The following is a 103,035-nucleotide window of genomic DNA, read 5'->3' on the forward strand; positions in this document are numbered from 1 at the left end:
CATCCTCCCTCTTCCTCGTGCTGTAGGTAGATCTGAAGGAAGCAGGAGGCTGGCAGCAAATTAATGTCAGCAAACCAACTGAGAAGAGGAGCAGCCTGGGGCACTTGTATCTTGTCAAATTGGAAGTATATCTGGGCATTATTCCTTTCTTATAGTAAACTGTGCATGATGTAGCTGACAACAGGCTTTGGGATATGATTTCATAGAAAATATATATTTTTCCATGTGAAAGAGTGTCTCCACCCCCTGCTCACTGCATTAAGCCCAGAATTTTGCAGTCAGGAGCTGTTAGTACTGGACATTCAGTTCTACAATGCAGGGGATATGGAGTACAGAGCTCCAGTGGGCAAGAGGCCAGCGGCGTCTGAACCGGCTGTGGCAACAGTGCTGCAGGATGCAGGTTTCCCTGTGGGACAGCAACAAACCAAGCCAAGAGCTGGATCAGCATCAGGGCCTCCCCAAGGTCCACAGCAGTGTGTGCTGCACTGCCAGTGCTGGGGAAAGCAGAAGGCACTGAAAGGCACTAAACTTGAGGGTATCACACCTGCAAAGAACAAGTCAGCAGTGGGGTTGGCTTGGCCTGGCTTTGTAGTGCAGGTGAGGGTTGATCTCCTAGAATACACAAAGTAATTATCCTGGGGACATCAAGCAGTGGCCATGCCTTTTGTCTCTTCCGTCCTCTCTGTGGCAGATCAGGGCTGTGGCTCTTACAATAAGTCTGAAGTTTGTTCTTGGTGCTGTAGTGCTTTCTGTGGCTTTTGTGGCCCCTGTGTAACAGGCATTGGTGCCTTGTTGCCCACAGCCTCAGTGCACCCAATTTGGTGACCCAAATTCTCAATTTTTTACCCCAACTGCTGGGCTATTCTCTGGATGCCTGTTGCAGGGAGCTGGTTAATGTCAAGTACTCCCTTTTGCAGCCTTGTTGCATCTTCATTTTCCTGTCTCTTAAAGTGATTCGGAGCCTTCTGAGGTGGAAAGATGGTGCAAACCAAGGGCAAGTCTGTTACAGAGGACAGATGTCCCTGGAAGGGAAGGTAGGAACACAGATGGAGGGAATGGAGTGTGAAATTTCCACCCTTCTGTCCCTCCAGCAGCTTGCAGAAGCAGCTGTTTCCATCGTGTGAAGAGGCATCCCTGGGCAGGGCAGTTTCTGAAGGTGAGAGGGGGCCCCAGGCGAGGCCTGGGAAGGTGCCAGGGCATTACAGCCCTGCCCATCAGGCACGCTGCCTGCTCCAGGCCTCCATTCAACATGATGAGGGAGAAGATCCAAAGGTAACCCCTTGCTGTTAGACCACACAGCACATTTACCCTCCCTCACAGGCTCTGAAAAGAGCTGTTTCTCTCACTGTGCAAGTGCACATTTCATGGTCACGCTACAGAAAATGGTGTGGGGGAAGCAGCCTAAGAAGCTGTTCCTGGCTGGCTTTGAAGGTGCCCCTTAGCTGACCCTCTTGTCCCTTAGATGTTTCTGACCCAGAACTACCTGTTTTACAGAACAGCTCATTTTCCATGTGTGAGAAGCTTTTCCATGAAAGCCAGAGCTTAACTGCTCAGTCTCAATGAAGACCCCACAGGACTTTCTCTGGATGCTCACCTCCATTTCTGCAGACAGTTCCAGCCTGGGTTGCTCTACAGTTTGCTTGCCTCAACACCACCCAGGCAGTGTCAGTGGGACACAGTGAGCATCCCTGCCTGAGAGAGGAGCTCTGTGTAAAGCTGCTCTGGGGTAGCTGCATCTCATGGGTGGCCAGTGCCCAGTGCAGCCTCAGGAGCTGGTTGCAAGGGGCAGCAGGGTGATTTGCTGTGTAAAAACCCCTGTGGAGAGAGGAGCATGGTTATTAGAGAGTTCCGATCCTCCACCCTGTTGGTAGGATACACAACTTTTCCTAAACACAGCCTGTCCAGCCGCATTCCTGAAGCACACATTCCTTGCCAGTGAAGCTCACCCAGAGTGTGTCCAGGAATAGCACTGCAGCTTCATGTGGGACCTCTCCCAAATACATCTGTAATTGAATGGGGCCATTTGGCCCACGTGCTTGATCTCAGACCAGGACCAGTATTGTAATTACTGGTCTTCTTGCCATTTCCTACCCAAGGCCATCTATTCTTTATCTCTCACATCTATGACTTATAAGCACCACTATTTCAGCTTTGTTTTCTGTATCACTGCCCTCTTTTGGGCTGCCCCTTGGGGCAGCATGGGTGCCAGTGGCCAGGGACACTGGTGGAGTCACCTTCTTGAGTTAGTACAGTTAAGGACTGTTGTTGTGCAGCCAGAGGTACTAATTTCTGTCTCTGAAGCCACATAGCTGAGATTCAGCTGGCTGTTCGTAGCCACAAAGAATGCTTTGCTGGAAGGAGAGTTGCTGGCTTTCTGATTTTTATCGTAAGCCTTGTGATAGCTGGCTTTTTCTTGACAGCACCAATATCTGGAGCATAGTTTTGGGGTGAGAAGCTCAGCTTTCAGTTTAAGTCCAGAATGCACATTTGGAACTCTGACAATTGCAGAGAAGATACAAAGTAACTTCCAAGCATGCCCCCATGACTCAGAAAATGCAAATTACCCCGTATTTTGGTTAAGAAGACAATGAAGAAGGAATATTATGTGTTTTAAGGCTGCACGGTGATCCTAGAGTATTTGGCACTGGCAATCTCAGGAAAAGATGCCAGTGTATCAGGACTTTTTGTTATGGAGAAGTTCTGGCATAATTTTGAGAACCAGGATTTAGGTGTCCTGGAACAGGTGACAAACTCTTCCTTTCACTACCAGGCCATGCTTAGAAGGGCACAGCTGCTCGGTGGGCCACCTCTCATGCCCAGGACCTTTCAGAGGAGCTGGTAGAAGGCATCATACTAGGCTGGGTCCTTTCCCTTGCTCTGCTTATCACTGCCCACTGGCAACCTTAATGCCAGCACTCTTAATCTGAATACATACAAGTAAGATATTTTTGTAATATTTTTCTTTTTTTATGAACAATTGCATGAAAATTGAGCTTTTTCTTACCAGATCTCCTGCTGAAGGCCACTGCACATCTGAGTTTTCCTCTTCCAGTAGGTACTGATGACATAACTTATGGGCTTTGGCTTCATCTCTCTCAGACTTGGTATTGCTCCAGTAGAGGCAAAGACTTTAGGGCTCAGCAGCAGCAATTTTCAGTTTTAAATACTTATTTTGTGCTTCTCTGTGCTGTGTGCAGACATAACCACAGTGGTCAACCCCTACTTTCAACTTCCCCTTTGGTGCCTTGTGATGTTTACATGGTGTGCAGTGTTCTGCAATCATCAGACAAACAGAAATAAAAATCAGTGTTGGTTTGCTTTTTAGGAGTAACCCCTGGAGTCAACAGCCATTCACTCCTTGTAACCTTTAACTCTCACAACATGAAGGGGCTTTACAGAAGAAATAAATAGAGTATCAACTTAAGAGTTCCCATGTACTTTCATATGAAAGCATTAAAACTCTAAACACAGCATGAGAATGAAGCAATAAAGCATCTGGACTTTCTTGGCCAGGCATGGAGTTGAGCATGCCTGATTTTCCACGAAGCAAGTGGATTTGCAGAGAAAAGTGCCAAGTAGTCACAGCAGCATCACTGTTATTACAAGGATGATTTTTCAGCACACACTGTGCTGAAATGATGATGGGTGGCTACTGCATTTTTGAGAGCTCTTTGATTTTCTGCATGCAATGGGAACTCAGCTCCTAGAAGACACTGAAAAGGGGGATGCAGTCCAGAGATAACCCAAGAGAGATACTCTGCAAGATGTTTTTCATTAGTCCACAGCTGGTAGCTGCAAAGAAAGGGCACAATACTGATACCTGCCAAAGGAGGAATGAATTCAGAGTAAGTATTTCTTTGGCTGCAAAATCTTTTCCAAGACTTAGCTGAGAAAGAGGCAGTCTTCTCCTCCTAAAATAGAAGGAAGATCTAAGTAGTACCAGATCTATCTTTATAAATACATATTTAGTGGCTTGTTTTAAAATTTGAAAATATCACTAAAACTGCAGGAAATAAAGAAAACTGCTGCTTTGAGGGTCTTCCCATTCAGAAGACAAGTTCTGTCTCTTACTAGTATTATCCAGTCTTTTGCAGAGTTGCTCATCTCAACACTTGAGTGATGGACAGAAACTTTTTTAGAGAGTATCACAGGTTCCTTTCATAAAGGTTGAGGAACAAGCCATGATAATACCTCAAGGTCACAAAAAGGCCACTTTATCTTCTGCAGGAGTTCAGATGGTTGAGGTTGATGGAAAAAATTATTAATCTGGGCCACAAGAAAACTGTGATACAGGACTGCAGGACTATGAATAACTCAGCAAACTCAGTGGGTTCATAACTCAGATGTCCAAACAGGCCACCTGCATAGCTGGAACATCGATTTTGGATTTTTTTTTTTTTTGGCAAGAGCTGCTGCACACTAGGAGCCTCTGAGCCCTGCAGAAGCAGTTAGGTGTTTTACCCAGCCACTGCAAACCAATCCTAAAAGGGAAAAAAGTTACCTGTCATTCTTTGTTGGCTCATGGTAAGATATGTGAGCTGCCACATTACAATTAAAGGCCAGTTGAGGAGAAAATTTTCTTCCTCTAACCCAAAATTCATCACCTGGCCCAGGAGAGGACTTTTCTTCTGTTCTATGATAGCCAAGATACAAAATGGCCTGGGTTTAACCAGTCCCTGGGCACAAGGAGAGCTGGAGGAATGCTGTGGCTCCATACTTCTTGTGTGCACCAGCTGCAGAGTGATGGAATTGGCCTCCCACTCAGTCAGAGTACTTTGGTTCCGCTGGAGTCAGAAGTTTGCTCTTAGGACATTTATCCTGAATCAGCTCACAGGATGGAAATTCTTACATTTCAGTAACTAACTTCAAGAACAAATTTATCAGCTGAGTCTGTCCCAGCCTGCTCTTTAGGTTGCAGGTTCCTGGGAGCAGGAGTTGATTTTTTTCAGAGCTATATTCTCTAATTGGATTTCCCACTCATATTGTATCAAAACAAGGTGAGTTCTCATAAGTTTGCATTTAATTTTATGGTTCTCCTGCTCTAACTTACAAGGCATTTGCCCAGGCTAGGTGGGACACAGTATCTGTATCCATCTGATAGTTCAAAACACTCTCTTCAGCTGCCAGAACAGCTAATGTGGCATCTGCAGCTGCTGTTGGCAACTTTCCCACTGATATCAGTGCAGCAGGTTTTGATCTTAAATTTGCTCTGTGTGTCCCTAAAGAGTACTCTAGCTTGAAACTCTGTGGTGGTTCAAATGAGGCTTTTTGCTGATGGCTACAGTCCCCTTCCTCCAACCCTTCTGCCTGGAGGCAGAGCTGGTGGTCAAGAAAAAAAGATTTCCCAAAAGATAACTGTGCTATATATTTTAGGGTGCTGAGCACGGTGTAGTTATGCTGACTTTTAAAGCATGACCACTGTAAGTTCACCAGCTGGAGCACAGAGAAGGGAAATGCTTCTGGATCCAGGTTTAGTGATCATCTATTCCATTGAAGATGAAACTCCTGTGAGTGCTTATAGCATTCATCTTTTGGTTGAATATCTGGCAAAAATTGCAGCAAAATTAATTTCAGATAATACAACTGAGGCAAACTTAACAGAGAAAAAGCCTGGAAAACCTTTATGGTAGGGGATGTGTTGCATGTATCTATATATCTGTATCCATTATGGGAAGGACATTAGCTCTGGTGTGGGAGGGTAATGACAGACACACGGGCCCTGACGGAGGTCCTGTCATGTGTCTGTGGAAAATACGTATCACCCAAGGCAGCGTGTAGCGTAGGAGAATTAGGAAACCTTGAAGAGGTGACAGCTGATTAAACAGCTGAAGTTTTAGATCTCTCGGAGCTATTTGATATGCAAAGATACATCATAAGACAGCTACCTTAAGCTGCCTGATACCAGTTTTTTCCCCCCTGTTCCAGGCACTGCCGTTTACCTTGTACAAAGCTGTTACTGTTTAGTCTGTGCAGAAACAGCCTTTGTCATCATATCCTCCAGCTAAATGAGATCATTGTAGCACTGTAGACAATATACAACCCTGCAAGCCAGAACATAAATTTATTAATTTTCCCACAAAACTAATTTCACAATGTCTTTGGAGCAAGTGTCCTTGCTGTCTTTGATGCAGAGCATTTAAGTTGAAGAAAGAAGGGGAAGGTAAATTCAACTTAAAATCTTCAGACCCAAGATTGGCCCCAAAGTATTCATGTCATCAGGGTAGGAAGCCACCTTATCTTCTGGTGTGGTTTCACTGTAGCTGAAAGCTTGAAGAATGACTGATACCATGAGAACATTTGATCCCCTTTCACCCTTCTCCAGTGCTGGGATTTGTGCAAGATTACAGTCAAATGTATTTCTCCAGAAAAGTCAACTGGGATACCACTCAACTCCCTTATCTTGATGGACCTTCAAAGCCATTCTCCATCCCAATACTCAGCCTTATCTGGACATAAACAGATATGCTCAGTGCATCTCTGGGCCATCTTCCCCACATGGTCACACTGTACCATCATCAGCTGCTTCAGCAGAAGTCAGTGTAAAACCAAAATGGCTGAAAGATTTGTGGGCTGTAAAAAAGGGACAAAATGCAAAGCACAGATGGATGCTATTCCCAGAAGGGAGGGGAGTGCATGGGGGGGTAATCTGTGCTCCGTGGTGATCCTTTTTTACTGAGGTGGATGGGGTCTGGATGGACCTTCCTGAGGGAGCCTTGGGTAAAGACTTGAAGATTTAGATGATGTCAATTGTGCTGTGTGAGTCACTGCACACTGTTAGGAAAACCACAGTCCCTCTAGAAAGAGGAACCCATTTTCTGTCCTGGCAGGGGCCAAGGTATGGGGAGCAGAGGATCCTGCACTGATGTGTCTGACTAAGCCCACATAATAGGCTTCACATCAGTAAATCTGAGACAGACAGTAATTGCAGTAACACGGGCTTAGTGGTGAAAGCATGGGTCACCACAGGTACACCCCAGCTGTGGAGAAGGGCATTGTCTCTTTTTATTGCTCCTCACCACATAGGACTTCATTTTATAATTTAGAATTGTAGCAATTGTGATTGGCACCACAGATCAGAACCAACAGATGAAACGAAACCTGATAGCCCCTCCCTGCTTTTTAAAATAATATTCCAAAAATATCCCCCTGCTTCCCAGGCACGGATATCACAAAGGGCAGAAGAGGACATCGTCTCCCAGATTTTATCTTTCCTCCATCAGTAGCCTATGTGTTGTCTATACAATGTGCCTAAATATTTATATCATTAACAGCAGAAAGGAAAAAAGGGCTTTCTCTCAGCAGGCAAAATGTCTGGCTGCAATATTTCCACCAGAAAAAGGTTGAATTCAACTGTATGACATTTTTTCATGAAGTTCCTGCTTTCCAGGGAAACTCTGGGGTTACAAACATTAAGAGGTTGCTACAATTGTGATGTCACCTCAGTGTGCCCCAGGAGGCAGGTTCTTTGTTTCTCTGCCTTTCTATCATTTTCTGTGGGCTGTCCTTATGAGCCACTTAAAGTCTTCTGTGGTGCACCAGCATCAATGACTCATAACATACCATTTTTCTTCTCTGGGAGGACAACTCCAGTGCTTCCTGGGGATTTTGTTCCTAACCAGTGAAATGGCCCATACAACTGGCAGCATAAAATGCATTAACAACAGGTTCCATAATGTTTAATAGGCATACTAAAAGGTAGCCCCAGAGTTATGCCTCTTCACATGTAAATCTAATTTTCTGACCAACCACCTTCATGGTTTTAATTTACTTCATCCTGTACATGCTATCAGCAGCAGTCAGTCTGGTAGCAAGCTATAGGTTTTTTCCTTAAAAAAAGCCACACAGAGATTACATACAGGAGTGGGACAAACTAACTGGATGCAAAGGACATTCAAAACAATAAAAAAATGAGCCTGCACATTAAAGTTTTAAAGGATGCAACTGATTCCTACAAATAAACTGTATCAGTCAGACCATTGTTCTGGTTTGCTGGACTAACAGAGTGAGATAAAAACTCAAATGGCAGATGCCACATTTTTGGCCTAGAATGTACTTCTTGGACTAAATTTGAAGACTAAAGTACAGTGTCAAAGGCAGGAGCTTATCCAGTAACAGGCTGATTTGTTGTTCTGGAAAGACATTGCTGTTACCAGTGAACCAGAAGGACATCTTTTCTCAGAAAACAATGCTGTGAACTTCAGAGACATTGTGTTATATTCAGTGCTCATCCCTCTGACATGCTGGACAAAAATACTCTATCCAGAATAATAAGGGAATTGTCTGCAATTTAGCATATTAAGCAATCTGGTCTTAAAAGCCATCAGACAGTTTTTGGGAAAACTTAGCCTCTATTACAGGCAAACATGGTGTGTGTTTTAGTGGTGCAGGTAGCACTAGAACTGTCCCCTCTCAAAGAAGAGATAACATTATGCCCAATACAAAATTGGCATCAATCTACTGAGACCAGTATTTGGAGAAGAATCGTGCTGGTCCTCCATTATATGTTCCAGACATTTTTCATTCCCTCCCAGATAAATTGCCCTGCTGATCTAATGGTAGAATTTGGCTCTCAAAGCTAGAAAGCTCCAACTGTAGCCAAAATAATATCCTAAAATAGAAAGAAAAATGAGAAAGCAGAAATGTTATTTTCCTCTTTCAAAAGTTTCAGCAGGAAGCTAGCAGTGAGAAACCACTAAAATGGCTGTCTCCCAGCTACCTCTCCCAGTCTGGTCATTGCTTGAAACACTCAAAAAATCCCTCATCCTAAGGTCCAAATGCACCTTGGTTTCATGCCTGTGTCTCCGGTATCACTGGAAACCACCTTAAGTTAATTGAGCTCAGGATTTGGTCTTTCTGTGTGAATCAGTTCTAGGGAAGCTGACAGCTACAAATCCCTGTGTTTTTGTTCTGATGAAAACAGCCTGAAGATCTAAATTTAACATTTGGTTTCACAATGCTCATTTTTGACTGTAAGTAAAATCACCCTGGAAAAACAGCTTAGAATAGGAAGAGATATGTTTTCCGGATGCTGGAAAAGTGAATTAAAAAAAAAAGCACACACGACAAATTTATCCTCGTTCACAATTTAGATTGCTTTTTACTCTCTGCTGGGTATCTTTGGATAAATACTGTGAATAAAAATTGTATTAGTTACAGAAGAGATTCATAATTTTCTGACCCCATTTCAGAGGAAGATGTAGCACATATCTGTGGTGTTCGGGTCACGGGAAACAGCGCCTGCAGATCAAATCTGTGTTGTGAATGGTTTTTTTCACATGAGGCAACCAGGCAGAATATTTTACAAGATGAAAAAGATTCTTCTTCATCCACACATTTATTTGGATTAATTTCTTGTTGTAGACAAATTATCCCTTTCACTTGCCCTACAGTCACATTACTACACGTTAGCAATATAAAGAGACCATGGAGTGGATGTAAATATAATTTATAGTTGAAGAATGGCATAAATCACCTGCACATTATGAGGCAATCTAGTGTAAATAAGACTGAGGCCTCTACAATGAAATTCTGCTCCCAGGAGTGACGAATGCCATTTTCTACTCAGCTTTTTGTATTTGAAACAATGTCTACTTCCAAATAAGCCCAGATGGATTCCAAAGGATGACCTGATCCTGCTCTTCCTAGTGCATTGTCAGCAGCTTACCAGGCTCTAGCCATGCAAATTCATGGAAGATGTTCATATGCCCTTGGAAACATGATTTTTATTTGGGAACATCTTGAACCTTGGATGCCAGCAGCATTTTTTCAGTCTAGCAATTAGGGAAAAAGGCATTGCACCTATAAACTGAGAGCAGCAGAGACCTTGAGCTACTTGAGAAATTACACACAGGCTTTCATAATACAGTGCCACAACACCCCCAAAACAGGTGATGTGGAGAGTGGACCCTCTGTGGCTCAGGGCCTGCCTTTGTCCTAGTGACCTAGGGGGTGACAAGTGTCCCCTCTGCCTGTGCAGGTGCACATCTGCATGGACACCTTTGAGGACCTGCTTGGGAAGTGGGTGCCAAGGGCTGCTGCCTTGGGCTGAGTCCTGGGACTCCCCTGTCCTGGGTTTTTCGGGGTGTCTCCCAGGCTGGTCGATGCTCGAGCATGAGTCACCTCATCTTGCAATTCCTTGGAAGCAGTTGTCCCAAAACCACCTGCCCACAGATGGGGAGTGACACCACCTGTCCACCACGTCTGTGAGCACCTTCTGTCCTGGAAGAGCTCCTCCTGCATTCCCCAGGAGAGCTGCTGCTGGCACTGGGACACGAGGTGGCTTGGCAGGCAGCTGGGTGCGGCCGAGGAGCCGCGCTCACGGCAGAGGAATGCGAGGCACCTCCCTGGGCTGGGAGGCTGCTGCTGCACAGCCTGCCCTGCATTGCTCTGCCTGCATGTGACAGGTGAGCAGGCAGTGTGGCATGAGGCTGCTCTCTGCCACTGGTGTGGCCCAGGAGCAGCGATGGGCTGGTGCCAGGCGGGATGTCTGGATGGACAGCGGTCCTGACAGTGGTCAGGTCTTTGCAGCAGTCCCACCACTGTCCCACCCCCTGTTGCCCTGCTCTGGCCTGCCCTCTTACATCACATTTCTGCTTTAGTTCAGTGTTTGGTCCTCAAGACAAATACAGGAATAAAAATAACTCTTTTTACATTGCTTCTTTACCACAATTGTGCCAATCACTTGGACCTTTCGTTCAGAGCAGACTGCAGCTTGTCTGGTCAGTCTCGTGGCTGCCTTCAGTTTCAACCTACTAATCTTGCATGGCTCAAGCTTGGCCCTGCTCTTTGGGCTTCACTCTGCTTTAGAAAGACCTAAAAAGAGAAGGTCTTTCTGTGTTGGGCCTTGGCTCTTTCCTTGGAGGACAAATTCTTCCCACTCTGAGGACTTGGTATCTGCCTTGGAGAACCCACAGGCTCAGGTTGGAGCTCCAGCCACTGGCAGCCCCAGTCTGCCAAGGGCTGCAGATTTACAGGGCCAGGAAGTCTGGAGACACTCAGCAGTGGACCTGTTGTCTTGGGTATTTCTCAGGCCATGTTGTCTTCTCCTTGTGCTAGAGCTACAGTTTGATTCCTCTGAACAATGTAAAGTGAGGCTGTTAATGATAAATTGAAAATATAATATGCCATGAGGGACTCCTTACGGTACAAGAACTGCTTGTGATGACAAAGGCCAGCTCATCAGCAGAATTAATCATTGAGGCTTTGTTGATTTGCAGATGCAGAGGATTTGGCCTCAGTGCCTGGTCTATATTATTTTACAGTAGATAATGAATGCAGCATGCCATGCTTGCTTTTCTTACCCTTCTCGGAAATTGCAGTTTTACTGACCTAAAAGTATTTTCCCACTATTAAACTTTCAGTCAGGACATAAGCCCTTTTTAAGATGCTGAACACCACAGGATGCCCTCTCCCTGTGTGGGAACAGCTCTGCTGTACCAAAAGGAGGTGTGATCTTATGGGATAGAGATTCCTTGTGGCACTGACTCATACACTGTAAATTTGTGCTCATTTTCACATCTTCCTCCTGATCCTGTTTTAGGCTGCGTTTCCATTACTCCTCCACCCTGGGGGAGGAATCCTCAGCCAACACAGCTCTAACCCGGAAACCACAGGGGATGAAAAGACCTTTCATAGCAATAATGATGCCATGTTCCTCTCCTCTGCAGCTGCATTTTGAAAACAAAAGATCAGGAGGCAAAGTCACCACCCACAAGCAGAATTTGCAGCTCTGCAGCCATCGGGGACTGGTGCAAATGGGCCTGATGCAGATGCCAGAGAACATACTTCCTATTGACACCAGGGAACAACAAGAACTGAAAGTATAACCTAATCTAGGCTGAGAACAATGTCTACTTTTGCATATTTAGCAGGGATAGCCTTGGGCCATGAGCTGAGGCTTAACTTTGCCTACACCATAATTTATCTTTCATATTTTTGTAATCAGCAGTTTGGGTCAATCTGCTGTAAAGACCATGTAATGTCTGCAAAATAAGGTGGTGGATGCCCTTCCAGTTTGATGGCCCTTAGTAGATACCTATGCCTGCAGCAGATACCCATGCCTGTGCACGTTCCAGCTTCAGTGTCCTTGAAAGATTTCCCATAAAACAGATAGGAAGACACTTGCAAGTACCTCCAGTAGTTTGGTGAGTCTGTAGTTCAACACAAAGTGTAGAAGTACAGGTTGAAGGCTGTGGATTATCACTTCTTTCTACTACAGCATATTGCTAGGCCAGGTTTATCTGAGTGCTCAGGGCTGAAGCACTTCTTGGGACTTGCCTTTCCAGCACAGATAGCACTTTGAACTGGCAAAGGGTAGGTGATTGACATCAGACAGAAGGTCTGATTTCATCAAGGCTTTGGCATGCCACTTGCTGGAAAATGTATTCCAATAAGTACCACCCAGAGTTATTAAATGTGGCACTGAAAGGTGAACAAAGTTCCTGCCAAGGAACTGCCACTCTGGACTGGTTTGGTCTCTGCTCCTACAGGCAGGCCTGATGTTAGACATCAATGGGAAAAGGTCAGTGGGACTAGGGAGGGTCTGGCTGCACCTTTTCAAAGCCCTGGGCACATGGCAGCAGTGTGATCTTGTAAGCTTAGTATGTTAAAATACAGCTCTTCCTTCTCTTGGGCAGCCTTCATAACATGAATTGGAGGTAAATGATGACTGTAGTATTTTGTGGTTACTTTACGTGCCAGTGCTCACATGAGGGGTGGAATGGTGGAGAACCCAGCTTAGTGTCCATATGAGACACTGAAATGCCTATAGGAAGTCTCTCTGAGCTTCCCCAGAGACTATTTCAAACCTTGTGCTAATTGTTTTCTTCTTGACTGCTCTGAGTTCACTCCCATAGCTGCCAGGGTTTGATAATCTCTGAATCACAGTTCTCTGCTTGGATTTCTGTCACAGTCTCTGTGTGACCTGTCCTCTGCTGGGCAGAAACTTGCAGGGTCACATGAGGTGCCTCTGCTGGGCTGGAAATGGGAATGGGTTATTTCTTCTGAGTTGAGCGGGCCCCTAAAATACAAACCTCTTTTCAAATAGCATTTGACACGGCTGAGTGCATTTGTCTTCTCCAACGTGCAAACTAGAGACCAGCTATTTTCTGCTCAGCATGGAAAGGAAACAGGAGAACTGAGACCACAACACCCATGTCTGTGAAGGTATTTAGGCACTTGCTGGGATCCATGCATCGTGGACAAGCTGTTTCTTGCTAGTAAGACACAGTCTGGGCAGCAGGTGCCCAAATCACATTTTTCCAAAATCCTAAGGTACAGTCTTTATCACTGGGTCGGGTTTCTCTGAAGTTCCTTGCAGGACCAATTATAGGAAAGGGCTGATGCTACATGTGCAGGTTCCTCTGTTTATTTTCCATGGTGCCCCATCCCTGCAGACACTTTTCCACCCCGTGTTGTGCAGGCGCCTCGGCAGAGGTTGCTCTCAGCACCCTGCACCACTCGTTCCTTGTGGATGCCACAGAGGAACCACCTGTTACTCTAAATCTGGCAGTCTTTCCTCATCTTCCCTGCATCCCCATTTCAACTTCTGTAACTACATCTGTGTGACCTGTTTTCTCCTGCTATGTAGAAACTTGGGCAGTCACACGGGGATATGTGGGGTCACTCGTACTCCCCTGACCCTGTAAATGTAGAAGGGTTAGTTTATTTCCAGAAAGTATGGTTTACATATGGTTTTCCTTTCATTATTTTAGATGTCAACTAGAAGGGCTCTGCTTGTTCCCTTCAGTAACAGCAAGTAAATAGCCGACCTGTTTAGAAAAACTTAACACTAGAGACCTGGAGAAATCTTTGGATGCAAGATGCATGCTGAACTGTGTGTGACCCTCTGTAGAGAAACATTAGCTTAATATATTAGTAAATGTTTTTTAGTGAAGATAAAAGAATATTAGAGAAAATATACAAGGCGTGAGGTCCAATTTCCCTGTGCAGTCCATTTCCCATTGAAATCAAATGGCCAAAATGAAAAGGTCAGCAAAAGTTTGCTTGAGTTCTGACTGAGGAAAACAAGGAAAGCTCTTTGCTCGCTCCAGGCAGTGCTGTTACCAAGAGGATCTGGTCACAAAGACCAAGGCCAGAGTTTTCAAAAGCAGTTGCTTGATTTGCTAGCCCTGCTTGAAGCACACTGACTGGAGCTGCTTTTGGGAAGTCGTGAAAAACGGGGAGATCCAGGGACCCCCATGCTAGTCTTGGTAGGCTCAGCCAATGCCACAAGGCTGCTTTGAAGCCTTTGACCAATCTCCTGTCAGGTCAAGCTCTGGGGCATAAAGCAGGAATTCTGACTTGCACAAGTGCTGATAAAGTTTATGCTGTTGAGCCTCCTGGGTTGCCAGCTTGGGCATCTTCACACTGTGTCCCCTTTTGTACTGAGACACACATGCAGAGGCCAAAGAATGAAGATGTCTCATGTTAACTGAAGATTTCAGGCTGACTTGAGCTTACCAAGACAGGTGGTGAGTGCAGGCACCCAAGGAATCATACTTGGAAGACAAGATTGAAGGACTCCTGCAGTTCAGAAATGCTACTTGGGAACCGGATAGTCAAGTACTGCCAGTTCCTAGGATCAGCTTAAAGTTAATAGAGTGATGGCAGGTGCCCAAACATCTTTGCAATCCTGCATTTGCAGAGATGTTTTCATCACAGAGCAGACAAAATAAAATGGTTTTTAAAACAACACACCCTGCAGGTCTCTGTCTTTGCCACTGAGTATATGAAATTTAAACTAAAAAAAAAAATCCTAACAGAAAAAGGGAATGAATTCACATAAATAACGTAATTAGAGAAGCTTGAAAGCAGCAAGAATGTGTGAGACTTCAATGCATTTTTATCCTTTTAAAATAAAACAGATGCTGAGAGGATGTTATAAGAAGGCGTCTCAGAAAGGCTGGTGTAAAAACATTAAAAGAACAGAGAAACTTGATTTTTTCCAGGAAGACAAGCAGGGACCTGGTTCTGCAGAGCTGGGATATAGAAATGCATGTTATGGAAATGCTATGTTTTGGCATGATCTGAAATTGCAGACTTGGGAATTGAGTGTGTGGAGTGCTCCATACATCCAAACATAATTTTGCTGAATTTGGAAAAAAGTTTCAAATGACCTTAAAGGGATGATTTTCAAATCTTCAAGCTTACTTGGAGATTGCCTCCAAGCAAGATAGCCTTTGCTTAAGTGAAAGCATCACTAGCCCATAGGCCCAATCCACCTGCAAATCCTGCTGGTGTTTGTGTCCTTTTGATGAGGTCCTGTTTTCCCTATGGGTCAGTAAGTCCATAGTCAATACATCCTTGATTTCTATGGAAAGCAATGTTAAAACCCCTACATCTTAGGAAAAGAAAGGATATGGGGGCTAACTTCAGCACCCAGTCCTGCTAGCTTTCCTTCTTTTTCTTTTTTTTTTTTTTTTTTTTTCCCTGGGTGGAGGTGGGGGGTGGGTACCCTCAATCAAAATCAGTCCTATATTCTTTTCCTAAGTTTTTGTGCTTATCAAGATGAATTCATTTAAGATCATAATTATATTAATTAAGAGCACTGTTTCTACAGGTGTGGCTAGTTCCTAAAGAGCAAGTAGCTGCAGTAGGATTGGACAAAAGCAATCTTTGGCAGAGTTTTTTAGGCTTTAACAGGTTCGTTTGAAATGCCCTTATGGGGTTGGTTTCATTGTTATTTTAATGACGTGACATTGGAGACATGAAAGAAAGAATGTTTTACTCACAATCACTCAGCAAGTCAGATCCTTTCTCACTTACTGGTGATGCCACATAACTGCACAGCAGATACCCAGTAGCAAACTAATCTCATTTCACCATTAGTGGTAACCAAGAGGGTTTCCTCAAGTCAGACTTTAGGCAAAATTTGAAGTAGCTTTGAGCTAATTCTGCCGTGAGACATCATCTACAGGCAAATGACATGACCAGAATGAGAAGGGGGATGATCTACCACAGGACTGTAAGGCTAAATGTTCACAATTTGTCTGTTCAAAAATGTTTACTTAATTTCATGTCACTAAAAGAGCAAAATGCTGTTCCCTTTTAATAATAAACATTATATTTCACTAAAGAAGAAGTAAGACAAGAAGTGATAACAAAAATGCCTCTGAAAATAAGCTATTTGTTTCCTGGCAGATGCAAATCTATTCTGTGTCTCCCTGTTTCCCTCTTCAGATGCACTTGTGTGGGTCCCACCTATGCACCAGGCAGGGAGCTCAAGATCTGGCTCTGCAGGGATGCTTTGTACTGTCCTGAAAGCAAAACTTAATTCATGGAGAGGACAATGCTCTCTTGAGTTACTGGCTCCTTCATCCTCATCTTGGACAAGCTTCCTCTCATCTCTAAAGTGTTATCTGAGTAAAGATCTCAGTATTCTCCTCCCTAGAATTTATTATTAGTTTATTGAAAAAAAAATACAATCCCTTCAGCTATGAAAATTACCCTCATTTGTCTATAAATAGGCTTAACTTCTTAAATTGTGTCAGCTGCTGCAGATTCACCAATTTGATCTAGATCTCCAGATCTTTTCTGCTCCTACAGCTCCAGGGCAAATGACTCATGCTGTTTGCAAGTGCCTATCCCACTGAGCCTGGCAGTATCAGTGTGGCTGAAGGTTTCTACTAAAACCTGGGCAGAGATTTTCTCCTCATCAAGCTGAGCTCACCAACATACTGCAGAAACAAATTGGTATGTTGTACTTACATGAAAATCCATGCATTAGCAATAGTCCAGCACCAAATCTGTAGAGGAAAGTGTGTTCTAGAAAACAAATATGATAAAGGCAAATTCCTATTGATCCATTTTCCCAGCTGCATTTCCCTTCACTGGTGGCAGTCCTAGGAAGATTGGACTGCACTACCTATTACCTTTGAAATTGCTTTGGAAATGTGAAAGGGAAATGTCAAAGTATTTTCAGACAATCTAAATGGCTTTTATAGCTTGTTCCTGGAAATCAGAGTTTCCTGAGCTGTCTGAATGTTCAGTCCTTACTCTATAAATCACTTGTTTTTAAAAGCAGAAGGGATCCAATTTCCCAGGTGTGTGCCCATTCCTGGAGTTGTCCCACCCCTTCTGCTACTTTTCCTGGGAAGGGAAAAATCTTAGAAGGGAAAATCAGAGGAAAAAACTCTTCTTAAGTGAAGGGAATTCTTCTAGGTGAAGGGTAATGGTTCCCTTCTGGCTATGAGGCACCTGGGGATAGAAAGGTTGGTGCAGCCAGCTTTGCCCAAGTTTCCAGAAAGTCCTGGGCCTTGGTATTTATTTGATCATATTTGTGTGCTGATCTGTGGACCAGAGAGACACATGGAAGAGCTGAATTTTATTATTTTATTTTATTTTATTTTATTTTATTTTATTTTATTTTATTTTATTTTATTTTATTTCACTTCTACTTCAGTTACCCAGGTTATGGCGTAAGGTGTTGCTCTTGCCTAATAAACAAGCTGGATGCTTTGAAAGTCCAGCTGATGGTGCTCTGAGGGCCATCTGTGTCCTCAGCTCCCAATTTCTCTTCTCAAGCTCTTTGGAGTGAGGGCCTGTGTATTTTATGCTGCCATCACAAATAACAGACTCTCAGCTTGATATCTGTGATCAACTGTGCCTGTCACATTTCATGCCATAAAAAACATATGCGCAAGGTTGGAAGGGCAAACATGCTTTTGGCTTCCCTGCCATTTGTAGTTCAGTTTGCCTGCAGCCCTTCTTTCATTGTGTGTTGCTACTTTTCCCCTGAAAAAATTTCCAGAGCCCCCTGGAAGAAGAAACAAGCTCTATTTACTGACATTTCTTTCAAGTTATTATGAGCAGACAGCTCTTGTAGGCTGTAAACAGGATCTCTCAGCCAGAAGCCTTCAGTCAGAATCTGCCAAGCCCAAAGACCTCCTTCATTTGAAAAGGTCTGAATTAGCCATTAAATATCACAGCATCTTGAAGAACATCCATAGGATCGCCCTGCTTTCCTCCTTGGTCAAGGTTTGAGTGGCACTCAGTTAAGTTTCTGGGAGTCTTCTCTGTTGGATGCCATGGCTCTACGTGCACACACATGGATTAGTCCACACTGTGAATTAATTCATTAATTAATGAATTAATTCAGCTTCAAGTTCCACTGCAAGGGAGTGCCAGGGCTGAAATGTGTCCCGAAGCACCCTGAGGCACTGTTGACACAGCCTGGGTGATGAGGAGCCTTTCCATGTTTCTGCACAGGACGAAGCCAGGGTCAATGCGATGGGGAGGAATCATTCTGAGCCATCTGCTCCCTCTCTGGCAAAGCTCAGGGCATGGCAGGGAGTTCCTCCCGTGGCTCACCCCTCCGTGTGTCTCCAAGGGATGCAGCCCTGACAGGAGGCTGTGGGACACAGTCATGTATGCCCTGACGTGCTGGCTTCCCATTTCACATTTGCTGATGGTCCTCATGCCAGAGGCCAAGTTTCCTTCACAGAGGCTGCATTCTGCAGTGCTCGGGCTGCCTCTAAGATCCTACCCAGGGAATAGATAAACAGAACAATGTTTGAGCCTCTGGTAAATTTTAATGTCATTTTCAGGGAAATATATGTGTCATAACAACACAAAGCAGGCACAGTTCCCTTGCTTTCGATCTGCCTGGTGCCAGGGTCCACGTCATTTCAGCATTGAAACAGATCCAGCAAGTTCATGGTAACTTTGCTCTCTGAAGAAGTGCCTCTTTTGCCCCTTGGTCTGTACTTGTCTTCCAGCAGTGTTCCTTACTCCTGTCAGAGAATGTCACGTACTGTTATCTTAACATCTGATTTTCACTGGAAACCCTAGGGAATTGGGCCCTTATCTTCACATACCATGCACATCAAAATAGTTTAATCAAGCCTATTAATTCCAGGGCTTGCTGCTGATCTGGATAAAACACTGCCCTTTCCCAGCACTGCAGCTTTGTAGCCAAGTTTCACATTGCAGCACTCTCCATCAAGTTTGTTCTCTGCTCCTCGGGGCTGAACACATTCCCCTAGAGTCTCCCAGGTCTTACAGAGAGGTGCCAGGGTTCAGCTCTAAGGCTCAGATTCCTTTGGGCTGATTTTCCAGACCAGAAGCATCCCATCAATTTGAAAATTTGGACTTGAGAGTCCTTGGTGTCACTTCCTGGTGCTCTGGGCAGTCATTGCCACATCCAAACATTGGTTCAGGGCAACTGCAGAGCCTAGGAAGGCATCCAAGAGCAAAGAGAAAACTCAACAATGTGCCAACACCAGGGCAAAACTCAAGGGATGTCATTACAGATGTGGCACTGGGGGATCTGGGGAAGCAGACACGCCTTTGTTCCTTGTCCCAGCATGCCTGCTTTAGGGAGGGGTGGTGGGACATGGCTTATTCATCAGAAGGCACAACCTGATCAAGAAACAAACTTCAGAGAACTAGACATGGGAAGTTTAGGTATAGGAGGATGGTTACAAGCATCTCCTGAGAAGTGGACCAGATTCTTCTGCCTTTTCGCACCTCCAGCAGGGTTTTACCTCATGGCTCACCCCTGACTCTTAAGGCAAAAGTCTCCAGCAGCTGTGGGGATGCCTTGTCTTTAAAGCAGCCACAAGACATGTGCCTGTTGGCCCAGGGCTGCTCGAGATGTGCTGCTGCTTGCTTTTCTGGGAAAGGGTTCTTGCAACATGAAAGAAGTGCAGGCAAACAAAGAGCTCTGGGGAGAGAAGTGACAGGCAGCAGCTGGAGCCAGTGGGTGACTTGCCGAGTGACAGAGCAGTCGGGCTCCTCGCTACTCTGCTACTATTTTGGAAACATCAATAAACAGAAGAGGCCAGATCAATGTCTCAGGGCTCCGACGCAAACCCGGAGGAGCCCTGTGGACATTGGTGGCACCAGCAGCCTGAGACATCAGTTTGTCCATAAGAACTCTGCTTCATTTGGACTGTGGGCAAACTCATCGAATTTAGACACTGAAAACATCATTAGCAGATTACTAATTACCATATCTCAGCTCCTTTGCAGGTGCAACCTTGCACTGAGGAATTCATGCTCATTGTGCCATGGAGAATATGACTTCAACTTCTGCGGGAGGAGTTTTCAAGCAGCTGGAAAAAAGTATGGATGTTTATATTTTTAAAAAGGGATTGTTTTTGCTGCTGTCAATTATTAATGGCTCTCAGGTCAGGCTAAGGAACAATGCCAGGGATAAATTACCCTGTATGCTATTCATATATGCTCTACCCAGTTGTTTCCTTCTCAACTAGAGGATTCACCTCGCAATGAACTCCTTGGCATTTGGAAAAAGAGGACTGACAAAGCAATGAACTTGGTGTGCCCATTTATTTATGCATTGACATCTTTCCTACTTTGTCAGGTGTGTTTAATCAGAAAGAAGCAGGAAATGCATTATAATTATAAACATATTATTGCAGAAGAAAAAGGCTGCCCTTGGAAAGGACCGCATTGTTTGATAAATGGTTACAGTGAAAAAACACAGGCTTAACCTACGACTCTTTGCTGAGATCAAAGCAAAGTTGCTGCCATAGGCTCCCTGTGCAGCAGGACTCAGCTCTGGGTTTGCAGCAAGGCAAGGGGAAGAAAGTTGAAAAGAAACTGCAATCTCCTCCCTTCCTTTTATTTTTTTGCCTAAAACTTTTCCCCTAGTACTAAAAAAAAAAAAAAAAAGATGAGTCAACCATTAAATATTTGCTGTTAAAATTAAGAGAATTAGTGAAAAATCCAGCTGTGAACACAATAACTAGGGTCATGTCCCTTGTTGAAGCCATTGAGGGACATTGTTTTCAACAGGTTCGGACTTGGGATCCTGATGAGCCAAAGCAAAGATGGAGTTAGAGAATAAACCCGGGAGATTCTGGATGTCCTGCAGTTTTTCCATGTGACCTTGCCCAAACTTGCAAACATTCCTTAACTGCGACGACAGCTGAACCCCAGTCAGTGCTGCTGCTGTGAAAAGCAAAATCCTTCTGGGCTCTGAGACCAGGAATGCTGTAGGTAAGATGCAGAAAGGGTTTATTGCCCTTCTCAGAACTGCAAGGCTGAACCATGGCCTTGCACTTAAATAAATAAAAAAACCACCAACAGACAAACTGAAAATTGTCCAGAGGAGAGCAACAAAAATGATCAGAGGTCTAGAAAACATGACTTATGAGGAAAGATTGAAAGGGCTGGGTTTGTTTAGTCTACAGACTTTGAAACATCCTAATAAACTCGAAAGATGTAAAAAATATATGGAATCTAAAAGGGTCAATCGATTGCCCTTTATCTCTGTGGCAGAAGGTACAGCACAAAGACGACAGTATTAAAAGCTCTGAGGCCAATAAGACCTCAAGTTTGTTACTTGGGGAGGGATCAGAGCAGCTCATGGCAGATTTTCAGTGTTTTGGACAAGTACCATGAGGGACTGGGTAACTCACTGAACCACGGAAGAGACTGGTTTCAGCCACGTGGTCCTATGGTTTCCTTGGCCTAGTGACTGTGTCAGGGCACCTGAGGACAAGGCCTTGGAGGTGATGAAGTTTTAGAACACTCCCTAATTTGAAAAAAATGTGGCAGGTGCTTAACCCTTCTAGAAGTTGCAAGAAGAAATCTTTTTAAAAAGCCTCTTTTCCATGGCTTCTATGGTTATTAAATGAAGAGCAACAAATTCCCACCTTTTCATGGGGCCATCACTGCCTTGTGAAGAACCTTGCTGCTCTCCCATGGGGGATTCCTATCTAGGTGAGTACTCAAATGCTTGAATATTTAGATGATCAGACCTCTGAAAAAGCATGTAAAAGTGTATCAGGTAGTAACAACCTTGCAGATCCTGCTCCAAAAAATCCTCTCCTGACAATGGAGAAAGAGGCACCTTGGCCAACCCTTGCTAGGAGTGCTTTTACAACTGCAGAGCAGTGGGGATGGTATTAGGTACTGGTCTAGGAGGGCCAGGTGGTGCTCAGCACCTGATCAGAAAGGCAACATCCCTTCTCCCCATCATGCCCACTCAGAACTGAGTATCCCATCCTGGAGCTGTGTGCTCCCTACAAATGACTGAGCAACTTTGCTATCCCTCATCTGTCTTGGAAAGCTCAACACTGTTTTCTGATTTCAACTCCCAAAAGTTTTGTCAGAGTTTGCATCCAAATTCACCACAAGACAAAAGCCTATTAGAAAACAGGCTTTGAATTTACTGCCCAGCAATCCCAAATTCCTTGAATTATGGGCATGAGGTGAGAGGTTTGTGAAGGAAAGGAGCACAAGGTTGCAGCCAGAGCAGAGCTTCCCGTAGCCCTTGGCATTTCCAAGGACCTGGGGGTCAAGTGAGGGCTCCCCAAGAGATGGTGGAAAGATGCTGTGCTCAATTCTGCCACAACCCTGCTCCTTTTTGCAGGAGCATAATCCTTTTTGCATAATCCTTTTTGCATAATCCCCTCCCCATTTCCTGCCCAGCTATGCAAGGTACTGCTTGGTCTCACATGAACACAGAGAAAATCACTAGTTATATGATACGGGAATTAAAAAAAGTCTGTTTGCTTCTAAGCATAAACCTATGACTGAGGCAATGGTTTGCAAACACGGGATTATGGCCCCAAGTCAACTTTTTTTTCCCCTTAGTTTTGGGTACAGTCACGAGCCTGGCAGGAATATGTGTCAGCTAAAATGCATGGCAGCAACTGGCGTCTCCTGGAGTTTGGAGCTGAGTGGGGTCACAACAGGATGGAGTTTGGGAAGGCAGCACTGCAGGGTTAGGAATAAACATCTCCCTGGGGCAGACTTTCCATAATTGGCCATGACAAGGCTTCTTTCTCCAGAGAGCTGGAGCTGGTCTGTGAGGAAACAGGATGAATCACTGCTTCAGCTCAATTTGGCAAATGCCATGATTTCGTTCTGCTCTGCACAGGGAGGAGATGATGATATAGACTGAAAGACAGAACAGAAATCTAGCCAAAGGCTTCTGAGCTGGGAGAGAAGTTTGAGTTCCCACTCATTTTTCACAGGTTTACTCAGGTCCTTAGAAGGAAACCTTGGCAATACCCACTGATGCAAAAACAATTCCCTTTATCAACAAAGGGAGGGAAAAATGGGGACTCCTGAACACAAAGCTCATGCAAACAATAATAGCCCTTTTATTTTCCATTGTTAAACCAGCAGTTGATACTAAATACTTCCTTCCAGCCCTCCACTTTGTTAACTATTTCTGTCACTCTTCTGCTCAATTTATGGGAGGGGTTCTTAGTGTCTGGAGCTGGTTTTCTGCAATGTGCTGGTGACCACACGGCTGTGCAGTCTTTTGTGAAGAGGAAGGTTGAGCACGGTTTCCTTGTGCCATCCTGTACCTTTTGAAAAGTTCCACTTTTTTTCAAATATGAAGAAGATGGGGTGTTGTTTCTGCCAGGCTTTCTGGATAGTGGTCATCTGTAAAGCTCCTTGCTATCTCAGCAGTCTTACCAAGCCTGGTGACCTAACAGCAGTTCACAGCCTGTTCAGTGTCTGATGATTAATCCCCTCCCTTTAAAAGTATGCACTTAGTAGCAGAACCCCACGAAAATATTGGTGGAGCAGAGCTGTTTTGCCAAGTGGCAGATTTAGAGTTGTTCTTCTTGGAAAGCTGGCTTCCTGTCACTGGCTTTGTCTCATGGGCTTTTTTCCAGTGGTTTGGAGAGAGGAGAAAGGGAAAAAGAAATTGTTCCTCCAAAACACCTCTTCTCTTTTACATCCCTTTCCTCCATGTGTCCTCTCTGCTATTCTACATTTCAGGAACTCCATCAGCCAAAGTCATCCTGACTAAGTCCACTGCTATTCCTCATGCCAAAGAAGGAAGATCCCTGCAAAATAAGATCCCTTGAAAAAGAAGGTGCAGACAATCTTAATTTCCATCGTGTCTTCTCCTGATTCTTCAGAGGGCAGGCAGATGGAACAAAAATCTTCCTTGCACTGTGGAAGAGTGTTAGCTCAGAAAAGTCAAATCTGCTTCTTGTTGCAATATGAGAGTTCAGATCAAAGCATCAGTCTTTTGCCAATTTCTAATTAGCTGATAGGAACATGAAAATTTTATTTTTTATGATCTGAATACCACAGTGAACTCAGGCAGCTGCTCCTGGGCTAGCTACAAGACTGGAGCTTGGGGCTTCCTATTCTAAACACTGCCACCACTGGAGATGGAAAGCTCGGTCAGCAATGAGCAGCACAGGGCTGTGGCACACAGCTGAGTCTGCATGACAGCAAAGATCTTACTTTCCCTGGAGACAGCAGCATCCCCCTTCACTTTTAAAGTCTGTACAAGGACAGATCCAACACTGGGTTCTTAGCCAGTATCTTTTCCCTGTTTCCTCTTGAGATGCTGGGTAAGGCCTCCAGACAGGACTCAGCAGCACCACATGCAATATCAGCCAGGTGAACAGAGTGTGAGCAAAGCCCATGGCCTTTCTGGCACAGGGTCTGGAAGGACTAATGCTGCTGGTGCCTTCAAGGTCAGGACTTTGTGTGACCCCATGAAGATTCCCCATGTGCTCTCTGAAGAGTGAGGTGGGTTCTTTCTGGGAAGAAAAGCACAAAATGTCAAGAAGTACCAAGAGTCAGTTAGAGAAGGTTAGAACAGGGGACACACTGGAGTGTCAGGCACCCATGGTCAAAGAGTTTGTGCGGCAGTTTTCCCTTTGGTGTCCACGTGTCAGTCTCTGGATCATAGCAGTCCAAGGAATCCAGGTCCTTGATGACATTGTCTGAGGTGAGACATCGTCCTCCTGTGACATACAGCTTGTTCTTGATTACAGTGGCCCCATGGTGCATTCGTCTGTCCTTCATGTCTGCACATTTAACAAACTTGTTGCCTTTTGTATCATAAGCAATTATTCTCCGGGTGTACCCTGAATACAAAGCCAGAGGTGGAAGAGACAGATGGGAATTAAGCTCTTATGGTCAGAAGAAGGAATAATAATGATGTATTTCATGCTGGTCTTCAATAAAACATATTATAGTAGTACATAATTTGGCAGAATTAAGATTTATAAACTAATAAGTGATGATGTGTCAGAGGAATGCCTGGCTGCCTATCTTCCTTTCCTGTCTGTTCTCATCCTGTCTTGTAGCACCTTGGCAGCCAAGGCTTGATGAGTACCACAAAGCCCATGCATCAGGCAACCAATCTGTCAAACACAGCTTGCAGTTACCTGCACATGCCTTCAAACATCTGAAAACAGAGTCCTAGAGCTTCACTAGGAAATACAGAAACCAGTGGCACATGTGATGGCCTTGCTGGGTTGTAGCTGTAGCTGTCTGCTGACTGGAGCTGGGTATGCAACAGCATGGTGCCACCAGTGCTCACTCCACTCCCTCAGCACCACATTTGTGCTGGCCACCATGCCAGTGACCCAGTGGACAGCTCTTCCTCTCAGGGGTGATATAACTTGTACCAGCTGAGAGGCAAGCGCTGGCGAGAGGGCCACTGCCCTGGAGCAGTGGGGGTGTGGAAGCTTGGTACCCAGCAGTACCTCGCCCGTGTAGACAAACATGAGTGTGGTCTGAGGTGAAGGCAATCTGCTTTATAGGAGCCTAGTAGTCTTGGACCTTTGGACTCAGCCCTCCCCTCTTCCCACTGCAAAGGATAGCAGCGGCCTCTCCCTAAGAGGTGACACCACCTTGAAGTCCTGTGCAGTTTGGTTTCAAACCTCTGCTTTGCTAAAGATACTGTGTGCCTCATTTTCCCTTAAATAATTCAACACATGCTTTGTCCTGGCAGCCTGCAGTCAGGGAAGAGGCATTAAGGACTGCAGAGGGCCAAATTATCAATGACATGATACACCCGACTGCCACAGGCAGAGGCTGGTCCTCAGGTTGAAAAAGACACAGAGAAATTTCCTCTTTCCAAGTGTTTCACACTGCTTTTGGGATATTTCATAATTACCCCCAGGAGGCAGCTAAAAGACCAACCAACACCTCACAGACCTACAGCCCATCCATCCTGACAAGCCATCCATGCCTTGTGGTAACCCTGCTTTCCATTCTTCCAAGTGGAGCAGACAGGGAGGACCAGGCTGTGAGTCAGGAGGGGAGGGTCAGGACCCCCATGCTCCTGGCTTCCTCCCAAGAGCAGTAACTTGCATTGGCTTTTCCTCAGTTTTCTCCATCCGGGTACTGCTCCCTGGCGTAAGAAAGTGCCTCATGGAGAACTTATCTCCACTTCAATTGCCATGAGGCTCCAGAAAAGAAGTGTATGGAGGGTGGGCACACTCCTCCTTTCCTTCCCAAGATCCAGGTGTTTTTTGAGAGAGCACCCCAAACAGGAAGGCTGCGAAAACCCACAGGATCTGGGCAGGGGAGGGACAGGGAAGGTGAAACAGAGCCCTTACCACCTACGATGATAATCTGGTCTCCAATCACAACAGCTGGTGCACAGACATTCTTCACTACCCTGGTCTCCATACGAAACCACGTATTCCTGGAGACGTGGTAAACCTGACAAAAAAAAAAAAAAAAAAAGAAAATATATTCACACAGCTGTTTATGTTTCATTTTAACTGACATCTGTAATTACAGAGGAACTTCTGGGTTTTATTTTGCCCTAATAAATACAATCCTCTGGGTCAAACTGCTGGAAATCTGAGAATGTACCACTTTTTTCCCCCTAATATTTCCCCTTGGAAAGCATTTTGGATCCTCAAGATTTTCTGCTCAGGAGATGCTAGCACATGCACTGAAGCAGTGTATCTGCCTTATGAAGGCTTCTTGCACGGCCATTAAATCACTGTAACTAGTTCTCCCAAAGAGCAAGCTGATTAATTTCATTTTCAAGTTATCCTGTGTATTCCTTATTAGCCTTAGCAATTTCTTGGGCAAACAAACTTCAGCTTCAGCTAGCTCTGCTGGCAGCCACCCTGTTTGCCCAGCTGCTATCTATATGCTAGTGACTGGTATGCACTCAGACTGGCAAAGGGACTTAGAGTGGTATCTATCGATTTATGTGAGAAAAAGAGCTGTTGCCAGATGATGATCATTCAATCATCTGCATCTGGGTGACACAAACTTTTATGTCATGTTATCTGCTTCTTAATACAGCAAATATCACCAGGGCATCTCCCCACTAACTGATAAATACATTTCCTTCCCCCTGATAATGAAGTACCGTTATAAAGCATTGCTCATGCCCTGGTACCATCTTAGATAATGATCCTTCTTAGTTAAAGCACCTTGAACAGTGAAAAACAGTCATGGGAAAGAAACATTTCAATGCTGCTAAAGCTTCAAATCAGATAAGAAAAAACGTAATGTTGTTTTCCTCCTGATAGAGTGTAATGGCTGAAAGCAGGGCAGAGAGCCAGCAACATGTGGCAGGAGCCACATTTTTAACACAACTGTTTATCCAAAATGACAGTCAGTTTCAGTTCTGGCCCTTTGATGAGTGAGTATCTAATCGCTCTAACGATGGCGAGTGTTTGCGTTTGCTGCGAGCGAGCAGGTGCGCGGCTGAGACCCAGCTCAGCGCCCAGTGGAAAGCACTGATTTTGGTGAGATTGGCTACAGGCATGGAGCCAGGCAGGGGGAGATGCTGCTGCCTGCCCTAGCATCACCTGTGGCAGCCCTGGCCCTAGGGCCCACCAGTGGCAGGGCTGCCTGACACCCGAAGCAGTGCCTCTGGGGCTGCTGTAAAAACATTCAGAAGGGGAAAATGGAAGAGCTGCAATGCTCCTTGAGGCCATGAATCAACTCATTCTGCCTCTTGCTGCAACACACAATGACGCTTTTTGAGTGGTTTGATTTCCTCATGAAGGTGATGGACTGCTGAATACCTTAGAAGAAATTGCCTATGACAAGCAGGGATGACCATTACCTGGATGAGCCGAACAGGGTTTTGCATTATATCTTCTCCCCCAAAGAGGTAAACCCTCTGATCTTTGGCAGCAACAGCAGGGTGAAGGACGGCAACAGGCATGTTTGCCATGATCTCACAGGTGTTGTAGACACTATCATATCTTTCCACAGAATTCAGGATTTCCTGGTTTTCGCCAATTCCACCGAATGATAAAATATAATTTTTATATGCCAGGCTTCTGTGGGAGTAACGTGGAACTAGCATGTGCTCAATCAACCTCCACTGATTGAGTTTGAGGGAGTAAATGTAAATATTACCACTGACCAGACTTTTCTTATTGCTAACAGGCATCCCTCCGAGCACAAAAATATTGCTGTGTAAACTCACTGCAGAGGCTTTGTAGAGGCGCATGGGAAGTTTGGCCAGGCTCAGCCATTGGTTCGTCTTGTCATCATAAAGCAGGACATCCCTCGTTGTCTGCTGGCTGTCCTTCCTGCCACCAATGATGATGAGGAACTCCTGGTTGGAGTACCTGCGAGGAACATGCATCATGGGTTTGATATCAGGCGTGTTGGTGCTGTACAAGGAAAACATGTGTCTCCGGGCTGACTCCAGGATGCTCCTGCAAGTGGGTGAGGCCTGAACGAGTGAGTCATTAGCAATGAAATGGAACAGGAAAGTTGGATGGACGTACTGAAGCCGGACCTTCTTGAACAACTCTTGCATGTAGCCTTGTCGTGCCTGGAGGTCGTGCCGGATCCAGACCATTAGTGCCTCAAAGACCTGCTCCTCCTCCCCACAGAGTTCATCATCCCCCAGGTAATCTATGAGCTCCATGGGACAGAGGTCCTTCAGGTCCTCAGAAGAGGCCACCACAGGAAAATATTTCAAAGCCATAGCCTTGGCTTTCTTATTCAAGCTTTGGCAGTTCAAGATTTTTGCCAGTCTGATCATGCTCAGACAGTTGTCAGGGGTCAGCTTGTCTTGGAGGTAGGTAGAGCAGGCCTCAAACAGCTTAGTGTACTGCAGCATGGACGCAGTCTCAAAGAGGCACAAGACATTCTCAGTGGATATTAGAATCTCTCCAGTGTAAACATAAAGGATAATCTGATCCAAAATATCAGCGTCGATGCCCTTTAGAATGACTTTAGGCTGGTGACTCTCCCTGAAGTTGTTACAGAACATTGCCTTGAAGTATGGGCTGCTGGAAGCCAGCACATTTCGGTGACAGGGGATTTCAAAGCCCCCGGAGCAGAGGGTAACATCGGTCAGCATCCTGCTCTGTCGCAGAGCATTCAGCTGCCTCAGCAGTTCAGAGGAGAAGTCCTGGTCTTTGAAGAGAAACTCTTCAGTGCATCCCTCTTCCATAGCAAAATACGAGAGAGATTAATTCTGGACTTGTCAGAAAAAAACCCCCAAATTCTTAGCAGCTTTTATTGAAAAATCCAGCTCCAAGGGAACAAATCAGGACTTTGATGTTGCTGTAAATATCCGTTCACTATTACACATAAAAAATGGAACATGGTTTAAGCACAGTGGGAAAATAATAAAAAAGCCAAAAGGTCGTTAAGACCCTTTAAAACTTTCATAAAGTTATCAGATAGGTTGCAAGTCTGAGGTCAGCACTGCCTGTGTCGTTGGCAAGAAGCAAAAGCACTGAAGTTATCTCACTGATTTTGGATTAAAGCTGGAGGGCTGAAGCAATTGGTTTGTCCATTTCCATCATGTTGAATAAACGCACTTAGACATTTATTCTCTATTTTAAAGTATTAGCAGTTTAGTAGCTTGTGCCTCTTTCCTCTAGAGTTAGTCACTCCCAAAGAATGCAAATCTGGCAGAGCTGAACTCTGCAGCAGGACGAACGGAACCCTAGAGGCTGGGAATCTGCATTAAAAGTTATTTATTAACTCTGCTTAGCTGTGGTTTTTTTATGTTAATCAGACACACAATGACTAAATTAAATGCCAAGGCAGAACAATATGATGAGTATCTACGGCCATGGCTTAACTGCTCAGCCTGCAGTGGAACCGAAGGGTAGAAACGTTTACCTTCTGCTGTCCTTCACTGCATGCACTTACTCTCTGCCGTTTATTCTCTGCTGAGTTTTTCCACAGCTAGAGCCTGGACAAAAACCTACAGACCCACGGGAGGTTTCTCTCAGTAGGTAGGTGATTCACAGAGGGCGGCTCTGGCCGTGTTTGTGCCGCAGTGAGCGCGGCGGGCGCGGGGCATTGTGTACATTCCACGCTAAGAATAGGCGGCAGCGCTCCGCGCTCTTATCGCATGTGACGCCGCCGCTGCCTTTTGCAATGACCTGGCTGGTTCTGAGCATGCCCGAGTGGTGTTTTTCTGGCAAATGTTTACATATAATAAATAGACACGGAGAGGAAAGTTCACTTATAAAAGTCCTGGCTGTCCGTTTGGAAACAGTGGCAGGACGCTGTCCTGAAGTGCCTGGGAACTCTAGAAGCCTGTAAACAGTCTGCAATGCCTCGCTCTGCGCTGTCACCGGCGTTTCATGGGGAAAGGGGAGAGAGAAGGGCTTCGAGGGACTCCTGGGATGGACCGTGTCTCCACCCTATGGAGAGATCTGGGGAGCATCAGCCTGCTGCAGTGTGGTGGGAGATGCACCGGGACCCCTGCATCCAGCGCTGCTCCAAGGTGGGCAGGGAAAGCCCAGCGACCTTCACCAAGCAGAAAGTGAAGTTCACTCTTGGAGCAGTTTATGATGCTGCTTGATGTTTCATATAGAAAACCAGGTTGTGGCCTTTTGTCTAAGGGCCTCAACTCTCTGAAACCCCTACCAAAGAACTTCTCAATCAGATGGCCTGAGGAAGCTCAGTGGTACAGGTGTTACTGGAGCAGGTTGCTGCAGTGAGTAGCAAGCTGGAAACCAAGATTCCAGAGTGACACAGAGCTCCTCAGGGCACACACCTTGGTGGGGACCCTCACTGCAGATGGCTGCACATGAACAAGCTAAGCTCCTTTTGCAGGCAGTGAGGTCTGGTCAATACAGCTGAATCTACCAAGTAATTCAGGTCACCAGTATGTGCAACCTGTATTTGGGCAGGTGAACAGTCCTCCAGGCACTGTTGGGTGTCCACAGGTGCTCAGCTGCCTCAATCACAAGTAGGTGCCCATATTTAACACTCCCATCTATGGCATCTATGATGATGAGCCTAAATCAATCCTCAGAGCTGGGATCATACAAACGCCTTGTGCCAAGGGAGGATCCTCCAGAACTCCAGCTGGTGCCCTGTCAGGGTCTTCAGCAGGTCAAGTGTGATGTGTCCCAGCTCTATACCAAGTTCCTGCCTGCTTCAAGAGAAATAGAACTGGCTGTCCTTGCCTGGGTAACTGAATTGGGCTCCTCATCTCTGCTGAGATTTCTTCCTGTGTTCTAGGAAGGGGTTGAATCCAAAATGTAGTTTATAAGCATCCCTACAACAGGGAAACACAAGGTTAAAACAAAAGTTCTTCTCATATTTGCAAGCTTACGGGTGAGTCATGTCTGCATTTAGTCACAGCGAGGCAGACGAGCAAAAATCCTTGGGAGCCACAGTGCCCTCGTGTCAACTCCTGTGCCATGCTGGTGTTTGCTGTCCTCCATGTGTTCCTGCCCCTGTGTCCATGGTGCAGCAGATCACAGGCATGTGGGCAACATGTTCCTCTAAAAATGGCAGCTTTGCATCATGGCCATGCTGTACACGGCCTTTCTGACATGGTGAAATGCCTGAAGGCAGTCAAACCCCAGAAGGCCCAGCCCCATGTTAAAGACAGGGTGGAGTCAGGCTGGTGTAGCTTTTTGGAGGCTGCCCACACAATCTGTGTGTGTGTGCACACACGTGTGTGAGGTGAGCTGAGGGAGGGCAAGAGCAGGAGCCACTGGAGTTGACTCTTGCAGATGAGTCGCTTTGAGGGTAAACATGGCAATCTACAGCATTTCCCCTCTTCTCAAGTAAAGAAATGACCCAAGAATGATGTTGGGGTGCTGGGGAAAATGTACCCTCCCTCCCTACTCCTTGCCGCTGCTAACTCACCAGCTGGACATGATCTTGCTATAAATATTTAGAGTGGCATTAAAAACCCAAAGGAGAATTTTTCTTTTTCCTTGTCCAGGGAACATTAGCTACCCAAACAAAACGCCCTCTTGCTTTCTTTCTTGCTCTGCATGCATATGCTCTTATTGCAGTCCATTCTGATGATTGATTGTAGCTTTATATCTCTCTTCTGGCTCTAACTCCTTGTTGCCTGTTTAGTTCTGCCTCTTCCTGGCAGTGGCTGTGGATTACTCTCTTAACCCTTTACGAAAAAAATAATGCCATCTGACTTCATTAATGACACCGGCTTATGGGGTTGGGGAAGGCTAGGTGGGATGTTCTTGTGCTTCAGACACTGATAAATGTGGCATTTATTTAGAAAATCCCAGGCTCCATGGCTTTGCACAGTTACGCAAATTCCTGCTAGCCCAGAGTACAGAGTGTGCTGTTTAAATAGCTTATTGCTTTGGGGAGGGTGGTGATGCTCCTTGCTGAATCCCCACACAGGTCTCTGCCAATTTAGAGCCAGGCTTCTGATAAATAAAGCTCCTGCTGCCTGCCTTACAACTCTCTTCATATTTTTTCCCAGAGATTATGGCTTCAGACACATCTACAACCAAGTGGGCACATCAGCGCTGCTTAGTTAGGATTTTCTTTATAAATAGACTAGAAATCTCTTTTCATGCCAAAGACAATATGTCCTGTATGCCCCCCACTCTACGGTGGGGGGGGAGGGGAGGTGGGTTATGAGCCCTGTTGAGAGGGTAGAGCTGTTTCTGCTGTGGGACAGTCTAAATTGTCAGATAAAATCAGTTTCTAAATGAGCTCTTGAGGCAAGTTTTCTAGGGGGGTATGCTATTGACTGAACCAGACCTGAGTGGTCTTTCTTTTGGGAAGACAAAATTAGTGCATTACCATGAGAGTGAGATCTTGCACAGATAATGGTCTTGTCTGAACACAGAGGGGAAAGTGGCCTCATTCACAGGGTATGTGACCCAACAGCACCTTGAGATGGGATGCTGCAGGTGCCCCATAGCCCTTGATGGGCTGGAGCTATTGGGGCTATTGGAGCTATTAAAAACTGTGACCCTCTATAATTGCTGCTGTACAAACTCCATCTGTGGCAAATTTCTAGAAAATAGGAGCATCTACCAAAGAACAAGCATGTTGTTGTAATGCTGTACACTCCTCCTGCTCCTTCTGCTCTTTCTCCTTAAGTGTTTGGCATCATTCAGTTTTGGAATTGTGGTGATTGAACCTTTGATCTGACCCAGAGAAGCACTTCTTATATTTTAATTCAAGGGGATGATGAAATGTCATGCACTGAGCAACAGAGCGGAAAAAAAGCTGTAATCTGACAAGCCCACAGACAGGTGCACAGAGACTGGTGATGTCAGACAATTTCTAAAACTCATATACTGATCCTATTACAATTCAGGTGAAAATGAACAAATATGGATGAAGAAAAAGGACTGCTCAAGACAGAGACTTCACTGACATTATTCGGTGTTATGTGCACTTTCTCAATGACCACCAGCCCCCACAGCAATCAAGAGACAGATCATCCCTTTAGCCAAATTTTCAGTCTAAACTGACAGGGGACAAGAAAAAATATTCCTTATTATGGTCTTAATAAAATTGGGAGAGGGAAGAAAACACAGGGTTAACATTTCTCATTGTATAAAGAGACAATTACAGGGATCATAATTAATCAGATGCCATGGAGAGGATGGGAAGATGCCTCAAGTAGCAGTGGTGGCTGGTTGGGATGACAGCTCAGCCTAGGCTGGGAGCATTAGCTTGCTCAGGGACTTGTTCAGATGAATTTTTGAAACCTTGAAGGATGCAAATTTCACAACCTCTCTGGACAACCTGCTTCCATATGTCTGATAGGAATTTCTTTTGCTGCAATTTGTGAATGCTGTCTCTTGCCCACAGAAAAATCTGCTAACTTTCTTCTGCTGCTGCTGCTACTTGCCAGATATCTGATCTTCTTCCTATTATTTTAAGTCCTTATGGTCTTTCTCTCTCATTCTTCTGTAACTGTTATGTTATTAATTTGCTATTTAGCTGCTCAACAAACACATTTTCCCTGAGTCCTATTCCCTGCCATTCACACTGATATGATACTTAATGCTGAACTAAGGCTTATTTTAAGAATCTGGGCTTGATTCTGATTTCGTAGGCAAGGGCTACAGGGTACATCTATAGACACTGGTCTTGAGCCCCTGACCTAAACTTATAAAGGCATGGGGACAAGTTTTACAGCATTGGAGTCACTGAGCAACTTCCCAAGAGTCACTGTTTGCGTTGTGTACAGATAGAGAGATACAGCATGTAATTCAATAATGACTTTGGCCCAGTATACGTGGGTGTGAAGATGTGTGGGCTCCTGGCTTGGTTTCAGGACAATCTCTAATTAAAGAGTGAAAGATTAAGATGAAAGCAATTGCACTCTTCTTTAGTCAGAATGACCTACTAGTGTTAATTAAAACAGTCTTCAGGCAAAAATAAACTTGGCTGCCAAAGTTATGTGCTTCACATTAAATAAGGACATAGCTGGTTTAAAGAGTGCTGAGCTTCTAGAGGTTTCACAGAAACCACTCACATAGCTTTGGGCACTTTTGTTGGAATATTTCAAAACAAATCCTTTGCCTAAACCAGCTGCTTCATGTGTATTTCAGACACCCACTGGCTTTTTCTTCAAACTACATCATTTGAGAATGGGTACCTTATCTTGGTGTGAGCATACAGTGTGCTGGAGGATCAAATATCACCCTATCATTGGACACCAAAATATCTTCATCTATCTTTTCTATAGTCTCTGGTTACAGACCCATGGCAACAGCAACAAGAAGATACTTAGAGCCTACATTGCTCTGTTCTTGCTGGGTCTGAACATTAAAATGCCCATCACAAAGTCATTTAGGTATTCAGGATCTGCCCCTGATATTTTTAGGTAGCTAGAAGTGTTCCTAAAGAAGGATCAGGCCTTTAAAATGCCACAACTTCCTATTACACCTGTGTGAGACACCAATCATTGTTCTTAAAAGCCACACATCTTTACCATGTCTCATTTATACTGTCCATCTTATAACTAGATGGCCAGGAGCTACTGCTGTGACATTGATCCAAGAGGGGAGAAACAGGTCCAGGGCTTCAGAAATACTATTTTCAATGGGAATATGATGGCATCAGTCATGACACCTCAGAGGGGCTGAAAGACCCGTCATCATGCAGAGTGTTGGTGCACTTCAGAGGCAGAAGGGGCCAGACAAAGAGAAACACTCATTAACCCATCTCCTTGATCTAAACTCTTCACTCTCATCTTCTTGGTCGTCAGGTTCTGTTATATTTTTTTTCATGTACATCTTCTCTCATATGTTTATAAGTTCTTAGGGTAATTCAAGGAGGAAAGGAACTCCAGTGGTCTCTAATTGAAAGCTCCTGCTCAAAGCAGGGTGAGCCATGAGATCAGACCAGGAAATATCCCAGGATGAAGACCATGCAGATGTCCAGAGGCCCATGTCTTCCTATTTGGGAACAGCATTTCCTGCCTGACATCTACCTCATGAAAGACCCTCCTTTTCCCCTGTGATGCTCCTGCACCACATCCCAGGACTGCAAGTCTTTCTCTCCGTTGTGAGATAATTTAGGAGGTGACTGCTGAGAGGGCAACTCACAGATAGGGAAATCACTCTGGCCTTCCATGTTGACAGCAGGACTTTAATCAGGGCCTGACTTAAATCATTAGTTCATAGCCCTCAGGTTGTTTAAAGAGCTGTGATAATGAGCTGAGAAGAAATTACTATCCATTTTCTCTTGGCAGGACTGTAATGGCATGACATGACATTCATTGAATTTAGGAAAGAGCAGGGATAATCTTCAGAATGAGAGAAATACAGAAAATCTACCCAGAAGAAACAATGACAGAAGATTCCTCCACATATGCAAACACAAAGAGGTCAATTTATATCTAGTTTTTTCAACATGTCTTTATTGCTTAAGGGCATTTGGCAAGACAGCCATAACATAAACCTCACATCCAACATTAATTGGCAACATATTTCCCAGCTGGAAAGAAAATAAATTGGATTTTTTACTTTGTGCTAATGCCACATTTTTTGGATGGTTTTTTTGGAAACTAATCAAGAGATGGCTGCTCAGCATGCCTCTTCATTCTTGATGGGCTTTTAGTGCAAAATTGCCAGCAGCAACTTTCTGAAGTCCCCAGAGGTGTCAGATCGGACAGCTTCAGCTAACGGCTTCTTGTACATTTGCTGGAACTTCTCCTTTATTGCTGGCAGGTCGCTCTGAGGAGACATCAAGAGCCTCTTTAGAAGAGTGGTGAATGCTTTGAGTAACATGCCCTGCCCCTGCCAGCCCCACTGGGGTCTGATTCAAGGCCCACCACACCGAGTGGGAGTAGGAGAGGAGAACGCAGGAGGGCTACAATTCTTGGAAGACTTTTAGCTTAACATTTGAATTCGAAGTAAGCCCATGTCAGATGGTGGTGAGGGGATGCTAACAGTGAAGAAGGCCTGCATGGAAAGTTATGCCAAGGCTGGGAGAACCTCTGCCCAGTGGTGCTGTGCCAGCACAGCCTTGGTACTGGAAAAACACACAGGTCACTGTGAACTCTGAGGTCATCCCCTGGTGGCAAACAGGGAAAGAGGCATGTCCCAGGAGTATGGCTAAAAAAGAGTTGTTCCACCCATAGCAGTACTTTTCTGGTTACTGGTGGGGGAGAAACAAACTCCTTATCTGGAGCTGTCCTGTAAAAAGGTACCTACAGCACAGGTCTGATCTTTATCACTGTGGGTTTTAAATGTTATAATGACTGGACTGTGTCTTTTTAGTGACAATACCCTGGAGCCTAATTTTTCTCACTGTGGATCATTGAGAAATATGCTTTCCTCTTGTGAAAGGCTCCTCTTCTGTGGCAATTGAAACCGCCCTGGGTTTACAACCTACACAGCTTACAAGGAATACTTAAAGATACAAAAATCTTGTGAAGTTTGGTGCTTCTTAAAATGACACTTAACTCCTTTGGTTTTGTATTTCTCTTCCCTCCTCCCCATCTGTTTTTCCCTGGAATCAGAGAAAATTTGCAACATATGTTTATAAGCAATTCTCAAATTGGAAACTGCTGCTTTATCATTAATTAACTAGGAATTACTTCTACACATCCTACTGGGGCCAGACCTCCCCATGGATTGGTTTTAACCAGGTACAGTTGGCTGCACTTGAAATTGCCTACATGCTTCCTGGTTTAGTTCCTTTGAAAACAGAAATAGATGCAATATCAAAATTAGAGGTGCCTGGGTACAGAAGCAGAGTGTGACCACTGATGTCACTGGGCTGAAAAGGGTTTGCTGAGCACATGATCTGTCAGGACTCACTCCATACCCTCGGCATTTGTATTTCTCCCAGAGCTGATGTGAGGCGTTACAGGACACAGGGTACCCTACCTCAGCCCTGGTCACAAGGATGCGAATCAAGGTCTCTTCATCAGTCCCAGCTCCTTTCATCGACTTGTGCAAAAGTGTGGCAAAGTAGCCTGGGCAGTCTTTGGCACAGCTGACTAAAGAAAACAGTAAGAGGCCTTGTTATACTTGTACATTTCCAGTTTGTGATACAACTTCAAGCAGAATTAAATAAGTAAGAAAGAAAAGGAAACTCTAATGTTTATGTTTATGTTTAGACATATCAGCTGGCAGGACTTTTATTCTGAGACTGATCCCCTATAAGTATGCAAGGAGAAGTCTTGGAGTCTGAATGGGGATGCCCATTTTTCCACAAGAGATTACCAGCACTGAGTACTCAGCCTTTCCACAGTGAAAATGACATGAATGAGAATGAGCATTTACCCCCATGGGGTTCCTCTTGCCCATCCATTCTTGGGGTAGCTGTTCACTCTGCAGATCACAGGAGGAAGATCTGTGAGAGCCTAAATCCAGATGGATAACAGCAATACCAGTGACACAGGGCGCAGGTTTAAACACTGGTCAAAGCCAGCCCTAGTACTAAATTGCTGCCAAGGACCCTGTATATTTTTGTGGTGGCTGGCTAGCACACTTCTCATGGTGCCCAAGCATCTGCTGGAAGTTATCACCAGCCGTTGTCCCAGAGGCATCTTGGAGGTGGCTACTCTGTGTTAGAGGGCAAAACATTCAGCTTTTCCTGTGGAAAGGAGCTGTGTGTGGCAAGTTATAGTTTAAAAAACAAGGATTCCAAATCACTACTGAGAGCTGTCTCTTTTTTCCCTGGCAGATATGTTAGCTCAGTTTAGGGGTAACTCAATGGCTGTTGCCAGGCTGTATGCAGACCCCCAATGATCAATGTCAGGTGACAGCAAGAACTAGAAAAGAAAGGTCTTGAAACTATTACTTTTTACCTAGAGTCAGATAAGCCTTCTCCAGATCTCCAGATGTTTCACTTTTAATGGATTCTTCTATGTCCTTCCCACACACCTATGAGAACAAAAAGGAGCCATATGAGCTTCTGTCTGTACATGTCTTTCCACTGTCCAAACCAGCATCAGATTCAGCATCCAATGGCAAAAGGACAATCCAGATCCTTTAGGGCTTTTCCAAAGCAGTAATTAGAGGGAAAATGTAGTTCTCCTCTGGTGTAAGTGCTCACAGATCCACTGGCACCAAGAGAAGGTCTGTGCAGCCAGGTAAGGCACAATGGTTAAGTGATGGACAATCTCCATCATGCAGTCCCAGGTATCTGACAGCTTCTGGGACAAAGAAGCTGCAGCTTCTTCCTGAGTGACCCCTGGTCAGCAGAAACTGTTCAAGCTTCTCTAGCCCCTCTATCAAAGGCTCTGGATGGCTCCCACATAAATAAGATAATTTTTGGAGCTTTACCAACTCTGTGAAGTTCTGTTACTTATTGTCTTTGGCTTCCCAGGCAAAGTTTACAAGCACCGTGGTTGTCCCAAAGTTTTTGTATTACTCTGTAGGGAATTAGAGAAGCAGACTGTCTCTTCAAAACAGAGTTTATCCTGACTTTTGTGAACTTCGGGAACCTCAAAGTCTTCTACTTTGCTCTGCTTGGCATATCAGGATATCCCTGCACGATTCAAGACTGACTTTTAGGTCAGAGCTGGGAGACTGCGTGTACAAGGCAGCAAGGGCACCACGTGAGGCTTTAGGGCTTAAGTTCTGCAAAGCACAAGCCTGGTTTAGATCATGCCCTATGTATCTCTCCAGCTGAAGAGAATGTTTGCATTACTTGTTTAGGGTGTGTTTGCAAGATTTGGGCTCTAATCTTGGCCTACTTCTACTTCGAGTGCAGCCAGGCAGGATGTGGTGGGTTGGTTTGGGCAACCTGATCTACTTGCTTTAGCTTTGATTTTTTAGGAATCAAAAGCCAAGGTAGCTTGGCTATTGGAGCATTTAACTGAACCCCCAGGGTTTGGGCCACTCCAAGGGAGAGAATATCAGTTTGTGACTGGGTTTATTCTCCTGCCAGCAGCAGCCCAAAACTTGGATTAAGCTGTAAACGTTTTTGAAGCTATTGGTTCCTTATTATGCTGACACTGAAACATGGCTTTGACTTGAGCTCTTTTAATCTTCTGTGCCTAAGGCTACAGTTTTCTGATGAACTCAGTCTTCCCAGGGAAGTTCAGGGCTGTGAGCCAGAGGCTGAGGGAGACTCTTTCCTGAGATGTCACTGCTGAGCTTCCACCTTGCTGCTAGGAGAAGGACCTTGGATCTCCCATTGCTTTGACTTTTAGAGGTAATTTTCAAACAAGATATTTCCATATCAGGTCAGGTTCAGGCCCAGGCATGAGTAAAATGTCCCTGCTGGGTGACACAGGGAAAAGTACTAACAGCCAGGATCCTGCTGCCTACTTTGCCTTATGCCTTAGACAGGGGAAAGCACAGCAAAGCACCTGCACAGGCCACCTGCCCAGTGTGGGCAGAGAGGAAAAGGCTGGAGATGAACTTCTCCTCAGCTGATATGAGTGTGTGAAGTGGTGGGAAGAGGAGACACCATGCCAGGCTCTGTTTAGGAGAAGGAGAAGAAAAGACCAGAAAAGCAAAGCCTTGCTTCAGGGCAGGAGTTTGTGAACCTGTCCCTTTGCTGCACGAGGGGGGCTACAGCCTTGCAGCTGTGGGAAGGAGCAGACATTGTGACATTTATTTAGCTGAGTATTGTGTAGGTTATGAAGGGGAATGGGTTCTTCACTGGCAGAAGATACAGCTTCTCCTGTAAATCCCCTATTTCTGTATGCTCAGGATACAGTTGTATAAATATGTTTTCCAAGATTCTTAAAGCATTCAAGAAGTTATAAAATGGCAGATAAAGGATTCTCCACTCTACATAGAATCATTTAGGTTGGAAAAGGCTCTTCAGATTGTTACATGTCATTGTAGGGTCTCCATCTATAGGTCAGGGCCTATGCAACCCACATTGCAGAAGATAAACTCACCTTTTCATAGGCTTGAAAAGTGGCTCTCAGCTGGCTATAGCTTCTCTTTGCTAGGACCACATTGAAAGCCAGCTCCTCTGTTCCCCAACGGCCTTCTCCTGCCTTCACAAGCAAATGTTATTTTTTGGAAGCACTTGTTCATACACAGTAGAGACATGAAGACAGCCAGAACCCTTGATCCATCCAGCTCCAGCCCATGTCCCCCTTGCTCCTCTCCTTGTGTTGCCATTGCCCCCTTGCTTGGTTTGTTAGTCCCCCTGAGGTAGCCCTTGGCATGCAGCATGGGGAAAAAAGAGATTTTTGCACAATTGCACTTACTTTATACAGATCTGAGGCATCTTGCTCAGCCAGCTCTGCATTGACCTGCTGGGTCTCATCTCGGGCTGCCTGCAGAAAAGCAGATAACTGTGAATAACACCCAGCCAAGCGCTGGTTTCCTTTCAGCTGGTGGCCCTCACAGGTGTTTGGGTTGGGGTTTTGCTGCCATCTGCTGACACGAGCCCGGGGACGGGCACGGTGGGGCTCATGGGTTCGCTGGACCCCTCGTGTAGGGCTTGTCCCTAGCTTCATGTGCTGTGTGCTGGGACCCTCAGGGGATTGCGACGCTGATGCCCCTGGAGCAGGAAGGTGCCCAGTACCCGCAGTGATGTTCTTCACAGGGCTGGATGTGCCCTGGTAAGTGTGAAATGTTTTCCTGACTAGCTTATGTACTCTGAGCATTCACCAACACTGCCATCCCTTGGGAGAAATTATCGATGAAAAAAACCAAATGAATAATAAATGTATTTACTACTCCTGAAAGTATACAAGAGGTTGGAAAGAGCTGTACCAGTGCTTCCCAGAATGAGAATCTATACTGTGATGTATTTAGTGTTGTGACTATTACGTCATTGAAGCTTCTTTTATTTATTCAGTCTTTTCATTTCTCAGGGCTGTCAGATCAGACTGACCACCACATTGCATTTCTCTATGTGCTCCTATTTTTCTTAGTTATAATGTGGCTTTATGAAAGTATTGATTTTTGCTTTATTTCATGAAGGGGGTTTCAAATAAAATGGAAAATAATGTAAAATAAGCTTTTTGTTCTAATGGAAAATAAGCTTCTTTTGATTAATGAAAAACTAACATAAGAGCAATTTCTTTCTTAGTTGTTCTGTATCTGAATTCTGAAATGCATCTGAAATGCAAATAAGATTTAGTGGTTTGGGGCAAAATTCAGAATAATGAGACCATGACCTCAAATGGGTAGCCTAGCTTTTACCATGGTATAAATAACAGTAAAACAATCCTTTTATTTTCAAAGTATCAATATTTATAAAACTATCTGTGGTTTCATAAAAAAAAATTGTACCTAAACAAAAATTGTACATATTAAAAAGCCATAGATATGAAAGGCTGTTATACAGAAGAATGCCTTTTGTTTACTGGAATTGCCTCATTGTTATATTACATATCATAACTGCATTATTATAAATACCAGACAATACTTATTATGGTTACTCAGGGAAAAAGGAAATATCTTTGCCAGGCAGCTGCATAAGAGGAAAGTCCCCAGCCTCACCTCTAGCACCATGACCAATATCTTCCGTAGGGAGCCACTGGTGTCACTTTTAACATCAGACTCTAGATCCCTGTCAAACACTGTGAAGAAAAAAAGTCTGTGAGAGTTCAACCAGTGAGAAAGGATTTAAATGAAGGTATTTGAAAGATAAAACTACTTACGACGTTTGTAGGCCTCCTTTATGTTTACAATTTCCTAGGAAAACAAAAAAAAAACAACCAAGTAATAATCAAATAAATAAATAAAAGATGTCTTATAAATAAATGAGTAAAAAAACCACTAGTAATTCAGCAGCATGCCTGTGCTGTGTGAGGTGCAGCAACCATGGGGGTGGGAGAAACCATGAATTCCCAGTCCCCATTGAGGACAGCACTTTGAGGGGTGCCTGACTCATGCACGTCTCCCTCTCCTTTTCCCTGCATTTAGACAAGAACTAACTAATTTTTTTTCACTAGGATCGCGTTCCTGTACCTCTGAACCATCAGAGCAATGCCAAAGCTGCCCTTTAGCATGTATCTGGGGATTCTTCTCACCGGTGTTGCCTCCGTGCCATCCAAGGCAGGTAGGAGTAGGATAAAGGAAGGAATGTAAATTTTATTGCTCTTAGCTCCTGTTAGAGTTTCAGCTCTAGTATGGCAAACACTGGCAAGAGGCATTTCAGCCACAGAAGCTGGACTGATCCCTCCTCCTCCTCGCAGGGATCCCCTTGGTGAGCTCTTTGCCCTGCTGCCCCAGGAAGGTCACACGTGGTGCCCCAACCTTATTGTTCCGTGTGCAGAGAATCTCAATCAGCAGTGACTCATCTGTCCCAGCTCCCTTCATCGCCTTCCGAAGCTCTCGGGCCTCGTACTCGCAGGGCAAGTCCAGCAAAGCCAGCACAGCCTTTTCAAAATTCCCACTCAGGTCTCCCTTCAGGTCCTCTTCCATCTCCTGTGGGGACAGTCAGGAGGGTTAGTGCAAAAGCTCAGGTGAGATTAGAGAATTTCTTAATTTGTTTCAGCAAATCGAATGATTTAAAAGCTCCTTCTATACCAAAAAGTGACAAAACAATTTTTAAAAGGCCTTAAAATACACAGACTTTTTTTTTTTTTACAGAATAAGTTCCCTAAAACTGTTGGTTTCAGATTGACTGAAATGATTGTCCCATCTTCAAATACCAGCCAATATCAGTCTAGTTATGACTCTTACTTGTGTAAACAAATGCCAACTAGTGTTTTGAAAATCTTAACAGGAGTTTAATCTGAAACAAAATGCAGAAGCTTCCTCATTCGAAAGAGCTGCCACACAGGGGATCAAACTAAGAATCTTCTCTGTCAGTTTTGGTTAAGCCTGACTTCCTGGAAAAAGTAGCAGCTTTCTGCAAGGTGCTTTCATGCCAAGCAAACAGCATTTTTACACACACACCCCCACATCAACCTTAAATCAAAATTCAGTAAGACCCTGGAGGAGAGCTGGCTGGTGCATGCCGAGGATGCCAGCTGAGGGTGTGTTTGCACTGTCTGCAGTTAACATTTCCTGCAGCATGGGAAGCATTGACAAGGTCAGAACCCTGAAGGAGAAGTCCAGCTCTATTATTCTCAAGTTCCTGCTTGCACAACTGCACGTGAACACTCAAGTGCTCCAGTCAGAAGCTGCCATCTGTGCTGGAGCAGTTTCAACACACACCCCACAAATGCTGCAAGTTCCTGGAGCAGCAGGAGGGAGAGGGTACCACTTGTGCCTCCTGCCCAGGAGATTCAGCCTGCCTAGGAAAGCAGCAGGGTTGCTGATGCCACTGTGATGTTTCATGGCATTTGATAATTTCTAATGCCTATATGTATTAACTCTCATTATAGAACAAAATCTATAGTATTTATAATGTATAATCTGTATCATGCTTGCTGTAAATTTTACTTATGAAAGGCTTTCATTTGTCTTCAGTGCTGTCTTATTGACACTGATTAATGAGCAAGCAGACACCAAGAAAATACCAGTTTAATAATAAGGTCTGCAGGATTCAGCTGTTTACTGAAACAATATTTTAGAAGCTTTATTTTTCTTACACACAAAATCATTAGGGCAGTTTATGCTTCCTGCAGAAATTAAGTGCCCAATGAAACTTCTTAATTTTGCAACATGTTCTACTTCATCACTGGAAGAAATCATTATTACTTCTATTAAACTCAATAAAAATAAAGTTATGTGAGATCAAATAGTTTGTCTGAATTTGCATCTGGTCTAAGTGGGACTCTGACTTATAATTTCCCTTTTACATTAACTTCTTTTTCTCAATATGCTGAAGATGAACACAAGCTGAAATATTTTCTATTTCAGTTATGAATTATTTTCTAGCTCTCCCAGCTTTGATTAAAATTCTCTGATCTGGTTAAGGCTGACTTCAAGAAGATTCTGAGGCCTAAAATTAGAAATATAATCAGTATTTTAGGAGATAAAATAAATTGCTGAATCAGAAAGTAACTGGTGTCCTCCTTAAATGCACTATGCCCTTGATATTTCCAAAAGCAGAGGCCTGTAGGCTGTATTTTCAGAGGCAGTGGTTTCAAACAGGGAGCCCACTTATTTCAAAATACCTTGCTATACAAATCCTTGTACTTCCGTTTTATTTGTTGTCTCTGCTCCGATGTTCGACTTGATAAAACTTCAATAATTTTTTTTTCATTGGTTCCTGAAAAAGAAGTTGTACATAGGGATTTTATAATCAGGAATCTAATGCAGAGGAAAGAAAATGTGACCTCTAAAGAGAAAAAAATTCCTGTACCTATATCCCCAGTGGTTCCACCTTTATGATTTGTAGCATCTAAGATTCTTTTGAGGATAATTTTAATTGTAGTCAGCTACAATGTTCAATAAAATTAAATTTCATCATCTCATGCTGTTAATAACAAAGAAATTGAGTCTTCTGTTTGAGAAGGGCAGACACTGCTCCTAAAATCAGGAGCCAGGCATAGGCTGGTGTACACGTTTCTGGTGACAATGCTTGTTTGAGTAGTCCCAAGTGATCAGCCACCATGAATTCTGTGCTGGCACAACAGGGTGAGGGCAGTGGGGCAAGAGCTGGGAAGGGCAAGATTGTGTTTGAATAGCTCATTAACCAGAAGCCTGGATGTACAGCCTGTAAAAATCTGGTTTTAATTTTGCTAAATGGAGTCAGGAAAAAGGATCTGGAACCAGCCTGGACGGTCTGTCTCTGCCAATGCTGTTTTGCTGGGCAAAAATCAGAGTGAAGTGGGAGTGTGGGATGCCCAAAGAGATGCAGTTGCTGTGCTGCCCATCACAGAGGGGAGCTGAGCATGCAGCCCCTCTCCAGGGGAAAAGCCCTCAGTCTGCTTTGAGCTCTAACTTATGCAAAGGATTGAAGAAGCTTCCTAAAGGCAGTGACCTCGCTCTTGCACTTCTGTTGCCCTCTGCCATATAGACACATGTTTGCACATAAACAGATGCTTGCACTAAACAGAGCTGCTGGGAGGCATTTGTTACAGCTAAAAAGAGACAGGACCACAGTGACGTTCCCTGGATGAACAAAGGACACAACAGGGCAGCTGTGGCACTAGCACAGGTGTCCTGGTGCACTTCCATCTGAGGACCAGCAGATGGACTCGGGCATTATTTCTTCATGACAAGAGTTGAAATTGAGAATGTGAGCCAGGACAGCCACATGACCCGGCTTGTGGTGGGCACTGCCCAAATGCCCATAGGATGGCAGACCAAAGGCATCAGGACACTTGCCAGGTCTGCTGATGCCCACACATGCTGCTGGTGGTCACTGCCCCACGCTGTCCTTGAGCTCTGCCATCTGATGCCTTTGTGTGGCCATCTCTGGGCTTTGTGCTCTGCCTCATCTCAGGCTTTTAGGAGCAGGAATTAACAAGGGTTTCTGAGTAGAAACCAGCACAAAGGATAAAGATAAAATTTATACTGGTATTCAGCAACAGCTGATATGTTTTCATCCCTCTATTACCACCAGGTACATGGAGGACAACTTTAGGGCATCTTGCCCAATTCTTCCTGCTTAGATCCAAGGCAGAAGGCATAGTCCAATTTTAGAAGGAATTATACTCCTGTTTGATAACATTGGGTTAAACTCTCAATGAAGCGAGTTGTCTGGCAACTGTCTTGAGAGGGCTCAGTTGGTACGACAGGAACAGTTCCTAAAACTCAGCACTTAACTAGCTGATTCTGAATGTCACTGCTATACCAGGAAGAGATGCTTAAATACATATTAACTGTGCAAATAACTGGAGTGAATTAATAACTTATTGATCATGTGTGCTGTCTGGATGTTCTTCCTTTACTGAACATTGTCACCTCCATGGACCTTAGGGTTCCATGAAACACTCTGCATTCCTCACTCACATCAGTGCAGTCAAGCAGCTTACTTCAAACTACCTCAGAAGATGGTAAGGGACAGTTTTTTTCCATTAAAAATCACTGGTGAAGGTTGAAATCACTGGAAATTCCTTTCAGCTGACAGAGCTGCAGTGGGCTCTGATGAAATATGGAGGTGATGATGTTCTTTACTGGAGCCCTGAGAAAGGATATCCAATCATGACTTTAATCTAACCTGACTATCTGGACCCCATGACTGTCCAATTAGTCTTGGCAGCTTGATGTTCCTGTCACAGGGAACAAATACCATGTTTATCCTAATGCTCTGGAGGCATGCAATTATCAAGCTAGATCTCAGCAGTCTCTGAGGAGCAAGCTGGCTTCCCTTCCCATTTATCTTCATGGGTGTGAATGTTCTTAGAGTCAGTATTTGACAGAAAGCATAAAGATTACCTAAAACTGGTTGGGACAGTTGGTTTGCCTAAGTTCATGTGTATGCTTTTTATAATATTGATCTGCCCTTTGCACAAAGTCCAAACATCTACAAAGTGTTTCTTACCTGCTCCTTTGCAGGCACTGTGAATTTTCTTGGCATCTTGCTCTGCGTCAGAGCCGTGATGGTGGCGCTTGTGGGCTGACTGGGAAGACAGAGACACAGCAGACACGTGGAAACAATTAGAAAGACAGCACTTTGGGCCAGGTCCTTGCTTCATCTTTGTTCACACCATCTAAACTTTGAAGTTCAGGCTGGGCTTTGCTGAAATACTGTATCTATCCCTAGGGTTCCTGGAATGGATCCACAAATTGCTGTCACCACATGAAAACCACAGTGGTCTATACAACTTTGTCACCAGATATATATATATATATATATATATATATATATATATATATATATATATGTGTGTGTATATGTATGTGTATGTCACCTTACATAACATGTCACCATATGACATACATGACCTATAGAACTTTGTTCTGCCAGTTTTGGCTTATTCAAAGAATTTAAGGATAATTTCATACTAGACATCTTCATGCCAGATCAAATATTATTGGTTTTTACCACTTTAACAACAGGCCAATACAAACACCTTAGCAGAAGCAGGACCTATCTCTGTAGTACATTTTTAAGTACTGTGAACACTCCCAATCATCTGGATAAAAACTGCTCCTGAAAACCTTTCTTGTATTGATTCTTTTGTGCTAACAAGACAATTGGAGATACATAATGTGATAAAGCTGAGGGGTTTTGTTGTTGCTGAGGAGGTTATTTTGCTTATTTTTTTTTATTTTGGCAAAATAATACATGTGGCTACCTTGAGCTAAATTTACAGGGACAGGATAATAACTCAAAGTCCACAGCCACTGCAGCAGTTTACAGCCTGACATATCAATGTAAACAGAAAACCATGCCTGCCCCTTCTGATCTGAGTTAGCTGTTAATCTCCCAGGCTGTGAGTCACAGGGGCTGCAATGCTGGTACACCCTTCACTCTGCTGTTTCTCAGAAAAGGGTAGAATTGTCTGAGACCACAATGACAGCAGCAAGTTCAGCTCCTCTAATATGATTACTCAGATATTTTAAATGCCCAAACTCTAAAACAGTAGTAGAAAATAGATTCTGGGCTCCTAAGTCAAGCAGCACAAGCCAGTATGCACACCACAGACTCGGGGTCTGAGTGGGCACTGGCAGTGCTTTGGCATTTCCATTTAAACAGCAACATGTGAATCAGGCTGCTTGCTTTGCAGGGCTGCCAGGCACTGGCACCACCACTGTTAATTAAGAGTTATGATACTGCAGGGCATGGCAGTCTGCTTTTAAGCCCTTCTGAAAATGCCACCAGCCTGCTGAGGAGCAGAAGAGATTAAATGGCTGATTAACCTCCTTGTCTCTGGGGGTAGCACAGGGCAGAGACCATTCCTGAAAGACATTTGGCACAACATCATTCTGCTTGTGGAATAAAGATAATTTAGGCACATGGCTGTGGGCCATGCTGTGCCACATGCCCATCAGGCCAGAGAACAACAAGTTTTATTTACAAGTATAGATACAGTCTGAAAGTCTACTTGTTGATATGCTTCAAAAGTTTCAGGCTGTCATCTACAAGTTCTGGTGAAAGAGCTACAACTCTGGCTAAAGGGGTCCTCTGTCAAAAGGCAAGGGGTCAGTTCTCAAGGAGGAAAGCTCAAATCAGTCCCTACACTGCTTTGACAATGTGCCTTTGTGACTGACTGAAGCCATTTAGGTACCTGGCTTTTCTACTGCTGTTACCAGCTAGCATAAAACCTAGGTAGCTAAAACACAGAGTTATTTTTACAACTATAACAATTAGTAAGGTACAATAACAATGTAATAATTTCTCTTCATCTCTACAGCACAAGGTAACACTTTGATTGCCCCATCATTATGACAAATATGGCTTTTAAAGATGTATCCTACTGTATGCTTACACAAATTCTCCAAAACTTTTCAAACAAGATGGAAATAGTTGCATATACATAACTAATATTTTCTAGTGGAGATTTTATTTAACAGTCTCCAAATTTCCCAACAGTTTGGATCAAAATGGAAAGGGAAAAAAATCAAGTTAGAAAGCAGATGCACTGATAACTATTCAAAAAGAATTCCATTCACAGTTTTTTATTATGGAAGAGTGTAGGTGCTTCTCCTTTAATGGCATAATGTACAAAGGAAATGGACTGACAGGCTGAGAGAGCTGGGGTTGTTCAGCATGGAGAAGAGAAGGCTCTAGGGAAATACCATTACTTTGGCTCTGTACTGTTAGTATGCTTATGGTAAATCTTTCTCTCTGTGTTAGGCAGCCAGTACTGAAGTTGTTCTAGAGTTGTTTGCAAAGCAAACCAAAAGGACCAAAGAAGCAGCTGAAAAAAACAGAAAAAAGGAAAATCCTGTAGCACAAAATACAGAGGAAAGTGCTAACATATAAAATGTAGATATTTTACTACTTTGTAGTTATCCAAGTGCTATTTTAATTTATAGACTCTCTGCAACAATAAGAGTTGAGAACTGTTGCTTCACATCCACTGCCTCCTGACCTGGGACAGAGTATGCAGTGGTGAGAAGAAAAAGGCTTCATCTGGGATTGTCTCCCACTTCTCAGACCTTCAGCCTGGACAGAAACACCTGCACAAACACACAAAGGCAGGAGTTGCTTTGTCCTTTGCCTTGCCTTGCCCACCACAAGTGCTGGGCTGTGGGAATTGCCCTCATCATGCTGGTGCTGCTGCCTCTGCAGCTGCCACTGCCCCAACCCTACTGCAGGTGCACCTGGTCACGGCAGAAACATTTATTTTCAAGGCAAAAATCATGCTGGAAGGAAGGCCTGTTTCAATGTTCAGGACATGTTTGTTTTATAGCACCAGAGGAATCTATTGAGTCAGCTCTGCTAAAGGCTCTGTCTTCAAAAAAATCACTGCAAAACATGAAATGATGCACCTGGGGGATACCATTCTGTTAGTACTGTGTGAAATACCAGCATCATATTTATAGAGGGAAATCTGACACTGTGATAAGCAACTGTCAAAGCAGCTCCTGGGTCATCTGAGAAGCACTGGCTAAAATTCACTACTTGCTGAGTCTCTTCCTTGACCTTCCCACTGACACAGCTTCCTGATGCAGGAGAGGGAGAGCTGTTTCAGAGCTGTACTCCTCACCCTGTGGATTTTGACAGGTGGATTTTCCTGTAAGGGATACATGGCAATATCAATTGATGTTTAATACCATTTGTAATCTGTAGTGATTTTTCTTCTAAAAATATGGGCAGGACCACTTTAATATAGTTCTTTTTTTAGAGTTAGGACTTAGATTACATTAGATTAGTTACTGACTTAGAAGTATTCTAGCAAATTTGGTGAGAGCATGATGTGGAGTCTGAAATATCAGGTGGATAGACTGCAAACAACTTTGAAGCTGGACACAGGGTGTAAGGGAACTTGCTTGCACAAATTGGTCCAGCTCTATCCACTCATTGATTTAATTTTCTTCTAATTTCTCTCCTATAGTTCCATATTAATTAATGTGACCAGAGTTCTGATGGTAAAAAATATTCTTTTCACTTCCAACACAGTTGTATTTATGGCCTGTGTCGACTTGTTTTCTCTTATCCTGAATAGTTTTTTGTCTCACTCAAGCATGTTTTAGACAATAATCTGTTTCCCTTTCTTTGGCTAAAATTGCCACAGATTTATTTATATTAAACTGGACAGTTTATAAAAGATCTAAAACTAACTTGCTTTGTTCTAACTTGTTTTAAAGCATACCAAGTAGTTTTTGCTACTATAATTTATGTGTGACTTTAGGGAGCTGTAAGATGAGTTTATAGTTGAAGATGATCTTCAATGCTTAGAGAAGCTTTGTAGATTTTTCTTTGATGTTTCAGCATGTGGAGCCCTTATGGAGCACAAATAAACAATTTAGCAAAGGTCAGCAAACCCAAAAGGACGTGGTGGGGATGGGGGAACAAGAGCTCCGATGGGTTCAAGGCATCAGTAGAGGCATTGGTAGGTTGCTGCAGTACATTGCAGACATTCCTAAAAATCTAGTATTTTCCTCAGGATAAGGACAATTAAGCTTGCAGTAGATACAAAGTGCTCATCTGTCAGTAGACAACAACAAAAGTGCTGCCATGAACATGTCAGGTAGTTTCCTGTATTGCAAAAGAGAGCCCTCTCTGAAAACAGCTCATAATACAGCTTGAGCAATCTCAGCTATATTTCCATGATCTCATGCAGATGCCACAAGCCTGCTCAAGAACAGGTTTAGGGAGGAGCAGTCAGAACTAAAAGAACAAAAAAAGAGCAGCTGCTCAGGGTGCTGGTCACCTGCTGCAGCTCTAGCAGAGATTGATGCTGATTATGTACATGGACAAATGCAGGCACAGATCCTTAAAGAAGATCACTGGGAAGAGCCAGGAGGAGTGTGGCTGCTGACCAGAGCAGATGAGATGCAGCTCTAGTAGCTGTAGGCAAAGCTCTAAAAAGAGCTGGATTGCTGAGTGCCCACCCCAGTCTTAATTTTTACCAGGTACAATTTATGTGCTCTATTTAGTGAATGTCTAACTTCAAGCTTCTCTTTGGCTGCCATTCAACAGAAATAAAAATTAAATCTAAAAGTGGCAGCAGACAGAAAGAGCAGACTGACCCAGCCGTGCTCTTTACAGCATTAACTCCTACACTTGAGTGGGATCAGGTATAAAATTTAGGGCAGTATTTAGTTGTTTATACATAGGTCTCTGATGCTGTTAGAGATGTCCCAGGGTAAGCTGCCTGATGCCTGTCAGACATCAGTGGTCTCCTGTGGGCCTGCACCCATCAACCTGGTGTGAATATCTCACATAGCTGAGAGCATCACCAGTGGACACTGGGTGTGGGCTACACAAACATGCCAGTTTTTCCACCCATTTTCTTCTTCTTCACATATATTTAATTATGTCCAAAAAATGCGTTGGAGAAAAATGAGGTTTTCAAAAGAATGACATAAACTAGTTGCATGTCCATCAACCTGACCTTTCCTTTCTATCAACTAGGTGAGCACCAGCAACCTCTCTGCCTGATTTCCCAGAGATTTACAGCTCCTGTCTGCCTGATTTTGCCCATCAATTCCTGTGATGGGCACAAGCACAATGGCCCAACACTGGTGTCTTAGAAGGGTTGAGTTCATGCCTCAGTCTTTTGTTCAGAGGATTTATAATACAGTCACTCTGTTCTTAAGATTTACAAGAAACATAACAGGCACTACTAATTTTAAGATTAGCATCTTGCTAGTAAATTAATCTAAGGTTGTCTGGTGGGTTCCAATGTTTTTAGCTAGGATAATACATATACCCATATTGCAGCATCTTAGATCCTCTTCCATCCTGTTTGTTTGGGAAGCCAAGTTCCAAACAATCCATAATGTCCTAAAGATGAGGACAGGAATACCAGAAAAACAAACAAGCCAAAACAACTGAAAACCCACCCTAGATAGGAAGCTATAGAAACTATTGAGGTTTCTCAGTTCTCATCATGCATAGTCACTGAGCCACCAGTTCCAAGAGCTTTGGGGAGCCTTGTCTCCAGCTAAGGAACCATTTCTCCAGCTCAGCACTGTGAGAGCTGTCAGGACTGGTTTGGGCAGAGCTTCTTATTCTTGACAGATATTTAATTATTGCTCTAGGCAGTGGTTAAGAGTGTTGACATCTCAAGGTGCCTTCCAGTTCTGTGATTCCTCTCTTTATCTTTTGTGTGGAGAAGGAAATTTATTTTCCCCATGTACCAGGAAATACTCCAAACCATCTAGTCACCTTGTTAGCGTAACAAACAACAGAACGAGGGTGTGCATCTCCTTGGTTAAACTGTATCTGATACACTTGGGTCACAGAAGACAGCTTTTGGCAAATCAGCACCTACATGATTAATTTTTTATAAACACACATATACTCAAGATTAATTATTTATCTTGGCAGAAGTCTTTAATGAGCTATAATGCAACTGGAATCCAGGGTTAACTAGACTAACAGTAATGACTAGGGGAAAAAAAAAAGAAGGATGTGTTCTGAAATCTTGTGGTTAAAACCTTCTAGTGCATCACATGTTGTCAGGATGACATCCTGTTATCAGAAGAAACTCTGAACTCCCACCCAAAGTAGTCTTTAAGACAGCCCAAACCTCATCACTCATCTCAAGCATTTCCAATCATTCATTTCCAATCTCAAGCATTTTCAAGCATTTCCAATCACTCATTTTAAGCCGTGGAGAATAATAAAACACAAGAACAAACATAAGAGTAGGCTGCTGCATTTTCATCCTGATCTACTTCCAAAGACAGACTAAAAACATGATGCTGCATTCGTACTTCACCCATAGTCTGATTTATTAAAACAAACATTCCCAGTCACAAAAGGTTGACCTGCTGAGGAAGCTCACGACCATCAATCAGAAAGGGCAAAAAAGCAGAAAAAGCCCATTTCATTCCAGTGTGGGGGTACTCCCATGAGAAAAACTTCCAAATATTACAGCTCTTTAATATAATGGCTAAGCAAAAGAAACAAAGAGCAGTTCCTGGTAGGCAAGGTCAGGTCTCATCTAACTGGGAAAGGCCACTCAGGGCAAGGCTATCTCATCATTGGCAGATGATGTGTTCATTATCTCCTATCATCCTTCCACCAAAGTAAGGGACTCTTCTGCAGGCTCTTCTTCAGTAAAGTTAAAGTAATGGGGCTCAGTCATTCAGGTAGAAATTTCTCTGAAATGTAAAGGCTTTTACACACGGGTCAGAGTGGATGGGCACATCTAAACCAAACAGCTATGGCATGTTGGCAGCAGGGCTGTATCAGCAAGCACTGGGGATTGCGCTGGGGTAATAAAAAGGTGGGGCTGACAAATACATTTTTGACAAATGAATTGGCAAAGTTCAACCTTAAGACATGTCCTTTTGTCTGCAAGGTTCCTTCTTCACCTGTTTTGTAAAACGTGCCTCTCGTTTCTGTTTGTTTGAGCATTTTTCTCTGTCAACCACAATATACAGCTGAAAAATTGCCAACTGCCTCCTTGGGTGCTCAGAGAATGGTATCAGTGTCTCCAAATGCCATCTGCCATCTGCCAGCCAGGCTGTCATTCTCCCAAATCCTTGTGGCTGTTCTGTGTCTAACAGCTGCATGACAGCAACACACACTGCCAGCTTGCTTGTTCCTGATGGTTTGGTGCTATCAGGATCAAAACAATTTCTATATGAATTCTACACTGGATAATACAATATGTGAAAGTTTTATGGCTTAGTCAACAGCCTTTGCAATGATTCTGTTACTCTTTCCAAACTGAGAGGTGCAAACCTTATTTTCTACATCTGAGACTAAACCTGCAGTGACAACAAGATCCTAATAGAATCAGTCACAGTTACTTTTGCCTATTACAAACAAGTGGTAATATTGAAGATAATTGCTCTGACAGTTACTTAAACTGCAAAATTAAACCCCCTTTTCTCCTACAAAGTCCCTCCTATTTCTAGTAGCTGTTAATATATCATCTATGATTGCTTTTTTATCCAATTTATTCATGCTCATCACCATGACAGAGAAACCCACAATTAAGAGAAAAACATAAGTTTGGGGTGGTTCTCTCATGGCTGAGTTTTATACTGTACAGTTTTAATGTTTTCAAAATTTTCGTGGCTGATGGAACACCTTAACACAGAGCACTTTTAAAATCTGTTAGCTACCAGGGCAGCATGCAGTGGGAAAGCCAAATCATGCAGTGGGAATGCCAAAGCTTCAAAACTGCAGCTTTTATTTCTAGAGGGTTCAATCCAGATGCTTAAATAGAGACACCTCTGAGATGTGTGAGGGCACCCAGCACCTGCATGGGGCTGGCAGAGGGGACATGGGGCTGACAAGGACCTGACTCACCTGGTGGGGCTGCTGAAGCCAAGGCAGGAAAGGATGCACAAAATCTTCAAAGACAGCATGCCTGTGGTCAGACATGAGTCATGCCTCACATTACTTCCTTTGATTACTTATCTTGCAAATGGAAGCCATACAGAATGCAAACAAATGGCTTTATTCGCCACAGACAAATCTGGTTTTTGAAGAATGCTTTGTTATGATGGGGGCAGACTCCTTTTATTTGACTGACCATATCTGGTTGGAAACCACTTGGATAACAACACATTTTGCCTCTTTTTTCAGCTGAGATACCAGATTTTTAACTCAAGTGTTCTTATATCTTATTAAAAATTTGACACTCTGCTAGGACTTATGATGAGCTAACCTTGATGGAACTGAAGTAAATTCTTGGGTATGCCAGCATGAAAGCTAACATGACTTAAAACACCTACACAGGGCTGAAATCCATGGGCACAATCCTTGGGAGCACAATCCTTGTATGTATTTTAAATCTCGGTTACTGAAAGGGACAAGAACTTGAAGGATGTTGCACCCCAGCAGGGAAGCCCCAAGATGACACGCTTCACCCCTTGGCCCCATCATTGCTTCTAAAATACATCTCTGCTAGACACTCTATCTAAACACCATTGACAGACACACAGAAGTGCTGTTACTATACGTGCATGCTTAGTGTCCAACAAACCAACTGAGCCTACAGAACTTGGAGGTTTGTGTGTCTAGCACCTTTCTACCTCACAGGAAGAAGGTGGAGGAAGTTTCAAGATACTCCCAGATCAGCTGAGTCACCTAAAGCAGCAGTAATCCATCCACTGCTTCAGACACTAGTCATAGTTAACAATAAAGGCAGTCTCATTTTCTGGATAGCAACTGTTGAAAAATTTATATTATTTCAAAGTAGCTAAGTTCTTGCTTGACATAAGTTGTTAGAGCTGTGGGGCTACAAATTGAACTTTATCTGAACCATATGGCTATGTTGTGTAAATCAAAGATGGATTACAGAGAAATTCAGAGCTAATAATCTGGTAATTAAGAACCATAGAGATAAATTGTAGTGAAATGTGAACAACCAGAACACTAGTAATAGTTAGAATAGACAAAGCTAGCAGCTTAAATATTACTTAAAAATTAGTGGCTAGAGTGGACAGCCCATTGATTGTGGTAATGAACTGTAACAACCAGATTCCAACGTGGGACACAGAACTGACCAAAACCCCCACCAAAACCAACCTCAGGGCATGTGAAGATGACCACATAGGAACCATCTGGTAACAAGACAGTGAGCCAATACAGAGGGAGAAGACCCCTAATATTACCTTTGGTCTGGAGTGTTGCATGAGGAATGGGGAGTTTAGATTGTGAAGGTTTAGTTGCCAAGGAGTTTCTTTGTTCAGGATCCCTCTTTTGAGGCACCTAAGCTTGAACTACCAGATATCATAACTGATTTGTGCCAATACCTCACCGAATGGAGATGAGAGTCTAGTGAAAAAAGCTTATTTAATAGTAACAACAGAACTTGGTAGAGTATATAAAAGCTAGAGAGTTAAAATTAAACTCTAAAACTCTAAACTCTAAAATTAGAGTCCAGATACTTTGGATTTTTTAATGTTTTTGTAAAACATAACTGCTTGACCTATGTACATCATGTAAAACATAAATGTAGCAACTCTAATATTTCAGATGGCTTCTATTTGTTTGGGTTTTTTTTGCCACAAATGCATCATAATTTTTTTATGAGTAGATGCCTGTTAATGCCTACTACTGCAGCACTCACAGGACAGTCTCAGATCTAAAAGGAACAGCAAATATCCTGGATAATAAGAGACCATGGAAATTAAAAGAATCTGCCACAGATCTTCTCCAGTGGGGGGTAGCTAAACAAGAAGTTATTTCTGTCTTCTGCTGACTGTGGGCTTATGGCCAGGGACTGAACAAGAATTGCCTGTCCCTGAGCACTGCTCTGCCAGGGGAAAGCAACAAAGAGCAATTGTGGAGCTTCGTGATGAGATAATAAAATCATGCTGTGGTAATACTTGTACTAGGGAAACATTTCTACAAGGACAGTAATGTTTATAGGCAACAGAGAAGTCCTTGTGAGTTTAGTGAGCTAAGCCCAAGAGGGCTCCTTGGGCAGATATGTTCTCCAGGTAATACTTACTTTTTGACCTTGAAGTTGTGAAACCATATGGCCCACAACAACCTGCATCCCCTTAGCCTATAGAGTCCTCCCTGGAAGAAGGTTTAGTCTGCTTTGCAATGACAAGATGAAAGTCAAGGGTGTTGCAGAGAACCTCAACAAATTTGAATTAAAACCAAAGAACTTGCCCAACCCCAAGGTTAAACTCACAAACGCCACAGAATCATGCATAACCAGTCTTCATGGATTTTTGAGACACAGAAGATTTAAAAAAAAGACACAATTTCACATAAGTAAAAATCAATCAAGCTTTTCAAATCATAGAATGCAAACCATTGCTGCTATTTCCAAATTGTCCCCAAAGCATCTTCCTTATAGCACAGCAGCTATCTGGATTTCCAGGTAGATTGACTCTATTTGTGTTAATATTATGGACATCAGATGCATAGATAAGCTTGATACAAGATTGCAAATACAGAAAATAATTAAGAGACTTTAAATTGCGAAGGATGGGCAGCCAAAAACATTGTTTGATTGAAGGAAAAAAGTTCTGGACTGAGTTCAGAGAGCAAAAAGAGGATGAAAATAAGCAGATTTAGAATTGTAATGTTGCATCAGGTGCAGCTCTTAATTGGGAACTCAGTTTCTGAGAGAAAGGTACACTTTAGGGTTAGTTGGAAAATTTTTATGAAAGCATTTTTTTCAGTAACATTTGATACTTTTGTTCAAAGTAACATGTTCAGGAAGATATGACTTTTGATGAAAGCTCCATTTTAAAATGAGACATTCTGATAGAGCTGAAAAGTTCCATTTTAACATCCACATAATGGAAGCTTTTCACTGAAGAATGGTTGGCTTTCAATGAGAACTCCATTTAAAAATTATAGTTAAAAAAAGTTTCAAAACCTAAACTCATTTAGCCAAATAAAATACCTCATTTGACACAGATGATTCATTTTATATTTCTCCCAGCAGAAGCTATTAAATAAAAATTTAACTTCTGAAATTTCAAAGTAGATAAATTCTGTTGTTGTATTATTCAACAGAATGAAACAAGCCATTTTTACCCAGCTTTCTATCACCAGCATTGACCACAAAAGAGAAGCTGCCTCTGTGCATTGCAGAGCCTCCCAAAGCCACCATAAACCACAGCAACAGGTGCTGCAGCACCACAGTGCCCCTTTCATCCTCCACAAAAGAAGTTCTTACTGGCTCCTCTGCTGCCAAACTGGTAGCCCCTACGGCTGGTTTCCGTATATCCTCTGCGAGTGTGTAAGTCTGGCTCTGGAGGTTTAGAAAACACAATGCATGAGACACTCATGAGCCTGTGGTTACAAAACATGAGATCAGGAGAAACAGCAAACTGCGGCTGGAAAGCTCTGGCGAGAACTTCTATTTTATCTTCTGCTCTTCCAGAAGCAGTTCTCTGACACAGATGCAGCCATTTCTCCAAGATTACCTGTAACTTTCTAGGAACAACAGAGAGATGCAATTCCCAGATGGGTCTGGACTGAATGATGGGGTTCTCCTCCAACACGGGATCACCTCTGTTCCCACTGTAGCCTGCAGCACAGCTGTGGTGTACTGCACCCACATCCAAACTACCCAGTCCAGCAAGAGCTCAAACACCTGCTAAAGCTGCCTGAGCTGCAGTGCTGTGATCACTCCTGCCATGGATACACCCCCTCTGGACAGTTTAAATGTGAATGGAGTATGTTTGCCCTGCACTGCATTCCATCTGCTGTCCACTGAAAGGCTCCCCAGGGCCAGGACCTCCAGGAATTGCCTGCTGACAGCCCTGTGAGGTGTGTGTGTCCTGTGCAGCAGGAGCCTTTTGGCCGTGTCTCCTGCACACAGGTGGAACTGCAGCACACAGGCAGTGCTGCTGATCTGCTCACTGCTCTCCCCTTAGGCAAACAGCCAGTCTGCAAAAAGATGGAGATGGGACCATCATCCCATTCACAGGGAGACAAAAAGCTCCTTGGATTTGTAGCTGGAGCTTTATGCAAATGGTAAGGGGTGTTTTGCTCACTCTGCCCAAGAAAATGTCCTGGGGAGCTGGTCCAAAAGCATCAGAACCTTGGCATGTCTCCAGGCCTTGCTGAATTTGGATTTAAAAAATAGTTACATGATAATATAAACCTTACAGCAACTCACTTTAGCCTGTATCACCAAGCAGGCTGTCTTCTACAGATACGTACTGCAAAACTGCATGGATTCTGCATTCAAGGAGAAAATGCACTGCTGAATAAACATTGCTTTTATCCATTAGTTTCAAAATTGGAGGTAAGACCCCCATCTTCCTCAGCACAAGTTACTTAACTTGCAGAGGAACTAATTATTCAGAGCTGTCACACAAAAGTTTTTGACAATCAGGTCATTTTGATGTTAAATGTCTTCAAGCAGACAAATGCTACCAAAAATTGTCTCAGTCAAACCTCATACAGTAATTTGATGCAGTAAATCCCAACATCTGGATTTTAATTGGGGCCTTCTGTAAATACTACAATTTGAGATTACTCCTGTCCCTATTGTTCTGTGAGAAACACCCAAATTTTGAAAGTATTGTCCTTTGAGATGGTAAGTTTTAAATATATCTTTAGGGAATTATTTTAGTGTTCAAAATGTTCCAACACAAATTTGCTATTAGTTTTTCCAGGACATTCTGTGCATAATTTCTTTTTCTCAAAATGAAAGTGCTGCCCTGCTTAAGCCAAAAGGAGCTTTAAAGCACTCAGGACTTGTGTGTTGCAGTAATAATTTAATTATTCATGTACACTAATGAAGCAATGTTACCAGCTGCATACAAACTTCCCCCACAAATCAGATTTTGAGTTTAAATCTCAACTGCAGCTGCATTAATGACATATAAAGTGAAAATTGACAAAAATAAAACCAGGAAATCATTGCATTCCTGACAATCCAAATTAAGTAACTACTTACATGTGAACTGCCCATTTTTGCTTAGCCTGAATGTGGAAGGTGCAACTCTTCTGCTCTTCAATAAAACAAGCATGCAGTTGGAATAGCTAAATACTATCTAAACCTGGGTTAATCAATAACTTCTGACATTATTTAAATTCTAGTCATTGCAAGGTGGGGTGTACTCATTATTACATGGTGGCTTTATTATCCCTACTATCTAATATCACATCCTGTTGTGTCATGGGGCTGACTGGTTTCTCTAAGGAAAATCAGGATTTCACAATGTAAGCCTCAATATGATACATACTGATTTATCTAATTGTTATTGCAATGATTTAAAACACAAAAATATTGTAGCACCCAATATGAGCTTTCTAAACAGGGAGAAAGATGCCTCCTTTGAAGGGTCTATATCAGATCTTATGGCATTTAATAGTATTTAATATGCCACTGAAGACCCTCAGCTCCTACAAAATATTTTGAACAGAATCTCACTGCTTTAACTTGGTTTATGTGATCAGGTTTTGGTAGACAGGGGATTTCAGGGGTGATCTTTGTGAAAAGAGACCAGGGGTTGCCCCCATGCTGGACAGAGCCAGGGCCAGATGACTCTAAAATGAACCCAGACCCAGACCACAGTTGAGCCTCACCAACGATGCTGGTGGTGCCTCTGTGATAATATATTTAACAAATTGCAAAAATTACTGGGCAGAAGCTGTGAGAAAGGAATGAGAAAACTGAGAAGGAAACAGCCCTGCAGGTGTGCCCCTCCTGGAGAAGGAGGGGCAGGAGGTGCTCCAGGTGCTCTTGCAGAGATTCCCATGCAGCCCCTGGTGCAGTCCATGGTGAGGCAGCTGTGGAGGACCATGGGGCTGCAGAGATGCTCCTGCAGCCCATGGAGGTCCATGGGGGAGCACAGATGCTCCTGCAGCCCATGGAGGTCCATGGGGGAGCACAGATGCTCCTGCAGCCCATGGAGGTCCATGGGGGAGCACAGATGCTCCTGCAGCCCATGGAGGTCCATGGGGGAGCACAGATGCTCCTGCAGCCCATGGAGGTCCATGGGGGAGCACAGATGCTCCTGCAGCCCATGGAGGTCCATGGGGCAGCAGAGATTCACCCGCAGCCCATGGGGGACCCCACATGGGAGCAGGTGGATGTGCCTTGGGGGAAGCTGCAGTCATGGAGCTGGAGCAGGCTCCTAGCAGGAATGATAGCCTGTGGAGTGGAGCCCATGCAGACACAGGCTTTCTGCAGGACCTGAGATCCTGAGGAGGAAGGAGCAGCAGAGACAAAGTATTATGGACTGACTGAAACCACCAGTGCCCATTCCCTGCACCTCTCAGGGAAAGGACTTGATCAGCTGGGAGTGAAGAGTGAGGTTGAGCCTAAGAGGAAGGGTGGGGTCAAGAAGATGTTTTTAGTTTTGTCTTTGCTTCTCACTATCCTATTCTATTTTCAATTGGCAATAAAGTAAATTAATTTCCCAAAGTCAAGCCTGTTTTGCCCATGACAGGAATTGGTGAATATGTCACTGTCTTTATCTCAGCCCATGAGCTGTTTTTCCCCTATTCTTTCCCCTTGCCCTTTTGAGATGGGGAGTGGGAGGGTAGCTTGGTGGACCTCTGACAGCTAGCCAAGGTTTAGACCTTAGGCAAGATATCCAGAGAAAAATAAGAAACCAAACCAAATACCTTTGGATTTATAGCAGTTCAGGGAGAGAAAAAAAAAATCTATGTGATTCTGTAAAAAGCAAAAGAAAATCACTGCACTGAAAATGCAGTAATGATTCCAGATTTTAAGTAGATTGATAAATGTGAAGACCTTACTACCATTCAAACACACTGAAAAAAAATCAGCTTTGATCATGGTGGTCAAACACAAGTAATGCAAAAATCAAAGGTGACTATGAAAAAATTCATCCAGAATTCAATGATTTGTTGTAACATACTATCTCAAATGCATCATCAAGGCCTTTAATGATTTGGGAAATACCCACTTCTTTCAGAATATTTTTGGGAATAAAGGCATCCCAACAGATATGAGAGAAAATACTATAGTTAGACGGAAAGCAACTGCTTTCAGTTTGTCTGGAAACTGAACATGAGGTCAGGGAATACTCATAAGCTCAGACACAGACTAGCATCCCTACTGCTTTCACTGATTGTGAGTAAAATACAGCAGTCCAGAAGGTGAAACTAATGAAGGATTTAGAACAAGCAGCTGATTGAGCCCTACTGTACCATGCTGTGCTGGCAAATGCTCTGTCTGAACATGTAAATAGGCTATCAGTAGCAAAACTATGTGTTACTCTCACTGATCAATTTGGTTGGCTTAGCTTATGTTCTGGGGGTTTAAAACTTTGTGCAGTTAACAAGAATTAAGGATTGTATGGTACTTTTTAGCTTTTTAAGCAAGAGGACTGACTCCCTGCAGAAGACCTGAGGACCATACTCCTGTGGGTGACACACCCCAGGCAAAGACACAGGGGCACTGAGAATTCAGAAAGGTGAAAAGGAGATGAAATATTATCCCAGGCAGGAAACACCACACTGCAGTGTGGAACTGGACTGGTAACACTGCTACTCTGGAGATCACTGCTGGTGACCCCCAAGCTAGTTTTGTTCTAAAGGTAACCACAGAACTGCTTACAGCTGATGGGTCTTAATTGAGGCTAAATGGAAGAGGCAATGAAAGTCTTCAGTCTACTGAAGCAAATGAAATAGCAAAGCTCTGAAGTGGTAACAGCTAAGAACTAAGTGAAGCTGAGCTTTTTGTAGAGGATTTGTGGTAGCATTGTGCCCTCGTGGATGAGCAGTGTGTGCTTTGTCTGTCTGCAAGAAGATGTAGAACTTTCCCTGGAGAAGGTACCTGGATTTCTATGTGACAGAGAAACACAGCCTGTGGATTACATCAGAGTCAACAGAAGGAATACCTTCACCAGCCTTGACCACAGCATTGGTATGAGCTGTGAAATGGGTTTACAGTGGTACTGGTGCCTGGCACTCCTGTTCAACTCTGCAGATCTCTGGGGAACCTGTATGAGACTGAGGATTTTCAGAAAGAAAGACAAGCACAAAAATTCTGAACAGTATCTAGAGATTTATTCAGGTAAGTCAAAATAGGCACAGTCTGGTTTGACCAGGAACTGATCATGCACTATCAGGGACCAAGAGATTCCCAAAGGTTTACCAAGACATTCAGTAAAAGGGAAAAGCTGCTGGGAGAACGGATGCTTTCATATGTTCCCTCTGAAAAGGTATTTAAGGGCTTGAAAACTGCAGTGGATGTCCTAAATAAAAAATTCAGCCTATCAACAAATTTGGTTAAAACCAGGCCAAATTTTGGGAATAAAGGCATCCCAATTGAAATTGTCTCCAGTGTCCTTGAAGGAAGTCACTGGAGAGACCATTTCCAAGGAAAAATTCCATGGGAAGTATTTAATCTTAAGATCTGATCAACAGTTGCCAATCTCAGTAAGTGGCTCAGGGGTACTGCACAAATCACTCATGAGAAAGAGACAAAAATCATCTTGGAGAGCAAATGTCCTTCACATGTTGGTGAAGGTTCACATGTTGACCATGAGCTGCTCAGGCCAGCCAGGACCAGAAGGAATGTGAGTAGGAGATCTCAGAGCAGCTGCTCAGTTCAGAGAGAGCTGCACTGATGCAGCTCAGCTCCCCCTTTCACAGCACTGCATTTTACTGGCAGGTCCCCACCAGCCCATCAAGTTTGCTGAGAACACTGGAAATCAATTTCTGTCTCAGGAAATAGAGGAAGTGACTAGAGAGTGCCAAAATGCTGCTTCTGTTTTTGAACAAAGAGGAACTGGTTGAAAAACCAGAAAGTGAAGGTACTTTGTTTGAAAGTATAATGGAGTTATCTTGTTGCAAGAAAAAAGAACAAAAGACTTGCAATAAGGAAAAACAGCAGACTTTAGAAAAGTCAGTGAACAAAAAGGTAATGTCTTTTGAGATGGTAATCCTGAGAATGAAGGCTGCTGAGAATAACTGGAAGCAAATGTTAAATCTCAAGAAGCAAATTTTTTCTATAGGAAGAAAAGATAAGAGGTATAGTATGAAAAATGCTTATCAATAAGATTATTCCTGCCAGAAATTAATGCCTTTAAGTAAGCAGTTGTTCACCAACCTGACTAGGATTAAAAAAAAAAAAAAAAAACAAAAAGAGAATAGTTATTATATACAGTCACTGACAGAGGTCTATTAAGATCAAATTAGGGGCAGAAATTTCTGAACCAGGGTTGATTTCATGTGAGCACTAATTCAGGTCAAGGAAACATAGGTCATAAACAACTGGAGAAGGCTACACATAGTGCCCATGTCCCAGGACAAATCTGCTCATTGTTGCAACTGCCTGAAGGGTCAGCTACACATAACATCCTACACATAACATTATCTATCTATCTATCTATCTATCTATCTATCTATCTATCTATCTATCTATCTATCTATCATCTATCTATCATCTCCATCCTGAGGAGCAGAGCTGGGAGGGAGTGCATGTGGTTGCAACGATAGGCTAGGGTTTGAAAAAAAAGATCAGCAGTGTGATCCTCAATGCTCACTTTATTTTACATGCGTGATTTAAACCAATTTGATTATAACTTCGAAGACCTCAACTGAAGTTGCAGGAGTTCAGACTTTTATCTATGACCTTCATTTAGAAAGTGAATTAGAATCAACGGTCTGCAAATTCTCAAACTCATTAATAAACACAGAACAATTTTGCTTGTAGGGTATCCTTTCTGGTACTAAATTAAAATCCTGTTAAAAGTCAAGTACTTTGATAATGTCTAATCACAGGTCTGCTCAGTTATGCTGCCTTTTTGAAGATCTACTCTGTGTCAGTAGTTTCTTTATAATTGTCTTGCTTTTTCTTCTCTTTTGCCAGTCCTATAACTGAAAAGTCTGAGGAGGATGATAGCAGTATTATTTTATAATATAAATTATACTAATAGAATACTTCCTAAAATACTGTTATTCTGAGCACCAGAATTTTTAGCTTGTGGATTCTCATATCTGTGTCTTACTGAACATATTATTCAGGTGCCTCTAACCAGAAAATTTATCTGAGAGCCATCCAAGAAAAAATTGCCCTGCCCTACTTAGAGGTGTATCTTAACTGCTGGTATCAAAAGCAAACAGACAGTACCAGCCAAGGACTTGTACCATCTGGTTTATGTGGCAATGGGCAAGGTAAACCACGTTTTTTATTAATGTCTTTTCACAGCTTATTTATAAACCATTGTGGGGTGTGACAGAGAAGGGCTCTTAAGAAACCCAACTGGCATTAAAAAGAATTGAGGGATGAGGTCAGATTTGCAGGCTGTGACTGTTTCTGGACTGAATCCTGTCGGTGACCTGAGCAGGGATGCCTTATTGTAGATTCTGGAGGTTGTGTGAGCTGCTGCTCACTGCAGGAACCCTGTGCTGGCATCGTGGGGCACGTCCACGGGCTGAGGCTTTGTGTCTCTGCACTTACATGCCAGTGGGATCCTGAAGATGCGAGTGATGCTGAAGAAGGAGAAGGGGGTCTGTAATTCTCCAGGGATTTACTCAAACATAACAGAGCACTGAGTTTCCTTCTGCTGCTACTGGTCCCCTTTCAGCTGTCACCACTGCTTCAAGGTCATTACTGAGAATGCAGCAAACAGCCTTGAAAAATAAATGGCAAAAGGGCCTCACATGCCTTTTTTCCTTCTTCTTCCTCTACATAAAATTACCCACGAAAATGTTTCATAGTGTTAAAAATAGAGAGCCCTTCCCACATGAGTAATTCTCCAACAGTAAGAAAATTGCTTGGCACTGATTTTGACACAGGTAAAATTTTAAACGACTCAGAAGCACCTATATCCTAAGGTCAGGAGGGGCACCTGCCGCTGTTTTATTTGAAGCAGTGTCTTTGGTGACAGGTGGAGACCTGGTGGGGACCCCGCACAGGGGGTACACACAGGATGGGATGGATGCTCCTGGCGCTCAGGGCTGCACGCTCCATCCCCGCTGTGCACAGCAGCTGCGGGAGCCTAGGGACATGGCTCAACGCAGTGACCTCCTTCATTTATTCAGTCATCCCATCCCATCCCATCCCATCCCATCCCATCCCATCCCATCCCATCCCATCCCATCCCATCCCATCCCATCCCATCCCATCCCATCCCACACCGGGACAGTCTGCCCAGGGAGGTAGGTGGTGGAGTCAGCGTCCCTGGAGGTGTTTAAAAAAGACTGGACGTGGCACTCAGTGCCGTGATCTGTTTGACATCGTGGCGTTCGGCCACAGGCTGGACTCGATGATGCCGGCGGTCTTTTCCAACCGAGGAGATCCTGTGATGATTCCCTGCCGGGGAACGCTCCTTTGTGCCGCCCCCGCTCTGCGCGGCCCCTCGCGTCCGCCCGGGCGCATCCCGAGCGGCACTAGGAGGACACTGTTATTAAACCGAACCAGGCAGGCGGCAGAGGCATTTCAGGCTTGGCTCTGTTCCCGGTCAGTGCCAGCCCGCGGCCGGGGGTCGCAAGAAGGTGAGCGATCGCCTTCTCGAGGCGCGCCGAGGCTCCCGTCCCGTCCCGTGCCGGCCGCGCCGAGCGCCCGCCCCGCCCGCGGAACTGCGTGCGCGGCGCTTCCGGGGCGGGTCGGGGCAGCGGCGGCGGGCGGGAGGCGCCGGGCGCAGGGCAGGGCAGGGCAGGGCAGCGCAGGGCGGCCCCGGGCCGCAGCGGCTCCTTGCCGGGGCTGGAGCGGCTCCTTGCCGGGCCGGAGCGCCTCCCGGCGGCGGGGCCCGCGGCCCGGCCTGCTCGCCATGAACATCGACGTGGAGTTCCACATCCGCCACAACTACCCCTGGGCCCGGCTGCCCGCCAGCGTCAGGCAGGTGCGGGCTGCCCGGCTGCCGGCGCGGGGAAGCGGCGGGGGCACACGGGGGGACACGGGGCACTCGGGGGGACACGGGGCACACGGGGGGACACGGGGCACTCGGGGGGACACGGGGCACTCGGGGGGACACGGGACACTCGGGGGGGACACGGGGCACTCGGCCCTCCCTGCCCGGGGCGAGGCGGGCGGGCCCGCGGGGTGTGTGGGGCTCTCTGTGGGGACACGGTATGGGGTGTGCGCGGTCCCTCTGTGGGGAAAGGGGGCTCTGAGTGTGTGCGAGGTGTCTGTGGGGGGATGAGACAACGGTGTGTGCTCTGTGTGAGAGGCGGGGAGTGTACGTGTGTGTGTGTGTGGCCTCAGGAGAGGGGTAAATCGGGGTGCTTGGGGGTCCAGAGGGAGGTGTGGGGTCCCCGCTCAGCCTGTGCAGCTGTCACACAGCTGAGTCGGGTGTCCCTTGTGCCACCCCCGAGTGGCGGGGGCCGGACCAGGACAGGTGCCTTCGGAGGCTTGTGCAGCCCCGTGTTGCAGTGGGCAGAGAATTGTTTGCTGCAAGTGGCTTATGGAAAAGAAAACCTCATGAAATTTTGATTGCGTGGATTTAATGGGCCTCTGATAGCAAAGAGGAGGTATTGTTTCGAGTTGAGAGGAGGTTCTTGTTCCAAAGTCTTACACTGCTGTAAAGCAGATGCTGTTAAACAATTGCTCAGAGGAAGGGTGGAGAGGATGAGTAGTTGCTGCAGGCCACGAGTAATGCAGTTTCTTGAGTTTGAGGTTCCAGGAGCAGTAAGAGGAGAATAAATGATGATTTTTCTTTCCCTGTCCAGCTGAGTGCGGTATTGTTAGCTCTGTGATTCAGGATAGAAAATATGCCACTATTTATTGCATTATTTACTTTAATGTAATGTCTGGAATACTGTTTTGTCTACTTTAGTGTTAGTATAGTCATTAATACTTTTGTCCTTTGAGCAAACACTTGGGTCCCTCTTTGCATATTTAATCAGTTCCAGACCCTGTCTCTGATATCAAGTGTTGCTTTTCTAATACCTGATTCTGCAGTTTGTGTGCAGCTTTCTTGCTTATCCCATATGTGCAGTAAAGTACCTTTTTGTCAAAGGTTCTCCTTTAATATATGCATCAATGAAGGAACCAGGAGAGGGAAGAGAAAAACCAAACAACCCAGATCACTTGTTGCAGATGCAGAGTAGAAAAGTAATATGGGGCATCTTGAGGGAATAGTTCTTGAAATGAAGCATCTGAAGCATGAACCAAAGTTCTCTTTTTATCTTCTTTCATGGTAGTCAAGTAATGTGCTGTGCTTGTTCCTTAATCTTGTGACCTAGGATCACTTGATAGTTTAACTTCCGCAAAGCTGCAGCTTGAGCTGTTTCACCTTTTTTTTTTTTTTTGTGTGTGTGTTAAAAGTTTCTTAGGTGCAGCAAGTAAAGCTTCACATCATTCACCATGCTTGTTTGTGCTACACTAATTGTGGGTAATTTCTCAAGGCTGAATGACACTAAATGCTTGGTAAATGTTTGATGGCACTTGTCTGATTTGAAAATCAGATGCTCCCTTTTTATCAGAGTGGTACTGGGAAAAATAATCTAAAAATGATTACTTAAATATGCATCCTGTGTAGAGACTTATTTAAAGGTGTTTTTGAACTCTTAGGCTAAAGATACTGTCATGTTGAACTGGAGCAATGACAGCTGCCTGCATGTTTCCTCATAAGACACTTTGCAGCAGTTTAACTAAAAGGTAGGGGGTTGTGCAAGTCAGTTAAAAGGTCTTTATGTTTTCAAGGGTCTTGGAAACTCCCAGAGGGAATATGAGAGGCAAGTGGTGCTCTACAGCATCCGCAATCAGCTGCGGTACAGGAATAACTTAGGTGAGTAAAAAAGCAAAGTAACTTCCGAGTCCTGCCCCATTCTTCTGTGTGGAAGCTTGTCTCTGTTGTAAAACTGCAAGAACAAGTCCAGTTCAAAGGTCCTTCCTTCCTTGAAAATAAATGCTCCTAAATAATAAAAGCATGAAAAATCCTGACTTTTGAGTCTGTTTGGCAACTTCTCTAGCAAAGCGTCTTGAAGGTTACTGAGTTGGTAGGTGGAACTGAATTCCTACTGTAGTTCTGCTGATATTTTCTAAGAAATTAAGAGATGTTAAGAGAGGGTTTGGCTAGTTAAGCCTGTCATTAGGTTAGATGCAGACAGTTATCCTGATTGACAGGAGCTTTTGGCTATGGCTTGCTTGCAGCCTTTCAATTGAGTTTACATTGACTGAAATAATTTTTCTTCCCAAAGCAGATAATAATTTCACTAATTAAAAGATAATTTTCTATAGGCTACATGAGTTCTGTCTCAATGGGCCATTTCCTGGTGACCTTTTAGAGAAGTCTGCTCCTTAAAGTCTCTGAGGCTACTTGTATCATGTGTAGAAATCCTTGGATGCTGAAGTCCTTGCACCACTACTTTATTTTGCTAGTAGTTTTCTGTCAATTGCCATTAGACTATTTTTAACCCTTTGTTGTTACACTTTTTAAAAAAGTTGACCACCATAGAACATTGTAACTTTTTCTCCCCTTGCAGTTAAGCATGTCAAGAAAGATGAACGTAAATATTATGAAGATCTGTTAAAATACAGTCGAGATCATCTCATGTTGTACCCCTATCATTTGTCTGACATCATGGTGAAAGGTCTGAGGGTAACACCATTTTCCTATTACACTGGGATAATGGAGGTGAGTGCACAACTGTGGTGGGGTGGTGTTGTTCTCCCTCTGAAGGTGTTGGTAATGGCCCAGTAGTGCATACAAGGCAGTGTCAGGTATTTTTTTTTGGTTTTGTATAGGCCTGCTAAGAAATAAAGAAACAGTAAGAAAAGTTTACAGAGAGCTGCTTTTGTCTGCAGTGTTTTCACTTCTGCCCTATTAGCCTTTCAAGAGCTGGATTTTGTCATATGGAGCTGGGGTGGGACTCATTCTGAGACCAGACTTTCTCTTTTGATGTTTGAGATTTGTGAGTCTTAACTTAAAACTCACTTAAAACTGTAAAAGAAATCCCTCATTTCAACCGTGTTGGAAACTTTTTGAGAAGCCTGAAGCAGATCTGTTTTTTTAAGAACAACGATGGTTCTGTTTTCTGTCAGCACTCTGGCAATCTTCTGTTTTCATTGGATATTTGAAGTGTTTTTATTTTATTTTGTATATAGTGATTGCAGACATAATGGATTAGTTGTTTGTTTATTCTGTTAGTACTGTTGGCAGTTCTGTCTGCTGGTTTGTTTTTGTGAAGAGAGATAGAGGATTTTGTTTGTTAGTTTTTCAGCCAACATTTTTCTTTGCAAAGCTTACATTAAACAGAAGTCTCACATTTTATGTATTCAACTTACTGTGTAATGATTAATCAAATAATTGTCAAGTTTAGTAAGGTAACTGACTTTAACAGATCTGTTTAAATTTCATTTCATTCTTAAAAGTAAAAATGACAGGCAGAATTTTGGACCTGCTTGTCTGAAACTATGACTTTCTTCTTGCAACTTAGAAGTTTTATTTTCTTTTTAAGGATATAATGAACAGTGAAAAAAGCTATGATTCTTTACCCAACTTCACTGCTGCTGACTGTAAGTATTATCCAGATGAATTACTGCTTTCAGTAAGTTAGAAATAAAGAGCTTCTGAAAATGGATTTGCAGGCATCTGTTTGCTTAAATATGAACTTGTGAATGAAGGTATAAAAAGTTTTAAATAGTGGTATTAAGCGTGTGCCCTTCATACAGAGTTCTGTCAGTACAGGCAGGACTAGAATTGGGCAGGTTTGAATGCAGGTAGGCATGATACAAAACCTTGCCTGTGTCCTTGCTTGTCCATTCCTACTTGCCTGCATTTCCTGTTGGTGGTTATCAGCAAACTGAGCTGCTGGTCCTTTCCTACTGTGCTTTTTTGCCATGTGTTGGGCAGAAGGCTTTAGCAGGACACTGAGAGGCTGCTTACACTCCCATGAATTGGCATCAGTGTGGATTGAGGGATGATGTACCAGAAAAGAGAGGCAAGAGGATCTGGTGTTTTATGACGCTTTGGATGTGCCAGATACTTTATCTGTTACACCTGGGTGTGGGATAAGTAGCTTAGGAAAGCAAAAACTGTGAACCTGCTGGAGGAGAGCAGAGTAAGATCACTAGCCTACTCAGAAGTCTTCTAGAGCAAAATGTAAAATGATGGCACAGGGATGTTATTAACCTGACACTGAAATGTTTTCTATAGTTAACACATAATTCCTTGCCTTTGGTATGCATTCATAAAGTAATTTTTAAGCACAGTGTGTAGTCAGGTGAGGAGTAGCCTGCAGCTTTTGGAAGCAGTTGGTTTTAGTTTTGGAAGGATATTCTCAGTTAACTACTGGTTAGCCTTTGTGTAATGTTGACAGCAGGGAAATGGATGAACTTTCCTCTGTACTATTTTGCGTGTTGGAAATCTAATGTTAGTCAGGAGTTTGAAGAAAGAGAACGTTTTCCTTTTTTTGTTTGATTTTTACTGCCCCTCCCACAGTTCTGTTATCTTTACACAGCTGCAGAATAGTGACTGCAGTGTAATTGACTTAAACTTCCTTAATTCCATTTTTTTCTTAAACGCTAGCGTTGAACTAGAAGTTGGAATTAAAGCTGAGACAGAATATGGCCTAAAACTAATGAATAGTTTTTTACTATCTGTTTGTGGTTCCTTAATGGTTGAAGGCTAGAGATTATGGAATTAAATTTTGATTCAGTTTAATTCAACTATATCTTGACCATATTCCCTAGAAGATTAAGTGGCCTTTTGTGTCTCTAATTCTTAGAATTCTAGTCCAGTGCATGGCATGGGCTTTGTTAAAGGAAAGAAAAACTATCACTATTAATCTGAAGTTGCTGATGGGAGTATAGGAGGAAAGGAGTTGTGTTATTACCTGCTACCCTGTGACTTGAGTGATTGGGTAATTATTTTTTTTTCCCCCGTAACCTGTGCAGAGTGAAAGAATGGGGATGGACTATGGAATGAATTTAGCTCCTATAACTGTCCTTTAATTTTGGATAAGAAAAAATAGAAAGGTTATTTAAGAAGAAGGTCTGATTCTTTGAAGAATGTTTAATATATCTTCAGCTTAAACCTGTCTTAAGATATATAAAACCTTACTTATTTTTCAGGTCTAAGACTTCTTGGCATAGGAAGAAATCAGTATATTGATCTAATGAACCAATGCAGGTCTTCAAAAGTAAGTTTGTCTTTAGTTTTCCCTCCCTTTCCTTTACCTGTCTGTCCCTCTACCCCAAATTATTTCATAGGAAATAAAGAATGGAATAATTTTCTGGCCCTGGTCAGTTTTAGTGTGGCTAATTTAATGTTATGTAGTGTATTATTAATTTTATTATGTTTACTCAAGTTAATAAAGAGCTTTTTTGTTTAAAATTATAGTAAAGGAAAAGGTATTAATTACTACTTTTTAATTTTTGTTAATCTTATAGTTTTGGAGCTGTACTTTATGGTACCAGATAACAAATGTCTCCTGGCCACTATAAGCAGGGAACAATGCCACTGGTTCCGAAAGAATTAATCCATGTTTTTATGTGTGCCATTGAGATCACAGTTTATTCTGGAACAGTGATCCATCTAGGTGTGAATTCTTGCAGTGTGTTTTTCTCTCAGACAATGTAATGAGTGCACAGACATCCTTGGATGTGAACAGCACACATGGAAAGCAGGGTGATGGTTGATAGAAGTAGGGTCTTTAGTATGCAACACTTTTTTGCTTTCTTCAGGGAGCTCAGAAGTGCTCTTGCAGTAGCTTCGTAGTCCTTTAACTGAAAGTGAGCTTATCAAAATACGCAGCTGATAGTGAATTAAAAAGTAATGACTGTCCAATGAAAGAGAAGCTATTTAGCTCTGTAAATAAACACTATCCTCCATTTTTTTCTTTCATAGATTGAGATTCACTGTATTTTTTTTAGCCCTGTTCTTATTGAGAATGTTGCACTTTGTTCCTTTAAGTAAATGAAATATGTTCCTAAAATGTGTTTTTTGAAATCAGTGAACTTCTTTAAAATACCCTGTTTCTATACTTGTGCTCTCTTACCTGTTCAAATTAGAAATGTCACATATAGTTTAAGTTTGGACTTGATCCTACTATGATGGAATAATGTGGATTTTAATTAGCAACACCTACAATATGGATGAGCTTTGGGAAGATTTAACAATATCAGATGGAAATACTTTTTTTTCCTTTCTATTTCCATGTGATCTGAGAGAAGAGAGAAACTTCTGCTAAATGACGGTGCTAATAATAGCATGTGTGTCTCCAGTCTGTAAATATGTTGTATTTAAAAATGGATGTTTATCCAGATCAGTTTTTATAAAGGTAAATGAATGTCTGTGCATGTGAAGTGCTCTTTATTACTATCTCAAATGGACTGTACCACTGCAGAAATTTTTCAGAAGGAAAACTGCCCATGATCTGTTGCCTGTGAAGCCCGTGGAGATTGCTATAGAGGCGTGGTGGGTCGTGCAGGCTGGTTACATCACTGAGGACGACATCAAGGTAGTGTAGTATGGATTTCATCTCTAAATCCGGGTGAATACTGATAGATCCTGAAAGCAGGGGCTTTCTTTCATATGAAGTACACTAAGATTATGTTACAAATTTGCAGCAGCTCGCTTAAGAGTATCTTAGAGGTTGTAACTAATGGAAATGGTGATGTTTTCTTTGACATGTTCTGCCCTCTCTCCCCTTTGTGCTTTCTGTACTATGTACAGTGTAGAGGTGGTTTTGTATCAGCCAGTCTATGGTAACTTACTTGCATGATCATATGATTTGTAGGGAACAAGCAACAAAGTATGTTTTCTTAGATTTCATATTGGAGCCCTGACAGGTCAGCTTTGACTGAATCTTCACCTTCACTGTAATTAGTATCAGAATGGCAGTAGATTTGATACATATTTTCTTTGTTTCTGTTCTTTGTGTCTGCTTAGTTTTTCATTGTTTGCACATAAAAAGCTTGTGAAATGACTTACTGTTTCATCCTCATTCTGCTTTCATTTCTCACAGGTGGTTTTTTTAGTCATTTGATCTGGATTTATTTTTTTTTCCTAGAAGTTTTTTGTTTAGATTAGAACATATTTAACGCAGTGATGGAATGTATTTTTTGAAATATCTCAGGCTACTCATATTTGGACATCACAGCAGCCCAGGGCAGTTTTTGAAGCCAATTACTTTGATATTGTAATGGTGCCTCTTTCTAGAATGATTCCAGTTATGTGGCTGAACACTGTTTGGAAGTTTTAAACAGCAAATCTTTTATACTGTGGAGTTCACTTGCCAAATTCTTGTGCAATTAATTTCCTTTCCTAGAGCATACATAATTTTGTGTGGGAACAAGCAAAAAAATGGAGAGACTTTTAACAGGAACTGCAGTAAATTCTTCAGTGCAAATATTTTGGCTAGGATCATGGGTTACTCCCTATACTCTTACGTTACTTATGACTGATTTGAGGCTTAAGTGTTTGGGAGGTTTTTGACTGGCATTAAGTTGCATAGACTCATTGCTCCAAGAAACTAATATGATGTTTTTTAACCTAGATTTGTACTACATCAGAGAAGTCTGCTATTGATAAGATAATTGATTCAGGTCCTCAGCTTGCTGGTTCCTTAGACTTCAATGTAGTTCACAGTAAGTTTTAATGAACATTTCTGATTTTAGATCTTGCTTAGTAAATTCTAGTAGTGTCTGGAAACAGGAATAAAGGCATAAAGGAGAGTTGGAGGAAAATATTCAAAAGCTTGTACAGACTACAGTCTAGATCTTGTAAATGGTTTAATGGTGAACAATTAGCAGCTCTGTTATTGTTTGAGTCAACAAATCTTTGATTAGAAGTTGTCAGTAAAGATTGTGGGGGACGAGAATGTAGATGAGAGCAAGAGAAAGTAAAATTAAAAATGTCAGAATTGGTAATCCCGATAATTAAAGTGCACTCCTTGCTTTTCAAGGGAAAGTTTTTTAGATTTTTCTTTTTTTTAATACCATAAAATGGATCTGTCTTGTTTCGTGGAAGTCTGCAGCTGTTATTGGCTTCCCATTTCAGTCTAACAAGTAATAGGTATAGACAAATCATATTAGGGAGTAAAAATTCACTGACAAAATCTTCTATGAAAAGTCTTGTCTACAATGGCTTAGCTTACTACAAGCCCTGAAACCTGCACACTGCAGTTTTTAATGAGAAATTGAGGCAGAATTCCATTGCCTGTTACTGAGCAGAACAAAACAATTACAAAAGTGAGGTAGGTAAAATTCATGCTCTTGAGGGGATCTGAAATAATATAAGGCTTAATAAAATTTTGATTCCAAAACCACTTCATAATCTTTCTTTATAAATGGCCCATTGCTTTTGGAGAGTGTTATAGATTAGATTTAGTCGGTTTAGAAGGATCTAATGTATGGAGAAAAATTGTACATGCAATTAATGTAATGGGTCTGTGAGAAAGATCATATTTTCTCAGCAAAGAGGACTGCTGAGTCCAAACTACGATGCCACCAATACATTTCAGGTATATAGATAAGGATGTATCAATAAGAGCTGAGTCTGAAGGATAGGTAGTGTAAACCACACTCAGCTTAGTGACTTGTAATGTCATCCTGATCCATTAAAGCTGGTTTGTTGATACTCTTAATTTTCTAAAGCTGAGTATGTTACTGCTGGAGCTGGACAGTGAATCAATGTGAATCCAAGTGAGTTGGTTGGTTAATGCAGGCATTTTATTTAAGATTTGATTGAGGATGGTAATTTAACTAGGTACACCATAGCTGTAATGGCACACACTATAGCTGAGTTCTCTGTGTGTATAAGACATCCTGACTGTTCCATTTTAGGTGCTCAGAGCACTTCACCTGAGGGCTCTGGGTCACTTCACTGCCACTGTAATGAGTACGGTGTAGATGCACTGATCTTGGGTGACACCAAAGAAACCACTCACAATAAATTTGGTTTATTTATGCTGTGCAGTTCAGCTTTATGCCTTACCATAGTTAATGTTCAATAAGTATTTAAATCATGCTTTCAGGCAGATGGTGTGATTCTTGGGGTGTGCTGTGCAGGGCCAGGAGTTGGGCTCCATGATTGTTATGAGTCCTTTCCAACTTAGCACATTCTGTAATTCTATGATAGCTGTTTCAAAACTTAGACTTTAAAGATAACTGTACTGTAATTTTTTTCCCTTTCTTAATGACTTCTTGCTGGCTTCTCTGCAGACCTCAGTTGAGATGCTTAGTGCTCAAAAAAGTTTCAAGCTGGGAAAGTGGAATTTTTAAATGTTTACTGTATTGTTGTCCTTGTTGTATGCAGCGTCTGTCTATATCTGCTGCAGCTTTGCTGATTCTTTGTGCTGAAATGCACCAGAACTTCCTTTTGCAGTTGTGTAAACAACACAATGTGTGGCAAGGACTTGTGAGGACCGCCAGAATTGATGTGTTTTAGTTTGTATCCTTGCTACCAGGTGTGTGACTTCTGGCCTGAGTAGCCAAACAAAGCCAACATCCTCCGCTGGCAAAACCAACTGAAGATAAAAACCCCACTTCTTGACAGTGCAGCGATAATGGTGAAAACTAAGTTGACATTTAGGCAGAGATTTGCTCATGTTTTTTTAAATGGAACTTCTTTAATCTGTGGTCATTTTGCTGTGCTGTCCTGGAAGTACTTGCAGAGTTCCAAGTGTGCTGCATCAGGCTGCAAGTGAGGAACTCTGGTTTAGGGTGACACCTGGTTAGTATTAGGTGTGGTTTATTGAACTGTGTGTGCATTGCAGATAAATATTCTGCTGGGGAGGCTATTAGGAAAAATAACTTTAACATTGGAATTTGCTGGTGGGGAAGTCTGCTTTATATCTTCAGTATTTTGAAAAATGCTTTTTTCTTTTTTTCTAAAATGTTTTCCTTTTATTTAAAAAGGTTTGTATAACAAAGGATTTATTTACCTTGATGTACCAATATCTGATGACAGCTGTATTGCAGGTAAGTAAATATTTCCTGTTATTTTACCTATGTTTTCTCAGCTTCCTTTCAATTGTTCTGTATACATGTTTGTGTCCAAACAAAACATTTGAGCTATGAAACTCTTCACTGACTAAATGTTGTCAATCCTAATAATACGTTGTTTTTTTTGTATAGAGGATTTATTTCTTTCAACTTGTATTTTTAGGTTGTATTGAATGCATATTTAGGGAAGATGAGATTCTTTTATGGGGGTCATGGCATGAATTAATAAGTACCCTCCTATAAGTTTGTAATGAAAAGAAAGAATAGCATAGAGAATTGTAGTTATCTTACCAAACATACATAGGATTTTGACTTCTTTCCAGACAGATGTAAGGTTTTAATAGATACCAGTTCTATTATTCATGGGTATTGTCACCTCAGTTAGTCACAGACTGTGCCTGGGGACTGTGTAGGAGCTTAGACTAGCACACCATGTGGCCTGCTCTTTGAGCAGCTTGTTTTGCTGTGAGAGGTCTCAGGGGTTTCTGAATTCACTATAATCTGCAAAGGCATAGGTTGTTTGGAAATTGGTCATGCAAAAGTACCTGGCATTGCTGTATAGATAATTTAAGTGAAAGTTCTCTAAATACAAGAGACTTACTGCTTAGATAATTGCTCTGGAAGTCTCAGTTGTGCAGTATGTGGGTGGTGTGGACTTCTTCCAGAAAAAAAACCCCACTCCTACTTTTTGTCCTACTCCAGTCGTGATTTAATCTCCATCCACATTAAAAATCATTTTATGGCCTGGACACTGGAAATTATCTGTAGTTGATGAGCTGGAAAGTGCAAGGCTATGATGGAAGTTAGCATGGCTTTAGTTTCGGTAAGAAAATATGTTGACAAACATTGCTTGCTTAAGGAGTGGGGCAATTTTAAATACATCATATGCTATGTTCAGATTTTTATTCTTTGTGTCTGGGAAATTCACAAAATTGCAGGTGCCGTGAAAACTAAAGTAGGGATTAATTTTTCTGTTTTAGTACAGTTTCAGTTCAATAAACTAAGTGACCAAATTGTAATTATGAAAGTAAATCTTATTTCAGTGCCACCACTCGAAGGTTTTGTGATGAACAGAGTGCAAGGTGATTACTTTGAAACACTACTGTACAAGATATTTGTTTCAATAGATGAACATACTAATGTGGCAGAGGTAAGTAAAACTTGACCTGTCTGGGAGATAGGAATACTTGAAAATGGCCCAAAGCACACTGCTAAAAATACTTAGAGATAAGTGGCTGATATACAGTGATTTTGTTTACCCATACTGCCAGGCTTAAGATGCAGCCTGTAGCTTCTATAGTGCTTCACTCTTGAAGGAGTACCTTCAGTTCAGTGAAACAATTGCATTAGCTGGAATGAATTTATAGAGTTGACTAAAGTAGGCTTTTATATAAGTTAGAACTGGAACAAAGTCTGTTTTGCTAATGTGAGAAAAGTTCAAGTAATTTTTTCTTTGGCAGTGAAAGCACACAGGGTGTTGGCTTAAAATAGGAATGTAGCTTTTGCATAAGCATAGTTTGAGTATGAGAAATATGTTTTCATAAGAGCTTCTCAAAACTTGCTGAATACATGTCTGAAAAATGCCCATTAAATATATCCAGGATTTGTTATGCTCATTGCGTGTCTTCTGACATGCATGACTAACCTAAAATTATATATACAGGGTTAGCCTGGAAATTACAAAGTGGAAGATAGCCTCATATTTCTTCTGCATGCTTTCAAGTGGGACAGTTATGAGGCTTCATGCTCTTTTTTCATCATCTGATGCAGACAAAATTGTTTCTACCAGTACAGGCTGGGTTTAGAAATAAGACCAATAAAAAGATGCCAAATCCCACAAACAGTGATTACCTGCCCTGTTAATATGGTATTGCTGACTGGTCTTCTTGTCTTTTTTTTTTATTTTTAAGCTGGCAAACGTGTTAGAGATTGACTTATCTTTAGTAAAGGTATGTATGTACAATGCATTTGTTTAACTGGATGCAGAAAGTTCACTGTCTTGCAACCTTGGTTTCATAGAGCAGTTCCTTATTCTGTGTGTATGTGTTCTGCAGAATGCTGTGTCCATGTATTGTCGGCTAGGCTTTGCTCATAAAAAAGGCCAAGTAATAAACCTGGATAATCTTCATCCATCATGGAAGAATGTTCCTTCTGTAAACAGACTGAAGTAAGTGTCTTTACTCTTTCTTAGGCTTATTTTTCTCATTGAAGGGAAAACTTAGAACATCTGTTTTTAAAGCTATTCATTGCTTTCTAAGACTTCTGAAATAACAAATCTCACTTGGCTTTCTAATGTGTCTAATGACAAGAACAGGTGATCTTCATGTTAATCTGAGGATGAGGAATGGTAAATCAGTCTGTAAGTTCAGAGTGCTCCATTTGGTGCTGTTACTTACTGCTGGGTTTTTGACCTTTAGGTACCTAGTTGCTCACTTTTCCAGCAGATGAATGTGTATTTGTTTTAGACTCCTGGGACCAGAAATAACAGCTGTCAGTGTGCTATTACAGAGGCTGTGGCTCTTGGCACTGCTGGCAGTGAATATGTGCATAGAGTTTGCTTGTTTACTTTCAGGAGCCATTGCAGTTCTGTCAGTGACACTCTCACGTTAGTGTGTATCTATGTCACTTCTGAGGAAAGTGCTGTTAATACCAGTCAACAGAGTGCTCCAAGTTGAATTACCAAGTTGCATTAGTTAAGAATTGTTAGGTGCTTTTAGTTCAAAATCTGCTAAGCTATTTAAAATTACTGCTATGCCTGTTTTCTTTAATGCTTTTTCAGACTGTGAGAACAAAGTGGATTAGATTTTTTTTCCATTGGATTCTTCAGTGTTGCTGGTTTGATTTTTAAGATCTTTTCACAGTCTGATATTTCCAGCCCCCCAGATAAGCCTTTCTGCTGAAGCTAAGCAGGACCCTGAGGGATACTGAACTTCACTGATTTAGGGCTTGGACATATTGAAAGGCATGTGTTGTGTATGCCTGTGCATGGACTACTAGCACTGGAAGGCAGAGATACTTCTCTGGTGCTACAGTGACCGATAGATGTGGATTTTAATTCACATTAATAGGAGTACTTTGGATCCTCAAAAGATGCTGCTTTCATGGGACAGTGGGGAAAACAGAAGTCCTATACAGGAAGCTGGGTCATCAGCCACAGATACAGATACCAACAGTCAAGATGATCCAGGTTAGCACTAACAGTAAATTTTAATGCATTAGGATCAATTATTTTTATATTTATAGAGTGGCATAGGCTGTAAAGAGGTCTAGAAACAAGTGAAACACAGGTTATGTAGATCCTTTTGTCACATGGACTACTCAGTGGGGGAGGTGGTGTCTACTTCTTGGTTTAAGAGTCTCCAGCTAAATAACTTTTTTCTGAAGATGAGACTGATCTGTATTGTGGATATAAACTTGACACAAAGATACCAACCTCTGAATTAAGCTAATCAGTAGTTTAGTAGTAATAAGGGAATTTTGTTTTACTTGGTGTAGCGATAACTAAGTTTTTCCTTTTCTTTCCCTTTATTAGATTTGATTAAACTTAATGGTACTATTTTTAAATAAAACAGATGTGATCATCTACTTCCTTTTTGTTTTCTATTAGCTGAAACAGCCAGTGTGAGCAGCCTGAACCTGTCCAGTGGACACACAAAGCGCATTGCCTTCCTGTTTGATTCCACTCTCACTGCCTTTTTAATGATGGGAAATCTCTCACCAGTATGTCCAAATTGTTTGATGTGTTATGGCAGGAATAAATATGTAAAGCTTTAAATTACTTTGGTATCAATATAATACAGCTTTATTTAAAAAATAAATACTAAAATTTTCTTCTGTATTATTTGCTAAGTAGTAATTTGCTTAATACAACTTCTACTTGCCCATTCTGTTCTCAAATAAGACAATTTTGTTGTTTCAGAACTTAAAAAGTCACGCGGTCACTATGTTTGAAGTTGGGAAACTATCAGATGAGAGTCTTGACAGCTTCTTGGTGGAACTAGAAAAGGTAAATTGTTACATGTTTGACAAAATGCTTTTTCAGCACTTGAAGTGTTAAAGGGGCCAACTTCACTTTCTAAAGATAATTCTAGAAAAACAGCTGTAGAATCATGTAGAAGTTATGATGATGATGAAGAAATGATACAGCTATTAATTTCTGTATCATTTCATACCAGTCAGGATGACTGGACACTTCTATCCTTTTACCTAAAGAGTGAGTCATGGTTCTGATCTATAGATATTGTCTTTGTGTACTTTTTGACCATACTACTAGCATGGCCAAGACCTGCTTTTCATTTAATAGTTGCTGTAGATCACCTTTGCATATAACTGCAGGGTTATTACTCAGTTAGAAAGCTTTAGAATGCTAATGTGTTCATCTTTCCTTTGGTGTAATTGAACAACCTGCCAGTAGCATGCATTTGTTTGTTTCTTGTTTAGGTTCAGAGCACAGGGGAGGGGGAAGCACAGCGATACTTTGACCATGCCCTTACACTGAGAAACACGATCCTGTTCCTGCGGCACAATAAAGACCTGGGCGCGCAGGCTGTGCAGCCTGACCAGCCAAATAACGGTACTGTGAGCACCTCTGGAAAGCCTTCTGAGTTGGTTTACTTATCTGCCATGGACTCAGCTTTATGCCCTTGCTGCTCATGTAGCAGTCAGTATCCTACTTGTTTAAAAATACTTTGAAATATTTTTCATCATCCTTCGAGCCTGTGTTGCTGGGTTTGCTTGTTGAATGACAGATTTGGTTGCCGAGGCATGCACTGAAGACCCAGAGCAACAGATTAAAGCGTAATAAAGGCAAGAAAAGCTGAACTTGAGATTGTTTCAAATCACATGCTTCTGAAAGCCATATAGAAGAGTCAGCTGTTCTGTCAAAGCAACATTTTTCAAGCTATGAATAGGAATGTGTTCTTCTAATGGGGACAGATTTTTAGGTTTTTCTTTTAAAACTTAGTTTTCTCAGTATCTCTGTGTTTTATTTCCTGTGTTCACTTAGTTGGTGAGGAACTAGTTCCATGTCAGACAGTCATGTATACTTAGAATTGCTAAAATTTTGTACAGATTTATTAAAATAAGCCCAATTGTTTAAAACTTCATTGTGGAAAATACTGTATTCATGGCTTAGCAGAGAATGGAAAATCTGAAGTCATAGTTTGTGTATGTATGTTCCATTTTAAGTGATAATTTAAGAATCTTGTGTTTTGAACATAGGATTTCCCTTGGACCTGTTACGATGTGAGAGTTTGCTTGGTTTGGATCCAGCTACCTGCAGCAGAGTTCTCAACAAAAATTACACTCTGCTGGTTTCCATGGCACCACTCACCAATGAAATTCGACCTATTAGCAGCTGTACACCCCAGGTGAAAAAATCTGTCAGATGTTCCTTTTAAAGTGACAAAATTATTAACCTGTAGAATATCACTGTAATTAATCTAATAAAAAGATGTTAAGTTGAGGAAAAATGTGAATATTTAGTAAATGAACTCTATTTAACTTGTTAACAGTTTTTCTGTTCAAGTCAGAGTCAGTGACAGATACTTTGTTCTTGAATTTAGATTCACAGAAAATACATTACTGTCAGCTTTCTGTGAAGACTCATGTTCCTGGACTAAGTACCTAGAATATAGTTAGTGGAGAGTAATACATTTGTATTTCAGTGCTCAAAAACTGGATTTATTTCTTTTAAACTGTTTCTTCTTAAATCTGTATGAATGAAGGTTGCAATCTGAAGTTATTTATAATTTCTTGAATTATCTCTCTTCAGCATATTGGGCCTGCAATACCAGAAGTCAGTTCAGTTTGGTTCAAACTGTATATATACCATATAACTGGACAAGGACCACCCTCCCTGTTGCTCTCTAAAGGAACACGTCTTCGAAAACTCCCAGACGTTTTTCAGGTAGTCTGTGTATGGATTTATTCTCCCTTCCTTCTCCAAGTGTTTCAAAGATACTCTGTATGGTATTTAGAGATAACAGTTGAAGTCAGCGATGCAATTCATTGTAGATGATGTTCCTTTTCTAGAAGCAAGTTTTATGCAGCATCTTGATTTGTTTTCTTTTAAAGTTCTGATAAAGGAATGCTACTTATATATCTCCCTTTGTCAGAATGTGACTTCCGTATATTTAATGCCACCCCTTTTAAGTGTAACATGTGGCACTGCAGTCTTAATAATTGAGGTTTGTTACCCATTCACAGAGAGTGTTAGAAAAGTGTAGAAGAGCTGTGTGAAAAGGTGAAGACCTAGTATATTGTGCTTTTTTTGTAGTGCTGTGCAAGAAACATCATTTCTGCACATAATTCTGCCTGGTTTAGAAGATGGCTAACATGATCACTTCCAGTTTGTCCAAATCTGTGCTGGAGACTTTGGAGTTATTGGCTGTAATTCTCCCTACAATTTTAAAGACAAAATACTTTAAGAAAGGTTGCATTAGATTGGAAAAAAGATCTTCGTAGCCCCATAGCCTGACCTGTAGCAGTGTCTGGAAGCAGGGAGAAGCAGCACGTTATGCAATACTTCCTTTTAAGACTTTTCCACTCTCCTGCATGTTCTGGTCTTGAACTCCCTGGCTGCATGTGATTCTCTGTACACAGAGATTGTGACTTGAATTGTTGGCTCTGCACTGATGAGTTGATTTCCTCAATTCCTACCAGCCTGGAATCCACCTAACTTTTAATTATCCATACAGTGCTTTGGCAAGGAGTCTCACAAAACAGCACAGATGATCAGCTTCTGCCTGAAAGATCTCAGATGCTGCCTTCTCCTATTCTTTCTTTGAGATACTAGTAAGGACAAAGGAGCACTGCTGGGTATTCTGTGTACTAGACAAATGTAGGTGGAAGATTGACATGACACATTCTAAACTTGCCTGAACCAAAAAATCTTTGCATCTATTGACTTTGATTTGAAATGCCGTGTTTGGGTCTTGCTGCTCACAATAGAATTTGTAAAGTAGTATTGTTCAATTTTATAATTGCAGAGAGGTCTTTAAAGTTTTTGTCTCATTTTTTTAATCCTGTTGATACATGAGGAACTAAATACTTTAGAAAGGTTTGGAGACATTCAGAGAGGGAATGCATTCTTTGGTGTACCTATATCAGCAATGCTCTCTAGCACTAGGATTCCTCAAACCTTTAATGTTTCCCTTCCCTTTATGATTTAAAAAATTTTGTAGATTACCTGTAAGATTTACTGTAAGATCACATAGGATTAAGTGAATCAAGTCTTCTAGAGCAGAAAGCATTTTTTAAGGGCATTGGTGATGACCTTGATTCAGACCCTAGTTTGTCATTAGTTTAAACCGCCTGTACATGTATGAACTGTGCACTTTTGTTAGTAAAGGAACATTCAGTGTGGTAGCCTTGGAAAACTTCAAAGTACTGCATTAATCTCAGTGTGCTCACAGGATAGATTTTCTTGAAATAAATGATCTCCCAGTCTGGATTTTTCCTCTATGGGAATATGAGTGCTTCTCTCCTGCTGCTGTTCTGCAATGTCATTTTCTTAGGGAACTGTCAAGATATTTCTAGAAATCTTATGGAGTTGCAGTGGAATTCAACCTTGAAAACTGAGAAACTCGGAAGTTATTTGTGGTTTTGTCTTCCTGTTCCCCACCCTGCCCTTGACAGATATTTTGGGGGTTGATTTATCTTTGTTCTTTGCTGATAGTGTTAGTTTATCCATCTTATATTTTGCTTTTAAATTTATGTGGGATTATATTCATCTCCTATTTGCTGGAAGGGTGCTGCAATGGCCACATACCTTTATAGGATTTGGTGACAGATACCTCCTGTCCAAAATAGCATCTTAACTTTGAGGTTGGCAAACCTCAAGATGTCAAAGGTCTTTACCAAGAATACGAACATGAGTGATCCTTGGTTGCAAGTATAGCACTGTAGAGCTGTAGTTACCTATAATAACTTCCTAGTTGTATATGCTAATGCCTAGCTCTAATATTTCACTTTATGTGCTTGGATAATTGGTTACTACTACACACACTCTTAATTTCTCTCTTCCAGGGTTACGATCGCTTACTAATTACATCTTGGGGTCACGACCCAGGAGTAGTTCCTACTTCAAATGTGCTCACAATGTTGAATGATGCTTTAACTCATTCTGCTGTTCTAATTCAGGTACAGAGTGCTCTGTATAAATGATGAAAACCTGCATAATTTTTTGAGTTAACCTGTTCTGTGGTAGAGGATATTAAAAATCTAGAAGAGGTACATTTTTGCCAAGAGCTGAAAAATACATTTAACTTCTGTAGGCAGTGCTGCTGTGATTCAGTTGTGGTTAAGACGCAGGTTTCGAACTGAATTCACACTATGTAGGTGTTATTATGGGCAAGCATAATGAGTTTGGTAGCTAAAGTAGGGGAGATAGTAAACTGGGATGAAAGTGAAGGGTCCACAAGGATTTTAGACAGCAGTGACTGGTATTATGAACTGATATTTCAGAAATCAGCTTTTCAGACTGCTTGGTATTCAGCTTTTACATTAAAGTATGAACAAAGCATGCTGTTTATCACAGCAGAGTAAGTTGGGCTTTTCTATTTGGAAGAATTAAAATAGTTTTCTCATCAGTTTATTTGGTTCAGCTGAACTCTCAGAATTAATCATTTAAATAAATAGATGTTTAATACTGTAACAAACATAAAATTACACATTCTCCCAGGCCAGCTTGTAAGCGGCCTGTGACTGCTGAAAAATGTTCTGTATGCAGGAGTGGGAAGTCCCTTTTGTTCCAGAAGTGCTCAGCCTTTAGAAAATGTTTTTATAGCCAGTAATTGGAGAGAAAAATTATTCCTCTTCAGTGAAACTTAATGCCACTGTGTTTACCACATGCATTTTAAGGGCAAAGGTGGGGTACTTCAATTATTTCAGCTGAGCAAGATGTTTAATGTGTAAATGCCTCCATTGGTTTGTTTCATCAGCTTGGGTTCTACTCCTTAAAAGGGAATACAAGTAGGATTGAGCTAAGCTGATGAGTATTTTTTTCTGTTCCTAATTTAATTTCTTGGTGTTCAGGGTCATGGCATGCATGGAATGGGAGAAACAATACACATACCTTTCCCTTTTGATGAAGCTGAGCAACAGGGAGGTAATGGATTGTCTTCCATGTAATTTCTACATTACATTACACATCTGTTGCACATCACCTTGTGCAATAAGGTTGCAGTAATCCTTTTCAAACAAATTTTATTGATCTTATGAGTCATATGAGAAAATGGAAAGTTTTAAATGGCTGACAAGTCTGTTCTGAGTTTAAAGATACTGCCTTCCCCTTTCTGTCTTCTGACCTAATTAGAATATGTTTTCTGGCCTCTTATCTCCTAACATAGATGTAAAGAATTATTAACTAGCATATTTATTAACTGCATAAATAATTCTTCCATATATTATATTGAGCATTTTTTAACTGTAAGACAGTTGAGGCCAAAACTGAACAAATTTACCTTGATTATTAGCACCAGGAACCTACCATCAATGTTTTTTCCTCAGGAAAAGCTTTGCTAGCAAAATCTATTCCTTCAAAGTCTGCCTAGCTCAGCTGAGTTTGAAAGGCAGAAATTAACAACTTCTCAGTAGTCCTTGATGAGTAGGACAGAAGCTTTGCATAGTTGAGGCTATAATCTTTTCAAGTGAGAGCTGTCATAAAAGCTGTCATATGAATTTCCAGGTACAAAATCTAAAATTATTTAGGCTACCACTTAGAAAAGTCTGGGCCAAGTAGAAATAAAGCTAACTTCCTAATTTAGTTTTTACTAGGTTCAAAATTTGTTACTGTTATATTTGGTCTCTCTGATATGTCTGGTTCTTCATCTAATATAAAGTTGGAAGAAACCCTGAAGTTAGAATCTGAGTTCTGACATGAACAACTTGATGTTGAAATTTCTTGTTAAGCTCTAATGCTGTATTCCAATTCTTCAGAATTTCAGCTATGTGAGTCATGTATCTTGCTTTGCATCTGTCATAAAAGACTGGCACTGAAAGAGCTGGACACCTGATTCCTAGCTGAACCTTGCCATTTCTGCTGTCTGAATGTGTCTGTGTAGGAGACAGATTATATTTTGTTTGTATTTTTCCTTCTCCTTGGCTCTATTACTATACTATAAAATACCACTTAATGCTTGGTGTTATCCCATATCTAACAATGTGATCACTAAGATGGAGCATTACAAGCAGGAAAAAGCCAAATAAAAAGCTTACCCTGGCTTAGAGAGGAACCACATGGTTATGGGGAGGCCTCTTTAAAGTACACTGGAATATGTTTTGTTTCCTCCTTAGACTTCTCTCGTGTGAACATGGGCATTCATACAGCTTTAAAAATACTGAGAAACAAAGTGGACTTGCAGCATTTTTGTGGCTATGTCACAATGTTGAATCCTTCAAGTCAACATGCTAACAGAAAGCTGAGTGATGCTTCTGATGGAAGAGGTTGGTTACCAATAATTTTATCTGTCTTTTTTATCTGTGTCCCCTTAATTTCACATACAGTCACTTGAGCAAAGGATTCTTTGATTTGTAACTCTACAAAATATTATCCAACACAGATAGGAACTAATTTTGAGTGTAAATCCTTTGGCAGTAGGCTTACTTCCTAATTCTTGTTGAGACTGGCTCAGAAATACCAAATACAGATTGATAAATGACTGAACTATAACAGTCAATAAAGGGAACAAATACTCTTTTAAATATAAAAGAATAAATTGTAACATTTTTATGTGCCAGAGCTTAATCTTTCAGAAGTGCTGAGGATCCCTAAATAACTCTTCAGTCCCAAAATGAGTCCATCCCTATGTTTATCCCTATTCCTTCTTCCAGTTTTATGGCTTTATAGTCCTTGGATAAAGGTAACTAAACTTCTATTCATGTGTATGTTTATGTAAGAATTACTTTGCCTTTAGGAGAGACTGAACTGGCATCAGGGTCTGATGTAAATGGGAGCACAGAATCATTTGAGATGGTAATAGAAGAGCCCTCAATAGATTCTGCAGTCAAGCAAAGCCTTGAAGGTAAAAACATGACAAATGGCTTGTAGTAAACATTACCTTGTTTTTAAGGATCTGAATTCATTGTTTGATTATTCTCTGGGACAAGTCCCATGTGAAATTCCTCTATAGATTCCCTTAAATATTTGAGCAGTTCAGTAAATGAGCTGTCTTAAAAAAGCATGAGCTGTCTAGTAGATCCAAATCTAAGATTTTTGACCCCAGAATGAGCTTTCTTGCTTTCTTTTTCTTACACATTGGTTATCTCTTGTTCTTTCTGTAGTACCCACAACTGAACTGGAATGGGTTCCCCTGGAATTATGCTTTGGCATTCCACTTTTCAGTTCTGAATTGAATCAGAAGGTCTGCAGAAAAATTGCCACTCACGGATTATGTAGAAAAGAAAGGTGAGCTCTAATTTACTGGTTGCAGGTTTAACAGATGATGTGTCTGGAGCTTCTGCAAAAAGAGACACCTACAACTCAATGAGTATAAACCAAAAGTCAGCTATGTTTATAGAGTAGCTAATTCTGATGTGTGAGGGAGTTGTTTTTTGACTCATAGATGTGTAACACTAGTCCTCAGTTGTGCTAAGATTAGGCTTTTTTACAGTTTTGTAAAGCAAAAATTAATTCTTTGTTGCAAACTGTCTATAAGCAGATCAGGAATAAGTGAATTTGGGTGTCTTCCTACTCATTTGCCTTTCCTAGCCTAGCACAGGCTTTTTTTCCTCCTCCTAACTCTTCTAGAGTGGGGGAGGAGAGCTTGCTGGTAATGCTTTGATGTAAAATGCATTTAGTTCTTTTAGAAATTTTCTTTACTGTTGATACCATACTTGAGAAGTTTAGTCATGGCTTAGGATCCAGCTGTCTAATGCTTTTTACTGCAGCTTTTCTTTATGAGAGATTATTCTTTCAACAATGGAATTTTGGGGTTTGTTTCTTTTGTTTTGTGTGGAGGGGGCTTGTTGGGGCTTTTTGTGGATTATTTTTTGTGGATTTTTTTTCCCTAAGGCATGGTTTCTGGAAATCAAAAGTAAGGCTGCTTGAAAATAAGACTTAAGACTCTTATTGTAGTAGTTGACCTGCTTTTAACAGTGTGTCACTAATATAAACTTCTTAAAAGTCATGTTACCAGACTGTCCTAGATAAGAATGAGTCTGGTATATTACTTATTTTACATAAAATAATATTTTTCAATTGCAGTAGTTTCATTTTATTCAGTGTAAATGGTGTGGAAAATAGCCTTTACCTGACTAGACTCAACAGCAGATGAGTCAAGCACCTCTTCAGTCATGAGAGTGTTATCAAACTTCATATGTGAAAGCTTTTGTCACTTGATGTTAGATACTACTGGAATTATTTGTGAACAAGTGAGTACAGGGTTACTTTACTGGTAAAAAATTGTGTACCATGACCATTGCTTCTTTCGTTTTGCTTTTTACAGCCTTCAAAAACTCTTACATTCCAGTAGAAAGCTGTCTCTTCAGGTCCTTAATTTTGTTCATTCATTCCAGGTAAGGAGCAATAATCCAGATGTTAATTGTTCTGTATGACCTATCATCCTTTTCTACTCTCTTACCTGCCTTTCTTGGGTGCATGAAAACATATATGGTTTGGTTCATTTGCCTTTTCTTTAAATGCTAACTGTGTTAAGCACTCAAGAACTATTTGAAGGACAAAGGAAGTACTTCCCTGTCCCGTTTTTAGCCTCATTTAATACTTGACTCCACTCTGTGGTTGCTTCCACTGCGTAATTATTTTCATTGTTTTTATGGCACTTGCTGAGCAAAGCTGTCCTTCACTCCTGCTGTTGTAACACAGCCTACTCTGCTGGTTGTGTGGTCGCTGCTTGGGTGTGTTGGAGAGATTTACTGCACACCAGGGAGATGCTAAATTTATCTGCTTCTCAAATCCTTAGAAAAAAATAAAATATATATATACCATGGATTTCATGCCAGTTACTTTTGTACTTGTCCTAAGATCCTCTAGACCTTAGTGTTCAATGGGTGTAAATATGTAAAACTACAGAGTCTGGAAGGATTTTTTAGGAGTGTAAGTAGGAAATAAGGATCTTGTGTAGTAGGCAAAGAGGAATGTCAGGTCTGCAGCCTGCTCTAATTCTGCATGGAAGCAAGCCATGTGTAACATGGAATCTGCTTAGGTGCTCTGTCTTATGATACTTTTCTGTAAAACTCTGTTTTCAGTAAGATAATGAATTTGCAGGTTACTTAACCAGGTAGTGTTATGGATGGTGTCATCCTGAAACTGTTTCCTCATGAGAATGTTAGAGATTCCCAGTAGGTTTGAAGCCCTGAAACCAACTGCCAGTCTGAAGTGGCTCCTGTCCTAATGTGTTAGATGTTGTCTCTGAGATACACTTTTCTAGATTATGTCTATAGAAAGGGGGAAAAAAAAGGTGCTGCTGTGAGTTTTAAGATGAGAAAACCAAACTTCTGGGAAATAGTACCCCTCAGCATATGGTCAAGTAATTTCTTCCAAATACATGTATCCATCTTAGCATGGTACAGGATAAATAGATAGATGTCCTGAAATTTTAGAGCTTTCCATTAATTTTTTCTAGGTCTTCAGTTTTAAGTCTCAAGCTTCCCTGAAGGTTTCTTGGAAACCAGATCTTGTATGCAAAATGCAGCCGAGGCATCTGTATACTTACTTCATTTTATTAATTCTGTTTTTATTTCCATAAATATTTGGTATTCACTGGACTATAGTAACACACTTCAGAAACTCAAAAATGTATTTGCAGATTAGATTAACCTGTCATATTCTTTGTTTTTAAGACAGGGTTTTCTTTGTTTTGCTTTTAGGAAGGTATTTCAACGCTGGATCAGCTCCATGATGCTGGCTCTTCAAGTTCACTTCTGCAGCCAATTTCTGCAGACATGGGTGTTCCTCTTCCTGCCAAGAATCTCATGTTCAAGGAAGGTGTATTATCTGAATGGAATGGATGGGCTCCTTCCTCAGTTTTTTTCAACCACACCTAGGGAAAAGGTCAAATAGAGGTTCTTGTGTATTGATCACTAAATGCCTTTCTTCTATTATGGTTAATTCCTAGTGCCAACCACTAAGAAGTGTATGCTGCTGCTGCAGCATAACCCATGTAAAAATAGTGTTACAAAATGTGTTGTGTTGCAGTACTGGGGAAGTACTTAAACTGTCTAGAACTTGTTACTCATTACTGCATATCTTGCTGCAACAGAGAGCTTTTTAGCTGTCAGCACTATTTTTATCTTGAGACAATCTTTCTTTTATAACTAGACATGCCCTTTCTAGGCTTTCTGATGATTGTTAAATTTCTATGCTGTCACCACAAAATTGCAATAGTAGTTTTCTATGTTCGTTACTCAGACATAAATTCTGTTTAGTTTTTTACTGTATTACTGAAATTTTTTCTGTATAAAGGTAAGAGATTTGGCTCTTCCTCTGAAAGCTCAGTGATACCAACTGATTAAATAAAAATATCATGATGATATGGGGCATTAAGGATTGTTGAATTCTGTTGTTCAGCTTAACGGTGGGGCCTTGACAAATCAGTACAATGGAAGGAGGAGGCTGAGTTAGTGCAGACTCAATGTCCTGCTGATGACCTAAGGCCACTTTGAAGATGAGTGGTGCACTTCCATCTCTGCCAGTATTTGTTGGAGGTATGGAATTGTGGAAGATCTGAGATGGTTATCTCTGTTTGCAGAGTTCATAATCATAATGGATTTATCCTCCTCTTGGTATGAAACCGGGAGTGTCTGAAATTTGATCCCACTTGGAGACTTCAGCTGTAATTTGAAGCTGGTGATGATTCCTGTGGGAAATACCTGTTGTCATGAAGTGAGTTTAAAGTAGATAACTAGTTCTGTCCTGTTGATTAATGTTTGAAAGAACAGAGCTCTTGATTTTTTCTCATCAGTTGTTAGCAAAGGAAGATAACAGCAGAGGATGTGAAGACAGAAAATTCAGTGAATCTGTGTTCCTTGAACTATTAGCTGTTGATCATGAAAGAAATTAACAGTAAGCTTTTTCATCTAAAATCATGTTCTGGCTCTATTTGTAGGGGATGACTTTATGTAGCATGACTTTACTTTGTTTATATTAGGTATTAAAACTTTTTGCCAGCTTAAAAAAGTCTGTTCCGTTAAGCACACAAGGAGGACAAGCAATGTAGTTTGTTAACTTCTCTGCTGGCTCCCTTCTTTACTAGAACTGCCTTGTTTTAAATAGTCATAACTAAAAATGAGACTTAATTATCCTGTCATTACATTATCCTGCAATACACAGTGGGTCAAGGATCTATGGTACAGATGGTGCCGAACAGCAGTGAGGAGAAAAATGGCAATATTTGAGTTTGTATCCTGTTCTACATTAAAAAAGCATGTCAAAAGCTTGAAGAGGACAAATGTATAGGATAATGCAGTGACTTAATTTACAGCTGTGAAGATCCCATTCTTTTTCACTGTCTTTATGTACATTCCTGAAGTGTAAGCATAGGACTCGTGCTCTAGGAAACTGGAAATTTGTAGTACTTCAGTTTGCTCAGTGCTGCTTCCTTACATCAGTTTTGTTCTGGAATTTTACCAGCAACAGCTGAACTTAGCATTCTGCATATATCACAGTTACATCACCCATATAAAGTTGATAATTTACACTCCTGTGACTTTTTGTAGTGGACATACATACTCTCTATAGCAGTTTTTAAGTTGCCTTATTTCCTCCAAAGTAAATTGAAGAGGAATTGGATGCCAATCTGCTGTAAATGGCTGAGAAAACCTTTACTGTGAGAACTGTTACATGGAGATGAAGACAATACCTGGCACTGTAGAGGAATTAAGCAGTAGTGATGGCTTGCACTTCCAGGGCTATAGATGTTACTTTAAGTGCTACTGTGAGCTGCAATAGGTGAGCTAGTTTGCTGTATTGTATTAAATTTTGTCATGCACTATCCATACTATAGTGCAATTGTATGAAAGTTTGAAAATAGATGAAAACTTACTGTTCCCACTGCATATTCTTCAGTGTTGCTAAGTGAAGGATATTATCCTTTGTTACTAGGTTGTCTAAAGTAAAGTTTCTCAATGAAAGTAGTCTGCTCCTCAGAGTTGGTTAATACCCATAAATCTTACAGTTAATGGTGAGAATTTCAAATGTGTTGCAGTTTGTTAAAACTCAAGCCACTTTTACTTAGGGGCTTCAACACTAGTTTAGGAGCTTAAATATTCAAATCTGCATATTCAAAGTTTACTGAATAAATTGTAACCAAAGAAGTCTATTGAAATTCCTGAAACTCTATTACAGCAACAGTGATTGGGATGGTCAAGAGGCTTCAAACTATGTGACTTTTGTTTTAAATATGGTGTAAAAACCCAACAGGTCTCAAAGATCTTCATACCAAAATAATCTATTTTATATTGTATTGCAAATAAAGACAAATTAAATAAATTTATTTTCTTCAGGTAGTTTTATTGACTGGGGGAAAAATCACATGCGTTGCACATTGCAAAGCTGTTTTAAGTTTCTGTTTCAGCAAGATTTTTAGCTTGAAGAAGACAGTTTGGCTTTGTGCTCTGGCACAACCCAAGTAGTATTGAAGCTAGATGGATATATCTGAAGATGTTCAGGAGCCAGCTAAGAAGTGTGTTATGTTTGTTTTCAGGTTTTTTTGATCATGATTTATTGCACTTTTCCCCTTCATTGTTCTCAAATTTTCCCTTACTTTCTTGTTCAGTGTTTCAAATGGTTTGTATTTTGGAAGTTTTAAGTACAACTGACTGAATACAGTTGTGCTCTTCTAGTGTGACATTGTTAATATTATACATTGAATTGTACAAAGTCTGTGTTCAATTAAATTATTGACACATGTAACAAATGTTTACAAATAAACTGTGGTGTAGGTCAAACCATGTGCAGAATCCTTCTCATGCAGCAGCTTTGTTCTTGGGCACAGAATCATGTCCCTCTGTCACCATAGTGCTCAAGCCCACCAGATGTCATTAAGCATCTTTCCCCGGTGCATCTGCAGTTCTGCAGAGATGCAATTTCCCCAGTGCAATCCCTCTGTGTGGTTTGTCTTTCCCAGGCCATGTACTTGTCCTTCCCCTTCTCCTCAGAGGTTGAGAGCATTGTGTGTGCTGCATCTCCTCCAGCCACACCTGAACCTGTAGTTTTGGATGCTGGGTATTTGAAGGCATTTGTGCATGAGTTGCCTTAACTGTTTGCTTTGGCTAATGTCGTTTTTGATTAGGAACTTGAAAGAAATGAGATGAAAATTGTTTATGTAAGGTAATGCAGGCCAGGGATTAATTTTAGCAGTGTAACTGCAATGAATCTGATGTCAGAATGAAAAATAGAGACCGAGATGGTGAAAGAAATCAAATAATATTCTCCTGTGTTTAAACCTTCCTTTATTCTAGCCTGGGTTTTCTTGAGAATGTGTACATAACTACCTTTTTATATGTTTTTCCTCTTTACCATTTGTTCCACTTGATCACTCCCAAAGCATGTCTCTAGCTTGTTTTTGTGAGAAACCTCAAGGCTCCTTTTGGACCACAAGGAATGCGTCTGGTTTTATTGTGCAGCACTTGAAGCTAATGTTAATCCTTCCCCCAATCCCCTGGAATGAAGCCAAGCTTCTTAATGCTTCTTGGAAATAGCTTTGGGGGACTTTGATAATCAAGATTGCTTTTTTAGGAGCTGGGCAGGGTGTAGGAATGGATCTGGGCCTGGAAACATGAAGTCCTTGAGGATCTGCAGTGAGGTGCTGAGCTCGGTACACATGGTTCTTCCAGGCACACGTGGAGCTGAGTGAGGTGGCACAATGGCCTTGGGCTGTGCCAGCTACACAGGCATCAGGGCTTTGCCATCTCTGCCCTGAGCTACAAAGGCATCAGGGCTTTGGGGCTGCACACTCCTCCTCCTGTGCACACTCCTTTGTCCTTGATCCTGCAGAGTCAAAACTAGCACCCTGAACAGGGTGATGGTGGCATTAGTTTGTGACAGCTTTAATATATTATTATAGTCAACTGTGAAAAAATGGAAATGAGAAGAAACTAATGGTAATGAGGAGGAAAGAAGAATAGTCTAGAAAAAGTGTTGGGAAAAGGGGGAGACATCTTTCTGACTTATGTTCTAGAGCTTGCTCTTAACAGAATAAAGAAGTGGAAATGCATCTCTTAATTAGCAGTGTTCAGGGACTCCTCCCTGCCTAAAAAAGAAGAGAAAGAAGCTAGAGGCAGAAATGAGAAGTGCCAAGGTTGTGAGCAGAGTGGGAAGTTGGGAATAAAAATGGAACTGGAAAGTACTCTTGATAGCTTATTTTTTCAGCTTTCTGAGCTTCAAACAATCAGCATTAATTGGCCTGGATTGTATGTTCACGAGATGTATTTAGAAAAAAAAAAGTGTTGAAAAAGTGAATGAAGTATTACTCCAGTCATTTGTAAATTAATTCTGATCGAGTAGCTGTTGTACTCTGAAGCCATCTGCTTATTTAACTGTACCACAGCATGAGTGATGTAGGACAACCAGAACGGGTTTCTAGACATACAAATGTCCTGTAGGTGTCAGCACTTCTCTTGCTATTTTCCTGATTTGCAGAAACAGGAGTAGCAGGAAAAAATGGAATTTTTTTTTTTTTTGGTTGGTTGGGGTTTTTTTTAATTAAAGGTATTAAAGTGGATATTCTTTGCTAGTGAATTCTATTGAAGCAAAGTTTTATATAATTAACAGGAGCTAACAGGCAGAGCTCTCCTTACTGGATAAAGAGGTTTCAGAAAATTGACTTGGTTAAAATGCTACTTGCAGAATATCATATAGCTGTTTATAAAATTGTCTATATAATAGGATTATGTTGTGGCGAACACCCCATGTGTGGAGACATGAGGCTTGAGTCCATTTTCTCAGAAGGCTGATTTATTGTGATATATATTATATTAAAATGCTACAGTAAAACTATACTAAAAGAACAGAGAGAAAAGATGATCAGAAGGCTACAAAGAACAAGAATAGAATAGAATGCATAAAAAAATCCTGTGACTGCTCACAGCCTTGGCACAGTTGGCTGTGATTGGTCACTAATTGAAAACAACCCACATGAACCAATGGAAGATGCACCTGGTGCATTCCACAGCAGCAGATAGTTATTGTTTACATTTCTTTCCTGAGGCCCTCAGCTCTCAGGAGGGAAAAATCCTAGGAAAAGATTTTTCATAAAATATTATAGCTACAGGACTAAGCCTTTGGTAAATATTGAAACAAATGACACTTACCAGGTGTAATGTGCTCTGTTGTATGCGACAGCACCTCTGAGGTTAAGAGTTAGCTCCAGGTTGGCAGAGTTCTGACTTATGAAGCAGCCATGAACGTGGAATGAGATATAGGACTTACATGCAACTGGTTCACATTTATGTTTGTTCATCTGTAAATCCAACAAGGGCAGGCTTACACCAGCCCAGCCTTCCTGGAGCACTGGAGTCCAGCTCTGAAGGGTGACTCAGCAGTGAGTAAATATGTGTGACTCAAGTGTCTGAGCAGCATGGGGAACTGGGGTCTGAGACACCTTGGAAGCAGGAGGAGAAACATGGCTTAGCCCAGTGCTGTTTACAGAGGATTTATTTTATAATAATGGTTTGGAGGATGGAAGAGTTAATTTAAACCATCTTTTAATGCATAGGAGGAAAATAGGCATGGAACACCCTCTCTCTTGGGCTTGGTACTCTCAGCAGCCTGGCAAGTCTGATGATACTAGCACAACCATTTGATTCAGAAAGAGATTTGGCATTTGTGTTTAGAAGATGCTGAAGTTCAGTTTTGTAGTATTCCACGCTTTTCTTGCTCTGCATTGAGGCTGGTTAGGAATTTGTCTAGTTTGTCTCTGTATTTCTGGCTTCATGAATTACTAAAGAGCTCTTTCTCCTGACACTTGTTTCCAAGGCAGTCCAAGAAAGTATTAATAGCTGAATTTCCATACGGCTGTTTCTAAAGTATTGGTTTCTTTGGCTAAGGAGTGTGATTTTGTTGGCTCATATTCTTCATTAGACCAACACTTCTTGCCCTCTTCCTAGAAAGCTGATGTCACAACTATCCAGAATATGTTCTGAGAGGGCTGAGGGGATGTCAGTGACGAAACTGAAGGTTTATCCATAGTATCACATTAACATGTGATAATATTTCAGAAGGGGGAATTATCCTGCATTTTCATCTCTAATCTTCAGGACAGATGCATCTTAGATCCATCATTGAACAGATGGCAGAATCTATAGTTCAAGCATTCGGTGCATTTGTCTTCAGGATGCCGGTACAGGAGGTGAAGGTGCCGTGAGGTGTGAGTGAAGCCAGATAAAATAGAGCCGTTCCTCTGGACAAGATGGTCGGGAGATTATTTTTTTACTTGAGTTTATGCATTGAAATAATTAATTTAACTGTGTCAAGCCTGCAGATTGAGTAGGTGAAGGCAGCAGCTCCTGAGGTCACTAAACCTGTTTTCAATGAGGTGAGTTGGGCAAAGGCAACCAGCCCTGTGCAAAGCCAGCAGCAGCAAAGAGCTTGGTCGTGGCTACAAAATCGACCCAGGAGGCTGCATAAATACATGAAGTGCCCAAGCCAACTTTTACAAGCAGTGCTGCACAGAAAATGCTGATTTGCTGAAAAGGAAGAGCTGTATGGGCCTGAGATGCCTGGATGTGTGCAATGCTTCATTTGATTGATGGTCATCCACTGATGATCAGACTTAGTCCCTGCTCAGAATCAGCTGTGCCATTATTCTGAATATCATCTTCTTTGCTGCAGCTACTATAATTTATATAAATAGCTGCATATTATGGAATAAAACTCTGAAGCCAGAAATTAGGAAAAAAAATCAGCATGCCACATGGGAGAATTGTTTATAGTCCTGGCTCTGAGTTGGGCAGGGCAGCTGCTTTGTTTATCAAGGGGAAAATCTGGCTATTGCCTTCTTAGGATGCAGAACTAACTGTTACTTTTTTCATAAATGGATTTTTAGCTCCCAACTAGTGGGCCCAGAGTGCTGCTGATACTGGAAGAGCACCAATTGCTGCTTGATAGGGCTTTAAAAGTGTGTAAACAGCAGGCAGGACTTCTCCAGTCCTACAGAGAGCAGCCTTGCATTTAAAAAATAAGACTAATCTGTTAGAGAAGTGTTGTTGTGTTTGATTCTCCTAGGGTAAAAGTCAAGAGCAGCTATCCAGGAGCTCCTAATTTTTAGCAAAATACTTTTTTTTTTTCTCTAAACACACCTTCTGCCTTCCTTTCTCTCTGTTCATGTCTGAATCTCCATCAGCAGAGAGTGGATGAGCTTGACATGGAAGTTTAAACTTCTGACTGCAGCTCCTGGCTTGGCTTTTCTTTGTCTTGCATTTCCTTCATATTTACAAGTGCCCCAGGGCTGAGGAGGCCCCTGCTGTGTGCGCTGCAGCAGTGGTCCCTCACTGTCCCCAAGGACCCTGGCAGGTGCTGCTGGGCTGTGCCTGGCAGCCTGAGCTGTGTCCCCACAGCCAAATGCCACCTCTCAGGAATGACAAGTCCATAGTGTTCAGAGTCCAGCTGCCAACAGCTGCATGTGCCTGTACGCCATGGGGGGAGCACCATCACTCCCTTGGTGCTTAAAAGGGACCCCTGGACCACGTCAGCAGTGTCCAAGCCCTTTGGACCATGCCACAACAGGATTCACAGGGCTGGATTCCCTGCTGCCTGTGGCAGTGGGTGGGGGTTGACTGGCTCACAAACCCAAGCTGGGGCCATAGCCTGATGGATTACCTTAAGTAATTTGTAGACAGATGTCTCCTGGTTATGCTTTGCTTTTTTGTGGGCTAACAGGTAGTATTTTGTGGGAGGAGGGAAGGAGAGAGATGGGAAGAAATTATTCTTAGTGCAAGGATCTTATTAGGAAAAAAATCCAAGAATTTTTGATGCTCCTAATAGATTTCCATTTGCTTCAGTAGAGAACAGTTCATGTATCTTAAAATATTTAGATGATAAGTGTAGTTTGATTAAATGCTATGTGGTCTGCTGAAGCTCTGCCATGATGGAAAAAAATCTCCCCTTCTGAGATCAATTAGTCTGTACTGAGATCAATTAGCAGCACTGGTGAGATGATTCAAGAAAAGGAGCCTAGCACTGGGGTACCTGTGGGCTCTTAGCAGGCTTGCAGGAAAGGAAACACAGAAATAAATGGTACAAGGCAACTGAGGAGACCCACAGCAATTGTATTGCTGCTGCTGCTGCATTCTGTGCTGGGACTGTAGGACCAACACTGCTTTTGCAGATGTTTCCACTCCATTTCATGTGTCCGGGCTGTCAAACCCATTACTTGCTCTGTGCTGGTATTCCAGCACATAACAGCCCTTTGGGAAGGGCTTTTCCCCACAGCAGAGCTGTGCTGTGTCTGTCAGATGAGGCTCCTGCCTGTGCCTCCCTTCTCCCCTCCCCGTCCCACTCACAGGGCCTTTGCCATGCTTGACAAGAAGAGATGGAGAGCAAATGTGTCCCAAACTGCTCCTGAGCACCTTGGGGTACTGTGGCCTCAGAAAGGTCTTTGCAGGACCTTGGCTGGAAGGGACAGCTGGTCACTGGGCAGATGTGGCTGCTGGAGTGTTCAATAACCAGCAGAGAGAACTCGAAGAAGTGTAGTGTCTCTGTAAGAAGTGGTGTGCACTGAGAACAGAAGCTTTAAGAGCTGCAGAGATTATGTAGCCATTACATTTGAAAAGATTGCTCTGTGCACTACAAAAAATTAAAACATTGATGTCAGAAGCCTTGCAAAGTATTAGAAGGGGGTTATAAGCATGGGAAAATGCAGCGAGCTTATTTTTAATTCTGTGGACCCTTTTTAATTGTTGTATTTGCATCTCTGAAATAAACCTTTCCAATCATAATCACTACAAAGCTTTAATTTTTCTGGAGCAGGGAATTGAGTGGCATCTCAGGAAAAGGGTAATTATTCTTGAAAGAGGAGACATTATTATGAAATAAGGTAATTTTTAACCTGGGATTAGGTGTCCCCATGGGCACTGCCATACCTGAGCCACTGGTTGCTCTACTGGAGCATTGCCTGCCCCTTCCTCTGACCTCATGTCTTCTTACAGGTTTCAAATGCTTAAATTTTGCTTTGTCAAACTGCCTATCCAACTTTACCTGCAAATGAAGGGAAAAATGACAGAAAGTGTTCAAGTTCTTCAAAGAAGGCATCAGATGAGCTTACCTCTCAAGGGTGTTTTTAATCTCATACATGTATGGTAAAGACTGTAGCTATCCTTCAGGGTCAGGCTTGGCTTAGGGAAAAAAGAGAAAAAGATTTTGCAAAACCAGGCTCCTACCTCCAAACTAGTTTGGACTTTTGCAGATAAACATATTGAAGTGTATTGAGATATGGGATGCAACCACCTCTTCCTGCCTCCCATCCTGTGTTCCTCAGTAAATGTCTGCCCTAGGGAGCTCTGCAGAGGTTGGACACCCTGAAATTTGCTCACTCTACAAAGCTGCTCAGTGGAGACCCAGCCCTATGAGACTGGCCCAGTTCAGCTGATTTCAACCTGATTTAAGGGATCATTAAGAATGAGATTTCAGCTTCTGGGCTCACCTCGTTGTGAGTCAAAGCAATGGAGAGCCTGAAATGGAAAGCATCCAGAGTTCGAAGGCAATGGCTTCATGGATAGCATGGTCACAGGTGACCTTTGAGCTTGAGAAGGGCAAGGGTAGAGAAGTAGAATGTTTGTGCTCCTGTTCCTTCAGTTTTTATTACCTTTTATTTAAAAAAAATTTAAAAGAGGAAGGAGTGAATGGTGTACAACACAGAAGTAAAATTGGAGATAATGACCCACTTGGGAATATTTCCAGGGGGTTTAGGATTTTTATGCCAGCTCCACTGAGCCAGTTTAATGTCTTCACTTCTCTAACACCTGACATGTGCACATAGCAGGGAGATGGAAAGGTTTCCTCTTGAGTTTCATCGAACTCCCAGAGGAATTAATATATATCCCCACAAGGATCCCATATCTTCCCCTCCAAGTTGTGTCTCTTGCCTCGATTTTTTGCCCTGCCTTTGCACACTCTGGGAGCTTAGTTTTAGAATCATTTGGTCCTTTGCACTGCATGGCACAAAATACTGGACTATTTAATTATAGTCACTAAATTGGCACTTTTTAAAATTTCTTCTCCAGTAACCATGCCATGGACTTCATATCATCCCCTGCAAGTCATGTCTTCCTCCTCGACTTTTTAGCTTGACTCTGCAGCATCTGTGACCTTAGTTTTGGCATCTTTTGGTCATTCACAATACACATCATATAATAATGGTCCATTATCTTGTAGACAATAAATTTGCAAATTTTTTTAAAATTTTCTTTCAGCAACCATGCCATGGTTCTCATATCTTCCCGTGCAAAATGTGTCTTCCTCCTCAACTTTTTGCCCTGCCTTTGCAGCATCTGTGAGCTTAATTTTGGCATCTTTTGGTCCTTTGCACTGTAACTCTTGTCCATTTTCTTGATGTCACTAAATTTTCAAAAAAAATTTTTTTTTCTTCAGCAACCATGCCATGGCTCTCATATCTTCCCCTCCAAGTTGCATCTTCCTCCTCAACTTTGTGCCACGAATTTGCAGCATCTGTGAGCTTAGATTTATTACCTTTTGGTACCTTGCACTGCATCACATTTCCACCCACACCATTTTCTTGTAGTCACTCAATGTCCCAAATTTCTGCTTTTGGGGATTTTTTTCAGGGGCATTTCGTTTGATCATGTCTCCTTTCCAGAGCCTTTGTAAGCCTTTCGTTTCAGGGGCGCAAGATTTCGTTTCCTATCCCAAAAGAAAATTTCCTTTCGGGAAGGGAATCAAAATATTGAGATTTCAATGGAAATCAATTGGGCAATCTTTTGGTGCTTGGCACTGCACCTCATGTAATCCTGGTACATTTTCTTGTCATAAAAAAATTTGTAAATTTTTTAATTTTTATCTTTCTGCAACCATGGCATGGCTTTCTTATCTTCCCCTGCAAGTTGTGTCTTCCTCCTCGAATTTTTGCCCTGCATTTGCAGCATCTGTGAGTACAGTTTTGGCATCTTTTAGTCAGTTGCCTGCACCTAATGTAATCCCAGCCCAATTTCTTGTAGTCATTAAATTAGAAAATATATTTTTTTTCCAGAACAATCCTATGGCTCTGAAAATTTCCCCTGCAAGTTTTGTCTTCCTCCTCGAATTGTAAAAGAAAAAAAAAAAAATTTTACACATTAAGCGACTTGAAGGAAATTGGGTAGGATTACATGAGGCGCAAAGAAAAAATGCCAAGTGTAAGGTCACAGATGCTGCAAAAGCAGAAAAAAAAGTTGAGACGAATACATGTCTTGGAGGGGAAGACATGAGAGCCATTCCATGGTTACTGAAGAAAAAAAAAAATTCTTCACCAAGCTCAATCCCTTCAAAAGCCATGGGATGCTGTTAAGTGCTGGGACTTGGTCCAAAGATTGCCCAATTGATTCCCATTGAAATTTGCATCCCTGAAAAGAAAGGCTGACAAAGGCTCTGGAAAGGAGACATGATCAAACGAAATGCCCCTGAAAAAAATCCCCAAAAGCAGAAATTTGGGACATTGAGTGACTGCAGAAAAATGGTGTGGGAGGAAATGTGATGCAGTGCAAGGTACCAAAAGGTACCAAACCTAAGTTCACAGATGCTGCAAATTCGTGGCACAAAGTTGAGGAGGAAGACGCGACTTAGAGAGGTAGATATGAGAGCCATGGCATGGTTGCTGAAAGAAAAAAAAAAATTTACAGATTTAGTGACTACTAGAAAATGGACCAGGATTATATGATGTGCAGTGCAAAGGACCAAAAGATGCCAAAATTAAGCTCATAGATGCTCCAAAGTCATGGCACAAAGTCGAGGAGGAAGACGCGAACTTGGAGGGGAAGATATGAGAGCCATGGCATGGTTGCTGAAAGAAAAAATAAAAAAAAATTTGAAAATTTAGTGACTACTAGAAAATGGACCATTATTATATGATGTGCAGTGCAAAGGACCAAAAGATGCCAAAATTAAGCTCATAGATGCTCCAAAGGCAGGGCAAAAAGTCAAGGAGGAGGACACATTTTGCAGGGGAAGATATGAGAGCCATGGCATAGATACTGGGAAAAAAAAATCTTTGTCAAGCTCAATCCCTTCAAAAGGCATGAGATGCTGTCGTAAGGAAATACGGGATGCTTCCCGAAATGAAATTTCAAAGGAATGGAAACGAAATCTTGCGATTTCAATGGGAATCAATTGGGCAATCTTTGGACCAAGTCCCAGCACTTGGCAGCGTCCCACGCCTTTTGATGGCTTTGAGTTTGGCGAAGATTTTTTTTTTTCCAATATCCATGCCATGGCTGTCATATCTTCCCCTCCATGTTGTGTCTTCCTCCTCGACTTTTGCCTTGCCTTTGGAGCATCTGAGCACTTATTTTTGGCATGTTTTGTTTCGTTGCACTGCACATCATATAATCCTTGTCCATTTTCTGGT

At 42.1% G+C, this 103,035-nt stretch overlaps 3 protein-coding genes and 1 long non-coding RNA gene across 11 annotated transcripts; 2 read left to right on the forward strand and 2 right to left on the reverse strand.

Moving 5' to 3' along the window:
- Positions 1 to 1,212: 1,212 nt before the first annotated feature.
- Positions 1,213 to 35,798, forward strand: LOC135284646 (uncharacterized). The gene is made up of 3 exons (XR_010349906.1): positions 1,213 to 1,272; positions 15,560 to 15,642; positions 35,627 to 35,798. It is a non-coding gene; the product is annotated as an uncharacterized LOC135284646 (long non-coding RNA).
- Positions 17,396 to 30,020, reverse strand: KLHL38 (kelch like family member 38). Of its 6 annotated transcripts, XR_010349872.1 has the most exons (5): positions 29,806 to 30,020; positions 27,776 to 29,255; positions 26,298 to 26,403; positions 19,951 to 20,054; positions 17,396 to 18,731 (listed from the first exon to the last, which is right to left on the reverse strand). XR_010349872.1 is itself a non-coding variant. In XM_064396216.1 (4 exons), exons 2-4 carry the CDS (start codon positions 29,123 to 29,125, stop codon positions 20,047 to 20,049), a joined length of 1,464 nt encoding a protein of 487 aa, XP_064252286.1. In that variant the 5' UTR covers positions 29,126 to 29,255; positions 29,806 to 30,020; the 3' UTR covers positions 17,396 to 20,046. The 6 variants fall into 6 exon arrangements, 5 of the variants coding, with proteins under 5 accessions (XP_064252286.1, XP_064252293.1, XP_064252265.1 ...); XM_064396216.1 differs by having other exon boundaries at positions 17,396 to 20,054; XM_064396223.1 differs by lacking the exons at positions 17,396 to 18,731; positions 19,951 to 20,054 and adding an exon at positions 22,386 to 24,815 and having other exon boundaries at positions 28,145 to 29,255.
- On the reverse strand, positions 35,785 to 59,690 carry ANXA13 (annexin A13). 3 transcript variants are annotated; one of them, XM_064396232.1, is made up of 12 exons: positions 59,606 to 59,690; positions 57,872 to 57,946; positions 46,690 to 46,768; positions 44,375 to 44,469; positions 42,564 to 42,734; positions 41,966 to 41,999; positions 41,805 to 41,884; positions 40,562 to 40,630; positions 40,244 to 40,345; positions 38,188 to 38,270; positions 37,269 to 37,381; positions 35,785 to 36,110 (listed from the first exon to the last, which is right to left on the reverse strand). In XM_064396232.1, exons 1-11 carry the CDS (start codon positions 59,618 to 59,620, stop codon positions 37,309 to 37,311), a joined length of 876 nt encoding a protein of 291 aa, XP_064252302.1. In that variant the 5' UTR covers positions 59,621 to 59,690; the 3' UTR covers positions 35,785 to 36,110; positions 37,269 to 37,308. The 3 variants fall into 3 exon arrangements, with proteins under 3 accessions (XP_064252302.1, XP_064252294.1, XP_064252295.1); XM_064396224.1 differs by having other exon boundaries at positions 38,195 to 38,270; positions 59,606 to 59,685; XM_064396225.1 differs by lacking the exon at positions 57,872 to 57,946 and having other exon boundaries at positions 38,195 to 38,270; positions 59,606 to 59,684.
- A 6,543-nt stretch (positions 59,691 to 66,233) lies between these two features.
- Positions 66,234 to 90,669, forward strand: FAM91A1 (family with sequence similarity 91 member A1). Its single transcript, XM_064396253.1, has 24 exons — positions 66,234 to 66,473; positions 68,276 to 68,360; positions 69,058 to 69,209; positions 70,033 to 70,090; positions 71,648 to 71,715; positions 72,922 to 73,035; positions 74,074 to 74,164; positions 76,436 to 76,498; positions 77,566 to 77,672; positions 78,433 to 78,471; positions 78,577 to 78,689; positions 79,591 to 79,709; positions 80,130 to 80,242; positions 80,442 to 80,528; positions 80,963 to 81,095; positions 81,743 to 81,891; positions 82,296 to 82,430; positions 84,551 to 84,664; positions 85,559 to 85,631; positions 86,819 to 86,968; positions 87,439 to 87,546; positions 87,806 to 87,929; positions 88,969 to 89,038; positions 90,350 to 90,669. Exons 1-24 carry the CDS (start codon positions 66,402 to 66,404, stop codon positions 90,524 to 90,526), a joined length of 2,514 nt encoding a protein of 837 aa, XP_064252323.1. The 5' UTR covers positions 66,234 to 66,401; the 3' UTR covers positions 90,527 to 90,669.
- Positions 90,670 to 103,035: the final 12,366 nt, after the last annotated feature.

This window comes from Passer domesticus, chromosome 1, assembly GCF_036417665.1.
Source record: "Passer domesticus isolate bPasDom1 chromosome 1, bPasDom1.hap1, whole genome shotgun sequence".
NCBI classification, from domain to species: Eukaryota; Metazoa; Chordata; class Aves; order Passeriformes; family Passeridae; genus Passer; species Passer domesticus.

Bases quoted from the DNA above. Each gene is read 5' to 3' on its own strand.
- KLHL38 (XM_064396184.1), bottom strand. From the start codon at position 29,125: ATGGAAGAGGGATGCACTGAAGAGTTTCTCTTCAAAGACCAGGACTTC. The intron at 26,404-27,775 runs GTAATGGTCATC...TTTTTTTGTCAG, and splicing joins ACCCTGTTCGGCTCATCCAG to GTTTACCACGTCTCCAGGAA. The intron at 24,816-26,297 runs GTAAGGGCTCTG...CTTTGTATTCAG, and splicing joins CCAGATTATCATCGTAGGTG to GGTACACCCGGAGAATAATT.
- ANXA13 (XM_064396224.1), bottom strand. The intron at 40,631-41,804 runs GTGAGGCTGGGG...GCTTTTCTGCAG, and splicing joins TATTGGTCATGGTGCTAGAG to GCAGCCCGAGATGAGACCCA. The intron at 40,346-40,561 runs GTAAGTGCAATT...TTGCTTGTGAAG, and splicing joins ATGCCTCAGATCTGTATAAA to GCAGGAGAAGGCCGTTGGGG.
- FAM91A1 (XM_064396253.1), top strand. From the start codon at position 66,402: ATGAACATCGACGTGGAGTTCCACATCCGCCACAACTACCCCTGGGCC. The intron at 73,036-74,073 runs GTAGTGTAGTAT...TTTTTAACCTAG, and splicing joins TCACTGAGGACGACATCAAG to ATTTGTACTACATCAGAGAA. The intron at 86,969-87,438 runs GTTGGTTACCAA...CTTTGCCTTTAG, and splicing joins TGATGCTTCTGATGGAAGAG to GAGAGACTGAACTGGCATCA.